General features: G+C 41.3%; 8 protein-coding genes and 1 non-coding gene across 45 annotated transcripts in view; 5 read left to right on the top strand and 4 right to left on the bottom strand.

Moving 5' to 3' along the window:
* Positions 1-22,784, bottom strand: part of mon2 (Mon2 homolog, regulator of endosome-to-Golgi trafficking) — an 85,422-nt gene extending 62,638 nt beyond the window's left edge. The window contains exons 1-16 of one of the 9 annotated variants that reach the window (XR_015327474.1): positions 21,486-22,469; positions 18,675-19,429; positions 18,260-18,451; positions 17,019-18,058; positions 16,303-16,539; positions 15,739-16,105; positions 15,232-15,560; positions 14,801-14,848; positions 14,424-14,511; positions 13,860-14,075; positions 12,667-12,851; positions 12,328-12,399; positions 11,888-12,050; positions 10,492-11,580; positions 9,915-10,151; positions 2,274-2,405 (exon numbers count right to left, since the gene is read on the bottom strand). Coding sequence is in view for 8 of the 9 variants with exons in the window: in XM_086988737.1 (XP_086844863.1) it covers positions 2,274-2,405; positions 9,915-10,151; positions 10,492-11,580; positions 11,888-12,050; positions 12,328-12,399; positions 12,667-12,851; positions 13,860-14,075; positions 14,424-14,511; positions 14,801-14,848; positions 15,232-15,560; positions 15,739-16,105; positions 16,303-16,539; positions 17,019-18,058; positions 18,260-18,451; positions 18,675-18,788 (4,509 nt within the window). In the remaining variant the exon portion in view is untranslated. Of the gene's footprint in view, positions 1-2,273; positions 2,406-9,914; positions 10,152-10,491; positions 11,581-11,887; positions 12,051-12,327; positions 12,400-12,666; positions 12,852-13,859; positions 14,076-14,423; positions 14,512-14,800; positions 14,849-15,231; positions 15,561-15,738; positions 16,106-16,302; positions 16,540-17,018; positions 18,059-18,259; positions 18,452-18,674; positions 19,430-20,619; positions 20,914-21,185; positions 21,448-21,485; positions 22,470-22,601 lie in introns of those variants that run through there. The other 8 variants (XM_086988737.1, XM_022805063.2, XM_022805061.2 and 5 more) reach the window with 8 other exon arrangements.
* Positions 22,785-22,903: 119 nt separating this feature from the next.
* On the top strand, positions 22,904-29,850 carry shrb (charged multivesicular body protein shrub). Of its 5 annotated transcripts, none has more exons than XM_022805071.2 (5): positions 22,904-23,672; positions 23,873-23,953; positions 27,149-27,397; positions 27,627-27,804; positions 28,351-29,850. In XM_022805071.2, the coding sequence occupies exons 3-5, from the start codon at positions 27,211-27,213 to the stop codon at positions 28,655-28,657; spliced, it is 672 nt and encodes a 223-aa protein (XP_022660806.1). In that variant the 5' UTR covers positions 22,904-23,672; positions 23,873-23,953; positions 27,149-27,210; the 3' UTR covers positions 28,658-29,850. The 5 variants fall into 5 exon arrangements, with proteins under 5 accessions (XP_022660806.1, XP_022660808.1, XP_022660809.1 ...); XM_022805073.2 differs by having other exon boundaries at positions 22,904-23,398; XM_022805074.2 differs by lacking the exon at positions 23,873-23,953.
* Positions 29,851-32,627: 2,777 nt separating this feature from the next.
* Positions 32,628-35,169, bottom strand: LOC111250205 (carboxypeptidase B-like). The gene is made up of 3 exons (XM_022805069.2): positions 34,190-35,169; positions 33,802-34,017; positions 32,628-33,523 (listed from the first exon to the last, which is right to left on the bottom strand). The coding sequence occupies exons 1-3, from the start codon at positions 34,787-34,789 to the stop codon at positions 32,909-32,911; spliced, it is 1,431 nt and encodes a 476-aa protein (XP_022660804.1). The 5' UTR covers positions 34,790-35,169; the 3' UTR covers positions 32,628-32,908.
* Positions 35,170-38,629: 3,460 nt separating this feature from the next.
* LOC111248922 (tubulin alpha-1C chain-like) lies at positions 38,630-42,883 on the top strand. 7 transcript variants are annotated; one of them, XM_086988751.1, is made up of 4 exons: positions 38,630-38,648; positions 39,525-39,608; positions 40,091-40,357; positions 41,152-42,883. In XM_086988751.1, exons 3-4 carry the CDS (start codon positions 40,107-40,109, stop codon positions 42,251-42,253), a joined length of 1,353 nt encoding a protein of 450 aa, XP_086844877.1. In that variant the 5' UTR covers positions 38,630-38,648; positions 39,525-39,608; positions 40,091-40,106; the 3' UTR covers positions 42,254-42,883. The 7 variants fall into 7 exon arrangements, with proteins under 7 accessions (XP_086844877.1, XP_022657780.1, XP_022657782.1 ...); XM_022802045.2 differs by lacking the exon at positions 38,630-38,648 and having other exon boundaries at positions 39,272-39,608; positions 40,047-40,357; XM_022802047.2 differs by lacking the exon at positions 38,630-38,648 and having other exon boundaries at positions 39,287-39,604.
* Positions 42,884-54,518: 11,635 nt separating this feature from the next.
* Positions 54,519-63,219, bottom strand: MESR6 (misexpression suppressor of ras 6). Of its 7 annotated transcripts, none has more exons than XM_022805213.2 (3): positions 62,836-63,219; positions 62,597-62,703; positions 54,519-57,730 (listed from the first exon to the last, which is right to left on the bottom strand). In XM_022805213.2, the coding sequence occupies exon 3, from the start codon at positions 57,693-57,695 to the stop codon at positions 56,391-56,393; it is 1,305 nt and encodes a 434-aa protein (XP_022660948.1). In that variant the 5' UTR covers positions 57,696-57,730; positions 62,597-62,703; positions 62,836-63,219; the 3' UTR covers positions 54,519-56,390. The 7 variants fall into 7 exon arrangements, with proteins under 7 accessions (XP_022660948.1, XP_086844819.1, XP_022660945.1 ...); XM_086988693.1 differs by having other exon boundaries at positions 62,597-62,708; XM_022805210.2 differs by lacking the exon at positions 62,597-62,703 and having other exon boundaries at positions 62,836-63,217.
* Positions 63,220-63,368: 149 nt separating this feature from the next.
* LOC111250270 (uncharacterized) lies at positions 63,369-65,968 on the top strand. 5 transcript variants are annotated; one of them, XM_086988699.1, is made up of 3 exons: positions 63,369-63,630; positions 64,575-64,728; positions 64,890-65,968. In XM_086988699.1, the coding sequence occupies exons 2-3, from the start codon at positions 64,685-64,687 to the stop codon at positions 65,725-65,727; spliced, it is 882 nt and encodes a 293-aa protein (XP_086844825.1). In that variant the 5' UTR covers positions 63,369-63,630; positions 64,575-64,684; the 3' UTR covers positions 65,728-65,968. The 5 variants fall into 5 exon arrangements, with proteins under 5 accessions (XP_086844825.1, XP_022660955.1, XP_022660954.1 ...); XM_022805220.2 differs by lacking the exon at positions 63,369-63,630 and adding an exon at positions 63,643-63,847; XM_022805219.2 differs by lacking the exon at positions 63,369-63,630 and adding an exon at positions 63,871-64,067.
* Positions 65,969-66,921: 953 nt separating this feature from the next.
* Pi3K68D (phosphatidylinositol-4-phosphate 3-kinase catalytic subunit Pi3K68D) lies at positions 66,922-111,684 on the bottom strand. 8 transcript variants are annotated; one of them, XM_086988690.1, is made up of 11 exons: positions 111,480-111,684; positions 110,804-111,058; positions 108,493-108,749; positions 97,284-97,805; positions 90,869-91,246; positions 75,889-76,369; positions 74,417-74,814; positions 72,945-73,345; positions 72,007-72,516; positions 71,541-71,888; positions 66,922-71,312 (listed from the first exon to the last, which is right to left on the bottom strand). In XM_086988690.1, exons 4-11 carry the CDS (start codon positions 97,786-97,788, stop codon positions 68,790-68,792), a joined length of 5,544 nt encoding a protein of 1,847 aa, XP_086844816.1. In that variant the 5' UTR covers positions 97,789-97,805; positions 108,493-108,749; positions 110,804-111,058; positions 111,480-111,684; the 3' UTR covers positions 66,922-68,789. The 8 variants fall into 8 exon arrangements, with proteins under 8 accessions (XP_086844816.1, XP_086844815.1, XP_022660940.1 ...); XM_086988689.1 differs by lacking the exon at positions 108,493-108,749; XM_022805205.2 differs by lacking the exons at positions 108,493-108,749; positions 110,804-111,058.
* On the top strand, positions 109,344-109,425 carry TRNAS-UGA (transfer RNA serine (anticodon UGA)). Its single transcript has one exon. It is a non-coding gene; the product is annotated as a tRNA-Ser (tRNA).
* A 286-nt stretch (positions 111,685-111,970) lies between the features above and the next one.
* LOC111249931 (tubulin-folding cofactor B-like) lies at positions 111,971-121,384 on the top strand. 2 transcript variants are annotated; one of them, XM_022804404.2, is made up of 3 exons: positions 111,971-112,377; positions 119,343-119,793; positions 120,017-121,384. In XM_022804404.2, exons 2-3 carry the CDS (start codon positions 119,346-119,348, stop codon positions 120,286-120,288), a joined length of 720 nt encoding a protein of 239 aa, XP_022660139.1. In that variant the 5' UTR covers positions 111,971-112,377; positions 119,343-119,345; the 3' UTR covers positions 120,289-121,384. The 2 variants fall into 2 exon arrangements, with proteins under 2 accessions (XP_022660139.1, XP_086844826.1); XM_086988700.1 differs by lacking the exon at positions 111,971-112,377 and adding an exon at positions 117,409-117,551.
* Positions 121,385-133,492: the final 12,108 nt, after the last annotated feature.

The following is a 133,492-nucleotide window of genomic DNA, read 5'->3' on the forward strand; positions in this document are numbered from 1 at the left end:
TATATGGAAAATTGAGGATATTTATTTGCAAAATGAACTAGACTAGAACTTGCAGGTCAGGATCTGCTGTGTCCTGAAAGGCTAATGTTTTATGTTCTGAAACCCGCCCATTTTTGACACAGTGCGTTTCGTATCTGATTGTTTATATGGCTGATTGCTGTTATTTTACAGTTATTTGTTATTGATTTTGTTAATATTTGCTCGTTTCTACTATCGAAGGACTCATATCTGAGCCTTTCGAATGACACGTCCACAATTCTTAGGTTTATTATGTGGCTAAGTTTAGGGTCACTTTACTCCTGCGTGACATGCTCACTATTGCAAGTCCAAAAAGAGCTAATTATACAACGGCATACTGAAAATTGTTCTTCAGATTAGTGTTTTCTATTGGATCAAGTTCCTATTTCTAATTAAAGCGAGGACGCTGCAGTATGAAATCAGCTTTATGAGCATCGACGTACCAAATTAAATTAGAACGTAGAAAACGAAAAAGTTATCTACTTAGTGGTAAGTCCAACCTATACACAAGTATATAGAGGAGAAATGCTACCATTGTTCAGATAGATCAACATGTATTAAAACGCAATGTAAAAAATCAACTTGGAGAGAGTTTACCAACTGTGCAATTGTCTCCACAAAGTATTTTTTTATAAATGAAATAAATAGGCCTACCTTCAGCTGGCCGTCCTTTATTATTTTTTTTTAAATTTTAGGGAATTTTTTTGATCGACAACGATAAGCAAGTGTACAACTATCCCGTTTATAAAACTCGAAAAGTTTCAAAATCGCTCCAAAGCTGGGAGTTTGGAAAAATTTTAAGCTAGATAGCTTAAAATTATATAGATATAAGCTCTCTGGGGCTGTATGGAATGTGCAGGCTAGCGGCTCTGATAACGGCAAACAGTGACGCCTCTAACAGCAATGACAAATGTCCGCCGTCAGCATCACGCGAGCATATGATTCTTCTGCGATCGCTTCTGCTGATGCTGCGGCGACGTATTCAAGGCTTGATGGAATTCGCTGTTTCTCTTGGTCCTAAGTAATGTAACAGCAGAACGTCAAAAGCTGCTATCAGCACAACGTACGCTCAATTGCTGCAATTGAAGGCTTTAAATAGTCTCATATATTTCGTACGACGTTGAATAGGACCTGTTCCTCCGTTCTAGCTTAGCGAGTAACAGTAGCGATATGTCCTCATAAGTGTATATCTAGTTGGTTTGGCCTCTGCTGTTACTTTTCGCATTAGACATTGTGGAACCAGCAAACGAGCGAGGGACTCTAGCAAGTTACCTATCGATTCAGTCCCAAAACATGTCTATGAGCTGTGGTGTAGATACGCGACATCACAGACATGGAGGCTATGATGGTTTCAAGTATGGAATAAGTGATCCGTAGTACTAGCAGCATGAGAAATTCGCAGGTATTGTAGAACAAACTGCTAATGCGGAAAACAGGAGAAACCCTGTGCCAATCCATAGCACAGAGCAGATACCAGGTGACATCTTCAGATTTCGTAGTACGAATGCAAGGCTTCGGAAAGGTTTGTTAAACGAGTGTACGGCAGTAATAATGAATGGACTAGCTTGTTCCCTCTATATCGATGCGCACGTTCTACTCGATGTTCTATTTACCTCATGTTCCTTCTCTCTTCTACTAGCTAATGGCAGACAAACGTCTAACCAATACTCATTTGATGGAGTCTATCTAAGTTACAGTTATCATTATGTTGCCCGGCACTAGCCCACCATTCGTTTACCTATTTATTTAATATTAAAGTTTTATCTATCAAGTTTTGGCGTAAAGCGTGCCTTCCTGTTAATGCCTATATTCCTATGAATATTTAATTAAGCTTACAACAAACCGCGATTGCAGTTCGTTTAATATCCGTATGGCACATACGATCTAAATGCGAATTTCTACTGAAAGGGAAATGTCTGCCTAGCCGCTACCTATTCGCTGAATAATAGCTGAATAAAAAGAAACCTTACAAAAATGGATCGCGTCAGCATTTCGCGGTTAAAAAAAAAGTTCGAGCTTTACTTCCTACACTTAAACCTTTTAGCATTGCTCCAGGCGGCTGTCCCCTTTCGGCACGTATCGAACCCTGTCTACGTCCTGTTCCGAATTTAGGTCACTATACGTGGTAGGTTAATAGCTAGGCACGTTGCAACTGAAAGTCTCGCTGCTTATAAACGTCTACCTTTTCATATTTTCGCTATTGCCCGAACTGGAGCTAACTCAGTTCCCAGAAGATTAACTCCTGTTACACTCACCTTGACGATGGAATGAAGGATGCGTGCCTGGATGACAGCTCGTTTGTTCGCGATTTGCGTGTACAATGATACACTCATTTCCATTGCGCGTTCACCGAACGGTACAAAACTCATTGTGATCCAATCGGTGGTCTGTGCTCCTCATCGTCGATGACGAAAGTCGTTGCACCAAAAATAGAAAGCAAGCAAAAATACATACATGTCTAATTTATATAGGCATTGCCATCCAACGAAGCAAATATTTGCCTTCACGAAGGTCGCATGTAATCTTTCGGTATTCCACATTTTGTTTAGGTAAGGAAAAGTTTAAGACTTATAGATAAGAAATAAAGCTTCGCTTTTATCATTTGATTTTTAATTTATGTCACACACAGGTAGTCTTAGGGCTGTCAGTCGATAATCTATATGAGTCAAAACGTTCTGCTTTGGGTGGCAATTCCACCTTTTTATTTGGCCTATTTCTATTCCACTCAGTTCAGCACTTAGTTCTCCGATAAAGAGACCCACTTACCGTTCGCACCTTCTATATACAAAGTAACGTGTAGCGCACAATCCTCATCAATACCAAATATTATGACCCCCTGGACTCGTTTCCACCAGAATTCTTATGTGTTTCACTTTGGGGGCAAACTGACGAAGGTAAGCTCTGTCTTGCCAAATGCACTATGCAATCGGGCAGTGATCGACCACGTTTACCTAAATATTGTAGTTCATTCTCAAATACTCGCAGATATCTTCTTTGTTTAACATCGATACGCTTCTATGTAATGCTTAGATCAGTAGAAACCTACATGATGCATACGTGCTGACCCCAACAATGAAGCGCGTCTTTCTCGAACATTAAGTCTATCTGATACAGATAGGGATGTAATGGCATAGTCGCTCAGAAAAAATACTGATACAGTGTTCCATACTCTATTGTGACTAATCGATTGACGAAAACACGCTCTATAATTCTACAACACTAGTCAGACGCTTCCCTCAAGCGTTGAAGGTACTAGCCGCACCAATTTCGAGGTAATGTAGATACAAAATTTACAATCCCCTTCACGAAGCGACTCCGTTTCCGTAACAACCTGATTTTGAAACGAGAAACGCTTTGACAAAATACTATTGGGTTTGATTATTAAATTTATTTTTCCGTCAAGCCGATCCCTCGAGCCCGTCTTAGCTGCGCTCGTAGCCTACCTATTTTAATAACGATACTCGAACATTCCTCGTAATCAAATACACATATGTCGACCAAAAACAGAGCCCGTCGATCGAAAAGCAGACGACCAGACATCACTTACCGATCTATTAAATCTGGGAACTAGTAAGTTCTGTATATAAGCACTGCCAGCCAATCCAGGAGTTATAATACCAGCGTACGCTGTTATTTAGAGTAATTGCCTTTTCGATTATTCTCGTTGCATAGAAACAAAATAGATTTTCTTGACGATTATTGTCTTTGAAGTAATTATCTAACATTTGACTCATATACACAGGAATGCTCATCAAAGGGAACAGTCAAGTAGACTTGCTCAAAGCTAATTGAGTCAAATATGCAGGTGATGCGATAATAGAGAAACTTAATTGTCCTAATATATGCCATAACATTCAGCCTATCCACATATGTGTCTCAACATACGGCCTAGTATTTCTCGCGATCTAAATTAGTTCTTTCTAGAAGTCTGCTCTGTATGTTCAAACCCCAGTGTTTCTTGGCTTCGACTGCTGAGAACACACCGATTTGGGCTTCAGCGTACGAACCCCAGCGTCCACTGCAGCTGATTTCCTTTGTAACTGCAGGTACCCTGAACGGAAACAGGTCTCGTAATATGTTTTCGACCCCCTAGGCTTTAGCAACGTTCACACTGAGCCGTCATCTTGGTATCCTGCGGCCATATGCCGGAGTCATTATGAAAGCGCTTCAGTAGTTTACTGAACGCCTGCACATCCACCTGTCCCCCAAGTGACAGCACAGAGCCACGGCCTGGACCTGGAACCGCTTTAATTCCAAACAGAACTTGGTTAACGAGTGCGTACCCCACCCCCTAAAAATCTGCTCCTTTATCGAGTGTGCGTACCACCGCCCCCACCAAAAATGTGTTCTTGTATCGGGTCTAACGATAATTTCGTTCACCCTCGCATTTTTCTGACGTTTGCCAACTCAGTGCCTTTTAACTTTATGGCAGGTCTTAACAAACTTCGCATCCGAATCGGATCCTTTCTTTCGTGCCGCATTAATGCTTTTACCGCGGCTATATTTAGCGCAGAAACGACTCTGCGCACCATAACAAAGAATATTCCTTCCCATGAGATGGTGTTTTAACCCAGGTCTCTCTGCTGTCCACAGCGGATTTGAACCAGTACAAAGCTGGACTTGAAAAAGATTGATACTCAAGCCCTAGCAGGCGTTTACGTGAGCAGTCGTATATAGCTTCTGCTATCTCCAAAGTTCTGATCCATCCCTCAGGCTTCCGAGTAGTCAAAAAAAAATAGTAGTTTCCGCCGCGCGAACCACAATGACATCCGGTAAACTGTGCTGACTCTCAGTTAACAGTCGTCCAGGATTCGCTGCAATGAGCTCAAGCGATTATCGTCAACGTTGTTGTGCTGTTGCTGTGACTCAGCGAGTCCTGCTCTATACGCTCAGACCGGGACCTTATCTTTAGCTACTGAGGACGAATTTCTTGATGCGCGCACGTGTGCATCTCGACATTTGTTGCGCTTGTCCTAACAACCATTCCTCCTAACTACCAGTCCTTAATTTAAGTCAAGGAGTGATAGTTACTTTGCCCATCCTACAATTATATCGCATCTCGGCTTTGATGACTCACTTCTATTTTCACTGCGATCAGTTGCAGATACTAAGCACCAGAACAGACGTAAACGCAGTTAGTCCGCTTTATAGCTCGTCCTTATAGAGCAATAACAACAGAAATACCAGGGTAAACGAAAAATATATACACGTATGTACAAAGAAAAATACTACTAACATATAATAGTCCTGTTAATTTCGGTTAAACTTTAGCAGGATATGTATCGAAGCGGGCAAGGATTAATCTCCTACACATGGTACTGGAAAACGAGACAGTACGTTTTAGAACAAACTGCAGGCTTACAGTGTCCTCATCGAAATCTGAGTACAGATCAGCTATTATCTTCAAGGTACGGATCCCCGCAAAGATGAAAAACTTAATTTTAAGGGGGGGGGGGGGGTACATCATTGTTCTTTTTGACGCGGCTTTCAAGTAACTGAGAAAGATTTCCGTGAGACAAACCGGAAGATATCCAATAAGGTCTAGAACCAAATGCTCGTAATGATTCAAAGCCATGCCTAATACACTTCGGTCTTTTAAAAAGAAAGCAAGGCCGTATCGGAGAGCCCTTAGTCTTTTGGAAAGATTAACCGCTGGTGCTTTGGCCATCGATTTTTTGGCTGTTTTGAGTCCTCGTATTTTTTTGATGTATTTCTTGATCCGAAATTAGCTAAAATTTTTTTTATGTAGCATATTTAAGCTATACTAACTAGTTCACACATACTAAGATCGCTTTACGCGCAATTATCATTAAGTTATTTGTAAACTAGAGAGGGAATGTTTTTAAAAAAGCTGATTCGTGGTTTAAGTAAAACCGAAATGAAAACTATAGTTGCGTGAGTAACAAGTAGACTAAGTAAGTATAACGAAGGACGCTTTTTTTAACTCATGCTAAACATTTAGTTGAAATTACTGTTTTTTAAGATGCAGTTTAAGACAAATCGTAAGCAAAAATCCGGATCATTTGTAGTCGTCCCGTATATATATAGATAACACCCAGGCAGCGATCCAGGGTGGTACATAACATGGCACTACTCGCGTCGGCGACGATATCTCTCGTGCCCAAGTTTAGACAGAGACGTGGAAAAGCTGTATGAATAAAATACCACCAGGCCTTTCCAGCTAATGCTCCAAACACCGTACCGTTGTGGCGGACATACGAGATGGTCCTGCGGTCCCCTGCGACAGCAGCACTAACAGCGACTTCGGTAGCCACCCTTCTCATAGCATTTTTCCTTGAGACCCCATCACTATACTCTGACGGATGCGCACCATTGGTGAAGCGCCCCTTTCACATCCGAGGACTTTTGATAGTCTACGCAGTTAATATGTATACGTACGTAAAAGTATGTGTAGAAATGTTGCATGTGTATATGGAAACAGAGAGAGAGCTCATATGTAGTATACACAGATGTTACGAAGAATTCCTGATGTAAAGCAGTCCTTTTTCCGTCGTGTCGCGGCAAGTGCTGCCGAATTCTAGGGTGGTGAATGGGAACGCCTAAAGCTTGGACTGAGCCTGAAACGCTTATTGTGGTGTTTCTGACGGGAATGCGCGATCGTTTCTAGCTAAGGTTTCGTAGGTGCCAGCGGATAGAGGAAGCATTTGGTTCGACGAGTGGCTGGCCGAAGTGTTTAAGCAAAAATGAGAAAAACTGATCCCAACAAGCAAGAGAACACTGGCGTTAGGTTACATTGGATTAGGTTATGCTATGTGCAGGATGGGATGTATGGCATTACTAAGTAGCACCGCCTCACTATAATAGTCGGAGATCGGTGAATGTGACTACCGGGGCAGACAGCCAGACGAGACGCAGCAACGAGGCCGGCTACTAAAGTGGCCTGTACAGTGTCCACTCGCTTCGACATGGCCTTCACTAGTCGTTCACTCAGGGCCAATTTTTCCCCTTCACCCTATACCCCATTACTTTCGTTGCTATACCCCATACCTCACTAGACTCGTTTGCCTTCCTTCCTTTTCCAATCGTTTCCCTTAGCCAGCTAGGCTAACCATGCTAGTCTACAAAGTGCTTGTTGCACGGACATGGCCATACGCAAGCTGCCTTATGTGGCGCAATCCTCTAAGAGGCATTTGTACCAGCACTCGCTTGCTCATCAGTAGCAGCTATAGCATCGCCAGAATAAACGGGGAATGTGAGCCAATGAGAGGACACACGAGGGAATACCTCTAGGGACTAGAGAAAAGGCTTCTCTGGTAAGCGAGCGAACATCGGAAAAGAGACGGCAGAGTGGTACAATTTCGTTGGTGGTTTCGCCAAAGGAAACCGTTCTGGACAATTTAAGGTCGCGATTCGCATGAGGCCGTACTGTGCTACTGGTATCAGGAACAGGGGTCGTTGCATCTGTTGCAACAAATGACAACGACGGTATGGCTTGGTGTTCCAACAGGGCTGAACGAAAAAGCTCAGGGGTATTTGGGGGTATCGGGTAGCGTTGGTGCCTGCGAATACACTAGCGGCGTCAGCTATTTTGTCACCGAACAACAAAAAAGAAAGGACCCTGAGAAGAAAAGAAGCCATATACGAAGGCCGTTGTCAACCATCGCACGCTTTGTTCTCGTAGGATTATTGCCGCAACTTCGGCCGACCGACCAACCAAAGGATGATATGAGCGCCGCTCCGGAGTTGTGTCTTTGTTGATGCCACTACCGTGACCGCTACTGCTTCTTTTACTACTAAAGAAGGCCTGTGCTGATGCTGGTACAGACTACCGACGACATCGTCACCATCAGCCACACGCCTTGCTGTGCCTAGCTTTTCCCAGGGTCTTTGAGGCCTTGCATAATCTAGTCCCGACCCGGCTTCATCGCCATACCCCCTATACGCGCATCACCAAAACCACTGCTATCGAGTAGTTAGAACAAAAATACCCGGAGGGCTATCAACTTCATACTACTCAATCACTTCCGCAATATAAGTATCATTTGTATATTAATGTTTTAAGCCAGACTACACGAATACGGATTGCTTTTATTGAGAAATAAATTAAGTTCGGTTTCGAACAGAAAAACGATGATGCACGTAGGAGGGGCCGGAAAGAGAGTCAGGGGCTCATGGACGTCATGCAGTTTGCATGACGTCCATAAGCCGATGGTCTGTCTGCTTAAGCAGAACGACACATCGAGCAATAGAAGGTTCATCCTGGGCGTCTCATGTGTGTGTAGAGGATGCTGGCTCAAAGCTCTGATAGCGGCTGTATAGAACTATTTTTCTAATCATTTCTCAATTATTAACAGAAGTTTATAAATCAAACCGATTTAACATTTAGCTACAGAGCTCTGCTAATAACAGATGTTCAAAAAACTTCTTCAAGAAGTAAACTAACGTAACTAATATATGGAAATTCGGAGTAAAATCGAACTAGTATAGGGGCGCTTATCTGTGATGTAAGTTCGATGGAAGTTAGAATCTACTGTGTGCTCAAAAACCACGGTTTCACATTCTGAAACTTCGCTCCTTTCAACACAATACCTTCCGCCTCACAAACCTTTACTTGTTTTTACTGTTCCTTTTGTCAAAGGAATCATATCTTGGCCTTTCAGATGACACATATTCTGTGAGAAATAGGTCTGCAAATCTTCAGATTCAAACTTTGTGCGTGTCGAACGTTGCAATGGCCAAACTTTCGACACGCACAAAAGAGAGCTAATTACAAAGCTACATATTGTAAGTAGTCCTACGCGCCGGCCTGTCTTCTTTTTATTAAGTATAGGTAATGTTCGGGGAGCTTGCATACCTAATTAAGACCAGAGAGTACAGACCGAAGGCGTGGTAAGGGTGCTAAAGTACGAGTTCAGCGTTGTAAATTTCTGTACAGAATTGTACCCACTCGCACTTAAATATGATACATACGTGTGTTATAAAATTCTTATATTTAAAAAAAAACAAAAAAAATTATATAATATCTATTTAATATTAGGTGCAATACAGCTCCATGTCTCCATATACTCATGTAGTATCTTCAGTGTTAGAAAAATGCCAGAATTTCCCAGATTGATCAACATGCTTTAAAAGACACTGTAAAGGTCACTGTAGGCAGCTTTACTAGTTCAAAGCTTGTTGTACCATAAATGAGATAAGCCGTACTGTCTTCAACTACTCGTCGTATATTTAAATATTTTTTCTATTTAATCGACTATTTGACCGGTAACAACACGCACGTGGACAATAATCCTTCTATGAGAATTCGAAACTTTCCAGACTCGCCTCAAAGCTGCTATGGCTTCTGATCGAAAATGTAAAATTTCTATAAACAGACTTGTGCTCTTCATAATGCTTTTTAATGTTTGAAAAGCTGCCATATTTAGTTAGAATCAGACAAAACCGACCAGGGTAGAGCTTGGTATTGGTTTTAAACACGGGGTAATTCCATAGGTCCCCACATTTATCTATAATGTATAACCATCTTAAACATAACAAGCCAGTCAACCTTAGAGTCCAATCTGGGTTCAAAAACGAATAAAACTGCGTCCATAGTGTTCGTAGCATTTTAAATTATCTCCCTTGGTGAAAAACAAATACGGGAGACTGCACTCTCTAAATAAGGTACGATAAGATGGTTTTTGGTCAGTCTGGAGAACCTAACCTATGTGAGGCATAAATCCTTCGGCATTTCTGCCCAGCTCAATTCAAATAATTTTATTACTTATGCTTCAACAAACATTACTCCGATAAATTTTTCCTCCCTGGACAACATGCACGACAGAGGCACGGTTTGTGCCTATATATATATATATATATATATATATAGAGGCATAACAGAAAAATTGCCTAACCTTCAACCCAGGTAATTATAGGTGACTATCTCGACTACTTACAACGGGTTTGTTGTTGGCAAGGTTATTGCTTGTGTGGTTGTGGTTATTATTAAGATGATGCTCGAGACCATGAGGACCGCTGTTCGCACTATTACCACTTGCACCGGAAGTATTGCAGGGTGGAGTAAATGCGCCGAAAGATGGCGCTTGACAAGCGTACGCGCTGAACCGCAACAGTTGTTCAAATAGGACCGGCAGCATGTCCCATAAGTGAGCACACGCTGAGAAGAGAATTTCCTACAATAGAACATCACCGCAACGATTTTGTTGACGTATATTGTTTGACATTTGTTTATAGCTTGATTTTGCGCATTTGAAGAAACAGAAATTAGCACACCCAGAGCATGTACCCCTAATTCTGCAGTGGTAACGTATCTACCCCCTAACTTAGGGACACGTAGTGCTCTAGGTTCGAGACAGGACATAAACACATTTCGTCGCATGCTACGACCCAGTTGTCTGAAGCGACGTTGCACGGCAGTAGTGCCAGATGCGACGTTCGAAATATTGGTCTACATAAAGAGGAAAAAATTAGCCTGGGGTACCGACTCGGCAAGAAGCTAAATTTCTCACTTACCCTTTGTATCGTGTCGATCGTCGACAGGATCGCTTCCTGTAGCGGACTAAGTACGACATCAGTAAGTGATGGTAAAATGAAAGGTGCGGTATCCGCGTGCATCGGCACTGCCGATGCGTTTTCAAGGACTCGGCACAACTTACGCAGATCGGCCTCTTGGAAACGTGACTTAATATGCTGAAATAGTAGCGGAAAGATGTGGATCAACGCGGTCAAGAAGGGCTGCGATGGAATGAACATTTCCTGTTGATCGCCTTCGGCAGGAGCCTGCGTTGAGTTCAGCCCAATGGTGCACCAAACACGCCAAGCGGTCTCCCACAACATCACCTCTTCAGACACTCGATCGGTAGAAAGTGATTCGAGGCCGCTATCGCCATTGAATGACGCAGCGCTTGACATCGAATCACCGCAAACACTGGCCGCAATGTTACTCGGTGGGGCGGTGCTACCCCCCCGAGACGTCATGTGTAGCATGTCCTGGAAGCTCTTCAACGCGGACAGGGACACCTCATTGTTTTTTGACAATGCCGAGTTCTCAATAAACTCGAGAAGGAGTGCCCAGGCTCGGCCAAAATCGCCTAGACTTTGTAATATGTCGCGTTTTACGTAGAACACGCGCGCAACGCCACCTAATGTCAGGACCTGCGTTTCAGCCCATTGCTTTTGGGCCGTATTGCGCGAATGGTGAATCAATATGTTACCTGCCATATCCGTCACTTTTTCCGTTGACGCACTGCCTGAAAGATTTCGCACCCGGTCGAGCAGTGGGAACAATACGTTCCATAGGACAGCCTGCCAGGTTTGCTGTTCGAGCAAGCCGCCATGCGCGTTGATTGTTGAAAAGAGAGTTTGTCCACCAGATTTTCGCACCGCTGACCTTGGATCGACGCAGAGGTCACCCAGCGAAGAGAACAGTGTCATCCACAACTGGTCAAATGGAGGCAGCGTGGCTGTCAACTCTCTGCTCGGGGACCCACCTGTTGGGGTGCTCTCCTTTGATGAGCCTACGGATAACAGGACGCAACCCGCCTGTCCTAGCTCATTGGATACCCGCTGCTTATTTTGATATAGATAATCGGCGATGTTCCACTAATAAATAGAATAAACACAAATAGGTCGGTTATGAAAAGGAGAGAACTGGTACGATTGATACAAAATCGTGTATGATGACAGATGGAGGTGTATAATATTGATATAAATGTAGTAGTCATTTTTTTTACACACCCTGAACAAAATTAACAACGTGTTTGATGGGAGGACATTTAATAACACAGAATAACAATGTATTGATTATAAATTCAATAACTGTAGAGCAATGGACTAATAAGTAAGTGACATAAGAATGTGAAATTGTCATCCTTGTTGTTGGAACATGCGTGATAAAAAGTATGCTTACCAATAGTCCAATAGCCGTAAGGGAGACATTGAGATCCTGTGTTTGAAGACCGAACTTTGCTGCCGTCTGAATGCAGAGCTGTAGAGATGAGCACGGCATGATTGGCAGGAAGTCTGCGACCACCCGTTGAAGACACTGAAACGCTGACCGTACCAGAGCTTCGCTGTAGAATCCGCAAAGAGAATGTCACATTCAAAGAGACCAAACAAATAGATTGATTTAATTGAATCGTTTCTTCTTATTTACCTATAGACGAAGAAAGAGCTGCGTTATTTAGTATAATATGTGCACATAAAAACTGACAAAATTGTATTGTCACTTAATGCATCTAGCTATGCATTGGACCTGATTACTCCACTGACTCCTTACAACACCCCGGACCAATACAAGGGACCATAAAGGCTCCCAACAACAAGGACCATAGAAACTTATCAACTTACCCTGTCGTGCAATTTTTAGCGACGAGAAGTGGATAGTGAGGATCGGCGTCTTTTTCGCCCACGCAGATTACACTGCAATGATTTCCCAGAAATAACGAAAGTCAGACTTGGGGGACAATAGACACAGAAATGTTCGTAGCAAAAAATTTCGGCAACCCATTGCACGTTTAACGATGCAAAAAGACTTTAAATAAAATTGTAGTTTAAGTAAACTTTTTATTTTATATCCCAATGCACCCTGGCCGGCCTGTTGATTCTATATAAGACTACGAAGCCACTGGAATTTTGTGTGCATGTAATATGAAAAAAACTATCTACTTCATACGATCTAGATCATACCCCTGATTGTCGGTGATATTTCCGATGATCGAAAGTATCTGCTGCCATCCATGGCTAAGGCTCTCGCCAGCAACTCCCGCATGTAAAATTGCCAAAGTACACTCGATCTGCTTTGCCCTGATGTCAAAATGCAAAGTCGTCGCCCCCATGTCGACCAGTGGAGCTAATAACATTTGCTGAAGAGCCTGTCGTCCGTCGGATAGGGAAATCATGACGAGGCAGTACACCGCAGCAAGCATGTCAAGCGGACAAACCAAGATTTAGGTTCACCGAATAATATATCAAGAAAAAACAAATAAGAAGTTTAGATTTCGCTTAAAGATACTTATGGGGCCGCTGCTAAGTGTAATTAAGAGTGGGTGAATGGGCTGATCTTACACACAGCCAGTCCATTTGGGGCAAAAAGATTATTGTTAGAGGCCCACTGAGTGCATGTGTTACGACGAAAATTGTTGTCTCTAGTCACGTCAGCCATTTCCGACGAAGGATATTGTTAGCTTGCCTAGAACCAAAGGACTTTCGTGTAAACAGATCAGGCAGACGCTAGGCGAAAGCATTTGCACTCCGCTTCAACATATCATACGATGGCCTGAATTATTATTACAGTCGGATTAAGTATTATCATTAACATTACTCATACATGTTAATAATGCAATTACGGTCGTGAGATACCAGCTCAAGCGTTTACCAGTCGTACTGTAGTGGTTACGTTTACGCGTTATGTGGGCGTTTTTTTTTCTGACAAAAATATCTACTATAAGTACTATAAGCGCATTGTCTTGGCTAGACATCAACATGTATCCCAGACAGTTATTGCAGTCTCACTGATTCATAGCCATCCGAAGCACCTAATACTAGAGAAAACAAAGGAATCGTTCGAGACTCGTTAACTTATTCTCAGAAGACAAACACATTGAAGTTAAAATACATGTATTTTGTATGAAACGAGCAGTCGAGTATTTCTGGTTACCTGCGTATTCGTACTGTGCCAAAAGGAGGTCACAAATTTCTATTTGAATTCAAAGCTAAATCATCCATGCAACATCAATAACTCTGGTCGTTTTAATAATGTACACGGCGCCGGCTGCGATTCGTTATCTATACATTGGTAGTTAGCGCTAAAAAAACAAGGCCTACCTATCTAACCTTGATCACAAGTATGAAAACTTGTAATAAAACAAAAAAAATCTTACCGGGTTTTCAGCCAGTGGTGGGTTATATTCCTTGCAATTTAAAGCCGACTTAACGAGATAAGTGAGTGCCTCGGCACCCCACTCGCGCATCGTTGTGTGAGGATGTTGACAAACTTCATTTAGATGAGAACTTAACGGACGCCAAAAAACTGTTACTCTACCAAGATTCACCAATGCTGTTTCTAATAATTTTGCCACAGCAAACAGGGAAGGCTCCTAGAACAATGCATCGATCCAAGTTTAACGACAAAGTAAAAAAATAAAGGTGTGTTATTTAGGCTGCTTTCCAATATATGTTCGTATCTGGTCTTAGATTTAACCGGCGGGATCTGCCCCACGTCCATTTTGCTCCCTGTCTAAAAAAAAAACACGAATGTTTAGCATTACTGAAACGTATTAATTTTTAGCTATACAATTAAAAGCTGACAAAATATTTATCTTATCGGTTGAAGAGTTGACAGCTGAGTCGTTTCCTTCCCAAAGCGTACCTACCCGAAACTGTGATTAGCAAAGTCTTCGCTAGGAATTGTAAAGATTGTATAAAATGGTAGTGATCAAACATACCCGATTGCTAAAAGCCAGCTCCATAGACTCCTGCGAAAGTTTGCAGAGAGCATCAATCAAATGGTGCAAAGCAACTTCGCTCAGTTTTCTGTAAATTTGAAAAAAAACACTTCATAAGCCGGCAACCGGTAGCGTGAATGAACACGCCAAAACGTGCTCGAACGAACTAACAAAATTGAATGGCGGACGAAATTTCCAAAATCAATGGGAAGAGTTACCCTAAACACTATCGTCAATAGTTGAAATCACAAAATGCGAGTCCGAGTCGATTTATCCGGTGTTAAATTTTGAAAATCCTAGTTAATTGTTATATGTATACGACCCATTGGCTCCGTGGTAAACTTCAGTGTAGTTTTTTCGATTTAGCTACTACTTACTCCGACGCATGGAAGACCTGTGATACGCTTCCGGCCAATGGCACGTAGCTGTTTTTGAACGGCAGCGTGCAAAATTGTAACAGAAACAATTCTCTTGTCATAAAATTTATAATAATTACATACCCTAGATCTGCGTTTGCCCAAAATGGTTACCAACGACGAGGTCGAAACTATAACTGATGTATATATAGCCTATTTGTTAGCGCTACCAGGGCAATGATAACAATTGGAAAAATGAGCAAAGACTATTCGGCGTTGTCAAATCTGACATAAAATTCTACCTTTACAACCAACCAACGATCTGAAATTTAAAACTGATACAATTTTCCCATTTTTGGTAGTAAAAACAAGAAACATCTCTGAGACACTTCTGCTGCCAATATTATAATTACGTGAGCATAATTACGTTAATTCCACGATAAAATACTTACTGAGAATTTTCAAATAATCGGCTGAGCATGGCGGATAGTACTGGGAGATCATTGGTAATAGCTGTGGTTAGACATGCTTCCCCCTGACCGGCCACACCCTGGTTGGTGGCATTAGGTCCACTCTGAGCTGCCGAAGCCCCACCTCCTTGAGCAGCAGTTCCCGAGGGAGGTGCCTTTAGACCACCTCCGGCAGCAGGCTTCAAACCGAGAATCCAGACGAGATGCTGAAGAGTTGTAAGCACCATGTGCCACGCTGTAGAGAGTATTGCACCGTTGGATTGAGACAGTATTAACAATGCCCGCATACATTGAAGATTCTTGGCTGTCAGCTGCAATAAAACGGACAGTGAGAAACGGAAACTGTAATTATAATTTCACACCTGCACTTCGGCAAAACATGGGGCTCATAAGTCATGAACTGATTATTACTAGATTTAAGGCCATTTTAAATGATAATAATACTACTACACGGTTTTGTTAATGCCGGAATGGTAATAAGATGCATACCATAACAGGACCCTGATGTGCTCCTTGCGGGAGCGATCTTGTAGGCAAGGGTGTTCCGACCGCTACAATTTGATCGGTACGTGGTGCAATGTCACTCCCACCATCGAGAGAACCGCCCGACCCTAGATAAGGTCCAAGAGAAGGCCGCATATCAACAACAGAATCCGCTTCGAAGACAGTTCGTGGCGAAATATAGCTCGACTGATAAATCGTTGTTAGAACGGTAAGCGTATAATGTGGTGGCAAGGATCCTTTGCACATGGCTGAGATAAATGCATCTCGCGGTGTACACATGTTCAGCTGTCCACAAAGTACCGCATAAGATGTAATGCATGTCAGAAGCGTGTCGGTAATCTGTTCGTCACAACTGTAAAAGCGGGGTATTGAGTGAGCTCTTGTTTTTATGATCGAGAACAAGTTAATAATATATATGAGTACTGATAATTTTCTCACTTTTTGTGGTTTGCATTATGACTAATTGGTAGTACTATGCTGAACGATTCACTTTTAGCTTTAATCATAAAAACAGAAAAAGACGAAAAAATTCACCTACCACCTCCTTACCTCGTCTCGAGTAGAAGACCCATTACCGAAATGAGTCCACCCCAGGATGAATGTACGAGCTGAATGCACAGTTCCTGATTCGCAGTGGCTTCCTCTTCGGTCGTAGGGCTTTTCTTTTGGTATTTGTGAATTAGTTTAGTGATCGATGTGATCATCTCGATAATGGAAACGTAACCGATGGAAAGACAGTAGCCCTCAGGAACAACGGAGGGTTCGACTTTATCTAGCATTTCCGCGCTGCAGACAAATAGATAAAGAAAAACTTATTAAACAAGCCAAGTTCTTCTTTAGAACTAAGCAGACAACCGCATTCACATGTCAGTTGTAAATCAAGAATTATTCCAGACACAGCTTACCAGCACTTCAGGATTAGAAAAATCTAAATGATAATTGATTCTGTTTGAAAATACTTGACGGACAGCTCTTATACTCACCGAGGTCTAGAAAAAAACATGAATATGACGAATTAGCTGGCGGATCCACATCTAAACTCCCATAACTACCGTAACTTAATATGGTACAGCCTACAGTGATCATAGAAAATAGAAAACGCTAATTCATTTTCCTGCGGAACACAACGCAAAAATATACGTTTCAGAGCACACCCTCTTAAACAGCTACTCATGGCATCTACATGTACGCGTACTCGCTAACTTCTGTCAACTAAATTAATTAGATAATTATCATTAAACGCTGGTCCTTGTGCCTACACTTACAACAACGGTTTGAGTGGACCCTGGGTAACTTTGTGAAGAAGAGGCATAGCGCGGCCTTTGTAGTTGAATACTGGCTGAGGCGTCTGAATTGGCTGACCGGGCTGCGCCGGATTAAGTTGCGTCGGTATCTGATCTTGCAAGAATAACGACTCAACACAAACACACAGTGAATTGATGATTTCCTGGAGAATTTTTGATGAGTGTGCTTTCATATCATAGTGTATGCAAAAACATCGGAGTAGGTCCGGCTGTGAGCACATCTTGTACATAACTTCGAGCGCAAGCGCCCTCTGCCATTCCACCTTTTCCGGATCGAGAAATTTCGTGATCAAACTGAGGAAGATTTCACATTCGGTGACCAGACACGAATAGAATCTCGCAATTAGCACAGAGACGATACGAATCAATCGCATGCAAATAGCGAAGAACGGTTTCTCTTGGCTAACCCCCGGTGTTGGCTGGGGCGCACGAAACTTCGTATTAGGTGAAAACAGCTTTATGACAAGAGGACATACGCGCTCTTTTAGCAGAAAGGTGAACTCTGGATGTGTGATAAAAATCTGGTAAAATTCGGCGAGTATGTCCTCGATCAGTTCGAGACCGAAGCTTCGCGTCATTTCCTGAAGGCCAAGAAGCCATGTGGGTTGCTCCGCGTTCACCATGAAAGTGAGGTCCTGAAACAATAAATAGGCATCAGCAGACGGTCGCGCCAGTGACGGTGGGGCTGCATGTGTTCCTGTCTTAAGTTCGTCTACACATTGGTAGGCCTTTGTCAAATCGGTGCGCTCCTTAAGATGATCCCTGGCCCTCTCAAAGACGCAGTTAACACATTGTCGTATGGTGGCGCTAGCTGTATTGTTTGTGGTCAAATTTTTCGTGAAATGGAGACGGAACGAGATGACGAGCGCTTTGGCGAGCACATGGTCCTGCACGGAGTCCGTTGTCACCAGGAGCTGGGTGATCGTTTGTAGTATCTTGACCTCTTCCAAACCTGTCTCCATCAGATTCCACAGGCAGTTGACAATATTTGAAGCGGCCAACTGCAATCAAATGTGTTAGGCACCAATGATAATCTAACAAGTAGCACTAGATGGGTACCAATCAGCAATGTTATACATAGTTTGCAGAATTTGTTCAGAAACTCAAATCTCGGACACTTTGACGCCTTCTACCTATAATAGAACAATGACGGTGTCGATTTATAACAAAAAAAAATGCTGCAATCCCGCCGCGCTACGTACATTGTTAACTGCTTTTATGTTAATCATTCGCTGAATGGCGTTTAGCGATATCTGGACGATTTTCGGATGTTTACTCTCACATCCCGCGAAGAACGGTTCCAGAATCTCTGGGGAATCAGAACGTAGAGCTAACACTAACTGTTCGTGTTTTGTGGCCGCGTTACGAAGCTTTACGATGCCGGATTCTGCCGCCTGAAGCATTCGGATCAGTAAACTTAATTAGTTTTAGCTGAACAACAGCCACGTATAATAGCTTGGTGCAGGCAATAGACGGCTGGAAAAATAGTCTTTAAAATAAACTGAATAACGCTTACATTATTTAATGTATACCTTGTTTTGGGCCTTATTTGTCTTTCGACCTTATGCATAATAAAACTGAGTAGCATTAATTTTCCTCTAGTATCTATTTGCTTACCTCCTTGACGGCCGGAAACTTTCTTTTGGCTTCATTGGACAACTGTCGGAGATCAGATTGTAGATTGTCCAACAACTTCTTGTCAGTTGCGTTCATCGCAGATCGGCTACCCATTTTTTATCGGTCTGATAACAAATCGCTTCGATTTCTAATATCTCGTTATAACTGATAATGCACAACCGCACAGACCTCTTTGCCGCTGGCTTTCAACGGGCCAAAAATGACAAACTCGTACCCGCCCGTCTCGATCTCACACTACAACGGCAGATTACGAACTGTAACAGTTTTGCACTCCTATGCTCAATACCTTCACTATTTCAAAGCGGCACGCGTAAATAGCCCTGGCGACGTCTCTAGTTTCTTTTTGTCGCTGCTGTTCCCTTCCGTTACGACAACTTCGTCGTGAAACGACAGCTGTACAATAAGCACGGTTATAGCGGATAGGCAGACGTGCACACGTATACAAATCTAAACATCTGCAGTGTGCGCACAAGCGACTCGTACACATACAGGAAACTCTAGTAGCAAATAATAGTCATTTGCATTGCTTGATACCGCGGACGCCCCAAGTGATTTTCCTCTGTCGCTGTTTGTTTTCGACACGCAGAAGTCCGGTTTTCTGGCAACGCTTAGTTCGAGTTGTCGCGAATGGTCTCACGTAATCGTGGTGGGAGGGACCCGCTGGAATCACTGTCTCTAGTGAAATTCTCTACCTGGGAAGACTTGCGCTCCCTGAGAGCTTTCGTGGTGTAACTCTGTAATTGAGTTGCAGCGAGTAACAGAATGTTGATGGCTACTGTCTCCTTCTCTCGATTAGCAGATACCATCCTTACGTTTTCACTTGTCCATCCTACTTAAAAAAACGAACCCACCTCTACCTCACACGAAAATTCTGCAAGTTTCCACTATTTAGGAACTAACGAGGACAGTTGTGGCGTGCCGTTGATATGTACTAGTAAATTAAAAACGAAAAGTCTTTGAAAGGAGTTGTTCGTATCGTAAGTGGTTAAGCTACCCAACATGATTTTGAAGACCAAGCCGACATGTATATTTCATCAGGTCGCTGAGCTTAAATATATTTTTTTCTTTTAAGATTTTTTTGTTATTTCATAAAAATGGCGTGTGCCACATTTATTTACGTTGTACAATACAGTTTTTTCGGCAATAAGCATGCCCGATTTATTTAAGAAATCCGACGGTAAATTCCACTTTTACATATTAATAAATACCCCACAGTACCCGTAGGGGTCGCCGGTAAAAATAACCATTGGCTGGTTGGTGATCAATGCAGGCTAGTATTTTCGTTAGTGCTCAACTTCTAATTCGTCGATTGTAGCTTTGTATTAATATCTACATTCTACAGTCTTAAAACAGATAAAGCTAATATACTAGGCTACGTAAAAAAAAAGTCCTCTGCTCCGTGTCACTAATTGTCCAAGCCTCCTTTTCCAACAGGAATAATAGTTCGTAATAGTAACACCGGCTGTGATAGTAACTGCTGCGTAGTTAAGCCACGTGCAATTGAGCGTAAGTGCACGGACGCACACACTGCTCAATAGTAAATATTCTCAATGCAGTTGAATATTTTGGGTATAAACAGGGCCAACGATAAAAGAACGTCCTAAAAACGTCAACAGATGCAGTCGTTAATAGCGATCAGGTCACATACATATTTACGAAAAAGTCTTCTTCGGAGCAACGACAAGAAAAAGAAACTCCGGAAAAGAAAAAACGGATTCTGTCACTTTTTAGATTATAATAATTAGCCTCGTTTTATAAAAAAGTACTTGTCATCTAGTGCTGAACGGTCTGGATCAGTTCTAATGGAAAATGGTGGTGCGGGTACATGTTGCTATGACCGGACCTACAGCAGCAAATGTTCATAATACGTAGAACTGGAAGGCAGGGAAGTAGAGGTTCAGCCCTGGTAGGCTTCTCAACTTACCCGAAAGGAGGTAACTACAAGTCCCTGCTATCTTACGTTTGTATCATAGCATCAAGTCCGTGTCAGTGTTACTCTTCATAGCTCTAAATTCGTTTATTTGCGTGATTACACCCTATGAGATGTTGTTGGAGCCGTGTGGTTTATCTAGTTTATTTAACCCTGCTGCACGGTACGTTCCCACCAGTCGGCCGAGCTACAGCCAATCTTTGATTCCGTCAGTTTGTTTACCGAACTTTAACTTATAGTTCAGATATTTAACTAAAGCGACAAATTTAGAACTACGACCCTAGCCAAAAATATAGGGGGATGAAACAGACGTGTTACATGCATCGACTTTGGGCGGAAGACTCGAGAGCACAGACGCATTCGCGTGCACGAATTTTTGAAACCCATTCAAATAAAACCAGTGCCGGTGCCGTTGCCATGTAACGAAATCGCTCAGCCGGTTCAAGTTTCACCAGTCGATAAATAAATTCACGTGCGCCAGACAAAGAGACAGACTGGAAGATGCTAAAAATAATGCTTCACAGATATCACCATTGTCCAACCGTTCTTTCAGACATTACCACTTGAGCTACAGCTGCCGCTTCAATCTTACTGGTATTATATCTCTTTGTTGAAACGGTACCACATTGGCTAGTTGGTACGACTGGTAGGTTTCCGGTGAATGAACGGATTACCCCCTCTCGGTGGTCAAACCAACTACCCGGATCAAACGCGAGGAACTGGTCTGCGGCTGTGTTTCGTATGGCCACTTGATTTACTACTATTAGTAGCACAAAGAGCAAATAATTGAAATCCCAATACAGCAAAACAGTTGCTCTTCTTAGCCCCAGTCGTTTGGCCCTAGTACCCCCAGAACTCACCAGAACGAGCCAGAGTTACGGCTGTGACCACCCGGCATTGTTGATAGGTCCGTCGCGCAGGTCAGGCTTATTCGAACACAGGACAATGACAGCACTTATTGATGGAGCACGCTGAATAATCGCAGCAGTCGCTAGTCATTCATTTAACGTCTAGCTGTGCTATTGATATTAGCTTTATTATTGATTCCTTCGAAAGCATCGAGACACCAAAGTGCATAAGCGACACTTCACGTTGGCTACGACCAGAATCACTACCATTGCTGATACTGTCGTAGCTGCAAGTGACTGACTAGTAGAATCGGCTGCCTTCGGTTTTTGCACTGGCTTCTTTTTTTTGCTTGCTCGTTAGCTCTTGTTATTATTATTATTATTACTATACAATCGTTGTGATTATTATAGATGAGCAGCTATTCAGCAAATTCGGTTAGCTGTTACCCACTGCTAACCGCTGATTTCTAAACCCACTCAAAACACACGACTAGCCCACTCTTGTGTATTCTGGGCTGTATCCTCGAACACTGCTATTGACTGCTGCTGCTGAACGTATACTGCACGCAGTAGCCACTGATCGAAGTAGGAGTTTCAGTGGCAGAATGCTTTACTACTTGCTCCTTACGAAAATCTACGGAGCAACCAGCAGAAATCAGCCTGGCCGCCCGCTTTGCACAGTCCCTGTTGCGGCCTACTGCCGCTGTCGTGTAGGCCGTCGTGTCTACAGGGATAACTCAGATCGACCAACAGCAGCAGAATGATACAGTTCTGATTAATGGAAACCGAACACAACGATAACGTAACGCACAGCTTAACAGCTTCTCATCTGGACGGTACTGGGGTCTGTGATAATGATAGTGGGGCCAATGGCTTCTTTGTCGTCAACGTCTCAAAACATGAGCATTAACTGCGGCCAGCAAAAGCGGGCAGAAGGTAGCTATATCTTATAAAGGTTTCACCTTTTCTAATAAATAGCAGAACTATCGTATGCGACAAAAAACACACGTAATAATGGATCTATGGCAACATTTGTACCTAAGTAACGGTAATAATACGTTTTGCACCACAGAATTTAACGAAATTGTTAAGTCTTGTTTCTTCGGCGGTCCAAAGCACAGCACTTACGCTCGTAAAACAAAAAAATGTTCAGTAATCAACTCGATTCGTTCCTCTATTCCGAAGCCGTCAATGTCACATGCTAATCATATTCGTTCAGCCGACATCTACAAACAAAACAGAGATACACCTGTTCAATAGCTTTGTTTCGGCCCTGGCCTCCGTAAGAAACGTACTACTATTCGCAGAGTAACAAACTGCGTTTTGGATCTACCGCAGAGAGAAGTTCAAATTTACCGCGCCCTCCGCCCGTGTATCATATGCGACCCAAAACACGCAGCAGGGCTCATCATCGACATTTTTCGATCGGCCTCACTCACTCGCACCAGACGGCACATCGGAAAAGCACAGGGACGGCCCGTTTTTACCCTCGGCGACTCAGCCGTTGGCTCCTCACTCCAGGAACATCGCCTTCGTTCCATCGTTCTTTGAGTCATTCATTTAGATTGCGTTTCTGCAACGATTGACTGTTTCAAACAATGAGTTAATGGCTTTATAGTATCAACTAAGTGAGTATATGACGAGAACTGACAATCGGCACATTCAGGTGGTGTTGGATCTTGTTTATTCGTCGTCGCGTGGGTCGCAGCGATCCATCTAGTACGGGAAGAGGGTATCCAATGTGTGGTGGAATCAGTTACTAATCCGTGCGTAGCGACGTTCTATAGACCATCGCCATAATACTTAGTGTTGGCTATTGACGTCCACTAGGAAGTCATAGGGAGACAAAGCTGCGTCATATCGGTAAAAAAAATTAGTCCTACTCGACGGAAGGTGTCTACTACTAATCTGACGAGGCTTTGTAGGTAAGCAGATCAACAAATCTCTAGTGCACTTTTGCAGCGTCGAACTGTCACTCAGTTACGGATTGTTTATGTGTGTTATCTTTGGATGACTCTGAGAGAAGTTACTCTTGATGTTTTGAGTCAGAATGTTGGTGAAATTCTGTACGGGAATCAGTTTAAAACAACATTGTACCGAACAACATCCTTAGCAAAATCTTTGGTGATCTTCACAGTGGCCGAATCGATTGATTCATTTAGAGGCTGAACACAGCAGTAACATTATACAAGCAATGAGGTAAGCGTCGATAAACGCGAGACTCACCAGAGAATAGAACGTTATAGAAATATTAAAGCATACATTAACCTACTGTCAGTTGTGCGCCGGTCTTGGCCTTCCTGCGAACGAGTCAAGTGCCATAATATGCTTGGTCAATACTGGCCATGACATATTTCATTGATTGCCGAAAAGGCTGCTGTGTTGTTGTCGGTTTCAAGGTCGATAGTGAGCGCGTGAGGATATCCTGATTATTGTCAACGATGTGACTTCACATAGGAGCAAAGTTTCGCATAGCAAATGTGCGTTAATCATGAGTCATCTTTCGTGCATTACATAATCGTTGCAAAGAAGTATACTGTTCTATATTGTGCTATATATATTATTAGTATTACGGCCATTTTTATTAAAATGTTTATCGGTGTATTAACCCAATAGCATTACATTACCGTTGCTATAGCTTTTCGCGTACAATTTTTACAGTTTTACAGAGATAGCGTTAACCGTAAGCTGACTTAGACAGTAAAACGTAGGGGACATTGCGAAAACGGTAGCTAGGAGCGCAGCTGCTCATCTCACGAAAATACTGCAAGTAAGCTCTGGGGAATAAATATAACACTGGTATCACCTCTCAGCAAGCCTTGTGCTATTCTCACAGCTGACCTCAGATGCGTCCCACGCGTCGATTTACACGACGTTTAGACAAAACACTGCACAGGTGGCCTGACTGAGCGTTGAAAAACATACGTACCGTGTTCAGTTATCGAATAGTCATAGCTATCAAACATCACTGTAATGCATTGTTCATTTTTGAACAGTTCCCGAATCTTTGTATCCATGAGCCATCTCTGTATTTCAACTAATTTCGTGCTTATTGATGCAATGAGCCATGCTGTTGCGCTGGTCCTAATGTGCAGTTACGGTATGCCTGGCGTGATTTACTTCGTTTAGGGCTCGTTCGACAGTTTAAGGCACAAACCCTCGTACCATTATATTTGAATAATTTGATAACGAACGGTTGCTTTTAACGGAATGGGAGTTGATTTTTGAGTTTGCTAGCCATAAAAAAAGTATGCTCTTTTGATGATATTTGTTTTGTGCGTTAAGCCAATTAGAACTCATGACGACATATATTTCTAGCTAACCCCAACAAACTCTTTTATGAAAAGTATGTATAGTACCAGTTACAATATGAAAAGATACTTCAAAATTGTCATTGGTGAGGACAGTTGCTACTGACCCTCGTGACATGGAAATATGAATCACCTAACAACAAGCTCATTCAGCCGAATATTCTATATGTTCAAGAAAACTATAGACAGGCGTTTTCTCGTACTAAGTCGTTGTGAGGCTGCCCAAGTGGCCACAATCGCAAGCTAGGTCACGCAACCAAGAGATATAAATAATGCCTTATCTTAAACTATATAACCGTTATTTGTGTAGCATGTCTGTTACATTTGTCGGATAAATTTCGGGCACCATTTAAGCAATCCTGTAGACATTTAAAAATCACCAAAAACTGCTGTTATCATTAATTGTCAGTTCCTAAATATGTTTAACGTCCAGTCAGCTTTATGTAAGCTAACAACTCTGTACAGATGGATGCCTAAAATCCATAGGACTAACGGCACACATACAGTCAAAAGTAAGACTTAGATTACGCAGTGAGCTGTAAGAATTGCGACGTCCTTTCGGTGCAAAGATGATTGCAAAGGTTACGGTGTTATGACTGTCGCATGACAAGTTGACAATATATAAAGAGCTATTATGCTTTTTTTATACGGTAAATTAAAAAAAAGATTTTTCACTGCATGTTGACCACAAAAGGCATTATTGATTTGAAGGGATCATTGATAATTGAAGGTGTTAAGAGCCAAAGATTTATTCGTACTCAGGGTTGCTTTACTCGATTAACTCTGCTATAGTTTATCTACGGATTAGAGCGCCATACGAATTTGTTAAAGGCTAGATTTAACAAATTGCTGGAGGATTGAGCAGTTCTAGAAAAGACATTAATTTTATTCAACTGTGATTACGAGATAAATGTGCTCGTTCCAACAGCGAGGGAAAATATCTGAAGCGTAACTCAGGTCAAGCACTATCAAATTTGCTTTGCAACGCGAGTCAGATCTAAAATTTTGTTTTACTTTGAAATACTTCGGACTAGCTAGGTGCTTGCTTTATTCTTGTGATTAACGGAAAGATTCGTGCTGTATAAAACAGCAATATTAATTGCCAATCAAGGAATTTATTTAAGGAAAAAAAATTAGGTAGGTATTATTTCGTTATCAGGTTGTGATTGTCATTTTGGTACTCGGACTATTCAGACATAAAATCAGTGATCAATAGGAGATTGGCAAATAGTCTTTCTCTGTTCATTATAGGTAGAAAAATCAGCGCGTAAACCGTGAAATGCCACCTCATGAATTGTGCCATACAGCCGATATCTCCTGCACGAAAACAGTTGTCCAATTAAAAGAAGATGGAGCATCATCTTTCTTTACGGGTAGTCTCTTACTCTATCGCCTTGCAATTAACGTGAGGTTAAATAAATATGAATTTGAATATTTTTCATAAATAAAGAATCCCAAATTAGCGTTCTATATGCGCAGTTCTGTACGCTGAAAAAAGTTATATAACGTTTTCCTTTTATCAATAGGGCTCCCTATGTATACGTAGTCTGATAACACTAATCTGTTTTTAAGAAACTGTTACGGGGGTTATTTAGAACGTGGATGCTGATAATTTTCGTACTAAGGCAAAATCATGTTTAGTTATTAGGTTGGGCATAAACAGGCTTAAGTTATTCTTAACGGAGATTTTTTTTTGTATAACGGAAACTACTAGTAGTTCACGAGTATATATGGCTTCTGAAAGGTTCAATATAGTGAGTCAGTAGGCAGCATGTCTACAACAACGCTCCATTTCGTATTGGAATTTGACATGTACTAAACAGCGATGTTTAGGCCCTAGCTTGTTTTTCATTTCGGCCTGACGTTGAATGAGCTTGCCTACTCTAATTTTAAGTACTACAAAATTTACTATATGTATATACATAATACAATACGTTTTCTATTCTAATTTCGCTCTCTTACACGAGCCTTCTTATTTTGTTACCGATAATAGTAAATTATGGCTTTGTATCCTAAGTGAGTCAATGCTGGAGAAACATGAAGGACAAAACGCCATTGTTATGATTCAATGGACGTTAAGGTGTATGAATTACCGTTTTGAGTCGACTAAAATATAAGCCTCCTCAAATTATTTGAGAACATTCTTCATAGGTGATCTACCGCTGTCAAATATATTGGGTAGAGATTAGTGACAATGTGGCTAAAAATATTTCATAATATATCTAAGCCTGTGCATAGCTTGGAATTTGAAAATAAGCCTGTTTTAGTCCCTTCTAAGGGTTTTCGTTCTTCAAAAAAGGAACCTGAGTAATACGCTTCTTCTTTTTAAATAATTTTCGTTTTGTGTTTTTTTTTTGATTGCAGGGCTGTTTCCTCTTTAAACGTCTTATATTTAGTGTAAGATCTTTGCGTTGCCTTATACGAAAATGTCGCTGCTTGCGAGATTCTTCGGAGGTGGTAAATCGTCCGACGCCAAATCCCTGTCACCCGCTGAGGCAATCCAACGCCTTCGCGATGTCGAGGAGATGCTTGAAAAGAAACAGCAGTACCTCGAGACAAAAGTTACAGCAGAGCTTGAAATCGCCAAGAAAAATGGCAGTAAAAACAAACGAGGTAAGAAAATTTATTCAGATAAGCCGACCTGAACTCTAATAATTTGTCTTTTGGCAAGAAAAAGAAACCAAGCTTCTTGAACCTAATAATAAATGTAAAACATTTAGAAACAACCTACATGCATCGTTGAAAAACGATTACCGAGGATAATTATAATATAAATTATAGTAATTAGACTAAATATTTCCTTGTCGCAACTCTGTTTCCATTCTATCGTATTCGTTGGAAGTGGCTCTGGCGGCTCTCAAGCGAAAAAAACGCTTTGAAAACCAATTGAAACAGATTGACGGCACGTTGACGACGATCGAGTTCCAGCGAGAAGCTCTTGAGAATGCCAACACGAACACCTCGGTACTCCAGGTCATGGGAGATGCTGCCAAAGCACTGAAACGTGCACACGCTGACATGTATGTAGGGAACCTTGCTCTGGTGGCTTTAGGAGAATCATCGATTCTCTCTTTATATAAAAACACGAAGTACGAGAGCATGCTTTTTATAGTTTTCCTGTTGAGACCGTTCCCCCTAAAGTTACAGTTTTTACATCTAAGGACTGTAGCTTCAGTGTTGTTGTTGCCACAAATCAAGATTGATTATGAAAATGAAGAAGACAAGCTGAATTTCCCTAATTGAATACTTAAAGCAGAATGGTAAATTGGTAAAAAATAACGGAGCTTCGATCGATTACAGCTTCCTATAAAAAGCAATAAACTTTTTTGTACATAATTTTGAAATTTTTGCTAGGGCTTTGCGACGTTTTCTCGGCAACTAAAGACGTTTTTTCTTTTTTATCGCTCTCTCCCTTTTCCTTCTCCCCTTTTCCAGTAACTTCTAATTTAAATACTGCCTGGTGTAAACATCTTTAAAGCGGCTGAAAACCGTTTCTTCTTTGAAATTCAATGTTCTTAATGGCTGCTACGTATATATGATTGTATTTCCTCTAATTACCCTTACAGGGATGTGGACAAAGTGCACGAGTTGATGGACGACGTACAGGAGCAGCAGGAGATAGCCAACGAGATCTCGGAGGCCATCTCAAACCCGGTTGGCTTTGGCACCGATGTGGACGAGCAGGAGCTACTGGACGAACTGGACGCGCTTGAACAGGAAGACATTGAAAAAGACCTACTCAATATCCAAACTCCGCCCGTGGCTAACGACCTTCCGTCAGTCCCAGTGCACACGCCCGCCGCTGCTGCCAAGACCAAGGAGAAGAAGCAAGAGGATGACGATTTGGCGGAACTCGCCCAATGGGCGTCATAGATACATAGGTGATAGGATAAAAAAAATAAACAAAAAATCCCACAACGTAAAGAAAGTAAAGTTATCAATGAAAAACGAATCTAGCCTGCGATTACTGGACAGCCTCTTCCTCAGCGTGTGTTAACCTGGCAAGTGTAGACTTTCGAAGGGGAAGTCTAAGGTCGAGTATTTTATGAGATGCTTTTGATCCACCTACACACATACACACACGTACAAACAAAATCAGATGGGAGTCTCTGCTACTACGCTTTTTTCTTATGAGAAACTACACGTGTATCCAAATACCAGAGTAGGAATCGCCAGGGCTTGCAGTGCTTTGGCTAGTATAAGGCAACACGTGAAACGATCAGAAAATGTATGCTATGCTGGAAAATTTGTGGCCAAACGGCACCAACGTGCGTTGGCGAGCAAAAAATAACAGAAGACGATGACCAATAGACATGTATCAAGTGCTTTTGAAAACCCATCTAAGACCTTGTCGACAGACCTCCAAAAGAATCGTAAATCGAAATCTCCTTGTCGCATACACATAGTTTCCAGCATTTCTGATATGAAAAAATTAAGAGCTTTCGGCCCTGGTTGCTGCCATAGAAACAGACGTGAATATGAAGACACGCAAAAGCCATGTGTGTCCATATCTATAGTGTTCGGTCATGGCGGGAGAAAAATGCGAAAAAGCTGGAAGGCAAGGGTGTGAGCTAACAGCTGTCGATATGGATGCGATTGTTGAATCTGTTAGGTAATCTATTAACAACAATACAGCAACAACACGAACAATAACAATGCTGACAAAACAGTAATAGAGAGCACGTGAATAATAATTAAATGTATAAAGCTTTCAAAATGTGTGATGATATTTTGTTTGACTGCATAACGGATCGTTTTAAATTCGTAATTTAATTACGAGAAGATCATTGATACAGTAGAATAGGGGAATATCTTCAAAATTGTATTCAAGAAATTTTAAGCATATGATTAGTTGAGGCTTTGAGTAAATGCATTCCAATATTCATCAACATTATTTGACAGAATTGGTATCCGCCAGCGAGTCGATAGACTGATATAGGTACCATGAATTACTGGTTCGTTATTCTTTAATATAAAAGTGGTATTAATTTATGCAGTACATCGTAATGATAACGATAGAATAACTGTGGAGTTATATTAATAAAGGATGTCTTCGATGAGCAGCAGTCTTCGACTCGTAAGTCCAACTATAGACGTTGGGACGTTGATGCGTTAGGCGAAACCTCACTTTATCGGAAAGCTGGCTGGAAAGTAGTAGTAAACTATCGTCAGGGTAATTTAGTTTTTCACTTGATAGGGGCTTGGAAAAAAAGCCGTATACGAAAATTTGACTCAATTTGAGTAATGCAAGTCTTCAACGTATCCAACAATTAGGTAAGACTCCTTTAATGGTTTTCTGCTTTATTACAACGTAATGTTTAATATATGGGCAAACAAAAGTTTTAAAAATTATTTGCTTGTGTTTCTATCTTCCTCAATTGATTTAATTGAATGGATTGATTTTATTTAGGCGTAAAGCAGAGAACTTTGATAGTTGCTGGCATCATCATTTGAGTGTAGAAACAAAATGGAAAAAGATCCAATTTTATGCCGTACGTTTGGCCTGTTTGAGGTGGTTGGTTCATTTTCCATTCTACTTAAAAAATAATATTTTTTAACGCGTGCTAGAACATCGTTACAGAACGTACTTACGTAACTCGTTTAAGTTTCTACTTTTACATAAAATGTACGAGATTTTATTAATAAAAAGAAAACTACTCTCAGTCCGGACAGCAGAACCGGGCAGATATTATAATAGCTGCTTCGTTTCTAGTATATTTCTCTGTCAAATTATTTGCAAAGCAAAGAATTTAATTGATTTTGATTAAAGCAATCCATGGGTGAGAAGAACGGCGTACCAGGTCATCAGTATTACGTAAGTTGGAGCGGATTAATCAACCCGTTGTATTAGCTGGACAATATCAAGTTTAAATAAAAGGCTGCAAAATATACCTAACAAGCGTTCAAATGCCACTAGCACCATAATTTCGCAATGGTCTACAGCGAAAGCCTGTAAACGTTTGCCTACTTGCTTCTGCTGCCTTTATTTTATTAATTACATTCGCAGTCATTTTCGATTAAAGCCGATTTTTTTCATCTTTTTGTTTAGTTTTTCTCTGTTAGCGGCTCTTGCGAAATGCAAACTAAGTATATCACAAGCCTAATTTATCGCAAAAAGAGTTGTAAAGGAACCAATGACAATCTTAGCCTCTCGCTTACAAGACACGCCCATGAAGACTTGAGTGTTGACAGCACTCAGCGTATAACCGAGCTCGACTAAAGTGGGACGTATAGCCTGTCACTGGCATTACAGGAAATTCTTTCTATATTGACTCATACAATATTCGCGCTCTTTTCAAAAACCCCAATTATATTCTGTCGCTTGACAACGAAGATTGAGGTGTTCTGCTCTGTGTAAATCTTCTGAACTCTGAAAAGGTTCGGGATGAAACCGATAATTTTGCCTTTTCCTTTGCACAGTATGATATAATAAGTGGCAAAAATTTGCATTTGTACCAAGAACGTCCAACAGCCTCTGAGTATCCTTCACGTAAAACTAGATTCGCACCGACGATGACCCAAAAACGCGTTACCTGATTCACATGTTTCATTTAGAATTCGTTGTCGAAATGGGCTTCCAACATGTCAAAGTACTTCGAATTCACTCCTGCATGCAACAACAAGCGTGACCCAAGGAAATATCTCTTGAGAGAGAAACTCCGCCCCGGACAGGTTCTTCAATCACCTTCTAAAAATGTTAAAGCACATTTTTAAAAAGTTTAGTGTGTACGCATTCATTGTTATTGAACATTTGTAAGTTATTGATAGAATAGTAATTAAAATATTCAATGAACTGCGAAGTCAGTGTCTCTGTCTCATAATCGATCTGGATTACTGGTAACCTACAGATCTCTCTTCCGCCGAATTTAACAGTAAAAAACTTATGAACTACGTTGCCGCTACATAAACGCTTTCACTAAATGGGTACTTTCACCACACACCAATGAAACATTTAAGTAACTTCATTTGTATTTGAAGTTTGTTGGAAAAGGCACTGTTTCTGAATAATATGTCTGTTTAAGGAAACAGAAACTTTATCTATACTGTAAACGTTTTAATACACGTGATGCGCGATTGTTATATTTTTCGTGCTTTTCCCAAAATGGTTTTGTTCTATTTTAGAGGTAAATTTATAGAAACGTAAAAAAAACCTACGTGATTTTATCTTTCGATTTTTTTTGCGAAATTGTTAGTTAGCTTTACAACTGATTTACGTCGATAGTTCAAACGTCAGTTTTAACGTAGTAATGAATTTGTCTAAAAAAGGTCTCAAAGAGTTGGTGATTTAAGATCTATTATATTTATGAGCTTCGAAAATACTCATTATCATATAGCGCCAACGAGTCAGCCTCTGAAATTTGGTTTGCTTCAACTTGCTGAAAGAAGCCAAATAAATTTATTGAATACCTATGGCAGATTCTATAAGATAATTGCTAATAAAATTCCTCCAGCCGTTAATTTTGGGAACTAGACTGTGCGCGAAATACACAAATTATGTATTTTAAATGAGATAGATGCAAAGGAACAGCAGAGATTGGTACCATGAATAGGCAGCGAGCAAATATTTACTTAATCGCTAGTTTGTTGTAGAAATGGTAGAGTACTATGATATTACTTGACGTTATAAAATTAGGATCAGGTAATGCTAATGAAATGAGAATCAAATAGTCATGATAGGTCTATCAGATGCCTTTTGTGTGTGAAGTACTAATCCCTTCGAAATTGAGTTGGCTATCTGAGCGCTAATGCTGGACTTCTGTGCGTCTATAATTCAATGCATCATCTTTGTTTTTCTTTACCCAACTGAATTATTACCGTTGATATGAGAGGAAGCAGCGCTAGATTCTCTGAAGAAACTCTTCGCTTTTATTCAATATATTATTTTATTATTATCATTATTATTATTATCACTAATTAAATAATTATGAATAAATACTTATTAAATGAGATACGACTCGTGAGTCAAACTCCATGTTGTCGATGCTGTTTATAAGGCGTTCTATTTCGTTATCAGGCTATACGAGTGAGACCATCAAAACCATATTGTGATTAGCGGCAAATGTTTTGCTGTCTTTCATTGCCTTTATCACAATTGTCCTTCTGGTTTCCATTTGGATGTGGTCGCTAGGGCGTCGTAGTGTGATCCTTTCGAGAGATCAGCTCCTGCATGAGGACCTTGACGCCAGCCCAAGTTTCCTCTCCCGTAGGAATAATGTGCGAGGTTGGCAAAACGAAGCCGTAACGGCCATCGTCACGAAGTTCGATTGTGTACGAATAAGGGATCATTGCAACTCCATAAGCCCAATCGTCTGAACCACCTGAGGCCGCGTATAAGAGGTTGGTCGATGACCCAACTTTGTAACGGGTACCATGCACCTTTGTCAAAGCCTTAGTAGCTTTTTCGGCCAGTTCGATCATGCGGTTATAATTCGGAGGTAGAGCGTTCGTGTATCCCCAAGGTGTCATCCACAACTGCGAATAAGCGTGAAACGTAAGGTAAGCGAGCATATCCTGACGGCGAATGTAGATGAAGTCTGAAAGGGCCCGAGTTTCCGGCTCAGAGAAGGCGCTTGGCCCGGCATAAGTGTCCATGGCACAATTCGTTGATGCTCCAGCAGTTCCCCATTGGAAACGGAAGTTACGGTTCGGGTCTACGCCGACACAGCCGCCGAAGCGACCGAGGAAACCGTTGAACGAGAAGTCACGACGTACTGAGCGCGTCTTACGCCACATACGGTTCTATTAAATGGGTGGCATAACATTAATTATTAGCTAATCGCTTAGGTCAGTTTTTTTTAGTATCACGAAACTCTCCTAAACGTTCCCATAAGACTTCCCTTCTTTCTATTTATTAGCGTCGGGTCAAATGTACCAAATATGGCAACGCTATTTCGAAGGATAAAAATTGCTTCTAAATGACGTTTTGCACTCACTATTTATACAAGAGGCGCAGTACGGTTTTTACGATGGATGCTGCATGTCATGATGTCAAAAGCATACTCCGTTTTACCACTTACCGTCGTACGTGAATATTCATAGCCGTCAGGATTAACCACTGGCATAGCGTAAATCGAAAAATTGTCAAGAATATCCGTCACGTTGGTATCGACCTTGTAACCTTTGAGTAGCTCCTCAACGATGTACATTACTGTTGGCGGTCCAATCCATTCCCGCGCATGCATGCCAGAGTCAAGCCAAATGCTTTTTTTGAGGATGTTGCTCGCCGTTGTAATCTGCCAGGGAGACCAGCACAGACATATGACAGGCTTTACTTACACTTAGACATTTCGAGCCATTGTCTTATCGGTGTCAGTCAAAACAGGCGGACTTATGAAAACGAATAATAATTGTACAAACCTATAATAACAGATTGGGAAACAAATATAGACCTTCTATCTATCTCACCTCAAGAACGTGAAGATCACGTTTTTCTGACGACAGTCCAATCTTGTGCTTCTTCACGAGAAGACCCTTGTCTTTTGAGTTGTATTTATAGACGAGCTGGTCAAGGTATTTCCCCATCTCGCCATAACTTCGATAATCGAGAAAGAAATTGTGCTGGTTTCGATCTGTCGGGTCCTCAGGACTTGCGCTTTGTGAGGTCACGTTGCGAATCTCCTGCTCGAGATCTTCAATGAGTACAGCCGAGCTGATATTTCGCCTTTCGATTTCTTTGTTGAACCTTGCCTTGTTTGATGGTGAAACATTGATATCAACATACTGGCCCAACTCGGATGCGTGCTTCCAGAAGTCGTATGGCGTATCCTGTTCGTTTTCAAGTGAGGCAATGTACTGCAGTTGACTTGGCTCCTGTGGAAGCAACCGATAGACGGTGTACCCATCGAAATGAACCTGCCCTCCAAGAACTGCTTCCTCACGCACCACTTCTTCGATAGGCACATCGACGTTAGGCGAGATAGCACTCTCTGGGGTGGGCACATCCTTGGCGACAACCGCGATGGTTCCGATGGCAACAACCAACGTGAATAGCAGCATACGCCGCATGTTGTTTTTACGTCTCAGCGCCGCGTTTCAAATGGCGACTGCGGTGGTTTCGCCGGCGAACTGCGCTTTTAACGCGACCGACCCGGGTACCGAGTTCCGTGCCCCACCGGGTAGTAAGCGCTCAGCTGCTGCTGCAGCTGATGCCTGACTGAGGGAGCGAGAAAATAGAAAAAAACAACACTGCTGGCTTGCGCCAGTCATAGTCGAAGCGTTTTCCCGAAGCACCATCACGAGAAAGCGAAATCGAGCCGTACCGATAACAGCAGTAACAACGGCGATGGCGACAGCAGCAACAGTAACAGTCATGCGGGCCCAGCGCCAGTCATTCTGAATGAGACGAGCTGAGCCGAGTCGGGCCAAAAGTCGGACCCCATTTAACAGCTGTCGTTGGCCTGCCGCCTGAAAAGGTGGACAGGCGCCCCGCGGCTCCCAAGCCCACGACGTTGAACAGTCGTTAGGGCCTGCAAAACCAACGAGCAGTGGTAGCCATATTAAAAGCCAAGCGTTCTACTCCCCGTTGTACCTAGCTTCCCTTATCTCTTTTTTCCACCCACTTTCGCTTATTTCATTTCTGTATTCGTCACTACGACCATCCAGAAAGATGGTGGAACTATACGGGACACCAGAAGTGTGTCTTCTCTTGCGGCGGCAGCCGCAGCAGGAGACAAACAGCAAATAAGGACGATACCGGCCTTTAGCCGTTGCCAGGTGCTAGCGTTGGTGGTACCGTTACCGTTGCAGGAGTCATCGTTATTATCGCAGGAAGTAGCTGCACGCACTCGCAATCCGATGAGCGCTACTTCACGCTTCCTCACGAGATACAAAAGAACCGCTGTCATTTTCGACGGCAAGAGGAGGGACCATACGGCTGCGGAAAGCGGGGGCACCGACCCCAGCGCCGGCTCAACAATCACGCTATGTTCACCGCCTCGAATAATAGACACAGTGGCGCATACGGATAGATCGCATATCATTATCCTGGAACGACAACGAGAGAAAGAAGCAAGTCATCGAAAAAAATGGCGGGCGGTAGAAGTGGTCTGCTGGTGTGATTTAATTGTTGCGTTCATTGCCTCAGCACGGAACCAGATGAGTTGCAGGTCCTGCCACTGCCGATGTCTACGACAACGAATAACCAAGTGTTAGCTCGTTGGATAGCTATCATAGTAAACAAGCAACAGCTCGAAGAAGAACGAAATCTATATCTACAGGGGTCATCAAGAAAAGCGGTGAGCGATTATCAAACGATGCTTTCAAGCCACTGCCGGCCACTACAATAGCTTCGTCTGCTGCTGGTAGAAACCTATTCCTCTTGTACAGCTTGAGCGAAGAAAATTGTGCACTATATATAGAATATATATCTATGAACTTTATCTTGGTCTCACTCTCCGATTTTCCGTCTTCTACTATATCTTCTTCTGTTTCGATAGGAATGCACGTCAAGCCTCCGTTTTTAGCAGCGAGCCATGGAATAAGCGATGACCGGGAAGCATGGAAAACCGGCCAACGTAGAAAGCTGTCCAAAGGAAACCCAAACAGTCTGCAATTTCCTGGACAATACAATATATTGGTGGGTACTATAACATCTTGAATCGCTGAATTACGAGCTCGAAGCAGAGCGCGTCGTCCGTCCCCTGCCACTGCTGCTGCTGCTGCCTTTAAAAAAACATTTGGTCAGAATCGACGACTAGCATTTATTACAGAGCCAGAATCAGCATCTACTGAGCAGCGAAGACATCAATCTATCTAACGCGAAAGGTTTTCCGATTTCGGAGATCGGTAAAGGAAGCACTAACTTGCATTATCAAGAAGATTGGACAAAAACGGCGACAACAATGCCAGTTTGGCGGTGCAAACATATTTGATATATATGGCATACCGGGCTTGAGGACCAAACCGAGACGAGCTCTAGATCGTTCCTGTCGATGACAAACATACTCCCACGTATTGTGCATCCTGTACCGATATAATAATCACTGTAATAACCCGCGTGGAAGACGTAAATAGTTTTGAAAGGGGAAATTTTCTAGTGGGAAGAAAATATTGTTTACATGGCAATACATTAATAAGACACACAAAACGCTTTACAGACGATACGTTTAATACAAACAGGTCAGACAATAAATCATTACATGTATTTTGCACGGTGTAAATCGAACAACTATTTGCAAATAAAGCATAATGGTAAGTCTACAGTTTGCGCAGAACGCATATTTTTAAATAGATCTTTTTGGTGCCGCGGGTACCACCACGTTTTTAATTTTAGAAGCTGAACTGAAAACAAATGATGCAATTAACAGGCTAAATATTGGCAGGCAGAATAATCAATATATTTTGCTGAAAAAACCCACGTATAAATTCCTTCATAAGTAACTTCCCGCCTTTCAACTTCCAAAAAAAGTGGTCTTATTTATTTTTTAACAAGAAACCCTCTGTGTGTACAAGCACCACCTGCATAGCTGACTGATTATGTTATTGTATATTTTTTATGAACCTAGTTATCGTTCTGTGAAGTGTCGTTTTAGGACTCCAGTAAAAAGTCTAAATAAGCTGAAGACCAAATACAGCGTATGCGAAATATGATGCGACATCGCACATCAGAAATGCCAGCTTTTTGTTAGACGTAGAGAAACGGTGCACCTTCTCAGTAAAGTTCTTCGGCGAAAAGTTAACAGATAAGCCTTAGAGTTAACCAAGCACAATACTATGCTGATAAGGCCTCTAATATAGCCTTGAATAGCAACCCGCTATATTTAATGCATTATATTGTATCTCGCTTGATCTTAATAAATGTGTCTTTCGTTCAATTTATACTGGTTTCACTGCCATCCTGTATATTCTGTAGTTAGCAGACTCGTCAAAATCTTAATACAACGTAATGCGGGCTACGGCTGATATGTTTCAGTTGATGTCCTGCGCTTCGCGGCGCTGTTTTTGCGTTTATTTTGAAATTTGAAATTTTTTCTAATAAACCAAATCAATTTTGGGTATGCTTATGTCATCCGTCGTTGTTTCCTTCCTGTAACTGCCTCACTTGCCATTTTCGGTTGTGATAGTTACGCCGTCAACAACTTAATTATATATATATGGGTGCTCTTGGCTTTCCGGTGCTCCCGTTAAGCCGATTTCAAAATAGCCGTTTCTGTTGTTTGCCGGTGGCACCGCTGCTGCTTCAGCTGTGGTTTGCCGTTATTTTTTCTCTGTTGGAGTCAGAGCTTATCAGTATTCACTGCGTCATGTATGCGAGTATACACGTGTGTATTTAGAAGCTGAAGTGTAAAATAGTCTTTGCGGGTATTCTGCTGCCCGATGCCGGAAGGCACCGTCGACGAACGGGCAAAGCCGGGTCAAAATCACCTTTCATATATGTTTAATTTCCGTTAAATGGTAAGTAACTACCTAGCTGCCACAAACGTTCCCGGTACGGTCGCTGCTTTTACCACTGCCGCCCGCGTCACACCGAGGAACGAGGGAATAAATAAGAAACTTTATGGATGTATCTGCTAAAAATAGAGAGAATCATCGAAGAAAGCGATGCTAACCAGTGGCTAACGGACGCCGAAGCGAACATCATTGCCGGCATCATCAGAGTCACGATTATCACCATGAAAAGTTGTCAGTTAACGTGTCGAACGTACGTTGTGCGGGGCTGCGAGATCTGAAGTGCGATCATCACCAGCGCTGTTTTTATTGCTGTCCACAAGCAAAAGTTTTTCTGCCGCCGCCACTGCTGTCGCCGTACAGGAAGCGCGGCTCATAAAGAGGAACCAATGATAGATTCGAACGATGTGAAAGCGAATGCTCGAACTGTGCGTCTGCGTTGTGTTCGAAAAACTATGAATATCAAACAACGTTGCGTGTTTGTATTTGTTTGTGAGCCTGTTTGTTTATATAAAGAACCATTCAAATGTTTGGCAGAGTAATAAAAGTACCAGCAAGTAAATGGCTGGATAAGGAGTATTTGTATAATGTTAGTAGCTTTTCGTGGTGCCCGCAATCAACAGCTGACGTTGTAATTGGCGTCGCCGTCAAGTTCTTTCGTCGTTCGTCTTCAAAAGCATTTCATTATAATATAAGTGAAATAATTTTTAGCGAGAGAAGGATCCGGATGACGATACCTGTTTATTGTTTTCGTTAGACGTACCGGGTGTTGGTTACTTTTAGTTAGACGGAGCGTATTTATTTCTAGCTTATTTGCTTCAATGTTTTTATTGTATATCGTCCAATGTCTGCAATAAGCTAGCTACTCGAATGGGTATTGTGCACAAACTATTGATCATTTGACATATTGTCAAGCCATATATATATATAGACATGGTAACAGCAGGAAATATCATTGATTTTGCTGCGCCTTGTTCATGGCTCTTTCCGCTGCATCAAAAAGTTTTTTTCGTACTCCGTTGTGCGTAGCTGGCTATATGCGACATGTGATCCAGTTCATATATATATATATAGGCAGTCATAAACCTGAAAAACGTCCTCTTGCGTGTGTGTAGTTCTCATAGTGCGCAAAACACATTATGTACTTTTCGAGGCACGCATGTAAACGTGCGTGCCTCGAAGGTGCTTCATAAAAACCGCTGCTCTGCTCCGCTCCGCTATCTGCACGTTCAGCTTGAAGAGCCTACAACTTGGATTCGATGATTAGATGCTAGCACGCATTATCCTTGGTCTCCTAACTTGAAAGTTATTAAAGGATGTGCAGTCTTTAAGGTTCGTGATGATGCACGGTCAGTTTAAGGTGAGCTTACACATCGCTTGAGGACGCCGGCCGAGAGGCACCTCTGTAGAGCTACAACTACAAGACGCACGCAAGTAGGTAAGCTATCCCGTCTGCATAGTGTGGAATGTATTTGTTGCTAATCTATTCATTTTGTCGACACCGATGTCCCAGTCATACTATGCACAAGATGCTAGCAACACAGCAAGAAACTTCACTCGTTAATGAGTGTATGTAGATAAATTCGATAGCAGGCGGTATCTGTAGTGGCTATTGTTTCAATGTATAGTATCGTGATATTATTTGGGCTATTATTAATAGCCGATGCTCGTTAGAACGCTGACTAACCCACTTACTGCACGTTTATATCTTTAGCTTAGTCTGTAATATTCTAATTCCAGCAATCAACCAAAACATGGCGATTGTGTGTTATCAATGACATGGCGAGTATCGAAGGCTAAAAAATATCTAAAGGCTGTTCGCGTACGTAATGTCGCGCCTGCAAATACATCTGTTTCGATTTTTCATCTATTTCAGTAATTAGTTCATTGATCAATGAATTTATGTGCTCCTTTGTTCAGCCAAAAATTGCTCACAATGAGGGAAATTATCAACGTTCACATTGGCCAGGCTGGCGTTCAGATGGGGGCCTCTTGCTGGGAGCTATACTGCCTTGAACACAATATCAACATTGACGGTACGCTCAATGAAGGCGGTGATCCGACTCCAAGGGATTCAAGCTTTGACACCTTCTTCTCGGCTACCAACGACGGGCAATATGTACCACGAGCGCTTTTCGTGGATCTCGAACCAACGGTCATAGACGAGGTCAAAACTGGAAAGTTCAGGTGGGCAAAGTTCGCTTTATTTATTCTAAAGATATGTGTGTGTATGTGCGTGTGTCTGTGATTACGTATTGGGCTGAAAAAAAGTTTCCATCGGAGCTGACGGATAACGCTGATGTCGGGTCGGCTGATCGTACTTAGCTGAAATTTCTCCATTAGGTGTTTTGCCTGTCGAGCATGGCCTTGTGGTGTTCATGAGGCTTTTATTGTTAGAAGAAATGATTCATGCGTCCAGTCGTGGAGCTCGAGAAGATCTTTACTGGACATTGTTTACTTCACTGTTTTCGTGTTGGAATCCTTTATAAAGTCAAAGGCGAATGTGCACTAAACGTTACCTTTTGCCAGCTTTGACATAATCATTTCAAAACCGGAAAGTTCTATCTGGATGACAAGCCACGCTCCGGACGGTTATAAAGAGCGAACGATATCGAATCATTTACAGGACAAAGCCTCTTTTCTTCGCGATATATATTAGCTATCAGAAACATGGGCAAAATTCAATGAAGGACACCATTTCCACTTGTTAAAAAATTGCAATAAAATTAAATAAGGGGAACTTTCTTTTCAACCCAGTGCATATCTGTGTCAAATGATGCAACATATCCTAATTTAGCAATTATAGTAATGGACAAGTTAATTTTATCATTATTATCCTTCATGGTAATTGATATTTAAATCTTAGGAACTGCTCTGTTCTAAATAACATGTGAATTAGCTGTCGTATCGAAGTCTAACTTTGGAACAAGTAAAGCCAATAATCTTGGTATTCTATTTTCTGTATTTATTCTGCTTGGCAGATCTCTATTCCACCCTGAGATGCTGATTACTGGCAAAGAAGATGCGGCTAACAATTATGCGAGAGGGCACTACACAGTAGGTAAAGAAGTCATCCAGCCAACATTGGACAGGATGCACAAGATGGCTGATCAGTGCGATGGCCTTCAGGGATTCCTTATCTTTCATTCATTCGGAGGTGGGACCGGTTCGGGTTTTACGTCTCTCCTCATGGAGGGTATAGTACAGGACTTCGGCAAAAAATGTCGGTTGAGCTTTACAATCTATCCAGCCCCGCAGGTGTGTACTGCTGTTGTCGAACCATACAATTCGGTCTTGACAACACATGCTACCCTCGAACACGCCGACTGCGTCTTCATGATGGACAATGAGGCCATCTATCAGATCTGCCGTCGGAACCTTGGAGTCGAGCGACCGGCGTACCAGAATCTCAACCGTCTGATCAGTCAGGCCGTTTCGGCGATTACCGCTTCTCTACGTTTCTCCGGAGCGCTGAATGTTGATCTTAACGAGTTCCAAACTAATTTAGTTCCATACCCGCGAATCCATTTTCCCCTCGTCACTTACGCTCCGATCATTTCTGCTGAGAAGGCTCACCACGAGCAGCATAACGTACTCGAGATCACCAATACCTGCTTCGAGCCGGCCAATCAGCTGGTCGTTTGTGATCCCCGGAGCGGCAAGTATATGGCGTGCTGCCTCTTATACCGCGGCGATGTTGTACCGAAAGATGTGAACGCAGCGATTGCAGCCATCAAACAGAAGCGTACAATACAGTTCGTTGACTGGTGCCCAACCGGCTTTAAGGTTGGTATTAACTATAAGCCGCCAGCGGTAATTCCTACAGGCGATCTTGCCAAGGTACCGCGCGCCGTCACGATGTTGTCGAATACGACTGCCATTGCCGAAGCCTGGACTCGTCTGAACCACAAGTACGACTTAATGTACCAGAAGAGGGCGTTCGTCCACTGGTATGTTGGCGAAGGCATGGAGGAGGGTGAGTTCTCTGAAGCTCGCGAGGACTTGGCCGCTTTGGAGCGCGATTACGAAGAAATCGGCTCCGATTCGAATGTACCAGGCAATGACGAGGAAGCTGAATTTTAGAACGACTATTCGGTGGATAAATGTAAAAAGTCAGAAAAAGATCAAACAGAGATGTACTGAGATAAACTATATGAATGGCCGATAGGCCAAGAGCACATGTCTAATAATGCTAACGTATATATATAAAATTTTTTATATCTAATATTTGTCTGAAGTACAAGCTTGTAAACCTCTCGACGAGTGGTGCTCTCATAGCTTGCGACCGTTTTTATCATTTCCATAGTCATAGCAGATTGTAATATGTATATGTAGCTAGCTTAGGCACTGTAGCCGATCACTATACAGCGACGTACATTTTATAACAGATGGTCATTAATGCTATATATTCCAGAACCGAGTTTAGACCTATAAACTGTTTCCTTTCTACCTGTGCGGCAACCAAAGTTTGACATCCTTTCAGTTCAATTGTTTGTTTTATTCGAAACATTCGTTGTATTTGCTATAAGATATGGGGACCCAGATTGTTGTGATGAATAGATGATCGGAAAAATATTTTCCCCACTATATCTTTGTTAATGATATTCTGTATTCAGGTATAGAAACTTGTTTGATTTATAAGATCTTCAAAATATTTATTAATAAAATAAATAAAAACACATACAGAAAAGTAAAAAAATATACAGACTTTTATGCGCTACGCTTTTTCTTGTTACCATAACTGTATTAATAGAGTGGCATGATAAACAAACGTGAAAGTTACTAAGTCTAATAGTGGTAACTGATACATAATTGTTAGCCTAATTATGCTAACTAAAAATTGGGCCACCGCCTTGAGAGGTATAAAGGTACAATATTGTTCCAGCTTTAGTCTGATCGTTCAAATCTGCTACCATTTCAGAAGTGGTCATTTAAAGTTTCGATTTCGAGAATGTACATACAAATTATATGTACATATAACGTCTTTTCATAGAGAACCTGGCCTCCATAAGAGTCTATGACAAATTTACTGACCTTAAAATGAGAAATGACAGCAAATCCGTCTTAGTAACATAAGCTTTTGCTTCAGTTTGCTATAAAACTTTATCTCATTATTTATGTTTTGGAGATACCTGAATGCAATTAGAGACTAAACTATAATATATAATGGCAAAAAACGGAGAGACGGCAGCAATCACTTTCGGAAATGGCAGCAGCCAACCCCCACTTAAATGGTTAAAAGAAAAAATTGCCCGAAAACCAATTTGTGATATCTAGCTTCTACCTTGGCCAAATACAGAGTTATCAGTCAAAAAAGCAGATATTTTGTCTTGTGAATCTATGTGTTACTGCATATTATGAATCTCGATGGTAGGTAATCTGACGAAAAGTCTTGAGTTGGTCGCAGAGTGCGTCCAAATATCTAGAATCATCTTTGAGTATCCGTATTCACACTTCATCAGTGCTAGGCCACTGCGCCTATTATTGTATCCAAAAATAACCGTAGGTAAAAGAAAAGACATACGGTGAAGGACTGCGAATTAAATGTAACGCCTGAAGTTACACACCTCGTAAGCAAACCCCTCAAATATTCCTTTTTTATAATGCATAGAATCGAACCCGACTCGGCTTGTACTACTCTGGCAACACGTCATCCCTAAGTATTGCTTCATTAATATTCCCTATGTAATGTAATTATCAGATACTGAAGACCATACAAGTATACTATTAGTTATTCTGTTACCTATATTATTATTATATGGTGCAGTATATTACTAATCGTATACAACTCGCTGGTCCGTACATTTCTTTGGACGTCGGGCAATACCAGGACAGATCTGGAGACGGATTGGTACCCACTCAACTCAATGATAATAATAATACAAGCACGCAAAGACCTAGAACGTGAAGCACGTGACAGATTCGGCCGAAAGTGCGAGAAAAGAACCACCTGCCGATGGCCCCCAATAGGCTGCCTTCTGCGACGTCTCCCTGCGACAGTTTTAGTCGCAGAATTATACAATGCAAGGCCGATAGCTGTGGCCGAGTGGAAGTATTCTCCAATGTGACAGCTTCTAGCCCATCCATGTAAGATGTAGAGCCAGCGCATCAGGATAATTAGGCGATAATGGGCGCTATGCAACGCGACCAGAGATTAACGCTAGCTGATTGTCCTCTATTTATAGTTTTTATAGGCGCGAAAAGGCTGTGACCCTGTCCCGACAAAGCTGCTATTGCCGTGAGGAGACTTCACGCAGCCCCTTTTCGATGACAGATTTGTCCCGGTCGAACGCGTTTGTTGTTGTTATGTAAAATATAAAAGGCCACTTTTGTTATTTTTCAAGCTGTGCTATATGTTTAGAAATGGTGTGTACAGTGTCAATTAGTTAGTGACTTTAAGGCCTGTTTGAGATGCCTTTCATTTTCAAAGGTATAAAATGTCGTTTAATCGGTGTTACGCCGTATGGCAGGATCGAATTCATATTGATTACAGAAGAAATACCGACAAAGTGTATAGTCTACGATCAGGTACTGCATTAAGTTGTTGATTAGCTTGACAGCGTCCAATTGTGCCATTCATTGCTTCTATTAACGTAAAAAAAGTTGACACTGCGTGTTACTTCACCCCACTACTCTTCTATGCCAAACATTGTTACCAATGTTTTAGTCAAATTTTCTTCTTTCTTCATTGAAGTTAAACAAGAATCAGTTTTCGACCGACCTGTACAATTTACGTATAGCAATCAGTTGAAATCTGTATTGGTATTTAGACAATGAGACTGAAAACGGTGGTTGGTAATAACCTTGGTACACTCTAAAGGTCATCTCACGAACCGAACAGCTAAGGCGTTCTCAAGTATTTACCTTTTCAACTTCAGCACCTGCGCAAGTATATGTACAAAATGAAACTGTGTAATCGGCCGATGAGAGAACATCGAGCGGAAAGAATAATTCCAGAAAACTGATGATCTTTGGATCGCCCAGATCCAGAGTCAAATCAAACTGAGTTCGACCAGATCTACTAGTATACGTTTACCAGTGATAACCATCAAACGCTGGTAGAACTCGGGGTAGAGTATCGCAGCTACCAAATATCGGAAAATTTACGCGCAACTGAGTGTATAGCTATGATCGTGGTACACCGCCGAAACCACTATCGGGTACTGTTTACTACCGTATGAAAATAGTCTTTTTCGGGTAATGTTTGGTTTATCTACGATGCGACAATAAGAGGTTAAAAGGCAACAGGCCCTTGGATACGTTATCATTTACTCGTGCTGCGGATTTAGGTCAGTTTTGCTAACATGTTTGAGATTTCGCGCATCTTTGAGTGCAAACTGACCAAATAAAAGGAAAGATATCTCAGGTGCAACTGTCCGCCCTTGGGTCCTGCGATAAATCCGTTGCCTCCTGTCTGAAAAATTGTCGCTTCGGACTACCAGAAATGAAGTACACACTCACACTAAGCGAGCCATTTCAGTGCAAATCAGAGGCATCATCTAAGTGAAGTTACTTCTGCACGGTTTCCTCATTATACAACGCAATAGATAGCTTAGTTGCTTCCAGTAGAAAGCGCGAATAACTTACGCACTATTCTGTATGTTTTTTTTTGTGCCTTATTCCTCTTCATAAAAGGCAGAATTCACTAAGATTTTGTCATCGTAACTGTTCCTAGAACCCATCTTCTTGTGCTTTCCATGGAAAGAGTTTTCTTCCATCGGCACACTCTTCGACCTGGCTGGCTTAACTTCAACGTCATATCACTAATATTTGATGTTATCTATATTGTAGTCGATTTGTTCGCAACCAGCGTCGTGTCTGACAGGACGTGTCTCGACTGGCATGGATCTTCTCGAGATAATGCTGCTCGGTCCCATTTTCAGAATTATTAAAGGAATTCGAAGACATCACTAAAGATCGGCAACTGTATTTATTAACATACTTTAAAAGAAGGCTAAAACGGTTGTTGTCCGGCCCAACACTGCGTTATTCGTGGCCTGTATTGGGAGGCGCCCTAAGACAACCCTGGTTATGTCAAAACACAAAAGAGACGTCGATTCCACAATGCACACAATAGTTCCCAGGGGTTTTGGTACACTTTGCATATTTTACATGTATATATGTACAGGTATATTTACATGCATGTTTCTTCATGTTAACTTTTTCACGCGTATTATATGCAGTGGCTATAATGACTTAGCCAAAATCCTGTTTCTCGTACAGTTCAGGTACTTTTGGAATCAACGAATGATATAGAACAACAATATCTTTTGCAGCAAAAAATTTAGTAAAATCATACGAAAAAACCGTTGCAAGTTGAGGCAATGATGCTACAAGAAAGTGAACACCGTTATACTCCGTAAAGCGCGATTTTATTTTCGTCTTCTTTCCGTAGTATGTAGTCGTACAAGGTCTTCGCAATAAACTATGAATCTTCGCATTTAGTGAAGCTCAATTTGAGAGATCGTAAGTCTATAGAAAGCAAACAAAATGAAAAAAACTGAACTAGAAAGCCAGTTGAATCACCTTATAGTAATGATGGTATTGTATATATATATATATATATATATATATATGTAACGAAGGTAACAAAGTATGTATCAGGGTTATGGTTCCGATAAACTAGTGGACCTGACAGCGTGGGTAAGGTTGAACATTTGTCCATTTATTGTAACTAATAGCTGTTTTATTTAGAATGATGACTATGGGCAATAACTCATAAAGCTATATTTTTATTTTACTTGTTTGTCAATATTGTTCAAATATTTAGTTGTTATATATATATATATATATATTTTGCTTCTCTTTGGCCGCTTGCCAATAGTGGTAAAATTGAGTACTGCCTCTGACGTCCACCTCGTGCCGCACGAGCCAGAGTAATATTCTCAGAGTAGGTGCAGCTATACGTGCACCGCTTGTTTTTATCGAATCTATCTGCCCAGTACATAGCAGGACCCTGTGGGTTAAATCACACATACACCCTATGGGTATAACGGAAGTGTCTTACTAAGGATATCATTGTTAGCAACAGCCTAAATCTGATATTTAAAGGGAATCACGATGTCACTTTGTCGGGAATTAGACGAATTGCGAAATCACTTGAGCGATTCATCTTGCCTTTGTTTCGATTGAAACGCTATTAGTTCTTTGGCCTTTTCTAGCGAACTCGTCCGCAATGAGCACGCACCGACATGATGGCCCCATGCGCATATAACATAACAACGAGCAATGCTTTAAATCGGTCCCTAGGTTTTGATAACGATCTAGAAGTCGATAAAAGACGAACTTCGGTTTTGTTTAGTGATATGCATATGCTAAGCTCTGCATGTTATAAACGCAATTTTAAGAAGAGTAAAGGATTAGTTCAAATCACGAGTGGACCTGCAAGGTAAACTTGCAGTCTTAAAAGCTTCCCTACAAGTTCGTCTGCTTTTAGGTCGCAAATGACATTGTTTATGTAGAAGAATATTACATGTTGAATAGACAGGATAAAGACTTTTAGAATGAATATTCTCGAAACCCAAATCTACTAATCTTTCTCTAGTGTAATCGTATAAAAAACGTTTTTTAGGACATAAATATCAGGAAATATCTCGATGCGCCTATTCTGGTTCATGACCAAGTATTTCAGTCGCCTAAGCTACGAACGTCTGCAAAAGGAGCTCTATAGAAATAGGATGCACAAGTAACTGAGTCGCTAGATTACACGAACCAAAACATTTCCACGTGACGTCTATGTAAGTTCTGTACAGGCAGTGGCCCTAAGTCCGCAGTAGGCGTCTTTGCTTTCACGCAACAATCGAGTCGTAAAACTCCACGCCCGATTTAATCGTCACAAAAAAACCGCTTAAGTACAATTAGTATGCTTAGGTTGTCTGGTCGGTGCAGCTCTTCTACATCAAAATCGCTTTGCCGCTCTGATGTAGCAAGCGGTAATGGACATGCATGAAAAGGACAACTATCGTGTATGTTCTTAGTCTTAGATTAGTCTGCATGCATCACGATCGGCGCGAAAGGGTTCGTTTAAGGTCACTGTGATATTTGATATAAGATCGTGCAGCTGAACTTGAAACTTCTTTAATTTCGGGTAGAGCGTCGAGTATTAACGTAATTGAGAACGACGAGAAACTAAGCTTCTCATTCGTTTCCTTAGAGTTCTTTTGAAGTGTGTGTTAATTTCATCAGAGCCTCCTTCGATTTTACAAGAAGCGCACACAACGCATGCATATCGAAGTACGCTGTATCAACTACATTATGTTTTCTATGAGAGATATTCGTAAAACCATGGTACATTTTAGAATTATATTGATTTTCTTTTAAGGTAGAACGGCGGCTGGAAAAAGCAAGGAGATACATTTATGAGAGGCTTTCTTTAATAAGTTCATTGGGTATTGCTGCAAGTCAGCATTATTGTGTAGTGCACCGATTCGAAAAAGTTTGAAACAGCCCGCTCAAATAATTTTTTGTAGTCGCTAGACATTTGTAGACGTCAACGAGTAGTAATTAGACATTTTTTGGAGATACGTCATTTGGCAGATCAATGTACAGCGACGTGTTTACGTAAAATCGGTCAACGTGGTTTTAACAATGTTACTCTTTTGCCAATTAAACGTTTTTCTGCCGTTCTTCATTGCTATTATGAAGAAATTTGCTGAAAAATCGTGACTTACAATGGCTGACATTCAGTACATCCTAGTAGCGTGACCGCGTTTTTCAAAAACAATAATAATAATAATGACTACACTGAAGAGGGGTGTTCGAACCTGAATAATCTTTGCTCATTTAGATTTTTGAAATAATCATTTTTACAATTCAGTTTGCATACGTCTTCCTGCAAATGGCGCAAACATTGATGGGCAAATATAATGACATAGCATTAACTTAGTTCTATAGAAGTTAGAAGTTGGTTTTTTTTTTGAAATCGATGTACGAAGCGAACTAATGAAATCATTTAATCCAACCCGAAGATATTCATAACGATCCCACTTTGCACACGAATGAACTTCATTTATTGTTGCTTGATCGATCTAAGGCCAGCTCTATGGATTTATTGTTAATTCGAGTAAATTGAAAATATCCACTATACGCACAAATACTTAGTTCGACTACATAGACATCCGTCACTGAGAGACAATCGTCACAGATAGGGCGCTTAAGCACAGCACTAACAAAACCTAGTTTAGCAACCATCCCAGGCCAACCAACGTCAAAAGGCATACTTTAAAAACGGTGTTTAGGCTGACCATAGACGATTCAAAGTTGTCTTCTTTTAAAAATTCGTATTAATAAAACAAAAAAAATAGCATCGAGCGTCTAATGAATTTGATAAGATAGAAACCGTAGAATCTCCAAATCAAAAACAAATATATCTGTTGCATCTATTGACCTGCAGAACGAACGTACCAACGCGGATAGATAGCTCGGTTAGAGTAAATTAAAACAATCAGACTGTTATTGATTTATTGTCGAAAGTACCATTAAATTATATAGTAGAGATATACATTTTTAAAGTAAGATCCTTTAGCTACAACCTGAATTGAATCTATGTCCATAGGAACTACGTAACTTAGGCCCTGATATTCAGCTCTATCATAATCAATATTTCGTCCGATGTTTTCACGAAACAGGTTCATTTCCAGTCAGGTTTTAATCAACATTGAATTGGACTTCTGATCCAGGATGTCCTTTGACACAGTTGTCGTACGCTCGTTCGGCGAGTTCGTATCTTCGCAGAGGCTGTTGATCAAGTCGTGGGGGGCATTATTCGGCGGTTGCGCTGTAGGCCCTACTAACACGGTAACGAAATCTGCGCAGTTGGCAGATAGGTAGGTATCCAGATGGTCTTGCTCGAATTAGGAAATGTGGCTGTCACTGTTAAATACGGTACAATAGTAGCTCATGTCAAAAACTGATCCTGTTTTGGGAAGTTTCTCTTGCGCAATGTAATGGAAAAGCGACGGACTTGATCTTTTACGTTTAAAAAATGGTTCTGTTTCTGTGTATATCACTATGTTCCTGTACTATAGGTAAGGTTAAGGTAAAACTTGGTACGATTCGTGATTTAATGTATACTCATAAAAGTTTACTCACACTTATTCCGATAACGCTAATTATCAATAGCACGTAACGTTCATTGGAAATGGCGTTCTAAACTACACCTTTGACGCACCCTAACGTAAATCCCATAGGATACACTATTTAAATTTTTGTACCTGCGCATGTTTCAAAGTACTTATACATCGCGCAGGCGATCTTTCTTTGTAGACAGAGGTTAGAAATGCATTTACGCACACTACGATATAGGCATGGTACATTAGATCCTAGAGTAGCCTAGACCTCTTCCGATTGTTGTCCTTGGCCCGCTAAGATCAAACTTACCACTTTATCGCCTTTAAGCTTCAGTCTCTACTGACTCGATTCTGCATTGGTCAATGCTAAGGACTGGCAAAATAAGTAGTAGAATGCGCCTTTGATTAATGAACTGTCGTCACTCTATCCAGGAGTCCTGACACGCTTTTCCCTATACGGTAAGAAAGAAGGCCTTTTTGTGAACTATGTCGGTATAAACCGTTCAAAGCGTCATTATGAGCACGTCCACGTTGCCAATACGAGAAAGGCTTTCAATGCGACTTCTTTCTAGCGTCTCTTTTCCCAACAGTATTTTTCTCACCAAGGCTTTATATTCGCCCGTTTTGATTTCACTTTTTTTTATCGCATGTGTAGCAAACAAAGCCCTTTAAGGCCCTGGTGGTATTTTGCCTATGCAAGGCTCTGTCATGCTCTGAACTTGATCTAAAATGTAAGCAAACACGTTCGGCGGAGCTTTTCATATGCGAAAGGAAATTGTTACAGGCAGTAATGAGCTTGTAAAGAGGACAGAGAGGCCTCTTTCTGATCCCTCCGCCTACTCCTGACTGCTCGGAGTAAGGTCTTTGTCAATAATGCCAAGGAACCTCTTGGACATAGCATTCCATTCAGACCGGTCGAATAAGATCGTCGATGTGAATAATCTGTAAGTAACGAAGCGTTATTACCCATAAACTCATGACAGTTTAAAACAATTAATTGGACGGTTTCGTGTACTACTTACTATTTTGGCAGAGGTAAAATGAAGACTTTCAAGCTCTCAGGAAGTTTTTACAGGAACTTTATATATACATATGCCTTCTTTGAGTCCTGACTCGGTCATTTGCCTGTTTACATTGCCCAACTGTCACATCAAGGGAAACGTAACGCATCTATAATAACTGAGACCTATCGCACACTGTACACGTTGGCCACAAAAAAATATTTAAAAAAATGACAAGGTCCTTAAACACTATGCGTTGCTGTGTCGTTCAATGGAGGAAGTCGCTGAGATGCGGTACATCCAAAATCGCCAGCTGGAAGCACAGGTCGTATGAGAACGCGCTAATCAATCAGGCTTTCTTATCAAACGCTTGTAGAATGTTGATTAATATATCGTAGGTGTTATTGCCACTTTTGTGCTTTTTGCTTTAGATTTTTACCCGGACATAACTGCACAGTTCCGCAATTACCTGTCTGCAGCTAATGAGAACCATTAAATAAAAAGCCTGGACATAACTAAAACTATTTGCCACAAGGACTTACCTGTATCGGTCTTTTTCTAAATAAAATGAAAATTCGCTGTATCATGAAAAAAAAATGATAGCACTTCAGTGATATACACGCAGTATCATTTATGAGATAAATGTCTGTGAAAGACTCGATCAGGTGTCTTCTTCATTTTTGATTACCATACTCAACTTCATAGTCAAGCTAAATTACGGTTCATTTAGGGAGCTCCGCCTATTTAACCTTCTCGAACTAAGGTCACTTGCATCAAAACAACGCAAACAGCCAGTTCTGAGCATGAAACGTACGCTATAATTATTAGCTTTGAAAAATATGGCATGAACGTATTACTATATATTGTAACAGGTTAAACGAAACGTGTTAGCGGCAAAACGATCATTAGACAGTTAACAGTATCGCAGTACGACAATGTTTGAAGTGAAAATACTCACAAAGAGGAACAATACTTCAAACATTTTACTTATTAAATTTTCCTAACAAATTTCTCACAGTTGTGTATTAGGGAGATAACTTAAAATTAAATAAATACTCATATTCGCTTATGAGCTTCTAAAGCAAGCGGAAATGCGCTCTGTATAGTTGAACATTTCGTACAAACAATGTGTCTCATAATGTGGCTGGAAGCAAACTCTTTTATGAACCCTATCCCTGTAAAACATAGGTCGAACGAAATCCCCGAGGCTACTGTTTAATATTATTTCGAAATATCCGCCCATACTAAGACGCCGCAACGACATAATAAGAATGTCGCCGTTGAGGCGTTGCCCTGCAAGTTGGCGTCCATATGAGTGAATACCAGTTAAGGGTATTCATTTGCGTGCATTATCGTGTACAGCACGTTACTACCCAATCTAATTCTGGGAGCATTGGCTTTGCATTTGAGCACGCAAGAGCTCCGCCCTCAATACACATCAATCGAAGGGTCAGCCCTTATGAGTCGCAAAGCATCTCTAATAGTTGCTCTTTTCCAGCACTAATGTCTCTGTAATCGCATTCTGGCTTTGAGTCAAAGGGATCTAACGATAGGTACAACTAACTCGTCATCACCTGAGGACTGCAGCTATTCGTTGCGAAGGAGTCGTCCAGGCAGCCAGCTGGAATTATTTTGGACCAGACTGGTCCTCTTTTGAGCTGTAACTCCCAGTATGAGAAGCCCGTATCGGCGCAATCTGTCATTTTTCCATATGCCTAAACCGATTTTAAGATCTTCGATACTTCAAGAAGTTTGCTTTAAATTCATGGTAGTGCATTGTTTTCTATGTGGAGTTGATCTATGTTGTACTGGCAACGTCCGAACCTTTGCATACGGAAGTCAACTGCGAGTTCTACTGACTATCGCCATTCGAGTTGGAATAGTGTCTATATACACACTGTTTTTGACGACGAAGCTACAGCACGCCTATGCGAACTTTTCTGACAGGCCAGCTACAAGTGATATTTTTGACATTATTTATCTTCTAAACAGCTGTGCCCTCTTCGCAGAAGCAGGTCGAGCTCTCTGGACAAATCAGACCTTTCTCGTCGACTTATTACGTGACCCTCAGAATATTCGCTCTTTTAACATCAAGCGATTCGTTCATTGGTTCATGAGCTGCTGTTTCTACACGTACATTGACATCTCTCAAGCTGTAAGACACGAACAATTGACGAAAGAGCTTGAAAGCAAGTTGTTGATGAAGCATCGCATGGTGAGCTGGTGCGGTAGTTACGTGTGGCAATTGCAGTATGCCGTATTCCATCTCTATATTCAAGGAGCAATAATCATTCGTGCCAATCTTCGAGGGCTAGACGTGTCCATGGACATGCTATCGCTGTCGAAAGTGCTCGAAATGAAAATGGCGGTTCGCCGTTCAGTAGATCACTTTAATCGGACATTCAGTCGGGTATTGGTGTTGATATATGCGAAGATCTTTGCCCTGGCTTATCAAGGCCTTATGATCGGCCTTCGAGTTAATGAGTTGTCTAACGTTGAAACCATGATTGCGATAATCCCATTTCTTCAGATTGTCATGCTATATGATATGGCTGTTATTGGTACAGACGTTATCTCCAGTTGCCATCTACTACATCAAAAGTTATTTCTCAAGCATAAATTCACATCAAATCACCATGAGCTCTGGAGAGTCGGCACGCTGTTGATGTATGATGAGCGAATTGACGCCCTGCTGATTTCTGATTGTTTCCCTAACCAAAAAGGAACCTTGCTTACCTATTCAGGTACACTTATTACCTGTCTTGCAATTTTTCTGCAATTTGATTATCGCGTCATGGCAAGATTTGACGAAGATAAACGGACATTTAACTTAACACGATCGTGGTAAAGGCGAACTAGTAAATAGAAGCTTTTTAAAGACGATAAGTAACCTAGTAGCGGGCTGATCGATGCAGCAACAGGCCTAGACATCATAGATAAGTAAAAGGCAAAATACGGAACATATATGTGATGTGAAAGTTCAGTTTACTTCCTGTCGGAGTTTATTTACCTGATGAATATAAGTCTTACGCAGAAGAAACTTCATTTCTAACCAACAACTTGAAACAATGCTTAAAGCTCCAAACACATAGTAGACATAATTTGTTTCTTTACATCTACAAAGAGTAATTTTATATAAGTGACGTATTCTTGTCTGGTTAATCCTGTAATGTTCGAATAAGCCGCTGCAATTTAACTTAGAACTTGAACTTTAACATTCTATCGCCATTTCATGTAGCCATCTCATCCGATGAAAACAAAGTAAATACTCGAATCGAATTGGTATTTCATTAAAAGCTTTTATTTGTTCGTTTTCTTAAATGCGTTTCATCTTCTATCGTGTCGGGAAAAAACCAAGTGCGTAAAGGGAGTGAGGCTACCGTCAGCCTCCTTCGAGACCAACCACCTCGCTAATAAAGCGTTGACTCACGATTTATTTACTACGAGTTAAGTGGTCTTTAAATAATATATAGATAGAACCGTGGATGTTACTCTTTCCTTGTTGTCGAAATCGTGCCTACGAAAAACACCTACTACTAATGAACGGATGCTAAAATAGATTTTTAGTGATCTAAGAATAAGTTAGCCTCGTCCGTCACCCTGTTTCCAAGGCCTAAAAGTAAGAGATCGTAGGCCTTGCTGTTACCATTGTTGTTTTTTTTTATCCGTAATGCCATATTATGCTAACGCAATAGAATAATAATTATCAATCGACATTAAATGTTTCCTGTCATCGTCTTCAAGCATTCTACATACGTCCTCTACAAGCGTCGTTTTGCTACATGTAACTTCAGCAGGATCTTATTTTTTGTATCGTATATAATATCACCGTACAAACACATTACAACACGAGTATTATCCACGTGTATGAATTCGTTGTTAGATATTCTCTCTCTCTTTTTTTATTCATTTACTGTTTCTTGCCTAGGTATCATGTGCTCTTCTTCTGTTTGTCCGTATAGTTTCTGGCAGATTTGATGAGAGTTATCACACGCTTATGAGGACTTAAAGCTCCTACTAAACTCCGACACCTTCCGGGACAGCATAGATATAGCCCTGCTTCTAACAGCTTTTTCTGTTTATAATAGTGGGAACATCACGAAGAACTAATACGAACCTAAGGAACCAGCTGACCTGAACCAATTACGATCACGGCTCGCTGTTTCACGCACGTAATCACATAGCCGCTAACGTCGGTCATATTTATGTCAGCGGTATTATAACATCTTCCCACAGAAGGAAGGATGACACCGCAAAAGGTTTTACGTACCATTACTGAGAGCTGAACGTGGGCATAAAACTCATATCCATGCTAACTTAAGTTATTGTTGCACACGTACAAAGATCAATGAGCGAGTATGCTTCATACAGAATCGTTAATCTATCGACTTTATCTTCACAAGGTTTAATTCTATAATACGGCATATAGATCACAATAATCTCTCCACTGAATACGTCTGTCGTTAACACCTGTAACTTTTTATGAGTGGGTCGCTAAAGGTATAGATTTAATAAATTATTATAAAATAATATTATAACGTTAGTAATTATATTCTTCATTAAATAGCCGAAACGTCCCCGTCTAGTCAATATAAGACGGTCGGCGTTACTGCTGTTACTATGCCTTCAATTTTCTGCTGCCGAATTATTCTGTACATTACATTTTCATGTTATATTATTATTGTTACTATCAGTTAATCTGAGCACACGACCTCACATTAGGTGCTCAATCAATGGAGTATTTATTCTTTATTACTATACACTTGGGATTTCCAACCAGTGGGTCTCATGAGGTTTGCGAACATCACCGTTTAGTGTTTGCTTTCGCTTCCACCGCTGCCTCTTCATGAACTCATTGTCCCGGACATGTTTGATATCGTATATTTGCGCGTCCGAATGAGGTGTAATATATATATATATATATATATATATATATATATATATATATGATTAGTTGTTGTATATATCCTTCATTTGTAAATACCCTTAAATTGCAAGAGCCTAGTATGGTAAATTTGTTTTTTTTGCTGTACGCCCGACTGACAATCTCAACCCTTTCCTTGGGCATCCAGCCGTCGTATAGAACTTAAATAATACCTGTGCAAGGCTGCGTTCCCGTCCTCCCCGAAACTACTTTTTTTTACACAATTTTCACACAGGACACTCTTTCTTCTGCTGGCACTGTTGTTTATCATCTATTAACCCTTGCTGCTGGATCGGGTCAGGGCGCTCATCATAATCACGCGTGATGGTGCACTCGCCGTAGAGTCGTTCTATCATTCCAATTACCTGATCCTGAATAAAATCAACGTCTTCACGTGGACAGTAATCATCGGTACTGCTCCGTGAGATCGTGACAACCTTCGGCTTCTCTGGTTGCAATTTACCTAGAAATGATTCCATTGCTTTTATCATTCGCGACACCTCTTCTTTCGAACTGACATGGTGAGGCAGCATCGATCGGAGATCCATCGTACAGCCAGCATCGTGAATTAGTTCTGGCGTGATCACATAGTCTTTTGGTGGGTTGTCATCGAGGTCTTTAATGAGTTCAGCAACAAGCTTCTCTTGCTCAGAGTCAGCCTCGACGTCATGCTCTTCCAGGTGCGAATTATGCAGATTTGCTCCAATGATCATCTGCAGGTCGTCAAGCTGGTCCCGTCGTTTCTGCGAAAGCTCTTTAAGTCGTTCGGCCGTCACTCCTTGCGGCAGCTCGGGGAAGTCGTAGAGCTTACGCATAATCTGTAACTGTTTCGGAGAGAAGATTGCTTCAAATGGATTTTTTGTCGAAAAGTAATCGAGGTCGATGTCGAGTATCCACGACAAACTCCAGTCTTCTTGTCCGGGTTCGTCTCCAGCGCCGTCGCACGGCTTCTCGATTTTTCGCATATCAACATCCTCCATTCTGGAGACGTACAACATGCAGTCCTTTGTATTGCATAGTGATTCTTCTGGCGCCCACAGGCACTCCGAGACGAAATACTCTTCGGGCAGGGTAACTTTCACTTCGTTAAAATCTTTCCCGACCCGAAAATGGTAAAGGCCATCGCGGATCTGGTTTGCCCATGGTGGGCGCACCCATATAACATCTCTCACATGTCCTGCATAGACAAGAGGTAAAATCCAGCTTTCAATGTTGACATTATCGTAGACATACTCCTTTTCGAAGATGCGATCCGGATCGAACGGTCGTGGGAAGCAAAGGTCGGGGTGCGAGTCGAAGTGTATCATGGTGTTGGCTTCAAAACGAAGCTTCTTTCGAGCGATCTGTCGGTGAATATGTTGTACAGCATGGTGATGATACTCGACTACGTATACAGGCAAACAGCGAGAATTACGTGCTGGTGTGGTGCCAGCCGCTGAATAGATTTGGTGGTCGACAGGAGTGTCCGCTGACGTAGATGAAGCTGCTAGCTGGACCACATCAAGATCGTCAATCAGCTCGCAGTCACTCATCTTTAGCCAGTAGCGGTCGCAGTAGTGAAGTTAATCTGAAAAATTGTGCCACGTAAAGCAGATCACAAACAAAAAAACACTTTTTAATATAATCGCAAACACGCACACAAGTATAATTGAGATAAGTAAACGACTATAGAGATATAATCATGCTTCAGGTGAATCCAGGAAATAAAAATAGATAATAGCTTTCCTTTTTTCTCACACATTACAGCGCACCTATGCATCGTTCGCGGGACTCGAAGCAGATATATATATATATATATATCATATCTATTGCGTAGCATAAGTCATTGTCGGAGTTTAAAACAGTAACTCTTAACGATAATTTCAGCCTTTGCCGCTTTGCTTTTATTTGCTATAGTCTGACGCATTATTTATTGCCCCGGTAAGTCATGGTAAAAATATCGAAAATGTCGATATCTTTATTGAAAATATGCAAAAAAAAAGCTCAAAACGTTTTAGCTGATCATATTCTGTTTTTGCGTATGAGCGAGGTAGGTGTCGATCTACACACATTTCGTTTTAAGCATTGGCTCTGTTATCTTCGAAACAGCCTATAAAGCCCATAAAATCGACAAATCGCACAAGAATTCGTTAAGGCTGCTGGAAATAGGACTCACCTGAATCCTACAAACTTAATTCAAACTGACAACGCATGCTTCCGGATGCATGAAGGCCTATCACTTGATTTTTGGTAATTTTTCTACGTACGCTTTATTGTTCATTACAGAATCGAACGCCATCTACAGAAAGATCTATACAATGTAACAACATACAATTAAGCGAGATTAAAAAGTATATACACGATTTACTTCCACGAAAAATATCCAACCGCCTGACCTTTTTACACTCAGCAGGAATTGGCCAACGCATATAGTACTTTCAGCCACTACGACCTCTCAACTACGTGCCATTACACATACATCTTATATTTCGCATGCATGCCTCGTGTGACATATTTGACCGGATCGTGCGATATAGGACGTCCTATGCCATTAGCTTTGGAAATAGACGGTAGCAGCAAACATATGAGATGACTGCGGCCGGTTATATAGTATGCATGCATGCATGCATGCACGCACGCACGCACGCACGAACGAAGATAGGCTTGTTTACCAAGTTCTTCTTTGCTAGCAATAGTAAAACCCGTGGGGCCGCGATTACCGATATTTCGACGCTGTCAACTAATCTTTGGCTGCGGTAGCGTGTTCGTTTGGTGCTAATCACCAATAGGTTACACTGAAGCGAATCAACCTTTTAGCCTTGACATTGAGCATCGCGGAGGTGACCTCTCTTTTTCAGGCCAGAGCTGCTGCAATACGAAAGCAACTTCGGTGTAGTTGAAGACATTAGCTAGCTATGCGTCTGTTGCTAGTACGTACGGGTAAGTGCAATGTTAGTACTCACACATGTGTGAGCTGGGCTACCTGAAGACACGGGTAGACGGGAAGAGAAAGCATCGCAAATCACTACCATTAGACTGACCACAGGCCAGTCACGGGTCGGCTCAAAACAAACGCTGCATAAAACGATAACTCCGCAAAAATATCTACGCTTTAGGAACGTAGAGCGGGCCGCCGGGGCAGCTCGAACACCTCCTGGCAAAATAATGCGATGAGTGGCACATTAACAGCGGGCAGAAATGCCAATACGAGGAACACATGCAGCACATAGAATCAGCATATATTTAATTATTAGTGAACAAATAGTATTAAACTTCAAGAATACATATCACGAAGGAGTTGACAGTAAGTAACTTTCGGCCATATCTCATTTTAAAAACAATCAGTTGTTATGACATACATTCACGACGAACTGCTATACAATACACACGATATTCAGTCTTGTCGTACATATGAAACTGCATAAACTCTTTATGTATATTACTCTGATCTTCATCGATCCCCTGTCAACTATTGCAGGTCATGTTGTTTCGCCATAACATGCGTCGTTTGTTCTTCATATTATAGACATGCTCATTATTACTGAGAAATAGTATTGATTTGTTTCTAGTTACCTGTTCTTTACGTGTTTAGTTATTTTGATTAATCTACGCTAGAATTACTCTAATATATACTATGTTTTACCTCTTGAAAAGATAATTTAGCTTTGTATAGATAAGATCATTTTTTATTAGATGGACTGAGATATTTTACGGTTATCGCCTATTGTCAAGGAGCGGTTTTGTACGAACGTGCAAATGATTCGAACCTGCCTTTCACGCAGACTTGAAACGTGCGCATCGTGCAATTTGAAAACTGGCTTATATGAAGACGCTATAAGCTGATTCTTTTCCTACCAGTTTCCTTTTTTGATTACAAAAATGCCTGATTGATGTCGAGTGTAGGGACAATTTAGCAGGTTCTTTGAACATTTTGACGCAGGGCTCGTCGGAAGCATCTGTTTAAGGTCGTAGAGCATCCCCATTAACTTAGCGTTGCCGTACTTACCGGTGTCCTCTGATCGGTGCGATGTATCTAGCTCAAAATCAGCCGTAATTCAGCGAATTATGCTGTCATAAGAAGTTTCTTCGTCTCATTCCTTAGCGATGCAATGGTCTCTTTCTTTTCTCTGGCCGCTACCGCTATGAAAAATACATACAGTTACAATGTAACCGAACTTCTCGACACCTCGTACTAGAACGTCAGCACCGTTCCTTTGGCCGATCAAGATGATCGGAAATTTACCAACCACCTAACGAAGTCTCAAAAATTTTCGACGCTTATCAAATCCGTTTATAATGTGTACGATCTGCACGACGCGACCTGTGGGTTTGCGCCAATATAAACCACTGCAGGGTTACAGGGATACACTTTTGGCAAGCGCTCAACATCTGGTGACGTGATTGCGGTAAATATTGTTGTGCGCTTACACTTCAGGAAACAAGGTTTGATCTCCCTCAGCATAAGCAGTGCCTGCCTTGGGTTTGTGACAAGCACTAAACTTCATGTCAGTCGTTCGATCGGCTTCATCAGGAGCATTGTTGGCAAAAGCAGACATTGATTTTCCCGAACGTCCTCTGTGTAACTGTGACGATCTCGTAATCCCAAAAAAATATTCTTCCATGGAATGATCTTCAAATAAAGCTACTGCCATATGCATTTTTTACCAAATGTGGTCGTTCCTTTTTCGATCTGATAAACGAGCTCATCAGTGGATCGATGATGATGATGCTACATAGGATCTAGTCGGCTGTCTCAACAATACCTTGCTGTAACAGAAGTGAAACCCAACATAACGGCGGCAGCGAATCGTCATGCGTTTTTTCCAAACCCATCCCAACTGCGCTTATAATAATCAAGCTTTATGAACCAATCATTGCATCGAAGTTTCCTTGTTGTATCCATATTAATCGAGAGTAGTTATGACCTTAAACGGAACATTCCGTTCGCTGCACCGTGATGGACTCAGGATGTTGTCGTTTTTAATTGAAACAGGTTTGCTGTTAAAAAAGGTTTGCTAATCTGGTACTGGTTGAGTTCTTTCTGAGTCAAGGGATTACCATCAGAGTTCCAGATTGCTAAATTTTACCGAAGAGACAGGTCTTTACTGGTCTTCTTCCTCCAGAGATTCACGGCAAATTGTCCCGCTTTTCTGTTACCACATCCAAATAGTCAAGTAATATGTCCTTTCCTTTACGCTTAAGGTTATTATGGTCAATTAACATATTTTCTAGAGCATCCCAATAGAACACACTTCCTATCATTATATTTACCGATTCGTCTTTTCCACGGAGCTATATCTAGGCAGCGTTCCTTTATAGTCCCGACCACCCTAATCGGATTTCTGTTCCGATCTCGGCTTATCGAGTTCCTCTTCAACCTGAAGTCTCTTGGAGCGCCTTAGCTTCAGTTCAATTGTATAGTCAGGACTTCAGGAAGGACCGTCTACCTTATTGATGCTCTCACTTTGCAGCTTTAGCTGTCCTTTATGAGAAGTCCTTTCCTTTGGCAAGCAGCTCCTTAAGTATAGTGGATAACTTTTTCGTTTCTATTCTTCGAATAGGTCTTATGCCAGACGCTGCAATTGGACTGACCTGGTTCGTTATTTTCAATGATTATAACCTTTTCCGGGTCATTCCTTAATTACTTTTTCAAACGTCTATTTTAAGGCTGACATTTTGATCTGCTTCGCGCTGCCACTGATCTATCTACGTTTTGATTAATGTTACCTAGCGTCACGTGCAGATCTCTTTCCAATTTTAACTAACAGTTTGTTCGATTTTCTTCCCTACCATTCAGCGGGTCTCAGCTACCCTTGGCCATTTCGCTGGTCCTCTGATCGTTTGTTCTTTTGACTTGAAGGTCTTTAACGAGACGCATATGAAGGCCAAATATCTCCATTAGATGAATACTTCAGCCTTATAACTTCCTTATAAATCACCTCAATAGCGCCTATGCTGTCCTAATCAAATAACTCGACAACCCATGGAACAGTGCGTTCGGTGCATATCCGCAAGTCTAAAATATGATTTTCCCGAGAAACAGTGGAAGTGCATTCTGGAAACATAGGTCCCTAACCAAACCATTCTAAGTCGTAACCATCCTAACCAAACTAAGTTCCTCGTCAACTATAGTATTATAGTAAAGTCAGAAATAAATTGTTAAGTTTATTTGTAAATAACCCGACGTTGTTGGTATGTTTTTCACACTGTGAACAATATTTGTCTGAAGAGACAATACAGGATAACCATAAATGGTCCTAGAGCATCGGTTGAATAAGGTTCAGTGTCAGATTCATATACAAATCGTGTTTACTAAGTCTGTCACCTCAACACCGAATTAATTCAAGGTTGCAATCCATGCGCTGCACATTATGTTACAATAAATTAAAAGACACACACTAAGCTTTATAAGCATACTTATAATAAATGTTTTGAATTTCACGTCCGGTACTACCGTTAAGCGATAAAGTGTCCACGTCTAGATTCGAACCCAGATCATTTCACGTGTCCCTGAGATCAGTATGCAGGCCTGTCATCATTGGACCATCGCAGAGACTCGTACTGCGCTGCAGACAAATGAATTTAAAAGCCGTTTTTTTATGAACAGCCGGATTGTCATCTGTGAGGTCGCTCAGAGATCATATTGACTTCTGTCTTAATATCGTCGACACTGATTCTTGTTGTCCAACTCACCTCCTCGTTACTGCTAAATGTATCCGGTGTCTCCGTGATGGCGGCAGAGTCTCAGACGCAACGCTTTGAAAATGCTGCAGTTAAAGGTGTTGAACACTTTTGATAATAGAAGAGGATACGCTTCCTTTGGACACTCACAGTCTCGTAAGACGTCCACGACAGAATCGTATTCTCGATTATTGTACCACGTCCTTATGTCACTAAGAATATGACTCGTTTCAGCTAACACCGTGGCTGTTGCTCCTGCGCTGCTGTGAGTTCTCTATAGGCAGGGGTGCACTGTATCAGCGAAGTCCTACTACAGGCCAGACTTATTCATTCAACAACATTGGCCGGGAAGGGAAGCCAGGAAGGTAGGCGCTGGCTGTCACAGAACCCAAGCATCGCTCAGCCGCTTCACCGTTCTATGTTGATTGACGCTCGTCGTATAGATGATGCCAATGATCTATGTTGGGCGTAACGCTTGCCGCATTGCTCTCTCAATGAGCTACGATAGAGGGGCATGCCCTTCGAGGAGGACAAGCAATGTTGTTATTTAGTAGGAGGAAACAGAGAGGCCCGAAGTATTATAAATTCAGTGAAGGAAAGGACATTGGCTAATGGATTATACCAGACGTAGAGAGAAAGGGCTTAGAAAGCCACAAGCCGCCCCAAAAGGCTTGTTATTATAGTAATATAATTTGTCGAAAACTGTTGTAACATGTGCATATACACTGTCAGTCTTGGAAATGAATAATTGTACTTTTACTGTAACAAAACCAAGCTAATGTATTCATTGTGGTAATAGCTAAGTTCGTAAGTGAATATGTTGAACGTTCATTAGCTAAACTTAGCAGATTGAGACAGGGATCAATAAATTCATCAACGTTTATTCGATATTTTGCCATTAGAAGGAATAGATGTTTTAGGTGGGAAAAGTGGTTCATTCAATGTCATTGGCGCTCATTTATGTTGGAATTGCGGAAATACGGGGAGACATCAGACAAACTTGAGATATTTCCGAGCGTGGCAGGTTAGCAAAGAAATAAGAACAGGAAAAACATACAGAAGGCATATAAATATGCATTGATATAACAGCGACGATGTTTGAGACTGATTTCGATAGTTTTGTTTATTCAACTAAAAACAAGAAAAAATGCCCTTCTTGGTGGCCTTCTTGCTTATTTGTTTATGGCTGTTCTGTCAAAGGACAGCATGCAATGAGGCGTTCAACAAAAACGTCGACGAAAAAGGTCAGACTAAACTAACAATAAACATAGCGTATAATATGACATGATCACACGCGTGCCGTGATTTAATAAATTAACTCAAATTCTCAGCAAATTATGGACGGCACCTATCAAGTTGAAGTGCTGCTAGAATAATGATGAAACGGAAGTTTTCATAGGTTTAAGGAAAGTTTTGCTATATTGTAAGTCTGCATTCAATGTGCGTACAGGTAAAAAGCGGAGGTAAGTGGAATGAAGTTTTGAGAAAGTACCGATATAACTTCAGGTCTTTTTCGAATGTGCAGTGATGGCTATCAGTTGTAAGTTATTTGCGCTAGAACTGCAACTATATATATGTAGTAGTAAATTTTAAGAAGCAGACATTCATAACAAAATGTGACATGACTAATCCCTCGTGGTAGTCAGCGTTTGTCTAGCTACACACAAACAGAAGCTATAAAAAGATACAGCACGTGTTTAGTACAGGGAATGTGTTACAATGGCATGGTGCGTTTGTTACGTTATTTTTAGTTCGACTCGGTGTATGCACGGATATCGGTTCCAAAATCGAATGTCTCCCACGTTCGTTTATCTTTGAAGCTTGTCAAGGGCCTGAACAATGCTCTTGGGCTGCGGGTACCATGATTTGTGTTGACGGCCAGTGCCAATGCAGAGACGGACTTCGGTAAGGGCTACGTGACCTTAATGTGTTTATCATCAGATATTATATAGGCAGTTTAGTTGGCAACATGATAGAAAATAATAAATATTTACGGTAACGATTTGACCTGATTGATCGTTCCCTAAATCCCTTATTTTTGTTTCGTTTGTCTTTGTCTCAATCAGGTTAACTTCGGATCGTATATGTACGGTTCATGAACTGTCCGGCCCCGTGCGCCCGTTGGTGTTTAGCTCATTGGCCGTTATATTATTTACTTACGTTATAATTGTGCTCAATATATTGCTTGATATTGAAGAGCGTCGAAAATTCGCATCCTTGCCTTCTCCAACAGTAATCGTCAATGACCAGTTCGACAATAGGAAATTTAAAAAGTTCAATGATCAACTGGATGAAGCATTGGACAGCTCATTGAACAGCGTACCATCGGAAGAGATTCACGAACATCGAAACAAAAGCAGAAGTACGAAATCAGTAACGCTCCATCAAAACGAAGCAATTCCCAAAACGAAGAGCAAGCCAAGTGGCCAAATAGCTAAGATTCGAAGATCGACAAAACCTTCCATAAAGCAAACTCGAGGCTGTTTGTTTCTTTCGGATCATATCTACGAAGGAATAAGGCTTCAACCACTTCCAATTGAGCTTAGCACTAATAACGGCAATAATGAAGTCCATGACTCTGTCACACCGCTAAGAACAAGGCAGATTGCATACAGGACACTAGTCAAACTGTGCACGGAGCGTCTTGTTAAAAAGATGGCAGACATGTACTTCCTCCAGTGCGAGGCCAAAGCTGGCGGTGACGATCGATACGAGCCCACCGCTTCGTTTCTAGTAAACGATCCCGTTTATGGAACGGATATTCTGTCATGTGATGATGTGCATTTTTCGTTTCGTAGAATGAAGTCAATTATAACGTCTCTTTTGACTGAAAAAATACATATTTCTATTTCTGGGTTAGACATGGCTAATATGACCAAGGTAGCGGAGGCTCGTTTGATGTAGAAAAAACTTAAAATCGCCCACAAGACCTGCATCGGACAAAGGACAGGGTTCTGCAAGCTTCCTATATTGGAGAATTTTCAAAGTTTAGATAACAGTTTGACTGGAATAATTATCGTTATGCGTTGAATGCTTAATGGTATAAGCAAGGAAGAAACACATTCTGTTGCTTCAAAAATGCAATTGCACATTCACATAAACCTTTGACCCCTTTAATGACTCAAATAAAAACAGCTTAACAGCCGACAGTGATCTCTTTATATCAGTCCTAGTGCCGACGCTAAAGAACAAACTCCGACAATAGCATTTTTAATATATCAAGTAAGTAACCACAATTTGTAATTTCTCAATACTTGTATGTTTATTTTTCAAGTTTAGCTCTCTCGCTTTCTTACTGTTTGTTACTTAGTCTCCTGAATCCTGTACTCTACAGTCGACCTTCCCATTCCAACTCTTCATCCATATCATCATCTTCGACATTCTCCTCCTATATAAGTTATATACACAATCCTAAGACCTGCCTTTTTTTGTGTCGTATCTTTGTCCGTATATATATATATATATATATATATATATATATATATATATATATAGTCTTTGAGCAAAAATAGTTATGTCTAAGTGCGAAAAATTTGATTTTTTTTTTAATATTTTGCAGTTCCATATCGATTGACACTCCTTTTGCTGGTAATCTTTTTACTTGATTGCTTAGTTGGTGTTGTTTGTTGGCACGCTGCGATCCTCAACAGTAGTAGCTATTCTATGGACTAATTTACCAGCTCCCATAATTTACTTGTATGCGAATGTTATCTATATGTATAGCATAAGGTATCAGTTTTTGCCATCTCTGCCGCTAGTAGGCATGTTCTCCGCATTCATATGTTGTTTCTATTTCATTTCATCTTTTACAAATAGTCCGTTTTCCATATTAATTGTGTTACTGATACAGAGCAATGTGACCAAATTGCTTTAAGAAGGACAATTGTAGCTTATTCCTATCTTGTCTCCCGTGTTTCCAGGGCTCATTATCTAATCACCTATCGCTAATAATTGATTATGATCTTTGCATACATCAAAGGTTACGCGTATATAGATATCTATATTGTCGTCTATAAACAGTGTTTATTCGAAGTCTAAAACGAATTATGTGTCATGGGCCTACTCGTGGCTAGGTTATATAAAATAATTATACGATCATTATTTTAAAACAGAAAATAAAGCGTAATATATTTTTAGTACGTTTCTCTTTGTTCATTTTTACATAAACGCATAAGCAACGAGGTCGCTGTGCAAGCCTAGTATATTACGAAACATTATTATAATGTAAGGGTTTAGCTGTTTCCACTGGCTGATACTGATACATGTCTAATAATTACCATAAATATTGTAGTATTTTCAAAATCATATTTGTCCTATTCATTTCGATTCATCATTTTCTGCAATATTCCGTCTGCGAGTGTGTGTATCCAAATTGTATATTGTGAAGGAACCAGGTCGCCAATAGGCGTCTGACCGAGTTGCCGGCCAATCGAAAGACTTATGATATCGTCGGGATATCATCAGTTTCGGGATTCATGACTTTTATTTCGAGCCGCTACAGTATGAAATAGAACGCCAGGTATATTTGTTCTGTAGTTTTTCTATACCATCGGTTTCTGTTCCTCGCTGTATTTTGCAAAGAATGGTACGGTAGACGCGGTTCCTCGAATTTTTCGAAGTAACTTTTTTTTAATTTGTCCCCTAATTGATTCAAGTCTAGCAAGTTCATATACATCTGGTTATAAATTCCGTTTATTTCTTTTTGCTATTATATATCTATATCAGCATCTGTCTTACTTTTTTTTTGCACATCCCCATCGCTTCCATACGGGTGCACATCTGTTCTGTTTCGAACAAAGATGCGTTATTACACTTGAACATCCAATAATAATAATTATTATTATTATTGTAGTAATAATAGCAGTCATAGATTTGTCCCCTAAGTATTTATGTTCGGTTCACACAGACCACATATTCGATTTATATATTTAGACAAAGTTTCTCATTCTTTCTAAATAAATCTTTCACCCGTATCGTTAAAGCAATTGACTACCATTTTCTACAATTATCATATATAGATATAAATGTATATGTTGGTATGTTTATCCCATGTAGTAAATATTTATCTACATGATACTTTTTCCACTATATTCCTCATACTTAGCTTCTCCGCTGATAATAATCATGTTCGTATTGCTTATATTCCACATTTGCCCCAGCATATCTGTCTGCATAAAAAAAAATCTTTGTTTCGTTCATTTATTAAACCTAACTTCCTAGAACGCGATCCCACAATATTGATAGTTTTCCTGTTGTCTAATAATCTATGGAAACAGCTTTGCCGATAGACACTTTGGCGCTGTTAACCTGTAAAAACTGTCGTAGCGGTAAAAATTAGCGCTAGGTGATAATTCTAAAGCCACATGTAAGAATGAAGCTTTTGTTGCTTGCGAAGGCTCAAAATAGTAGAGATTCAAGCTGTGTGCGATATTCAAAACATTGCTCTACCAGATGGGTCGTTTCGAGCTAAGTAAAGATTAAGACAAACATCTTAAGAGGCTTCAGATTTCTCTTACATTTCTATAAACCACAAGCCAGAAAAGTTCATTGGGAAAAATCGAGCTAAAAAATCGTGAGTTGAAAAATCGTCGGCCAACTTAGCCAGTATAGTAGACATTCTAGTCCTGTGCGTACTTAAGACTTTGTGGTTTATAGAATCGTGGCAAAAAAATAAAAGGGTATTGTCAATTATTTTGGTTTATGAACACCTCATACATCGGGCACATATACTCTCAATTAAAGAAACAAAAGACCAACATATAATATGTGCGATAACTCACACTAATCAAATGAAATTCTGTGTTGACCATACGCTCGTCAAGTGTGTCCTTAATTTGATTTAGTAATTTCTAATTTTATTTGGATCAGTAGCCCTTGTGTATCTGCCTAGCATTTAAATTAATTATATGGGCTTAATTAATTCGTGCGACCTTCGTCGATGGTTTCTATTCATTAGGCCCAGTGAATCAGCTGGCGAACCCTCGCCCAACGGCTAATAGGTTGAACCAGGCGATATGTGGCTTCCTAAGGTCGAGTTTGTCAAGAACAATGTACGCACTGCCAAGCATTTCATTACCCTGCACTCGATCGTGGTCCCAGACCGACACCTCCAGTACTAAGGTCCGGAGGGTTTCATAGGGATATCGATACGAAACGAGCTCCATAAACGTGGGATGTTTACAGCGGCTAACTATACGAGTTTTGCGTTTAGTCTGTTTATCCGGGTCGGGTTTCAGATACGTCTTTACGTATGCATCTGGGGCAGTTTTGCGCTCGCAGCGCAGATTTTCGGCATGCATTACCATAATGGACAAGCGCTGATTGGCGAAAGTCAAATCCAGCTTAATTCGACCCGCGCTACCGGGCTCGTAATGTCCACTCGGCCCGGCCATTTGCAGCTCGTTGGTAAGCCGGTGCTCCTCCTTCAAGCCATCGTGGTCCCGATACAATGGGTGGAAGAATGTGTACACCAAATCACAGTGAGCAACCTCTTCCGCCATGTTCTGTAGTTCTCGAAGGAAATTGACTAGCTCAGTCTTACGTTTCTCGGCTACGTCGGCCGTATTTGTACGGCCGATCAACGAGCTTTTTGTTAGGGGCGGAAATGGAGCATTAGGAAATAGCTTGCTGAGTTTATAGTGAAACTCAAGAAACTCATCGTACGTCCGATGGACTTTTGTGTCCACCGATTCTTTGTCACGACGAAGGCGAATTACGTAGACGTAATGCTTTTCCGGAATGTGTTTCTTTTGGCAACCGATAATCTGGTAGTAAAGCAGACGTCCATCCGTCTTTTTCGTGTGAATCTTCGGGGCGAAGTTTAGCGTCAACGTATCGTTATGGTCGCCAGTGAAACGCATTTGGGCGATGTTATGAATAAAGAAGTTCATTTGTGTCGACATCGAACTCGACGCTTCGCGCACTAGCTGCGTGAAGGCGACAGATGCTTCAGCATGACTTTTCCCTAGCATAAGAGCTTTCTGTACGAATTGGACGGCGTCTTCATTGAGGCCGGGAATGCCTGAAGATACCATAAGACCAAATAGTGTAATAAGGACATTGCTACTTGCTCGAAGTATGTTGAATGCCTCGCAACATTTCTCAACGAAGATCTGGAACTTCTTCGAAGGCTTGTCTCCACCATTGATCACATACACCATGTCGCTTGTTAAGACAAAAGGAACTCGGTCCCGTTTGATACTGCCAAACATCTGCGAATCCCCAAGAAACTTGCCGAAGTCAATATGGAACATATGTCCCGATGGCCTTAGCATGATGTTGTCATTGTGCCGATCACATATACCCAATACGTATGTTGCAACACAATAACCGGCACAGCTGAGGCTGAAATTCTCTACTGCACGTTCATATTCGGCCTCGCTACCGTTGTGTTTCTTCAGCCATTCGGCGATTGGCTTGTCTTTGAACGAACCGGTAAGACCGTGTTCGGTCTGGATCTTGCGGAGGGTTTCCGCTTCACGCACAACTTCCACCATTCCTTCGTCCTTACCGGTGGCCACGCACTCAAACGTGATGATTCGAAGGTCTAGTCCCTGTTTGAGCCACAGCTTATCCATGATGCGGATCATCTGTAGAACCAACATGTCCTGACGGAGGTCATCACCCACTTTGAAAATTACCTCGTGCGATTCGGCCAATGGTTCAATGTTTTTAAACGTCACCTTTAACGGTAGCGTGTTCGAGGTAAAATACGAACAGTTCTTGACGTCAATTCCCGCTACTTCGAGGCAAGGGTTCAGTGGAAGACATAGAGGTCCATTTTGTTCAAGTTCATCATTTATGACGCGCATACTGTTCATGAGACAGCTGATACGGTCATTCTCTCGGGTACGCTTGAGCGCATCGGCCGACGTGCGTAAACCCCGTAAAAGCTTGTCTTGGGCTGTTATAAGACCTGAAAACGCTCCGCCAGAGATAATTCGCAAAGCACTCATCATCAGACGAACTCGCCGTCGGCTAAGCACGTTAGCTTCATTTTGACGCAGTAGCCAGTACATTTGGTGAGCGACTCGTGTTGATGTCAAGGCCCTTTCCAGCAAGAACCATGTAACCGGAGAGTCCTCCCACGCCTCGAAGCGTAAGGCCTGGACAAGTTGCGGCAAATGGTCACACAGCTCATCCGAGCCCACGTACTTTATCCAGCTAACGGCAACTCGTCGAACCTCGCTGTCGGGAAACTGTGGTAACAGCAGAGTCAGCGCCGATATATATGACGCCGGTTTCCATTCACGTAAAGTTGCGTAAATGTCTTTGAGATATATCCAACACCATGTGTCGCGAGACAGCAGCACTTTTGGTAGAAGTTGGGGCAACTTTCGGACGAACAAGCGACGGTCCCAAAAGAATTTCTTGTCTACTTCTGACGTGAGCAAACTGCAGAGTGGGTCGCAATCGAGCATTTCGCGTAGTCGTTGTTCCTCTTCTGGGTCTAAGTCAACTTCTACCTTCGGTACTTTCTCGTGACACACCTGTACACACAATTCAAGTTTAATAATAGCAAAACAACAAAAAAAGCCAGCATTACTATATATTAACATGTATGTTATGATAATGATATGATTGTAGTATCATTACGGTTCGGACTGGGGATATATTTAGTTGCACACAAATAAGTTAACTTCGAAGAGAAATAAGTTGGATATCATGTTAGTTTCATAATTATTTTCAGAGATAAACGCAAACAACAATTTACTTACTTTAGGAAAGAAAACAATATTATCAAACTCTGTAAATTGCATAAGCATCAGGGGCGCCGATGGTGAGTCACTGCAGCAGGGCGGTCCACTCATTTCGTCAACGTCAGCTCCCCATAAGGGGCACAATTTGATTCCTTGTACTAGTTCTCTTTTCGATGAGAACAGATTCAACGCAAACCAGCCCAATGCTACGCGCTGGCTGGGATCTTCTTTATTAAGTCCAAATAGTTTGACATAAAGTGCCGATTCCCTCGGCAAAAGTCGCATCGGAACTGCCAGCTCAAGCCAGTCCTCGAAATCGATTTTTTTGAAGAGGCCTTGACCCACGCGGCCATTCTGCGATTCTACCTGTTTTGGCAGCGAATAAAATTGCACAGCTCATTATAATATCATCATCACGCACTTGCATCACAAACGTCACTCAGATATTAGTAATAACTACAAGCTATTGCAGAACTATACTAACCTGGTGGATAATACGCCATCCATAGACCAGGTTGCAACACAAGATGAAACGGTCATGATTGACGAGCCACTCTGGTCGTGGCTGGTATAGGCTACCTGCTTGAAATAGCACCGAATCGCTATAAAGTGTAACTTCTTTTCGGCTTCTCTTGCCTGGGCTCGTTGGCGGGGTCATCTGATCATTGCACACGACGAAATCCACTGGAAACGTTTCCGAATATAAATCAAGCAACTGGTGTAGATTGCGCTGGATTTGAAGTAGCTGATATGATACGACTTCGCGTCGACGTTCCATCTCAATTAAGTCTGGAGCATCGGCCTCACACAATCGCTCGAGGCCTTCCAAAGCTTGTACCAGATCGTTTGTCTCAACTCGCGATAGCCTGGCGCATACCGCTTTAACGACCTGTACAACACCGCTTGCACGAACGACTCCGCTGCTTTGTCTCAAGATACGTGAAGCTTCCTGCCGAAATGTATCCAGGTAAACCCGGATCTCAAGAAGTTCCACCTATAGTTCAGCATATCACATAATGTAGCATCGCTATGTTAGTTTAACATTGCGTTAGCTATAGAGATTTTGTATACCAGCCAGAAATCAACTTGTCTGGATCTCCCGTGAGTGGAATGATGATATTATGCACACAGACAAAAAATCGAGACAATGCCTTAGGTTTTATAACAACCGTTCATATAACAATAATTTCTCTATTGTTGGACGAACGCTGATACACACGGATACGCAACGTAACTGAACGATGATTAATGAAAATATTGTTATAGCAGTTCTTAAACAAGGGTTTTTACGACCACACAATTTACGTCACTTTGTTTACTAATTTTTGTGCACTTCTTTCTGTTCGATGTACAGTGTCATTGAACACCAAAGCGATCTTGCCAATGAAAAGGCTTGGTCAACATATGTAAAATTCATCTTACATTGTGGGAGTCAGCAGGGAGAAGATCGCAGCTCTTTACATCCAGGAAGTGCGCGTCGTCCCGGAGCACTCGCTGCCATGGCCTGCGGAGCTCCTCAATTTTAACAAGCGTCAGATACAGCGGTCGGTCAAACTTCACACACCAGTGAGCGTACTCGTATTCGCGAACCATCGAATCAGATGTGAGGTACTCAGCTCGTCCACGTACCCGAAGCGCGTAATTATCCATGTTGATATCATCGAGCCCGGCTGAGTAAACAACCTGTGAGATGACATGCTGAATCGTTGTACTCACGTCACAGGTAAAGCAAAATGGTCTTTCGCATGCCGGGGTTGAGATTTCCATACGGACGCTCATTGGCTCTTGCCACCGAGTGTCTAAAGTTGGCGAGACGATCAGGCCTGGAAACAGAATGACTCAGTGAATGACTAAAGTATTACTCTTTCATTTGGATAGCCTGCAGGAGACAAACTGGCCGAATTTGTGTTTTAACTAATTAGCCAACAAATTTCCAGGCACGAAAATAGAGAAAGCGTGCTGATCCAATTCTGTTTTTCATTCATTAGAATGCTTTAAATATATTCTGGAAGTAATTGATTGAATAACAATACACTATTTACGTAAAACATGACTTTTTGCTTCCCATTTAGTTTCTCATGAAATAAGAAGTGGGCCGCGGTAAACTCCCTGTTTGCCTCATAAGATAAAACGAACGAAATGGTATAGAGGCGTACATAATTTATCAGACTCCTTTTGGCGTGTGCTCTCCTGGCCCGCCTGGGAACAGTATCATGGCACTTGGCAGATACGTGAAAACGAAGCTGCGTTTTCCGAAATGGCCTTTTTGGCTGGTATCCTTTTTGTTGGTAATGAGACATACTAACGGAATAGACAACAGCGTCTTTCAAGAAGGAGGACACACGATATGGTAACTTATCGTATCCGACAGTGACTGCCTTCGATGATATGTTTACTTCATGCGTTTGATAACGACGGTCACATTAAAAGGCGTGTACACATTTTGTGAAAAGTAAAGGACAGAGTTTGGCTCAGGTCATATGAGGTTTGAAGTACCTGCGCATTCACCATTAGCATGTGCGGTCATATGTAAAATGTCACTCTTTAGAAAACACGTGAAACCTTCAATGCAGCCTCTGAATAGCATGTATTCATAAAAAATAAAGCAAAATTTCTTAATGAAAGAAAGAGTCTCGCATTCGAATGATGATTATGACCTAAGAACGAGTCAATTTTTCAACAGTCTGCAGTTTTACCGTACTCCATACTCCCCAAATAGTAATTTGAATCAGTAATTACAAGCAATACTTTTCCTAGACATTAGATTTCGCCTATTTGGGCTGCGGTGATTCGTTAGGTGGTCTATGAAGTGGCGCCGCAGACTCAAACAAAGCCAATATTGTGGTAGATTTCGATACATTTAGAATAGAACATAATCTAAGAGGATTACGTACCAGGATTAGTAAGGTGGTCGTCATGGGTAAACTCCGATCGAAGTTGTTTGCATTTACTCCAAAATACCTCATCGTCAGGATTGGCTGACCTCTGTCGCTGTTCGACCCGAAAACCCTCGAGGAAGCGAAGGCGTTCCTCGCTCCGTTTGGCCAGAACCTCTGATACCGAGCCGGGCGACGATGCTTCACTTGACGGACTTGCCCTTTGCGTGATCTCGTTCTCCCTGACGCAGCTAATGTCATTTTCATTGTGCAAGGTTGTTGTAACCGCTGGCGTTGACGCATCTCCCGACGTCTGTGATGGATGCTGCTGCTGTTGTTGTACGACAGTAACGCTTTCTCGTTTCCGTAAACTCTCACGTTCAGCCGGTACAGGTCGGCTAGCTTTGGGTAGCTGTCTGTAAAACATTCTCACTAGGTCAATCACAACTGCTTGCCATATACAATTATACCCTTGTTTTATCCATACATCGAGGCTGAGCTCGCGTATACCGGCACTAAATCGAAATTTGAAGTGACTCTTTCAGCTCTACTTTCACGGTATAGTCAGATCATTTTACTAGTCTGAGCGGTAGCTACGCATAGTTATATTCGCACTTGAACAGTTCTTCTTCAGACATCGCGGCTCGACTTCAGTGTACTTCGAACAAACCGAATCTTAATAAGAACTGGCGACGAAGTCCTCCCACGCACAGCTATCTTCTTTATAAGAAGATAAGCTGTTAATTCGATTCCACATCGAAATTACCTAATGAGGTGTCAAGCAATGTATAATTACTCCATTTTCAATTTAATTACAGCTCATAAGTCAAGCTAAGCTGTCGAGGCTGGCTTGAAACGTCACCGAATAGTACAGTTTATCTAGTAACCGTCTGACGGTTGGCAGTGTGTCCGTTAGTGGACTAGCGAAAAACGACAGGCGGGTTACATATCACTGTAACATGCGCGCAAAGACGGTGCCGTAACTGTTTATCCATCCTGAAAGAAAAGCCGAGCACCCTGACCAAACGGTGGCAAACCTAGGTGATCACCACAAATCGAGGGATTATAGTATTTTCTTTAGCTAGCTGTCCGGTGCTGTTCGTTAATAACAAAGGCCGACACATCGTGATATATTGGTTCTAAGTAAATTGCCAAAGTAAAATCAAATCACCCTCCTGACAAAAACGAGCTAGCAAATCCTATTCGCTTGCACTCTAACGCCAGTGGCTGTCTGCCGCTATGGGTAGAAACGATGGTGTTGCTAAAAAGATAACTAAGCATCAGCACTGTCTACTAGAGGTATTCGCAATCATGCTACAAGTAGTGCGTGGCGGGATTTAAAAAGATAGTACCCAAGCCATCAGCGTAAGCTCCCGGTTGTTCGTTTATACCGTAAAGGGTTATCACGCGTTTCAATATTTTCAGACATTCGCTAACTACGAATCTTTCGCTGTATTTCTGCTTTGCCCTGCGTCGTTTTGTTGTCTCACCTGTTATGTTCATTTGCAGGCGCAATCGTTTGTTGACCGGCCTGCTGCTGCTGCTGCTGATCCGATATGGGATCTTGTCGGTCCGTTGAGGGGGGGCCGAATGGTTGACCGCTGCCGACCACGGGCGGACTGTGGCGACTCGATGGACTCGGAGAATTGACCTTTAGCGGGTCGAATAGATCCAAAACGTCGCCGTCCCCGCGAAGGGAATCGAGGTCAAGGTCTATCAGATCCGACGTTGCCTTCCGATGCTGGATACCTACATGATCCTGCTGGTGAAGATGAGCCGATTGATAAGGTGAAGCTGCAGTAGCAAGACGATGTGTTTGCAGAGTGCTAGGGGCGTCATGGTGGCCGGCTGATGTCAGGCCTGAAGAGAGCTGTGAGCCGAAATTGGTCAGTGTGTGAAGCTGCGCAGGTGGTGGAGCTGCGAAGTGGCCGTTCTTCATCGGGGCGGGGGCGTGAACTCCAACAGGAGTGCCTGAGGCAATCTAATTGTTAGTATGAGCTTGTACGGAAATTGCAAAGGTTTAATATTCAGAATGAGCAACCTCTCGTTTTCGCACTGAGATAAAATATATATATATATATATATATATATATATATATATATATATATATATATAAAGGTGAAAATAATTTTTTCCCACATAAATTGTGCCATTTACACCTGTGGATGTAAAACAGTTGCGGTATTAAAAGCACACATATGCAGATCAAAAGAGTAGACATTTTGAATTTGTTAGATGGTTTAAAAATTGACGCGGCTTGGTACAGTCAGACTGCACGAGATACATTTTACGTTCAATACACGCGATTGAATACACGAACTTGAGCAGAAGATTAGTCAACTCTTGTTAATTTGTAGGGATCTAATGCACCGTGATAACGAAGATTTGCAGCTGGTGAACGTCCGAACATTTCGAGTCTGAATAAAGGATAACTATAAGTTATGTTTTACAACAGTAATCGGCAATGAATCCTACTTTTTCCTAGCGATGTCAAAAGTAGTCGAATGAAGAATGTAGATAAAACGACCATTTTTTGTGTTTTTATGATCTTCTGCAGTTAGTTAGACGTATTCAAATAGAATACGCTATAATAAATTAGCTATTGAATGTAGCCGGACTTGTATTCGTCATTTGAAGAGGAGGGGTTTGACATTTTTGTCCTCCGATATGAAACTTACATTGTCATACATATGTTATGAGTTAGCTATATGCAGTTATGCTCATAGGACCAAGCCCTAAAATAAAACGACATGAAGGACCTGATTGAAATATTCATTCGAATCCTGCTCAGCTACATAGTTATTATATGCAGATCATCTGTAAAATGTCTTTCAACGATCTCTCGACCGGTTTAAGGAAACCTCCTTCACTACGTTTAACATTTAATAAAAGAAGTCCGATGCCATTAAATGTGTTCCTATGACACTATTGATATGATGGCTGGCCATTAGTAGTTCCATTTAGTCCGTCGCTGAATAACCCTGCCTATGTGTTTTCAGGTCCCATAAGGTTCTAATAGACACAGAGCAGCCCTCGGTCGTTGCTTGGTAGTTATCCATCCTTCAATTTAGCGGTCCGGCGTCATTACCACTTTGATGTAGGTCCTACTATCTCAACGCCTGTTTCGGCCATCAAATTGACTGAGCAGTACACTTCTGTAACATATATCCAATATTAGAGATGGATTTCTGTATATTTTGGTATAGAAAAACACGCCAGAATGATTAGCAAATATCCATTTAGTAAAATAAGAATCAGAAGCAAAGCGTATAGTCGGAACTGCTAGACACATACACTTAGTGATTAGCCTGCCCCGGCAAGGAAAACGCGGTGGCACTTCAATCACGGATACACTAACTCTATACTCTTGTATAATGCCATCATTCTCAAGTAATTATTTCACCCTCAGACACTCCATATTTTCTATGCCATCCCTCACTGTCTTTTCTTTGTAAAATGTTCCAGTGTACAACGACCCCTTGTACCGACATATGTTATCGTTAATAGACCGATCTCCCCAACGGAATAATGGCAGAGCTAGTAATAGAAATTTCTTCTATTCGTCGTCCATTGGCTTGAGTGAGTGCCGATTATCACAGAATGCGACGTCAACAACACTTGTACCAAACGTAACGTTCAAAAATACGCAAACAATTATTCTCGCCAGCACGAAAAAGACTGGATAAAAGTTATTTTAATGAGAGACACGATGGTCCATCGACTTTTCTACGCGGTCCTTTTCCCCTGCACGGCAGTCTTTACGGCGACGTACAATTTCCTGTTGTAGAGTAGCCGGTATGTTCTCCACTTTGTTGCCTTAACGGTCTTGACCGAGGCCGCTGCTATGCTTGTGACAATGGTTACCCGTGCCTGTACGTTGTTGACGTATCGTGATGCAATCGAAGGCACTCCAGTTGTTGTTCTTGCTGCTACAAATCGGCGTTTGTATTTAGCTATAGTGTCGTACCAATCTGCGTTTGCATGCTTTTTATTTACATTCTATTTTTCTGTATGTCATTTTATAATCCGCATTGCCAAATTGCCCGCTACGACTTTCCTGTTTACCCTGCTAGACGAATTATCGAAGATTTTCATGGCTTCTCAAAACGTATACCGTTGCCTGTGACACTCGTCCGTTGCTGACCATCAGGCGCTTCATTATATGGCACCTCATGCCGTAACTATTAGTGTAAAGGTTATATGCGGAGACTCTCTGTATTAGCGAAACTTTCGACCCGGTCCGAAACAGAGATTCTATAAAGAAGCAAACAGAGCCCAGGCTAAGTATAGGCTGTTGCGGAAAACGTTGGCCCTGGCTCGCCAAGACGAAGGTTCATCGTTTAATGGAGCGCCTTTTAGCGAAGCAATTACGCTGCACTAAGTTATTACATTCTACAATAGAAACAATGGAATGCATAGTCATTCGCGAAAGCGTTTCAACGAGCAGATCGAAGCGTGCGTTTACTATACTTCGGTTGCCACCGGGTTGAACGGCATAGACATTTGTACAGTCTAGCCCGGGGTAAGTTGGCAAAGCCTAATATTACTCATCGTTCACCTTTGCGGAATAAGCAGACACCCGATTCTTCAGCCGCCAATGAATCATCACGCTCCGTTAATTGGCGCACAGGTGTCGGAACGGGAAGGCCACCGAAGTGTGCTTAGAAGCCGATGACATAGGACATGTTGAAATAGAATGCATTCGTAGTTTTTGAGCACAATGGATTACTGCTTGTCGACTCTCACCGATTCCTAGAAAATGAAACATCACAGATCTGGTGATTCCCTATGGGCTGTCGTTCTGGGCTGTTTTTCTTCTCCGCTAGCGTCTTCTATTGCACTGCCTTTATATTTAGCTGGCAAAAATCGGCCCGTCCGGTCGATTTTTGTTTGCAACTGGCAATTAGATTTTTTTTACGTTCGCCGACACAGGCTTCACGACGACTCATTGAGACTGCATTTCAAAAACGTATCAAGTTTAGCTCTTTCTAGGAACTTGCCTTACCGGGTTCTCGCCGGGCACCTGTCAGGTGGCCGACAGAAGGCGATGTATTTTCTATTTCTTAAATGAAACTGGATAGCTTATACATTGGTTATTTGTAGAGGAACTTCTAGGTGACAACCAACTTTCAATAAAGGCATTTAACCCCTTCGTCATATGCTACTCGGCACTTGCAGAGTAGGCCACATCGATTAGCTTATTAGAGCCTTGCAAGGCGATCCCGGTATATATCCACATATATTACTAATGATACTTAAGGTAAAAAGGAACTCGGTCTATCAATTTACAGGGGTCCTGAACCATAAGATGTTTCGAGTATTTCACTTAGCTTAATATTTCAACATCTGTTTCCGCAGATTCAAATGTAACTTGCACATTTATACGCTTCCGGTATCATAAGCTAGAGTAAGTTACGTGAATACAGTTTTATGCCCTAACAATGAGCGGTAACGCCATCAAGAGGAACGTCCAAAAAAAGCCAGTTTCGGCCGCTGAAGCAATAAGAAGCTAAAACTATTATATGAACACCATATTGTCACTTTAAGATAACTCCAGTATTTGGTTTATTCCGTATAAGCTGTATATTACGCCCACGTAATCGCCAGATAGTGAATAGCAGTTTAGAAGAACCTAGGTTAGCCTTTACTTTAATGAAATCAATAACAGAGAGTTCGTTAGCTAAAATATTTTTACGCAGGTTATCTAGGTCAAGCACAAATCTAGTCTATCCCATCGCATTATACATTAATCATGTCTTTACCACTTGGTAGAAAACGCAAACTGGAAAACCTACTCGTAAACGCAATATGCTTAATGCAAGTTATTTGGAAGCGCCCCAAAGGGCAAAACATTCATGGTCCTCGTGTCGGCATGCAACAGCTAGCACGCTCCAGAAATGTGTTTCTTTTTTAGATCTGTTCTTAAAACGCCGCCCACAACTGAATCTTGCAAAATGGAGGGATCATAATGGTCTTCTCTGAAATTTATACGTAACGTATGCGGAGGCCGTTCGCACTTTTACGCAGAAAATCCATTCAACATCGTACACCCGCGCATATTGGCATATGCGTCGAGCCTCTAGGCCATTGTACGCCGGTGATCGTGACTCTGGCCTGACTGTGGCCTACGTATATATATATATAGAATATATTACATTCTTTCTTCTAAAATAAATAAGATAAAAGTTCTTTTAGATATCGTCGCTTGGCAGACATATCGTTGACGATGCTATTTTGAATGACATGTGTATCTGACTAGACAAAACAAAGTTTGCCCTCGTCTTCGAACTGGTTTTGATTTCGAATTTTCGCTCTTTGATAATACTAGATAAAGTTACGTTCGGCATGCCCTTCTATTACTTACTAAATTAAGCCCACCTACCTAAGCAGATGCGGTCATCTCTGGAAATGTTGTTGACCAAGTACAGTATACTGCGACGACTTAAGAAAAAAATATCATTCATTTTAATAACTAAATTAATTAATTTTGGTACTGTGGGAGTTTCTCATACGAAAAACAAAAAAAAAAAAACACAAAAGTTAATAGTAGCAACACAGTTATTAGAAAAGAGGCATCATGGCATTCGTAACTAAGATTATATTAAATTGCAAGGCATGTAAAATTATTATACAAATTGCATTCTCAGCCGTTAATCGATCGATTGTTCCGGTCAATCCATGAACATACGCTTATAATAAGCGTTGTAGCTAGATAGCTTATGACCGTGCATTTTTCGGGGATGGAAGAAACCTCACAGCTTTCTAGCTATAGATCATGGACTTGACCGTGAGGTTTGGCTAAACCCCTTTCAAACACGACAGAATATATAATTGTGTATGCATTTAGTAAGTAACAGGATTGATTTTGCTGCTAACCGAATTGAAGCTGTCGTTATCCAGTTGAAATGGTATTCCTTGTTCATCGTAATGGTTGAAAACAACCAGAGTGTGTTACATAGGCCAAAATACCAATGAGTTATGTATAGAAATAAAATGCACCAATACAGAAGCCTAATCAATCGCTGCTGCACAATTGGCAGTGGGATCAGCTTAAACGTTGCGTTGAGCTCAACTATCCAAGCAACTATATGACTATGTATATGGTACCGACATAGCTCAAAAGCAATCCCGAATGACCTTAGCGTTGCCGTTTTCTGCGCAACTTACCCTACTATTATTTAACGTAATACTGAATCACTGCTGTTCTGTAATAGATTATATCTAAATATAACACTTCAAATGAGAGGGACTGCCGAACAGCGGTACGGTAAGAGAGCCGCTGTTCACACTTGAAAGGGTTCTCGGCCTAGGCCGGAAGGCACCAGCCACTGGTTTGGCATGCGTGATTCCTGAAATTCCAGGTAGACAGCCTGCTTACGGAACATAAAAAAATTGTCCTATGGCTGACCACAACGATACAATACCGGTTTGCTATGTAAATTGTTAGAATACATAAGGCCAGCGAGAGCTGCCCGGATAGCAAACTCAGACTGCAAATAGCTACATGATAGCCGTAGTTATTCGAGCAGTTATGCGAGGCAAGCTAACTTATAAAAAGTATTATATTGAAAACAACTCGTAAGACTCAATGTTCAATGAGATTATATCGCGGTATTCGTTGAAATTAGGTAGCAAAACAATGAACGAAAATAATACGCTTACGAATGTGCGGTAAAACATACCAGCGAGTAGAGTGCTCCACGGATCCGTACAGTTCAGTAAATGCGCGACCGGACTATCCCAGCTAATTAAATCACCAGCGCGATCTATGTCCATTTTTTTTTTTTAGTTACACTCTGCAGCTTGTATAATAACAACTATCGATACTTGTCCGTATCCCTTCCCGAACTTATCGATGTCCCGATTGAATTTATTTCTCATGGACGATTCGAACGTTCCTGTTGCACCAAACTCGATGGGAAATATAATGCAACACAACAGGACATTGACTGGGATCCATTGCTGCATCTTTAACATTTTCTAAATTAAGCTTATTCCCGTTAATGTAATTTCATTATATGACATTTTACAGTTCTGCCTGTGTCGTTGTCCATCGTCGTCACGTATTCGTCAGTTGCACGTCAAGTACGTCGTCTGACTGAGCTCTGGCATCAATGTGTGTCGTACACCTGCATTTCGTCGTAAGCCTTTTCGCAGTTAGGTTACGTTCTCGTTATCCTTTATACAAATAACACTTCTCATACATGGAGTGTTCATTGCGCTACACACTATGACCGTTATCACAAACGCTACCACCACGTTAGCTATGACAACAACAGAAAAAACGACACCACTGCTACGATCCGACGCAAAGCAACGTGCGATGTAGTCTGCGTTTCTGGAACGCGGACGACCCTTCCTGAAAGAGCGGTCGGATCGATCACTGAAGTAAGGTAATGGACAGCCGACTGGAAGAAGGCGTATTACCGTCTCACCAGCGCGTTTCGCTAAAGATGGAATGAGAGTGGACAGCAGTTAACTGGCTATGGCAAATGATAATGTTGAATATTTACATCGAGCCAGCTAGTGTAGGACGCCGTCAGCCGCCGCACCATCATACCAGCACAGGCAGCATGAGGGGTTTCGACGATATTGGCATAGAGCCACAGACTTCCTCCTGGGTGTAATAATAGCCTGCTTCGTGCCACGGCCGTGTTCACGGCCTGCGTATCATCCTAGGCGTACGCGCGTGGCCATCGTTCACTCTTTCTTCGTCTCGATGTGGCTGAACAGAGTTTTGGCAAATCAATGACGAAAGAAGGAACATACGACTTTGAAATCTACACCCCGGAACAGGGGCTAATTCTCTACGAGACGTCTGTAGAGAAATATCAACAGCGAACTTCGGATACGCCGTGGTGATAGCATCTAACAAGGCAAAACGGACCGGCAATCGCAACCTTTTGTGGCCTTCTCGTTCAGTATTTGCACTGTTCTAGATAGAACCCCCTGCGTTAGCAGTAAAGGAGCAATGGTAACACCGGCTTGACTATGCTTCTCAGTGTTAGCACAACAGCTAGTTAAGGCCTGTGAACTCTACTAGGACTATAATGGCTCCTGTTGACATTACTACTGCAATCAACTGGGGGACCGGTCAGGGAGATCGGTAATGGCGTCTGGTGATTGACTTTATAACTGCCTCCGTTTTAGCGGTCAGCAATGGACGTCTACTGCGGCGACAATTAATTGCAATAACAAGTATACGTGGACCTTTCCAGTATTCTAGGATAACGCTAAGCATCTGATAGCAACGACGGCCAAAGCAACAGAAAAAGCGTCTTCCGTATGCCTGCATACACTACGGCAACGCCGAAAATCGTAACAATGAGTTTTTCGGCGCGGCACGCTTTTCTATGTTGGTCCATCGACGTTTTGTTACTCCGCTTGCTTCGGTGCTTCGTCGTTTTTCTCGGCGTGGCAGACAGCCACGTCAGACCGATTGCCGTTGCTCCATTCTAGCTAGCGCGGCTCGTAGTTGTAGTTATCCACGCCTGGCTGGCTTGTTCGCCAATATGATCGCCGCGACTGGTATGCCCCGCCATTGACGCTGAACGCGGCTGTTGCCAGTGAGCACGCGAAGTCGCGGTAAAGGACAAAACGCAAAACATCGAGACTTAATAAAAGATTGTATGACCGGCGACATGGTAGTGATGCCGGCCAAAATATACGTTACCATCAGCGAATCGCGAGTGGTGGATACCCCCCCGTAAGAACAACACAAAGCCATATAGTCTGCCGTTACAACAAGTCCGGTGTTACAACGGCCATAACCACGTAAATAGCGTCGTCAACACAAAGTGTGAATCTTCTGGTTATTTTACAGCTATGGAACACGTCGGAAGAGTCGTTCTCACTTCTCGTAAACGGGACGTGCTTTCCGTGTCTCCAAGAGGACAGGTGTGAGCGGCTGGCCAATCGGCAGTTTCGCGACGATGTGTGGTCGAATCGCTGCGAGCGAGATCCTACATACGGGCAACAGAAAAGTTAGTTGAACCGAGCTGTTGCTGAGCATTACCTCTGATGATGGCGATCGTCTCTTAGCTGCCAGACGCGGTAGCTGTTACAGAGGTAGTATTTGCAATAGCCCTGTGCTAACACTGCGGTACGAGTTCGCCAGACATAGTTTATGCGTTTAAAAGCTCAACTTCTCGGACAAATGCTATGGGATATTTGAAACAAGAGAAAAAGATGAAAGACTTATTCGACACAGAAATCCCCCACTGGAACAGACTGAACTACGCAAGCGGTCAGCAGACGGTAGCCAAGTCTAGAAAATGGGCAAAAAGTCACGCGAAGTCTTCGCGGTGCAACGTAACCAAATGGGTTAACCAAGATGAAATTGTTTTAGAAAACTGCCAAGAACGACACTGCCAAAGGGGCTGCGTGTCATCCACGAACGTATATAGATGGACGCCCATAATTCATTGATTTGGGATAGATAGAGCAACAGACTAGTGATGGTCGCATTTATCGAATCGAGCTAGTTTTTCAACACACGTAATAGCAAGGCCGGCAATGGGATAGCTAGACAACAGTATAAGACTTATATATTTTTAGAAAGCAGCTTTAGTCTGAGATGCGCTAGCCTATAGGAACGGACTCCTAACAGCGTACCTCCTGTGAGCCAGTTAGGCCAATCCCGGGCGCTGCCTTCTTTGGCTTGAACAACGTTGCTTTTTTATTCTGTTTTTATTTGTAGCGGCAGCCATTCTCAGGTACTATTTAGGTCGTAGACAACTAGCACAGTTGGAATAGTGGGTGGTAAAGAATTCGTGGTGGGAATTAGGTGGGCGGCCCTGGACAAGCCGACAGACGCGTCTGTTAGCAGGGAAAGTGTTCACTATATTTTCCTTGATGAAGTCGGGGAGAGCGTGTACAGCTTAACATAGCTTAAAGCAACCGGCGTTTTTACTTCCATAACAACGATTAGACATATGTCTATCTCTAAATCCGTTTCGAAGTCAGAAGTTTTCTGGGTGTGGGATGAGGTGCAAACTCTACGAGCTTCTTCTTCATACAGGTTAACCTGACCTGGTAGAAATTTAAATCTGGTATAGTAAGAAGTAAAGCATGCAAAAATAGACAGTATACGCTATTTCTTTTAGCAAATTTCAATATAAAGAGAAATATATTTGACCCTGGGTGGAACCCTGGCTGCGTGATCGTCCACAAATTGGAATCGCATAAACTAGACCTGTCGTACTACGCTAGTTGCGTTCAGCCCTATGCTATCACAATAAAGAGAAACTATCTGATATAAATACAATTTACCATTATATAATTCTGTATAAGCATAGTCCGACTACTTTAACAAGCTGTCAATTGACGGTCCAAGGAAACGGTGCGCAAGAAGCTGCGGCCCTTACATACGCTTTGTCAAACGTAAAGAAAACGTGCACCCCCATTCGGCCGGCTCTCTACTGCGGATGCTTAGATGGATAAACTCCTTACACCTTTCCACATTCTCCGAGCTACCGACGGGACACAGAACTCGCTGATTCGCCAAGCCCACGTTTATTTCTACGGGAGTCTGGCTTAGCCAGTACGACATAAAACGTCAGGCCTCGATATCGTAAAATTATCTTGACCTGTCAATCATTAGGGAAGCACACGACTTCCGAATGTCGAACGCTGCTGTCGAAGCTTAGTTCCATAGTTGGGTTGAAATGTCTAAATGACAGAGGGTAATCGCGTGCAAGCTAGCCGTGATTTGTAATATTCATTATAAAAAATTTCACCACTTGATATTTATTAGTCAATCGAGTCCAATCTATAAGGCACCTCACTGCTGAATGATAGGCACCAGCACATCTGAAAATGGGCATTCAGCAATTGGGATGGGAATCTAATAATAGACTGATTTACTTTCGCGTTGACGATTTTTGTTTATGATTTACTCTGACGAGCGTTACTGCATCAGGGGCCAGTTCAAGCCTCGCAAGAAGATCTGATACCAAACGATTAAAATAAAATGACGTAAAATTCGTACAGCTGAGCTACATTAAACGTTTATCATACAATACTAGTGTGTCCCACATAACCCGAGTGCTTTAGATTGTCCAATATGCACTACTATATTGATGCTAGTAAATTCGCGCCTGTCGTCTATTCTTACCAAAAGGATCATTCGCAACGATCGGACATTCAATTTATCGCAGGCGGGAGTCAGCGGTCGATAAATGAACGCCTGTATTCGGGATTCGTAGATTCGGGAAAAGGCCGCTGCGCAATGCACATGCTATGGGTGAGCAATTATGGTTTTTGCAAATAAATGTTAGTATTTTCTCGAGGAAATAGGTTTGTAAATAGGATCGTTTTCGTCAAATAGTCCACTTTATTTTGTTACAATTTTGTGACAAAATTTGGAGTTACGGAAAAGTTTAGTTTGGGCAGCCTGAATTTTTACCTACCTAACTATCGTGACCTTCAGTTCTTACATGCATTTAAATACGTGCTTTGGTCAAACCATTCGTGAGGTAAATGTTCAACGGACATGGATGGCACCATTATATTCCTCAATAAAGCTCTACATCGTTTGACTTCTGTAGCGCTAGAATGTGAGGCTCTATTCTATTTTCATCTACCCTACCTTCTAAGGATATTCAATAAGCTTCAACTGATTGTCATCTTTTTTTCTTCTCTTTGCCTCTGAATTTGACCCCAGCTCATCAACCTCTTCGTGGCTTCACCCCTAGAGCGTTGCACCAAGGCTGTTGGCCGATGGCAGCAGTACGCAGACAAATAGGCAAGAGAGAGTGTTTGCCACGCTGAATTTCGAGATCACCGGATCCAAACTTTCATTTGTCGTGTGCTTCTATCTGCGCACTTTTACCTGACCAGTCCGTCCCCATTTCGTAGTTATCCGCGGATCTTTCTATGTTAGTGCTCCACATTCAGCTCGGTAGGTTTTCGTGCAACGGCAGCGATGCTAAATTGATTCTAAATATCGTACCCCTTTTCTCAACATTTACCATCCACATCCATAAACGCTAAACCTAGAAGCATCAGACAATGTTCTACCGCTGTGGCTCGTTTTGCGCAAATCTATTTTATCGGTTATCTAACAATATCCTTTGCCAGCCACCATGACCGCTAGGCCAAACGAAGGCCAATAGACAGAGCAGAATAGGTTTGTCTCCCGCCACCGAATTTAGGAGTTTAATTCGACTGAGTCTTCGCTTTCGGCTGGATTTTGTAGTCCTGTTGGAATTCCGCCGAATCTGACTTATATTGATTCTCAACCTTTTTGTCGCATTTAGGAGAAGGGATGAAGACCAGGATGATGGAGGAGGGAAAAGACAAACCGCCAGCTATCTCTTTCATTTTCAGTCCTCTCCGTCTTCAAGAGTTCCAGCAGTCATTCATGATGTCTTGCCACTAGAGTCAACTATTTCCTGTTTCGACAAGATCAAATTTATAAGGGCGGAATACGACAAGCGGTTGCCGATACACTATGCCTCTTTAGACTTTGTTTGAACAAGTCCCGCTTGTCCCAGAAGTTGTATTGTCTGTTAGCAAGCCCGCAGAATTCGTTAATTCTATTCGGTAAAAGGACGCGCGGGAGGAATTGGATGGGAGGAGTCGAGGGGTCCAGGGACGCAGGATGATCGGGACATAGAGTTCGACAGAAAAAACTCATTTGCAATTATTCTATAGCATGGTGATGTGGTGTTTTGCAGCATTCATTCAAGCTGAATGTACCTCTATCGTGCGCATCCTAGCGCTTGTCTCGACGTCTAGGGTTGAGACAAGCGGCAATTTTATCCAAAGCCAACGGCGGGAACAGGATGGGCAATAGACGATATGCGGGAAAACGATTCACCCGATTATTTTCTCCTTCTATGAATAATCTTGTCTTCGGAAATAAAAGAAGGAACCATATGGTGGATAATCATTTCATGAAAACTAATCAGCCGACTGCATTGGACCTTCAACTTTTTAAAAAAGTTGAAGGCAAAGCCCATTTTACGCTTGCTAATTAAACCAGTTGCACATAAGGTAGCATAAAAATCTGTGGGTCGGAGCAGACCAAAATGTTGCCAACTTAACCCTAATGATTAGTTTTTCAATTCAATTGAAAGCAATCAACTGCTGAATTATTTGGTTGACATGTCGTTAAGTAGTTGAACAATCGTGGCTGTTAATTCTGTATTCGAAACGTTGTGTAACTTCTAATTATTGCCCACACCACGCTGATGTCCAACGTTACCTTTCATGGTTTCGTCCAAGCAAAAACAATTTATCTACAAATCTATTTAATTACCAGTTGGATATTGGTCCAACAAAGATAAAGCTAGAAGTACAAAACTACTGACGGGTACTCAATGGGAAGAATCTACCAAGCGGGGTCTACTACATCCTAGACACCGCTACAACTTGTAACTAATATGTACAAGCTTTTGCTTAGAACAAAAGCACATTCATTGTATATAATACCCTTTGTCAGATGGAGGAAAATAGAGAAGGTACAAAATAGGCGCGAAACAGTTTCAACAACTGTTTAAGAAGCTGCTATAGTCTTATAGATAAGCTATACAAGATTAAAAGGAAAGCATATGGAACTTATTCAGACTGCAGTCATTTCAAGCCCATATGAAGCTCAAATGAATACTGCTAGAAAACAGCGAAGAGCTTGAGGCAGCTCCATTTGTGTTATTCGACTGCATCTAACTTACTAGCAATCTTGTTGTCCACTAAATGAAAATTCCTTTTCAGGCAACTACCCGATTACCGAAGCCAAGATGTCGTATAAGAAGATGCGCCGACACCGTCACACAGTGGTAGAATGAGAAAAGAAATAAAGGGGACAACCTTGATGAGTCATAAGCCTATACGATGGCCAACGCTTTGTCAACGTCTATCCTGTGACTAACGTTGCTTTCATCCACTTATGCTTGGATTACCGACACCGACGCCAACATAATGCAATGCCTTTGCTAAGCTATGCCCCCTATAAACCTCTTTCTCAGGCCGTTGCCATTGATCCTCGGCAAGCTGCCACGAAATGAGGCATCTCGCAAGGTACCACTGATCCTGTCCAACCTCCCATAGTTGACATTGACGGAGTAACGGCAGAGAAACTGCTTCTACCATATTCTGTCTTTGGTGGCTTTTACAAGTCGAGTGGTTTGGCTGCTTCGTCAAATGCTACGCAAATCGCAGGTCCACACACAGCAGGGCTTCATTTTAGCTTCCAAGGACAGTGAGGACGACGTTCGTCGCCAGACGCACTTATATCGGTTTTGTTGCTATTGTGGCAACGGCTGTTGTTATAGAGGCACGAGCCTATATTGGTTGATTGTGTTCGAGGTCTTGCCGGATCAAGCTCCACCCAAGTATCGCTAGGAGGAGCGGTTCGCTTTCTCTATGGCGAGCGAAAAATGAACGACCATAGCAGGTGATCCCATCCCAACAGTCGATGAAAGTTGGGAGTTCCTACTACCCAGTGAGCCGGACTATTCGAGCATTGGAGCATAGACTATCAATACGCCAGCGGTTCGTTCACTACTGGAGTACTGAAAGTGCAGCAATAAAATCGATCGTTGCTCCAGGTTCTGACGAAGAGAAAAAACGTTTTCGACTGACGTCGAAGATGACGACGGCAGTACTCTATTGCAAAGATCTCCAATTTGAAAAAACACTTTTCAAAGCAGTTACTACATTACAATGTTGAAGAGAGTCAAAAGTATTATAGTGTTGGCCTTTCTGCTTGGCAGAAAAATCAATTTTGTGTAGGGGAAAAAGTTACCGAGTTACAGTTATTAAAATGTATAAGATAGATCCGAAGAAGCACTTAAACTTCCTCAAAGCACCGTTTCTAAATACGTATCCTTCTTGAACACATAGGGGCGCACTAGCTGGTCGAGGAGACAAATTGGGACATGAATGTGTTTGGGCTATGTATTGAAGTTAATCCAATTCGTTAAGGATTCTCCAATCATTCATAAATCATGTCAATTCTCCTGTGAAATTTTGTACTCACTTGACAAAAAAGATATTTCTATCATTGTCTAACATAGTATATGCTACCTTGTCCACATAGAGAACAAGGCGTTTATCTAAACCGTCTAAAACGTTTGATGATTTAGCAATTTTTTTAGCAACTAGATGAAGTTCGCATACAGTATATCTCGTGCGTGACTAAACCACTTTCGAAATTTTAAAACAAGCTATGTTTTCAAAGTCTTTGCACAAATAAATCCGTTATTAAGTGTTCTCAAGCGACTGCCCCTAGTTACACTCATATCTAAAACAGAGGACCTAACAGCATGTTTCGATTAGGCAACCGACTAGCTTATCCAATCATCTAACGTTTACCTACTGCTAACGTTACTGTACCTAATATCCTTATTAATGGGGGTGCCCATGAACATGTTACTATCTCCGGTTCAAGTGGGCGAATGACTGCCATGGCATATGGTGACCATGCCATTGTATAGTTCTGTCGAAAGGATCTCATATAAGTTCACCTGTGTTGCAGTTCCATGCTTGGCCGTACGCCGTCAACGTCGGAAGTGTAGCGTTTAACTGCGTCGACAATGGAGTACCGGCCGCACTAAGAGCAACCGGTAGAAACGGGTCGAGCGGCGCAGGAGGGACCGCTCCTAACAATGAGGCAGCCATAACATTCCCGCCTCCGCCACCTCCAGAAAGTCCTGTCCCTTTACTAGACGGATTAGCCGTGGTTCCTGATAAACCGCAAGAGGTACTGGCTCCGGTGACCTGATTCGCCATCGCCATAACCGAAACCGTTCCACTATTCATTTTTGGAGGCAGCGGAGGAGCTACCGAGTTCAGGTTGCCTCTTCCGCGCAGCGGCAGGCCTACGACACCACTTGGGCAGCCATCTGTAAGTATATAGCAGCACAGCAAAATGCACAGTTAATTGCGTTTTGAAATACTTCGAAGTCACGTTATAGAGACACTAGATCGAATTAAGCGTTAATATAAGAAAAGCAAAGTGGACTGGAGATATGTAATAAAATAATGAGGTGTCCATGACGTTAAGTTTACGTTCTTGTACAGAAGAAAAAGAGAAAGTAGAAGATGGGAAAACGGAATGTGCACAAGATCTTTTTGGGGGGTTTATGTGACTGAAGCTAGAACGTGGAGGCAGCTACAGGGTTTGACGGGAAGGTCTAAAAAGGGATGATTTACAACAGCGGTCGCAAGCGCTAACCCGAAAAAGGCCAAAACGGTTGGGCTTTTGTAACAAGATGGAAGGTAAACCACTGAGACGAACAAGGATCCAAAAGCAGCTGTGGACAGTCGACTTATTTGGTAGTTGGACGGCTCCCATAGAGCCTCTGAAGCTTGTACTTCCACTTTGTCACTTTCTCCCATAAAACTCAGACGTGATAAGGTAGCTGGATAAACCGTACTGACAACGTGCAGTCTGCAAATGCCTCATCAACCGCGGTAGCTACATCCATTTGTTTTCGCATTATCATCCTCGATGAAAGTGTGACACGCTCAAAAAATAGGACGAAAAGGTACAGATAGATTGAGTGACGACTACAATGTAATGCATATTATTCTTTTTTATTGTTTATGTTGTTGGCGTTAACAGAAACAATGACAAGAAAAAAATTGTTGATTTACCTTAACCGTATTTATTTTTTAAGATGCGAGGCTTCTGACCTTCGTTAGTGTCATTTGTCGAAAACAAAGTTTACTTTGCTAAAGGAAATGCATGTTACAGGGACTAACTTACATGTAGGAGAAATGTAAGTCGATAACTGCTGTTGAGATCCGTGGCTATATTAGGGTTTGCGCAAAAAAGTACTCCAAAGAGACAAAATTAGAAATTTGTGATTTAGTAACGTTCATGCTAGGTACTAAGACACGCACTAAAAAGTCCTATTTTCGGTCTGTTTGAAAATTTTTAGACTCTTATAGGAGTAATGATGACATTCGTTCAATACGAAACACCTGTAGGCCTAAAAAAGCTTATGTTATGAGATGACACTTCAATGCGAATATGGACCCAAACGTGAACACTACGAGACATTGTGAGATCACAGGACCTTGATACCTATCCTCCTACTTACACTCTCTTGAAAAGTCAACATATAGAAATGAAGACCGTCGCAAACAGGTCTCGCAATGATAATGGCAGATCTTTGTAGAATAGCAAAAAGAAAAAAAGACAAAAAAACAAACGAGCGTCGAGATGTGTCTTTAGTAGGCGAAAAAACATCGCGAGTAGGTTTTTCCGCCCGACTGAAGCAATGCGTAAAGCCAAGCATTTATTTAGGCTTCAGGTAGGTACATACCTAAATTACAATTAGATCAGAAAAGTCTTTGATCTCGATATAAGCAACAACACCGTGACGATGTCGGTGATATTTTCGTGCCATCATATTTTCATACATCGTGTCACGGGCTTAACAAGGATGTTCATTCACAACATGATGCATAGACACTGTTAAGCTAAGCCAATATATATGGGTTTATATTTTACGGAATAGTTGTTGTAGGATCCACATTTTAACCAGTGATGGAGAATATGTACGTGCGCAACACAGATATTCCGCATTGTTAAACCTACCGGTATCCAAAGAAGTCGATCAGAATAAACACAGTACGCTCGAAAACACTGGGAACCAATTCGCAGAGGTGATATGTATGATAACCCATATATGATTAGCACGACGTAGCTTCTCACAAATTTCCTTCTAAGGATTCTAACTAAGTATAAGATTATCATTGAGTCCGTTGTATTGCAAATTACGTAACGCGCCTTACTTCCATAGCCTCACCGATGACATCTTCGAATATGCGGCACACATCTGGGCAGCTAATAAAATCGAACGCTTCTATTTATTGATTCTTGACTAAACACGAACACGGGTTAATTAATAAATATATCGCCAGAACGTCAACAACACTAACAGGTCTGCCTGTTCAATTCGAACTACGTCTTTCTGGAACTAGACCTCACTTTATGAATAATCCCTATAAAGCTGAATCATCCTCTCCAAAACACAATTTGGTCTTTTTTTTTTTTTAATTTAATTTTTTCTATCTTTCTTTGCTGGTACTAGTAATACATAGTTAATAATAAATATAGTCCGCCTGGCAACACGGCCTCTGTTAATAATGAACCTACTTACGTCTTCTGTTCTGACTGAATAATAAGAATTAATGGAACTTTTTAATTTGTCGTACACTTTTTTCGAAGTAAGGCAATGGAAAGTCAGGACAGAGTAGGACGCAACAAAACGATTAAAAGCACGGTGCTGATATTTTATTTGATAAGCAAGGCGGTCATTTTGTGTTGTCCAAAATCAATTACGAAGTTCGGTGGCCTGTACTAATCTTGAGTTATCCGTGAGCTGTATACACAAGTTTTGGGAATCAATTTTTGGTATTAGTTTATAAGATGTCCGGAGAGGTCATAATGAACTCATCAGAGGTTCCTCCAATAAGCCTAGTTTTGAGAAGGAATCACATCAGCAGGTTCTGCCGCTACTACCTTCATCACCTCTTTTTTGTTTTTCAAAATTTCTCCTTTTTTATCTCTATAACCTCTATGTTTTAAATTTTTTTAAATTTTCCACGTCATCTACTAACGCTGAGATGTAAATTAGCAAAAATATACACCATATTTATAACTTTGTGAGCAACAGCAATGCATGCTATCTAGTCTTTGTCCCGATAGTGGTTTTACCAAAACTGACCTACTCATACGCACCCAACGAGCCAATAACTAAATGCGAATCGTGCCTAAAAAATGAATATCTGCCGAGGACAAACAAAAACAAAATAAGTACATAGTCTTCGAAGTACGTCTATACCGTGTCTCGAAATCGATGTGACAAAGAAACGCTTGCTTGGGATATATAGTGTTAGCCTCTATAGACAGAACTGATATTGCTACATGTTGTAACCAAGGCGGTGACTACCTGAATCACGCCTCTCTCTCTCTCTCTCTCTTAGCCAAATTTTACATTACAGCATGTTTCACTCTGTTGGGGGTATGGTTTCACTGTTTAATAAATAATGCATAATTTCATCGAGAATTCGATTTTTCTATTTTAACCAAATTTTCAACACTTTTTTGCTTACACCGTCCATTGTGATTCCATTCATTGTATGGCACTCAGAGATCCAGCCGACACATGATCGCAATACGCAACATTTGTGTCCGACGCAAGCTGCTACGCCAAACCCCGTTTTACCATCATCAATGGCGCCCTTCCTACATGACTCACACCAAAAAGCGTGCTTTTCCTGTTTAGACTTCACTGGATAAACGAGCATAAGTAACGCAGGTGACAAGAAGCGCCGTAGCACCGGCTTTAAGTCTGGGCCACTGACTCATTCCCTCTTACTGTGCCTTAAAAATAACCGATGGCCGCGGTTACGTAATGGCTACGTGCCGTCCACCACATCAGCACCGGCGGTAGAGGCGTCTAAATAAGTTTCTCGTTCTCCCGTCTATTCTCGGAGCCAGCACTACACATACAGTATGCCTTTTCTATCCTTTCCCTCTCTTCGCTCTCCATGTCGACTTGTATACGCGTATTACACTGAGGTGCATCATTGCGGTTGGTGCAAAGTGTGCCTCATCAGCGCCTGCGCGAAATCGAAAGTGGACGTCGTAAGTACGTTTATGCAAGAAAGCCGAAGGAAAAACAGCTGTCATCGTAATCACCTTCTATATACACTAGGAAATAGTTACAAAAAGAGAAACATGTCCACTAAAACTGGCCGCGAACAGTCGGCCCTTTTAGTAAGTCCGGCTACGATAGACAAGTAGAAGTAGGACAAGAAAGGTCATGGTGACAACGCAGTGCCATTATACTGGAGCTATAGCGCATGGGTTACGGTCGCACTAGTAGTGTAGTAACTGAGAGCTGGTTACTGGCCAGGCTGCGTTTAATGCGCTGGCGAGCGAAAGAGCTATTACACGATGGAGGGGCTAATCATCGGCATCAATGCGGCTATTAGGTCACGGCTGTGTGTAGTCGGAGTTGTTCGAGGGCCAGCATCCCTACTAGCAGTAACTACTTCGTTCCCCGCCCTTATGCTATACCACTGTTATCACATTTAGTTCGTCCACATAACTATCTGCCTTTCGGCGTGTCACGACTTCTGGGGTTAGAGAGACACCGTTATATGAAATTACCAAACTGCAAAGTAAATGGTCTCGATCCGCTGGCACACGAACGGTCCATGTATGTTCTGTTATAGTCAAGGGAACGGTGTTGAAACTAAGGGATCTACCAGGAGATAGCTCGTTGCGCTTCGAGAAGGCCAGGACTCGCTAGAAGTCGCGAAGAGTCGAGGATCATGGACAGCTAAACGGGACAACGTCTACGCTAACAACAATGACGATGCTAATAATTATGCCATCATTGTAACCTTTGCGTAGGTCGTCTTGATTATCTAACTCCTTTGCGTACTCATACTTAGTTATTAGTAAACCTCTACTTATTATATCGCAAGAAAGAAAAACAATGCAAATAAGGCAGCAATGGCTTCGAGCGCTCTTAAAGGGACCAACTAGGTACTAAAGGTATGTCAAGCTTACAAGTACAAGGATGAAGCAGAATAAAAATTACGCTTCTAGTAAAATAACACCGTGATAAAAGATGCGTTGTAATTTGTGGTGATGTCAACGACAGCGACAGATAGCCAGAAGGGATTTCCTTCTTTTTCAGTGCTGAAAACAGGTGCTTTAGATGCATCGCTCGATATACGTCTAGCACAATTTTTGAAGGTAACGTCTGCTATCATGTGTATATAAACGTGACGGAATAAAAAACAAACAAGTGAAAAACATTCGTAGAACATGAAGCTTAATCAAGTCGTAAAAGTCAATTCTTAATCGGTCCATACACACGCTATATCTGCAAGTATTGACTTCTGTAAACCCCGATATAGACTGCCAGCCGCAGCCAAAGGCGGCGGCAGGCAGAACAGAAGAAAACTATCAGAAATTGGGTAGCGCTATCAACGGCGCGGGAACGTCCAACGGGAAAACGAGTAATAAACGACCGACAGAAACGCAAGATTTGCATGGCTAGTGACCAAAGAACCGGGTCAACGAACGATCAATGTGGGCGTGCAACAGAAAAACTTCCAAAGGCGTTGGAATGACGGGAAGGTTCCGCACCCTATCGATCGTTATGGCCTACATAGCGAATCGCAGCGAAGGTGCCGAGGGCTCGGGTACTCAATCGGCCTGAACGAGCCGCAGTAAAGCTTCACTTAGCCAAACCTTAGCCATTATCAACGTAAGGGAAGCCTGGTACTAATGTTCAAAGTGACGAGAACAACCACCATACGGCTGTAAGGTGAAATGTCGGTTACTCGGAATAAGACGATTTAACATGCGGACGAAAGGAAAATCAGTAAGTGGGGAAAAAATCGCTTTTTAGTCAGGCAGACGCACACTGTCATCACACAAGTACCCACGTACAGCGGTTGCCTTTCCAAAGAAGGTGGCACTCAATTGTGACATCGCTGCAGCCGTTAAATTTGCTGGACCTCCTAATTGAAAAAAATGACGAATTAACCTTAGCAATATAAGATGTGAGTTAGGTCTGATCAAGCTTAGAAACGCGTTACTAAGACTGTTAAAAAGATACTCACTTTACCAGCACAAGAATAGTTTGGTAGGCTAAAAGTTCGCCATATAGAAACAGCTACATATCTTCGATTTGAAAGCGTTTGTCGTGTTCTATTTAGCACAAGGCAACACTGTCTTCTGTGTACTAGCATACCTATGTTGATCTAATAAAGGTACGCAACGAGTTTCCAACACGCATACCCTATACACGTTAGCTATTCATAATTAGTCAGCGACCAACTATTTGATGACAAAATCTTTATCTAGGTAACCTTTCAGGTGCAAAATCCACTACAGTTACTCACTGAAGTAGGCTGCGCTGCCGACCGAGCTTGCGATGCCGCTATTATCGCTACTGCTGCTACTGCTACTGCTGCTGCTGCTACTGCTGCTGCTGCTGCTGCTGCTGCTAACACTATTCATAAAGGCTGGGCTTTTTTGATGACCAGCTGACGCAAGATGGTACTGGCGAGCGGTAGAGTTTGTGGTCGGCACGCCGACGCCGTTATTGTTGTGCTCTCTATTAATGCTGTTGTTGCGGTCGTTCATCTGCTGTCCTCCGCCAGACTGCGCAGTCGCTAGTGGTCCCGTTGGAATCGGACAGGACTGCATTAGGGGTTGCGTTGCGCCTGTAACTGACGCTGTTGTTACTGCGGACTGTGTGCTGTTAACAGTCGCTACCGAAATGGCGTGCAGGTGATGCCCAGCTGACGGAGCTGCTGACGGCGAAGGTCCGGCCTGTCCTGGTGCAGATCCAGCCCCCGCCGAACATTTGGCCGGCAAAGGCGGCGGAGCCTTCGCCTGATCCATGTTGCTACTGCATTGCCCTGTGGAAAAGATCGACGATTATCGATGTGAATAACCGCGGTGTAGGTATTAGTTTTTTTTTTTGTGCTGTTACAAGCTGAAAACTGGGGGGCAAGTAAACCGAATAACATGATCTTCAACAGAGTGACCGGACTGCGGCAGTTGCACTGAGCGAACAACAATAGGGTTTTCCATAGAATCAAGCCTTACAAGGGATGCTGTCCAACGCAACGTAGAGATGAGGCGCGAGTAAATGAAATAGAGCGATAGTGGCGATGATCAGATTCCACTCCGAGTAGGGTGGTCCAGGTTCGCGCGAAATTGAAAGAATTTACATTTGGTTCAAGCCGCGCATTGCCCATACTTCCGTTTATAACAAAAATACATAGTCGTTTTATAAAAATATTGGCTAGCTCAACCTTCATATTCTTTAATACGTTATTTTTAGATGCTTCCTTCTATCCTTCTCGAGCAGTTAGCTTTTTACGAAGTTCTTTTAGACTCAATTACAGGCTTGCTATTGAAGCGCGTCCACTGTTTTTTGCCTCCAGCCGGTAGACTCCCATATCGTCAGTGCTAACTCACTTCTATGTGCCACCTATAGCGCTCGCGTACACCAACATACACATGTGTACATGTGTGTTCTAAAGCGATACCGACAAGAACATTATAAATCACCCTACGTACCACATATATTCTGCTGGAGTGTAGACATTATAACAACGGCATCTTATCGCATTTACTCGGGTCAGACCACCACTGTGAATGTCCATACTTTTGTATTGATTCACAAACTAATGAGCGTTTATTCGCCGTCCACAATAAACGACACAGTCGCCGTACAATTACTCTTATTGCCCCCTTTTACGGAGTTTACGTATCCATATCACAGTAACTCAAACACCATTGCACGCCAACATTACAAGCAGCCTCAGTCAGCATTTAACATAGAACGCCGCGGCATATGCCGGTCACACTTTATTGCTGGATACATCAAGTGACTAGCACAACGATATCGCCTATAGTTAGTGCACAAAATAGACGCGGCTCTCCGATTCCGAAATGACGATCAAGTATAGGTTTAGATTGTCGGGTAGGAATCTGGTAGTAAAAAAAAAAGATACTTAAAGTCTAGCAATGTGAGCCATCGGTGCATGAACGCACCGGCAGGCACCACAGCCGCCGAACATTGCCCAAGAGCATAAGTCCATTATGCTGGTGACTTTGTAGTTTTGCACTTTCCGGGCAACGATAGGCCTGCTATTTTAGGCAGAACTGCTAGTGTGGGCCAAGTCGAACGGTCCACCAGCTATTCAGTCTGTCTGTTCTCCAGCGAGGGCTTTGAAATCAGTTGCTCTCCGTTTTGCAAAAATCAATCGCTCAGCAGCCAAACGCAGGCTACTGCACGTTCATTTCGACGTGAACACACGCGCGAAAGTGTGTGTCGCCCTGCTTCCTGGTGTATCGATACGTCTGCGCGCATATGGCGTACGGGCTCAGTGACTGGACGTCTAGTTGCTTTTGGCACCACAAGGTGTGCAGAAACTGGTACTTCAAAACACTGCGCGACATCTACACTAGACGTTAGCGACAGCCCTAGCAACAGCATCGGCGAGAGCAGCTGCCATTAGCAGCAAAACGCCGTCTGGACGCGATAAACCGCTCCTTTCCTATTTCACTCGGCGCCGCCGCCGCCGCCGCCGCCCGAAATTCAAGCCGAGTCGAATCGAGCAGTCCCATTCGCTACTGGTTAGGCCGTTCAAGGCTCTCCAACTAGTCCTCATAAAGAACTGGCTAGGAGCGACTATGACACTGGTTCCTCAAAGGGTTGTTATTGGCTACGTCACTATGTGAGTCCCTGGCCAATGCGAGCACAATGCAACGGTCTGTTAAATGTTATATTGTAACAGCGCTAGCAGTTCATAATTGAATCGACAATGGAGGCCCTCGTGGACCAAAATAGATTTCGCATGTAGAGTAAAATATGCAACTGCTGGTTAACGGTTAACAGCGTTTACATTAGGCCGAGTAATTGGTGAACCTGGCGGTTCGTAATGGCTGCTGGCTAAGCTACGCACTAGTTCGCTAACGCCAACGTGATCATCACTGAAAGAATGCTTGCGTAAAGGTTGTATAGTATCTGGCGGACGATGTACGTCCAACGCCGCTGTAAATCAGCATACAGATATATCGTCATGATAACGATTTCACGGATTCTGTGTAGCTGATGTCAGTGATCCTGACCCTATAAGGATTCGTTTATAAAATAGACACCAATTACTCTAACACGTTTAGCTAAATGCTACTACATGCTTATTTTGACTACGTAACACAATCGCTTACCGGCGTATATGTAAGTTCGTCTAGACGATCAAAATAACCAACAAGACGCCTACGCTATTGAGCACTTCTAAAGTGGTAATATAAAATATTGTTGAAATAGATAAATCTGTCATCTTTTCGCCGACAGGTCACGTGTGCATCTCTGCCAATTTTCACTTGTACCTGACGTTTCAGATCTTTCAAGCGTGACCTTATAATGGCCAGCCAGGTTTTAGATGTAATATCGTCGACAATTGATCAACCTTTTGTTTATGCGATGTCGATTCATTAGTGAAAATCCCAATAATGTTAGCGCACCCTAGTTTACCTTTCTCGCATATCACGGTGACACTGTTCAGGATTGATCGGGTTTGCGTTAGCTCCACATCGCTCCTATTGATATAGTGTAACATGGTCAGCCAATGAAGCTCGCACGTTTTTCTTCAAACGTGTCCAAACAATGGCTAGCAATACGGCGTGAATTTATGCCAGAGACATCGCTAAGGATCCAATTCAGTGATTAGATCGCAGGGACGTATCAATGATATATGCATTGCATCAAGCGACGCGTCAATTCTCAACGATGCATGCTGTCGTACAGCGTGCAACTTAGTATCCTTAAGGAGACCTAATTATCTTCAAGAAGAACATCATTTCCTTGGAATATGCTGCACGGCCGCCTCGTAATACCATCACTCTTTCCCCTCTAACTCTCGATTAGTTGTGTACGGCCCGTCGGACAAACACGATGAAACTAAATATGCACATTCAGTTCTCGTGAGCCATCATAATCATGGCTAGCTTTGGCTAATTACAACGATACAATGATTATTCAGTTTACCTTGCGAAGTTTATTAACTCGGAGTACTGCTCATCATCATCATCTAACTTGTATAGCATCTATATAAGCTGCTTCAAAAGGCAATCGACCCTGTAACAGAGACCCATTATCTGCAACCGGGCCAAATCAACACAAGCTGTCGCTTTTCCCCAAGAATGGGTCATTTTCCCGACTGTCTCCAACTCTTAGAGTCCCCCTCTATCATGGTAGCCTCTTTATGATCACCTATTCCGAATATCCAGTGGCCAGTTACTTCGACGGCGTAATTAACCTGGTTAAACTGCTTGCTCGCAGCCCTAGCGCCGTCTTAAAGAGGCACAGCTATCTCCGAACCGACCGTCAGACGTGATCATTCCTCGAATACAGGCGAACCACGTGATGAAGGTAACGGCGATGACAACGGAGGACAAGCAGAAACGGATCCTCGTGAACAGCGGCCAGATAACCGCAGATTCATTTCAAAAAGCGACTTCAAGTAAAAGTTATTCGCAGTGGCAAAGCTAAAGTCGTACGTCCTGTTTAAATCGACCGCTGTAGAAGGAAGCCTTTCTGATGTACGTCTGCTTCAGAATTATGCATTTGGCTCCTTCGTCGGAACGCGCGTGTATGAAACAATGGTCAGAAATAAGCTTCGGAAGGAACGCGATGCCAAGACTAAACAGGCTTCCCCTGTCAAGGGAAACCTCATAATAAAAAAAGCAGCGCTTTGTAACACGACTGGCCGAGAGATGCGAATTAAATGAAGGAATTTGATGAGAGCTTAAAGAATTTATATGTAGGAAGATAAAAAGACAATTATTCAGCTGGGTTAGGGTCGAAGACGAATAATTGTTTGTGATACGTTACTGGGTCTGATTCAAGAGAAAATTCGTGTGAAAGACGCGGTATATCGTTTCGTTACGCCGCGCCAAAACTTCACGAAGTGACGGATTTCACAGGGCGCGAACTCCATGTGGCTCCAAAAACGGCGAATTTTCGACAACGTCATTTAGAATAATACGAGTACCGATTATTTCTAAAATTCTAGCAATACTTCCGTACCGATCAGATCCGTGGCTGGCTAGCTTTTTAATGCTGCCGAGCACGGTATCTAGTAAATGGCGAGAAATTGTAGAGAAGATGTACGGCTTAGATTGTAGAATCCACCTAAATAATAAATAATTCGCATTAACTCATCTGCATTAGACAAAATATCGTCTATTAATGTTTGTGATTCTCAAAAGATAACCATAAATCGTCAACACTGGAAGCTGCACAGGTGGCTAGCTCATTGGTAAAAGTAAGCAAGCGGTAATTACTTCATTCAGGACAAAAGTTCTACCAGTTCAATGATTTGGTACCCCCATTTTAATTGAGAAGCAGACCCAACTGTTTCAAATGAATGATCTTGCCGTGTGTAAAAATATCTTTAATAATCAACTAATTACGCTATTATTCCTACCTCAAACTGTGTGGTTACTAAACAATTACAAATCATCGTAACAATCTAAATAAAACCATGTACATTTTAACGCATTTGCATGCAGCAAGGAATATTCGTCTTTGTTTAATATTCATTTGCTGAAGCCAGTCATTGCATATTGAACGCGCAACATTCAAAAAATATCATAGAAAACGAATTAAAAAAATCAAAAAACAACTATCTCTTTGACATTCAATTGTTTCATCTTCGTGACCTACTATTAGTTCGCTTTTGAAAAGGTCCTACAACATAATTTTCTGGTTTGAACCCATTAGCCGTTGTCTATGCACTCACAATGGATACAATTATGGATGCGCTAAATGATTTTTCGGAACTGTCTGACTATTGGTGCTGGGTAATGTAAGATGAATGATAGAGCGATAATGCGGCTGGCCAGTGCGAGTTAAAACGCAACGGAAAGACGGACGCTGTTCTACTGACGCTACTGCATCGGGGCAGAAGCCTAAAGTAGTCCTGCGGTACGCTTTTGACGAATCGAATGTAGCGGGAAGCTTCAGCACACAGCAAAACAAAATCAGTTACGTCGGGTGAGCCCAGAGCTTTTCCGCCCTAACTGGTGGCCCAATACCAAGAAAGAGACAACTATTATCTATCACGATTGAGTTTGATATGCTTTCAGTACTGATTTTAATAAAAAATAGTTGCCTATTTAGAAGTAATCCTAAATCTATAGAGTGAATATCCGCAAGAAGCGACTCAGTCAGTTCTAGACTGCTCCACCTATTTAGTTCTTTTTTAGCTTGATTATCGCGCTGTTAGATAGAAGCTTAACAGGCAAATATAATTTAAGTGTTTGCTCTATTTACAAAGTTGCAATTTTGACAACGTTTAGGTTTTCAAAAAATAAAGGATAATTTAATATTAAGCGGTCAAAGCGCATCAGTACCAAATCGTTGCGTCCTAAGTTTAAAGTTGCTGCTGACCAACGTGGAAAACCTAAAAAAGGACAACCCAAAGCAGGTATATAATACGAAGGACACATTATCCATAGGCGAGAATTTTGACAAAAAACCTGCCTTTGTTCTTTTCACGCTTTCCTCTACTACGACGGTTCGTACATTTAACGTGCATTGATGCAGCATCGCTGTTTATAGCTTTCATGTAGACATTGAAGCTCTCCAAAATCGACGCTAACTTAGGATTTTCGAATGCAAACTTACTCAAGTGCTTTCTCTGGCGAAACTTAGGGCATTTTTGCCGTGTTAGAGATATATCGATCCCTTGCCTTGAGTTCAACATGTCTGGAGTTTCATATAGCTTACTTGCACAGGAAGTATTTACGGCACTGTTTTTTTGGACGTCAGTAGGCAGCCTTACGCTGCTGCGAGATAACAGTTACTGTTCTGGTGGCCATGGCATCGACGGAAACCCTTGACTACAGCGGTTTCGCTGTCTGCGACGCGATCGCCACCATCAGAAGGAACACTGACAAGTGGCGGCACTGTCGCGGACCCTATCGTTGCTGTGGACAACGTAAAGCCGCTAGATTTGTAAAGGTACCTTCAATTGCTCTGGACAGATAAGACTTCGTTCTCAGCTACGGCTTCGGTCTCGTAGCCTAAACAGATCAAACAAAGGGCTCTCGCAGCTTCTACAGGCACAGACGTACAGTGCGGTCACTACATTAACCACGGATCAGTTCCGTATTGAATCTAGCAGCGTGAATGACGTGTGCAGACAAACCGGCGTTGAGGTAGGGGCTCACCGATTACGCGAGACTTCTTTCAAACCACATCATCCTCATCGAAACTGGCGAAGTACACAAAATGAATGAATGGCCAGGAAAAATTTGGGAAAAAAAAGAAACCTTAATTCAATGAGAGTCGTCAAAAAAAACATATGGAATACGACGGATAACTGATAAGGAGCGAGTCAGGCCGGTCAAAACAAAGTGCCAATATCGCACGAGGAGAAAGCGAAAAGAAAAAAGAGCGTAAACCTCCAGGTGAAGACCACAATAGGAAGGTCTGATGGAGTGTAAGATAAGGCATCAGAACTGAACCACTATCTATCTTAGCCCTCAGGGACAAATAAATCGGACAGCCGTGTGGATATGAAAAAAAAAGAGGGCTAACCAAAGGTGGCAGAGATAGACACAACGATAACATACGGAAGGAAAACGCAGGTCCGTTTGCAAGGAATCAATTTTTATTTGTGGTTGGTAACAACACAAATGGACGGAGACAGGATCAGTGAAAAAGGCTTCTCAGACTACATTCCTAGGAAAAAGCATCTCTTTTCAAAATATTATATCATTATTACTGCGACCAATGATCTAGGTGAGATTCACAGCCTATTCCGCTGTTTAGGCGCGCATGACTACTTTCAAGCCGGTTACGGCCTCTGACGCGAACATGTTTCTTTGGTCGTTACTCGACATTGTGCAACTAGGTTACATTGTACTTTTTAATAAGGATAAAAACAACAATAACAAATAGATAGAAGTTTGTAGTCTAACAAAGTCTAGTTTAGATTTCGTCTAGTATTGCATGTGTACTCTCCATATTTTCAACCCGCACTTGACCAACATTAATGCTAGCTATAAAATCGAATTTCGCGGGATTTGGTCAGCAACAGAAGGAAGGAAGCCTTTGTTGCCTGTTGAAATGTCGGCCAGTCCATTGGCTCTCAGGGGTTCATTGGCTTTAAATTGGGTGGGCCTTGTCAGCAGGTGTTGGTTCCGTCGTCTTCTGATTCATTTATTACGATGGCCGCTTACCCGGAATTTGGCCGGATGAACAAGAGCTCGTTTCACGCGGCCACTGCCGTGGTTCGCTACTCATCGAGCAACAACTGGCCGCCCAGGTAAATTAGAACGGTATGAATAACAGCCGGGCGTAACAGCGGATTCCTCACCGGCTTTAACAACTCTTGTTGCTACAACTTGGAGCAATTTTCTTTGTAAGCTCTCTATCGTCGTCACAGATAATACGGAAGGTTAACGTTGGACACTGGCTGCTGCCTATTTCGGACCAAACGTTTGGTCGTCCCAACTAATGGTTACAAACCTAAAAAGCGACAAGCCAGGACACGCCATATTGGAAAAAGTACAGTAGATGTACAATTTTAAACGATTCATGTACCGAAAATTACAACATAATTGATAAGGCAAGTAGTTGTGGTTTGGCAGACAGATATATAGATGTGTCGCCACCTCTCTAATGACCATTAGGCTAAACGAAAATATATTCGGATTAAGTAGACTGTTATAATATTTAACATGGGAATGTTTCACAAATACGAGCCTTTGTTTTGGTCGATGTAGGCATTGCACACGAACGTACGGTTGAAAAACTGCGAAGAAGCAGGAAAGCTTCAATGAATAACGGTAGCTGTTGGCAGTTGATGTCAGAATACTCCGAATGACCAAGTAAAGACCATGGAGATTGAACGCGTACTATGTACATATGTCGCGTTCAATCTTCATACATATATAATCAAAAAAGGTAAATATTGATAGTCCCATCTATCTAGCTTTCCGACGTAGCTTCAGCTTTAACTATAGATTCAGTAGGCAACAAGCATCGTTGTTGACATCGATTGTCATCTTTCTTCTTTTATCCGTTATCCTTTACAAATTATTTCCTAAACAATGCAAATGTTGTTCGAAACGCAATCCCAACAGCCAGTTTAGTTTTGCAAGTCCGTTATTATTGATTTGTTGATATTGTTGATTGGTTGTTGTAACTGCGTCGTTGATAAACGACAGGCCCACAGATCCAGCCGAAGTCGTTGAGCAAATCCTAATTAGGTGAATATTCCTAATTTTTTATTTAATCCACGCGTTCAATTAATTAATTATCAGACTAATCAAAAAGATTATACACAATAATTAAACCGAATGAACGCACGACCGAAGCAATACAGTCGCCGCAGAGTAATCCTTTTTCATTGATATTATCTGTGAAACTATAGAACCCATCTGCCGACAAATTAATAAAGCACTGACCGACGTTACATGTTTGTCTTAACTAAAGGTCCTGCCTACCAAGAAGTGCACTTCTAAATCTGCCAAATTGATGATCGCCTTCGCTGCCTTCTTTATTTAAAAATTTTTAATAAAATTTGCCTTGCTATTTGTTCGAAGCCGCTGACACCTGTTTATCAATGTCTCTAAGCGAAAATGTTACAATACCAAAAAGAGGATATCCGTCAAATCCTGATCACTAAACGTAAATATTGTAATCGGAAAACGTGTTCGAGATAAATTTTAGAGTCCCTTTCACAGAATTGTGTTGAGTTTTTTCTATCCAAGGGCAGCCTGTGTAAATGCATTTGGATCGAAATGGGCTTTCGCTGCACAACGATTTGAAAATTGCAAAATATATGATAATTTATATGGAATTAATATGAAAATGTTATTATTTGGTGATAGGATAGATTACACTTTAAACGAATAGCAACAGCTATGCTAAGTTTAGAGGCAGAGCCATTGAAGTCTAGAAAAAAAAACACGCCACAGCTAAATCCGAATCCTAAAAAATCACTAACATATTAGTGATACTGATTGTGTTGCCGTTGTACCAAGCATTTGTGGCTGCGTAATTAAGGCGTTGGACTTGAAATCCACTGGGGTCTTCCTGCGCAGGTTCGAACCCTACCGACTTGGTTTTTATTATGACAAAATCATTCCACTCTACGATCCAGACAAGCAACGTATTTTGTGCCCGATAACCGTTTTGTTTTTACTTCTCACCACATAGCACAGCATTCGAAAATATCTATTGCTTAAAGAAATCTTACGTCATTTAAATATAGTGCAACTACAACGATTTCTCTACCATTATGATGGCAATATTATTATTATTTAACATCTTAGCTCTTTTTCTATTAAAAAACAACTGGAATTTCATTAAGCGATAACACGTCTTAGCACCCGTAGCAGCGAACGTAGCCATATTCAAGAATGATTTGACTGACTCACTCTGTACCAATGCCGAAGCTCTCTGCTGCAAAAGACGTTGTCACACCGCCCTTTAGCTCATCGTCGCCACGGTCTTTTTTTGCCGAACTCGCTTCTAGCAACAGCAATAACATTGAGAGTCATCAAACTTCGATGGTACACAGCTTCTGCTCGCTCCGCCAGTTAACCCTTACCACTTCTGCCTTTTCTATTGCTTGATAGCAAGTCCAAGAGCCTCTGTTTTCTGCTTGATTCCGTTCGCCGCAACGTCACCTTTTGCCATCAATTTGATTCGCTCATCCCGAAATTAGCGTACGCCATCATATCGCCAACGTTTCTCATTGTTGAGAACATACGTGACGGATACGAGGTGAGGGGAAAGGCTCATCTTGAAATAAAGTCACTTAGCGATTTGAGAGTTTCCACCTTGCCAGAGTATACGTACATTGCACAGCGTAGGTTGAATATGAGTACAGGATACAATATATTCTAGGTAAGTGTTAAACGATTAAGAGACTTTTGTCTTACCCTCTCACTGTATACATATCTACAACTAGTGCTACTACCGGATCGAAAGTCCGATCGTCAAGACACAGCGCGTTAAGGGCATTCTTTTATAATCATCACGGTAGTCGTTTGCCGATGCTGTTTGAGCTCGCCGGATCATTCGCACTCCTAACGACATACACCTTCAATAGCCGTAGACATATTGGCCAAAGTGGCAAGAGCATGGCAGAGACACCCAGCGCTACTGCACGGTGGTCCCATGCGATAAGCTAGACGGGTTGTCTGATTGCCGTTGCCTCTCTTTCTCTCGTTTGCTCGTGCTATGTTAGTTTCCAACAGCAACGGCAGCTGGCGGAACGGAAAAGAGTGAAGGACGCTGTTGTCGCGATTGGCCCCAAGCGTCAAACGCCTTACCATCGCCACCCGTAAGAGCAGCAGCATCATCAAAGACACACAAATAGGGAGACGAGCGGGAATGCATGACAAGAGATCTCAGACAGCAGTACGGCACGGAAAAAATGCGGCTCATAAAGCTGCCGCTGCTTCTGCCGTAAAAATTGTGTCCATTCACAATTTTTGTTGGGGTTGGATGTCTATTGATATTAGACAGTTCACGCTGCCGCAACTGACAACGAATGCAATCCAACTTACTGAGTGTGGAGCAATTAACTCAAGCGCGAAAGAAGGGGAACACTGAACGCCAGCAGACGCGCATGCGGAGCAAGAGCAGCGCAACGCTGTTTGCAATCGTGACACCAACAACGATACTAATAATGCCTGCGAACACGACGACGACGACAACAGCACCAGTAAGACTATACTGTCACAGGTAATAGGCTCGATATTACGATGCGCAACTGTAGAAGAGTGTTAGGGAACCGAAACAAGGCTTTCCTTTACGATCCAGCCTAAAACATAAACACAAGAGGGTATATGATGTGAGGAAAATTGTAAATAAACAACAACAAAGTAGGTAAAAAAAATGTGAGGAAGCATTAAACTGCTGTCATTGGAACGACGTTGAGAAAGCAGCCGTTTCTAAGCGAACATACACCCGAAATCAGACAAGACAACTAGGCGATTATATAAGAACATTCAGGCATATTTATCTTTGCTATACTACGCGTAATCATATTTAAATGACATGAATATTTAAATAACTTGAACAGATCAGCACGAATAAACACGTTTCAGGCAAGGTCGACCAGTTCGGCCTCGACAGGCGTGAATGTTCAAAAAAAAAAAAAGATTTACCGAGGAATTCCTTTCTGTACGGAACAATATATGATCATTCTGTAGAGTTATTGGCATTGTATTATGCAAATGTTATTATTTGGTGATACGACATATTACACTTTAAAGGAATAGCAGTGCCTATGACAAGTTTAGAGGCAGAGCCGTTGAAGCTTACAAAAACAATGCAAGAGCTAAGTAGAGTCCCAAAAAATCGCCAAGATTTAGTCATACTTATTATGTACTCATCTCATCTACAATTGCATCAAGCAGTTGTGGCCGAGTGGTTAAGGCGTCGGACTTGAAATCCAATGGGGTCTCCCCGCGCAGGTTCGAACCCTGCCGACTGCGATTTTTCATTGTGACAAAATCATTCCAATATACGATACACACGACCAACATAATTCACCTTCAGATCGTTTGTCCCTATCGGCGTTTCTCACGATACTGCATAGCATTAGAGAATGTATTGCCAAAAGAAATTCTATTCGACTCGCAACTACAACGACGTCTCTAACATTGTGATGATGATATTATTATTATTATTATCCAATTAGCTATTCTCCTATTAAAAAAACAACTGGAATTTCATTAAGGGGTGGTACGTCCCGAAGCAGCGGACGCAGCTATAACCAAAAATGACTCCGAGTCACTCTGTATCAGTGCCGAAGCTCTTTGCTGCAAAAGGCATTGTCACATCGCCTTTCAGCTCATCGTCGCCCCACGGTCTTTTTTCACCGAACTCACTTCTAGCCACAGCAATAACATCGGGAGTCATCAAAACTTCGATAGTACACGTCCACTGCTCGCTCTTCCAGTTAACCCTTACCATTTCTACCTCTTCTGTTTTTTGACAGCAACAATCTGTTTTCTTCCTAATTTTGTTCAACGCTACGTCACCTTCTGCCATCAATTTTGCTCGCGCGTCCCATAGCAACGCATGCAGTCATCTCATCAGTATTTGTCTCTATTCAGAGTATGCGGTGCGAAGTGAACGAAGCAGTTGTGGGCGAGTGGTTAAGGCGCTGGAGTAGAAATGCAATAGAGCCACCTCGTGCAAGTTCGAATCTTGCCGAGTGCGATTTCTACGGTTATTTTTGCTTTTTTAGTGTCTCCATTATAATAAAATCATTCGAACAATGTTATATATAACTCGTTCTTACAGAGAATCGTTCTTTTGCGACACTATTGAAAACGACATCCTAAGTAACGATAAACTTATGAGTCAATATGCCCTTCCATCATATAATTTTCTGAGACCAACTTGATCACAACAAACGAGTCACCCTGGTATGTGCGCGAGATCATCCACCGATGTCTGTGGTTAATTGGCTTATTCAGGAAGCCTGATAAGCAGACGTCACCTTTACTGATCATCGATCTCTATAGTGTTCCCCTTCGACCATGTATTCTATTCTCGCTAATGAGCGTATTTACCATAGTAGTCGTCTGAAGTTAGCCTAGGTTGTTTCTTGCAGGATTACATTGCGATATGCTTATGTAAACATATCTGCAGACACAAACAGAGAAGCATTATATAAAAATTGAACAATAGCAGTAGGATCAGCCAATACTTTTAAATCTATTATGCCAAAGACTAATTAAGCTACCGATATCAGCAATAATTAGGTTACTAATAGGAGTAGTAGGAAAAAAAACAGACCGCAAACGCAACCGTAGTAGATTGTATTTCGATATTAATCTTTAGGAAACTACAGCTGAAACTTGCCATTGGTGTTGCTGTGCCAAGTTTTTCCCTGACGACTTGGGCACGTTAGAGCATCGCATTCGGCTGCTTGATTTCCTCATCGTGTTTAATGAATGGCAATAGAGCGGCGCACTCCACACACTTTTTTTTGAAGTAGAATAAACTGTAGAAGCTCTTCTCTCCGAGGTTTTACCATCTCCATTCATAGAAGCGCTTCGTGAAACATCGGTAGACTGACTTCACTTGAACCCATTCCATACTCGAAATCATGCAACTCTACAGAATTTGACACAAGAGCTTGTCACCAATGCGCAATGTCAAAATAAATGTGTCACACACTGTTGAGGCGTTGCTTGCCACTTGTACAGTCAAGCATTTTTAGCCAACGACAGTTTCAATAGGGCTACACAATTTGACATAAGTAGAAACGCCTCGTACGGAGCGGTAACCTGTACTGCTCGATACAATTCCCGTAGTCAATTTGAAACCTATGAAAAAGATACCTCATCTGTGAACGGGAGCTAACCGAAAGCCAGATGGATTATGAAATATTTGGCCAATTCCTATGCGTAACTCTTTCCAGTCGCAGCCGTGGGGTACTGCTAAGTTACAGTGTAAATCGGACCGAGATGCTAACAAAAGTATTAGCTCTAATTCTAATTCTGTACCATTCCAGCTGATGTATAAACTCACTAACCTGGTGTTTCGCTAAGACTCGCTGCGACCTGCTGGAGTTGGACTACGATGATAGAAGACGAAGTAGGTACACTTCACTCTCGGATGGAGACCTCAGAAGCGCGAGTGGGCACAACGAGCCCTCCCCGCCATCATCTGTTCAACAACATTCACCCGTTCTGACATCGCCACATACACTGGCCAATAACATTTGCGTTCCAACTGACCGAGATCTGCTTGGCTAGATACGGCGGTTAAGCATGCAAATGGGCACTGCGTGAAGCAGTGGTCCCAAAATTCAAATGTCTGTCAAAAACGTCGAAGTTAAAAAAGAGAATTTATTGTTTTGCTTAAACGTAAACGAACTCACAAATACTGTGACGAGTTAGGTGTTTTTAATGGGGGTGTGTATAATATATCTGCGTTGTCGTTCATGTATAACTTGACAAATTAGTTATAGATAGCTGGCTCACATCTTAGCACCTATGAGACATCTAGTCAAATGGTGAGACGATGCAATAAAACAGATCTGTTATCCGTTTGGCAACCGTCTTTTCGTGATCAATGTAACATGTTTTTATCCATATTTGCCCTCATGGATCACTATGATTCTAGCGCATCTATCTAATCGTAGAATTACAAACATCGATGCATTGTGTTCATGAATATATGCTTCTAAACTGACCGACACCAACGGTAAAGCGCCCGGAACCCTGCTCTGCTAGTAGGCCGAATCATTCTTTCTATTTGGCAGAGCCGTCATCATTCTTCGTGATTCATTCTGGAATAGCTGGCCGTATCGGTAACTTTTCGATGCATTAATGAACCTGTGTAATAGTAACATCGATAAGTGCTGCTTCGCGTAATTGTCCGTTAACACCGAGAAAAAGGACCAACTCGAAGCTCTCCATCACTGAACGGTAAGTGGACAGTCTCAGGATAAATTTTAGCCAAAAACCTACGTTTCGCCATTTTCCGACTACCACATTCCGGTTTGGAAACAAAGCGAGGTCGCCACAGGAACTCTAATTTGGAGCAACAGCGGTGCGGCAGAGTGGGCGTGACAGCGGTAGGTCGGCTTTTCGTGGCCACTGAACTACTCAAAACGTTCTCGGGAGCAAACGCGTCCTCGTAAGCCGAGTTGTCAACTTCGGATAAATTTCCCGCATGGGTTTGCTATGCGGTTGAAGTATGTTTTGTAACGAAAAATTTAGCCAGGCTTTTCGGCGAATCTTGATGGCCGAGTTCAGATTGGCCTTTATTTTATTTCTAATTTATACCTAAATGACACAGATTGCTATAGAAATTTGTGTGTCTGTGAGATCGTGTACATTGCCTGGTTTGATATTTCGCCGGCCGTTAGACGAGAATAAACGAGATTTTCGTATATGTGCCAGGTATCCGAGTCGATTGTGGTCGTCACTGACTACGGCCTTATGGATACAGAACGTATTTTGGTGAAGGGACACAGCTGTTTCCGAAAAACAGGTCTTAACCCAAACTATATTTATAATTAGGTTTAGTAAGATTCGGATTCCCGGCGAATGCAATCACAACACCAAAACTCAATGGGTGTGGTCATGAGATAAGATCTACTTTTCTTTTTCCACTGTACGGCAAAAGAGTTGTTCTGTTACCGATTAAACCGTTTAAATGGTTGGAACAAAAAAAGGTTTTACAATATACTTGTAGCGCTTGGGCAAGCTTACGGTGGATTTTTGAAATCTCCGTTAGTAATTAACGTCACCAATGACGTGAGCGGCGTCGTGTTCGTTACAGTATTGTGTTAAGTAAGTAAATGGCAGTTTATCTTAAGGCACCATCATCGTTGAGCGCTACAACCTAAATGGGTGGTTTCAGCAAATGAGCTATCAGCCGGTATATGCTTTGTACCCTGAGAGGTAAGCTACATACTGCAATTGATCTCTAGCTGAGACCCACCCCAGCTGGGCTTTAGCCTTTAGTGAAGATAAGTTTAAAATGTACAACATGTGTATGTGAAGTGTCGTACTTTTTTTGCTAGACATTTCGTTCTACCTAAATTCAAATTGCTTCTTAAGTTTTTTTGAAACTGAAACGAGATGAAATCGTTGCGCACGAAAATGTATTGTTTTCTTGCGGGTAAAATATATTATTGAAAACTGAGATCGATAATCAAAACGTAACGATAACTGCATTCAGAAGCCAAATCGGTCAAAACGATTAGCTGCACACGGGCTAGCGTTTCAATTGATAACCAGCTTTACGAAACAACAAGAAGATCGACATATTGATTCTCACGCAAATTATTTGTTAAATGTAAATTCAATCTATAGACACATGTGGAGTGCTTACGGTGCAAAATTATATCATCGGTGTGTGTATATACAATAACGAGACGAGGCGTCAGTTCATGAAACCCCTTTCCTCAGTTACATAAGCGGTCTATTTGTACACGAAGCATAATGATAGAATAAAGTTTAAATGCACGCCACTTCAGTGAGTACAATTGAATCGTCTGTGAATAAATGAATGAATAAAAATTCATTTTTATTAGCTGTTTGTTAACAGCTAACTAAAAAATTGCTTTTACGTTCATTTGTGCTGCAAATGCTGCTAGCATTAATACTCCTACTGGAATCAATTGGCGTTACGTAGTTGTCAGTGTGTTTCTATGTATATATATGAGAAAGAGAGAAAGAACCGAAATGAACGACGGTCGTCTGAGAAGCGAATCGATTTTCGGATTGCTTCAATCTCCAGACGACTAACAGGGCGCGACCGCGTCCGCGTGTATGCACTTTTTCAACGAAATCTGGAAGGTCTCAACAAATATGTGTGAAGACTGTATTAAAAGTTCGCAATGATTGTTTAGTTCGGCAACACTGCACAGTCCATTGGATTGGACTAAATCAGGCTATTTCTATGATACGCTGCGGTGTCTGTTTCTGCGGATTCGCGAATATGGTGTAGCGATACAACTTCTTGCCGTTCTGTCCTGTACCGTTACTTCGTTACAGTTGTCACTGGTAAAGCTGGCTGAAGTGGCTGAAAACGACGAGTATGACGTTGCCATGAACATCAGCGACGGGTACAGCAATGGTGGATACAGCTACGGCGATGACAGTGAAACGTGCAGGACGTTTACTGCGGCACCGGGCTGTTTAATCATAGCTTGTTTATTTGCCTGGTAACAGGACTGCGACGTGGAGCGATGACTGACAACAGAGCAACTTCTGCCTCTTGTTGTGACGACGAAGTCTGTTGGAATATTTGGCTGTGTGAAACTGCCCAAAGCAGAAACGAGCTGCCATTGACTTGTATGACGATATTCGTCTCAGACTTAACCAAACGATAGTTTGGCAAGGTGAATATTGGTCGGAGCGTTTCCTAAATGCGAGTTGTCGCGGCCACGCGGAGATGGGGGGGGGGGGTCGCGATATGCCGCCGGCGTTAGCTTCTAAAACGATCACCGCGTAACTGTAAAATGAGTTCCGCAGAGAATCATTCAACACGAGGCAAGTCAACTCGTCAAATAACATTAACAATAGCAGTAAAAGAAATCAGCGACGAATGCAGCTAAGGTCGCTTCGTAGAGGAACTGTGTAGAAATAAGGCTTCAGACTGCAAAACGATGTAGGAGAAGGGTCAGCAATAAATTTCTCCTTTCAAGACTAGATGCATCTTCAATTTTTCACCACTTAAATCTTTGTATGATTTCTACCACGTTTAAATGATTGAAACCTACTAGATCTTTTAGGAAGATACGATTAGGCGTCAAAGGATTTTCTCACCGAGGCTGCGAAGCATATGGTCTTATTTCAGTAATTTCGATTTGTGTGTACACCGAGAGGTATACGTGTAGTGTAGTACATAATATTTCTCTTAGATTAATTCGCCAATTATAGAAACCGACGCGTTATACTGCGCTCATAATTGTTGAACAGTACTCAAGCAAAGGCGTATAAATGGGCGTGAAACCCTTACAGGGTTCGACGTAGCATATGACTAATTACAAATAAAAAAAAATCAAATACATGACTATAGGTAGCGAGAGTCGGATCGTCAGTTTCGAAAAGTCGAAGCGCATTTGATGCGTTCTATAACAGTTTGGTTAGTACATCTTAGTAGTAGCGGTACATCTTCGCTATGTTTATCGAACCTGTGTCTAAAATAAAGATTTTCATATTTCGTCTTTTTATATTCAAATATTTCAGTTTTATTATATAACAGAATAAATTGAAATTGTATTTTACTGATGTGACCTAGTGGTCGTTGTAGAGGGAAATCAATACTATTAAGTCTGACCCTAGCAAGGATAGTCGCTCAGGTCAGTGCAAAAGAATTATTTAGAAAATCAAATGGCGTGCCGCCTTAGTTAAACGCAACTTTTTCTTTGTACGGTAGAAACAAGTAGCCCATGTTCAATTGATGAGCGAAGATTAACTGTTACTGAGTACTTTTATGCCGGACAAACTCCTACCAACACTGTGAACTGCCCAAAATCTAGCTACTCGAAATCGTCGGTTTACAGCATTATTCCTGAGTGCACGACCGCTGAAAACAATGCAACGAACGAACCCTCACCTCCAATAAATGAAAAAATGTCATTGCATTTTTTGATTATCGCCGTCTTTGGATACGTCGCGGCAAGTAAAATGACTGTAATCGTTTCCGAAGACTTTGCTACACATCGTATGGCACAAAATCAAGCATAAACGTTCTGAGAACATTAATGTCAAAAGATATGATTGGTGCATCTGGTACCTAAATACTTCGAAGTAAAAAAGAGCAGACCGTCTTCGATTCTTTCACGGTGAAAAATTTACACTATAAATACAAGACTCAATCTCAAAAATCGCCGCGATTAAGAGAGGGTTCCCATAATATGTAAGACTAAATTCTCAGCCAGTATTCATTTACTGAGGCTTGTTTCGTAACCAAAACCCGATACCTTTTTCAATTGCCGTGTACTGTGATCCGGATGCTCTAGAAACTGTCGCGAAGACTGTGGACAGTTATCGCGTCGAATAATTGGCCATATGTCCTTCAAAAAGCAATGCATCCGCTCACATGAACATATCAGTGCAGGGCTGGCTGGCTAAACCTGCACAGCCAAGCAGATTTCAATTCATTAGATCAAACAGGTTTGTGAATGCCGTAAATTACAAATTGAACCCGCGATAAAGTAGCTTCATGAACTAAATAAACACGCTATGTCAAGGATGTCTCTGCGGCCATATGCAAATAAATCCATTCAGATATTCGCCTCTATTTTAATACCGTTTATAAACAAAACAAACAATTTTCGTCCCACTTTACCCCAACCACTCTGTGCATATGACACACATATATATATATATATATAGTAACATGGTTACCAAGGTCACAATTATCTGATGTTCTGACCCCACATAGCGTTTCTATGATTAGCGTTTGATTTGAATATGGTCGGATAGATAAACCCTCCATATACGAAATAGACGCCAATGCCATATAGAAATGGCATTGGCGTATTTCGTATGTAAAATAGGTTAAAAAGCCGGCAACGTTGCAATGCTTAATATGCGTACGTATTAGAGATGTCAACTTCGATCGTGTCTACCTAGCACGGAGTGTAAAGCTCAAAGAGCTATGCCCTATAGGTTCTATATCGTCTCAATAGAATACTACAACCGTAGAAATTTGCAAATAGTAAATAGTTCTATGTTCAATGTATATTCAAAGTTCATGCAGAACCGTTTACGAGATGACAGATTATCGATTGAACGGTGAATCTTTTAAAAATGTTCTCTCATTAATTAATTTCTGTCTACAATAAATGTTGGTTAGAAGCTCTTCTTCATTGCCGATATGATGTTTTGATTGTTATTATCATGCTGTATTTTTTGGTAATAATGTCCCACCATTAAATCGGCAGGTTAGACCAGATCGTTGTTGTTGTTGAGTGGTGTGTATTTGATGCGGCCTTAATGCGTTTCGTGTTTACAATCTGATCCGATATATGGATTAGATGTTGGCAGACCGCATTTTACACCACTAACGTTCACCGCGAATCAAAAACAATTATATTCAAAAGCTGTCGGAATTTCCTCAGCGCGACCCGTTTCCAACGGTGAGTTCCATTAACTGGTAGCGCCGCCTGCCGCTTAGTTACTTACTGAACGCACCCCTGTCATAGGAGTTTATCTACGTTTCTTTACGTCATAAGTTTCTATTGTTAAAGTACAAATGATATTTTGCGTTGTGACAAAAACGATGAAGAAGCATAAACGCCAATTCGGCTACTGTTTTCGGAGACAATGTAGCGATGTTACTTAATGCTATGGTCATTAAAGTAGGTATCCTTGCCGTCACGGTGGCAATGGTTAAGATGTCATCATACGATTATATCGCTTGTAAATATATATAGGCGTATAATCGATAAAAACTACATTGGTCGCAAATACATTATACAGCACATATCTGGTATAGACAAAATACGCGCCTACAAGCGGCCCGTAACGTTTCATATTGAACCAAAATTGGGAGTACCTGAATAAAGCGGATTCTTGATATCCTTTAATGCACGCGCTGGGCAGCTTTCCAGTAGTTGTTGTCGAAGTGGCGATGTCTATCTCGGGCCGCTGCTCAACCAGCAAGAAGCGGTTGGAATCGATCGCCTATGTATATTATTGCGGCTTGTTTCTGCTTGTTAATAATTAGCGAAGCTGAAAAATATTTGAAATTATGTAAATACATATGTATAGAAACAGGGATATAAGTGTGTTGAATAGCGCAAATTCAGCTTGACATTCGTGTTGAATTTTTCATAATTTCATATCGAGGCATTGCGATTCGGTTTGCTAGCATTTTCGTTAGCGTGCTGCTCTATGTTCATATTCTTAATATGTGCTGGTGAATATGTCCAGGGTAGAAATTATAACCCGCACTGAATTTATAGTGACTGAAATATATAATGCATGTAAAATTATATGAAAAGTGTTAGCGTGTCTCGGTGATCGAGCAGTAGATGAATAGGGTCTAACGATTTTCTAAAGATTTCCCAATAATGACCCTGTATCAATGTGCCTACGCATAAGCGGGTGCTTCTCGAAGTTACGATGAGCACCGCCCTAATAAATAGAATTGTCGATGCGCGTGCCTTTCCCCGATCCGTCACGTTCAGTATTCGTATGAACGCTCCACTGAACCCCTGATTTTATTTCGTATCTCCATTTTTTTATAATACACCATCAGCCAATTAAGCACTTCTTCTCGGCTTCAACAATTAATCTATCTAATCATCCTGTTGTCTACAATTTGCAAAACACTTCACAATTATGCAGGTAAATGTTCCGCCTATGAGGCGCGGGGCGTAAGAGGAACGGATATAAAACTGGGGAGTCCGCATCTGTAAAAGTTAAATTAGGCGAACCTTTAATAAACACACGCCGGACCTTTACGGTTCAGTTATAAGAATGTAAAAAGCCTTCTGCATTTTAAGATGGCTTCAAGATTTAAAGTTGGTTACCCCACTATTACTGAGATATGAATGGGATACGAATAAGGCAAATAAAAATTATGAAAATTTTATAGAGTATCTGGTGTTATTTAAAACACCGTTCGGATAAAACAGTCCAACAATGTTGAGATAAATTACCTATAAGTGTCATTTCAATAAGAATCATTTCATGTGCATGCAGGTTTAACAGTCAATTTGAAATAGTATTTATACTGTGATATTGTTGCCTTACCAGAGTAGAAAAATGTTAACGGCCCAGTACAATCTTATCGTAACCCTACTGTGTTAACTAGACGTTATACCAATAAAATAATCTAATTTATAGCAGTCTGTAGAATAGCTCCATAAACTTAAAATTTCGTGACTTTATGAAATTGCGCTGTTTTCTTGTGTTTTTCGTAGAATATGGAGGTGGAAAAGATGTCTTCCGAGTTTGTGAGGCTCACGGTAACGACCGAAGGTTCCGATCTTGGATGCGAGCGGGCTTTCAATCGTAACATCACCGTAGGCGAGCTAAAACAGCGGCTAGAATTGTTAACTGGTGCTGCCTACAATCGCATGAAGCTAGAGCTACGTAACAAAGAATCACCTAACCAACTGCTAGAAGCACTTAATGAAGATGATAGAAAAATCGGTGACTACCCCGCGATGGACACTGGCCTGCTTCTCAAAGTGATCGATCCCTCTATGGGCATTTTTGACGAAGTGGACGCGGTTGAAAAGATGAAAATTTCAGAAGATAGATATGCCCAAGTGAATAACGTTCGAAGTTTTATGCAACAACATGGTTTAGGACGGTTTTCGAATAAGACGGTTAACGAATCAAACAAGACGGATAAGGAAAATTTAAAGGGTAAACGTTGTATCTAGAAAATATGTATTACTAGTGAAATTAGGCCGAACTTCGCCGATGCGTCCATATCGGTGATGCACAATTGAATATTTTATACTAGTTCTATAATGCGGTAGTTAGTAGTAGCAAATAGTTGATTCGCTAGTAATGACGATATTATTAGTCGCATAACTCACACCTAACCAATTGGCGTTTGTTTTTCTTGTGATTTTTATTTCGCTAGAAATCGAGGTCGGAAAGCGCTGTGAGGTACGTACTAAAGGAACCCCTGCTCGTCGCGGAGAAGTCAAGTACATTGGAGAGATTTGTCTGAAACCCGGTGTGACCTTTATCGGAGTCTGCCTTGATGAACCATTGGGAAAGAACGATGGTACTGCGGGTGAGGTGCGATATTTCAAATGCGAACCTAAGCATGGCGTCTTTGTAAGACCGGCTGACATTGAGGTGGGCAATTTCCCGGAAATATCGCTCGAGGACGAACTGGACGAAATCTGATTTTAACCGGCCTCGTCGACCGCGATGCCAACAACTGCTGAATCCAACGTCTAGAAATCGGCTTCAGCCCCAGATAGCGCAGTGGAGTTCTTAATTTAGAAAGGATTGATGCATCGATTCGAAAACGGATCTAACCAATAATTAACACTTCGAACCTAGGAGTTAAGCGAAGCGAACAGTCATCCTTAATGATGTAATATAAGTTCAAATTAAATTCAACCCTTAAAGAGAGTCAATTTAATTCAGTAACGACTGAAGGCTTTAAACTGATTTTAGTTCAGGCGGGCATTAGGTTAAGTAAAATATCAACAAGAGGGAATCTTATACCATTGGAAAATTATTAGAGGATAAAGAAATATGAAGGTCAACTCAATGTTCACACTTTCTTATACTGCCTGTCGGATACTGCAGTGGGCACGCAGTCGCTTGGCAACATAAAAGAATAGTCGAATATGCATCACCTGTGATTCTATAAAATTGAATTTAAGATGTTTTGCGATTCTTCTCTGTCTAGTTTTGCCAGACCGTCATCGCACCGGCCAATGGCAAAAGATCTAAGAAATAGAAAAATGACATATATTTATGACACAAATTCTCCACATTTTGCATTGGGATAACCTTCGATGACGACAGCATCAACAACAGTGGACTGCCCCATTTGAGCCGCGGGGAAAACAAACAAGCAAAAGTATTAAAACGAAATAAAACTAGTTAAAGATGGGAAAATTAATTATTTAAAAAGCACTAGAGCATAATAGAGGCATGTGACTTATTTATTTTTGCACCTATGGACTAAGCAAGCTGAATACCATGGTGACGAGCCTATCAGCAAGATAATGATGATAATAGCACCTTCAACAACATGCTTTAAAACACATATCTACACAATGTGTTACTCGGCAGAGACAGAAAAAAAGGGACTTTCGGCAAAATGCTTCCGAAAAACGAATTGTTCTTGCAATGCAGATGCAATGTGTTGCAAATACGGAAAATTATTTTGCGTCAACTCAGTTTCGAGGGCAAATGGGTAAGTACCGTCGACACGTGATACTTCGAACGCTTTCTAATAAAACGGAAAAATAAGATATTAAACAGACCGTTTGTACTTATTTTTTCATCGTTATAGATAGAAATTATTACTTTATGAAACGGAACGAGAAAGATAATCTTTGGAATCGAACGCAAACAAGTTACTTGAACAAGGTAGTTGAACTTGTCTATTTGAATCGTGAAATCCAATACATGTACATATTAAAATTAGGTCTTCGGTTTATTTCATAATTATAATAACCATAATTATTATCAGCTATTAGCGGTATTTATGTAATCAAAAGATAATGTGTGTTACAATTAAATTGTGGTAAGAGCATCGAACTGATTTGGCTAGGGAAAACTTTGTTTAATTTGACGACCGGTAAAATAGATTTCTATTATATATATATGTGTAGAAGGAGCGGGTTTTTATCTTTGGTTATTCGATCGACTGATTAGTTGGTTAAAATCCAGTTTATAGGTTTGAGATCTTTAGTGAATTCTTGAGCAAGGAACAAGGCATGTATAATCAAGACATAATCATTCAGGTCTAAGTGAGAACAATGCTTGCCAGTTTCGCAATTATACAAATGTTGTTATCAATCAATTCAGCTAGTTGAACGCTTGTTGGCTCATTGTGTATCAAGCTGCTATTTGTAATGACTACTCGCACGACATACCTAATTTTCGAGACGCAGAGAAACCTGTGTTTTCAATGTGCGTTCAACCTATGCCGTCATTGATTTGATAAAAAAAAAAAACCTGTGCGTGGCAATTCTAATTGCTAGGGGACCGCTGAAGGTTCGGCAGGCTATGACAACTGTTGTACTCAGTTTTACCCCTTAATGTGGACTATTGAATTTAATAAGCAAATGCAAAATTTGCCATCACATACGAGTAGACTGTATTCAACCTTGGTATTTAACATATTCAGTGGGAGCTACCATAAACGAGCTAAAAGAGTGGTTTTCCAACCTCCAAACTACAACATGCACTGCAAAGGATCGCTTAACTAAGCAGTGTATGGGACCGAATTCTATGAGATTTTGCTAGTATATATCCGCTAAGAAACAGCTCAGAACTCACTTGAGACTCATTTGCAACTGATTGCGTCCGTATCGAATAATAGTAACCACCAATCAGGTCAAGTTCCTAATGAAATTATTAAGGATCCCTCAGGCAATTATATACCAAACACTCCGATTAGTCAATCTTGGCTATTCAATAAGCCATCAATGATTTAAGCAGATTTTTCTAATTTGAATTTTTTTACAAGAGTCTTATACGATAGAATTCCAGTCTTATATTTAAAGCAATTACCATCGTTTAAAAAGAAAAGCGGTTTTCCTAATACAGTCAAATAATGACTTGCCCAGCTTAATCTTAAGGAGCAAATATTTGCGTCCCTTATTAGGCACCTTCAATAGTGAGCAATGTTTGAATTTTTCTTGAGCTACACTTGCGTATTAAGTCACATTTATTGGTTTTTTTTTTTGACATTCTTTCAATATTTGCCACAACCTTACAACCATAAAAACTAGCGTTTCCTTCAATAATTGTTTTTGTTTTGCTGCTTTAAGTATACTAATTTTATTCCCTTACTATATAACGTTGATTTAATGCTAAGAATTTTATTGCGTGCTATGCTACTAAGCCTCTAGAGATCAGTTCATAGGCTGACCACTGATTTTACTCAAATAGCTTCTATCTGCTAAGGGATGCAATACCATAATTTCCATTTCTCTCTAGAATTCTGATTTCATTTTTTCTCTATAACTGACTGACTTTTAGCATTTAGGTTGTATAGAGCAACTTTAAATATTCTTGATAATGACAAAAGTACCAACAAGCCTCAGACATTCTTTACTTCTATTTTATGTTCTTTTAATTGGTCTTTAAAGGTCTCTATACCGTCTAGATGGAACTGTTTGAAATATTTTGATATGTGCTTTACAGGCATAGAAAGGTTCTCATATTGCGTTTAACATGAGACGAAGACCTTGATTATGGAAACTGCGAACGAGGAAGGCAATAAGCACCCGCTAGTTTTCAAATTTACTTTGAACAATCTCTAGGGCGCCGATCTTAAATTGTCCTTGCAGCCGGATGCAATAAAATACAATTATAGCATATTCAAATATATTTTCAAGTTACTACCGCATTCGTGCACATAATTTTAAGGTAACTTTATTAGTTGGGTATCATCACATCACTTGCCAATATGTTCTGGCTATCAGTCTGTTTGATTATATTTGTATATGCGTTCTATACGACGGCACATATTCTAAGATATGCGATGCCGAGTTTAAAAATCTTGATAACAGCGGTACCATGACAACAGAAGTTGTTGCATCCATGGGTATCTAATGGCTGCTAATGGTCGATATTAATAGATTAGACAGACTTACACGACCTGATCACAGGCAACGCAATCAACAAATATTTGTTTCTAATGCCCCTTAGGGCTATCTGTGATGGATTCATTAGAGAGTATAGTATTATGTATATAAACAATATACCACGGCTCTCTATTTCGACTTACCCTAGGACCCCTATCCTACATAAAATAATAGTTGCTATTTTTAAGTGTTTCCGTCTAAATGGCGTAATCCTAACCCTCAATAAGTTCGGAGTTTCCCTTATTAGTACGTGCTTTCCTCGTGACACCGAAGAAACGTCAATTCCGTTTCGTACCATGAGAATTCAGCGAAGATGACAAACATATGCCAGATGTGGCATAAGTTGACAACACCGGCAGAGGGACACTCGTAAACATGGCGGATGCCAGCCCGGTAAAATGAACACCATGAGAACTTGTCGGAGGAGTCTCACAAAAGTCGAGTGAATACCGTCAGTGTGCCGTCGGTATAAGAGCAAAGACGACGTACAGCGTAATCACGATATTACGCCGCGCCTCGTAGCTGGAAAACCTATAACGGGTGAAAGATCGTTAGGTAGATCGTCGGTACACTGACAGACTCGCAAGTCAGATAGAACTGCTGCCATAATGGGTTCTGGTGAAATGCGTAGGTACCTGCGAAAATCAGGTTGTAGTACGGAAAAAAGGAGGGAAAATATTATGAGCATCCATTGTCATTTGCAGATGGTTTAACTGATTGCCTATCACAGACGACGATCAGCTGAAAATTAGGTAAAAAAAGAATGAATCGAAGCCTGCGTTTCAGTTGGTAACATTCAAAAATATGAGATATGCCATTTTCAAGAGATACTGCTAAGTAATTGAACAGTTAGTTATACCACCTAAAACAGTTGAAAACAGTTATGATCGTGACGCTGAGTAAAAGTTCAATGCCTTGAGCAGCAAATAATAAGCTTTTTCGTGTATGCACTTAAATGTGTGATACAGAGATGAAAGCAGTAGGGTCATACATCGCCGTTACAAGAACGCAGGTGAGACTCTGAAACACAACGGATAATTAGTAATGATTATAGGGGTTATTTTACGATACCCGGCTCACTCAGAACACCGCTGGAAGTTAGACATAGGAAACTCATAGCTATATTAGGGCATTTCAAGCTCGCGGAGGCATCTAAAAAATGGGTTACCAAATAGATACCTCTTTTCAGACAGCTCTTACATAGTCTGTGGGCTGATTTTGTATTATTTTAAAACTGATGGCTTAAATTGTGTTCTTCGCAATCTCATCTCCTTCGGTAAGTGAGCTGTTTTGGGCATAAACATTTAGTACTTTGTATACCTCTAAGTAAGGGACTTATTGTACTTCCTCAACAATGATACAGTAAAAAAACAGCTGGCTCTTGGCGAAGCGTCAATCAACGACAATTTTGGTATCTATATGCTCATGGTCTCGTTATGCCATTGCAAATATAGCTTGTAATTCATTCTCGTGGGCTACAGTGCACCAGCTAACTGAAATCAAAAAAAAAAAACAATACGAATTTATTTACAAGTAAGTACAGCATAATAGATTTGCTATGTGGTCGGCGCACTGGCCAACTGTTTACTCGCAATCATCATATCCAAAGCCACATTGTGCGAAGATTTTCGAAATCATTGTTCCACTGTCGTGAAAAATCTTCGAATTCGCGAATCTTCGAAAGCAATTTTCGAAGCTTTCGAAACTCTAATCAGTTTATCGTACTATTATATTTAAATGCGTTGAACTATTAGCTTGAAAACAAAGTCGAAGGAGTATTAGAATTCGGAATAATGCTGCGTCAGGCACAAAAGGCGACGTGCACTTACCTGCAACTAGCGGAGTCAGGAAACGCTCGTTAAATGCTTACAATACTATCATAGCAAACACCTATAGGTAAGCGCGTAAACAAACGCCACATGTCAGCCTAAATAAAAAAAGATTTGAAAAATGCTACGGAAATAACCCCGAATATTTGTTCCGTGTGCATTGTTCCTCTGCGATTAACAAAGGCTAGCTCATTTAACAACGTATTTGGCTCAAGGCAATATTTGTCAAATTTGAAAATTCGAAGGCAGCGTATCGCTTATCGGTTGAGGATGCCATGTTTGAATTTGACAAACCAGTTTTGAGCAGTCCTCTCAACTACGGAGTTTTCCTTGCAAATACATCGAAGTTGCTTGGGCAGTTTTTTCACTTTGATGAAAAATGAATATGTTGCAACGCTGTTTTTTTGCCTTGTGAAATACTTATCATTAAAAGCACAGATCCAGGAAAAGATCAGAAGCAAATGCTTACAACAGGCTTGTGATAGCAAAAATATAACAAAAAAACAATTCAAAAGAAAAAGTGTTTCACAGAGTAAAAGGGTTGTAAAGAGCTCTGTTTTTTTTTTACTTAAATTGCTTGTACTATTCGTAAAGCTGAAAAAGGTACTGAGAACCCTAACATAAAAATCCCTGAAAGACTTCTAAGGTTCATGGATTAAGCTGACACTGACCTATCTATAATGAAGTGATTGTTTCTCAGCCATTCTGGAATCCCTTCATAGTCCTTTAATTTAGGTCCATGGTGCATTTTCCTTGTAATTCCAATTTGAATCTCTTCAAATACGAGCGCGGAAAGCGAAACTTGAAAAGAGCATGTTGTCAAATTTCCTTTAACAGATCATGTTGCATATAGGATAGGGGGCCCTATTGGGCCCCATATTGGGTTATTGATAAAATATTGCCCGTTTCAAAGCCAAAACTGAACTAAATATATCTTACATTAATATTACGAAACAAAATATGAGCCATTTAGATCGATAACCTATTGCTGTTTTTGTGGTAACATCACTCTAAAGCTTCCGTGGTTGCTAAAAAAAAATTGTGACAATTGACGTTTCCATTCCTCTATTAAGACTAAATTCACACTATTAACTACATTAATTAATGAAGAAAGTTTTGCAGAGACCGAAGCAGATGACACACTAATTGTGTAAAGTGCGGGCTGAAGTTTTCCATTCAAGTTCTCGTAGGTTAGTGGGTAGCTAAACATCTGTGTGGCCCGGGGTTGTTTTGGTGGAGGACGACGCCTTTTTTGTTTGCTAGTTTGAACTGAATCTTTCATGGCTTGTTGTAGTTTTGTAGTTATCGATAGTAAGGGGTCGAATCAATAGTTCTATCAGACGGCAACAGCTTGTGATGCACAATTTCATTTATATCCCAGCAAACATGTCGGTGCAGACGTTAGTTTGGACCGTGAGGAACATTTTTATTCGCACATTATTGTTCTATGTGATCCATATTATGAAATCGTATATGTGTAACAGCTTTAGAAGTGGCTCGATTTCACTGCGTGTTTGTAGAGTTTCATTGATGAAAACGATTCAGTAAAACCCTTTGGCTTATAGATTCTTTATTTCTTGGCGATATGTACGAAGGTTTGTTGGATGTAACTTTTGCAATAATTTTATCAGCTTTTGCTGTAATTGACCGACTACTACGAAGAACAACTTTCACATCAAAATTTCCAGAACGAAAGCCACAAAACTATTTTTAAGCCGTTTCTTCCTATAACGCATCTCGACCATAAGCAGTATAATATTTTATGGACTTGAGAAGCATGTATGCCTTTATCATGATAAAAATACGAATTTTACTGGGATTTTCACAAAAATGGCTCATCTTCAAAGTGCTCTATTTTAAGTTTGAACTGTGACACGTCTATTACTGCCAAGGCCCAGCTTTCGAATGACACCAAAGTCGGCCTGACGCGGCTCACGTTGCTTGAGGTGTGTGACTTTAAAACCACGGACAATGGTCAGGACTCTTTCGATAGCTAAATATGGCCATAATGTGGGTCACCTGAATCAAACATTTTTTTAGTAAACTGTTTTTAAAAATTATATTTAAATAAAAGCAGATTTTTTAGTACCACCAATTAGTCATTTTTAAAATACTGCTTTTTTAATCCGCAAATATCTTTTTAATAGTACATGTGCCTAAAGAGACATTGGTAGGCGTAAACTTGTTAAAGTGTCGAACAAATATTCTATACATAAAGGATTCCAGGGGAATTAAATTTTGGGTTTATAATAAGCCGAATGACCCAAAAATATAAAGGTTCAAAACGGTGAAGGAATTAAAAAAATCTTAAAAAATAAATAAAGACGAGTCTAATCTTGGGCTCATTTTAAACATTATAGTATACTGGTCTCTTTCTTGCATTTTATTGTGAATGATATATATATATATATATAGATCCTACAGAATCGGACCCCACACAATGGGTAGCACTAAATCTGGTTTTATCTTATTCGATGGAAACTGGACACTATCATACCCTTACCGTGTTGAAAAATGCGTGGGGAGTCTTGGAAGAACAATGGTTTTACCACTAAGAAGTTAATATCGTCCACTCTGTGGGTTACCCCATATTTCCACTGCTTTGCATTTTATATATATATATATATATATATATATATATATATATCTCTTCTAGAGTGTTCTCAAAAATTCGGCGAAACAGTAGGCCAGTGATAGCACCCTCTAGGTGTAAGCACGTCCCGTTTTAAGACACCTTTGAGATAATGTAATAATAACTGACGCCTAAATTATGTATCTGAAACTTCCGACGTCTAAATATATATACATTTCTTGAGCGTCTTACTGCGATTCTAATTCATAAAATTCTTTGAGAACCACAACCATAGCTAAAAAGCACAGTCTCAGTTTTGTGAACCTCTTCCCCTATAATATTCATTAGGCATACAGAAGACTTTATTTTCGGTAATATGAGTCACTAGTAACATCGACTATTGGGACTATTCTAACGGATTCTATTTTATAAATAACACGTTTTTTATAGCTATTGTCTGTCCTACCCGGATATGAAGCTCACTTAACTGAGTCACATTATCATCTGCTGTATAATAATCAAATAGCTTTTTGTAATTTTTAACGAGGGTAGCTTACTTACAGGGAAATATCTAGCGAACATCTATGTTTGCTTCATGGCTTCATGGCATAGGACTTCATGGCTTAATTTCTACTGCTGCTGTTGATTGATTATAGGAGGATTTTAGAACTGTCGTTGTCCGAGGCGGATTCGCTTCGTCCCATATGAATACTATTGAGGGTTCCGAAAAGCGCCTCACCCTTTGGAGGAGTGCCCGAGTTGAGGATCTCCTCCGGTCACCAACCCATCAGTGACACAACATCCATATTCTACGAAAAAAACTTCACACAAATAGAACATACAGAAATTGTTAATCAATTTTCGCTGACTTTTACTGGTAAGAAAAAACATTTTCATAAGAACAATCAATTCAATTTCATCAGGCTCTTAGTTTGGATTATTGACTTCATCGGGTGAAATTAACCGAGTGGTGTCAAAGGACGGAATAGCCATACTGTTTTTGCTTTTCATTAACACCCCCGTAGAGCGTAGTTTTGCACCTTCATACAGGTAGGACCGAACCTCAAACACTGGCGTACCACCTGAATGTTCACTCATTTTATGATCTTGATATGGAATTAAGTTAGCTCCGAAATGCAGTAGAGTGGATCTGCATCTCCATTTAGCGCTGTTCGACATTATCGTATTAAATTTATCGATTTATAAATATCGATAAATAAATCGATCTAAAAACCAACGAGAAAAGAAACCAATTATCCGCTGGTCGATCTCAGTTTTGAGAATGAAAGGAGTAGTACACAACACTAGCATATTCAGCAGAGACTTCCGGCGACATAAAAAAATAAAAGTCACTTTTTATGGACTATCCCTATCGTAAAATGAAGCCTTTTGTTAGTATCAGAGTTAAACAGCATTATCAAGTAAAAGGCACGGTCTGCTACCATCTGCAATGAAGTCGGTTTTTTATTCTACTGGTTCCGTGAGCTATAGACGCCCACTAAATTAATATACAGTTTAGTGCTTTCATTCAGTCTATAACAGACTCGATAAGGTATCCGATGCTGTAACAGCAAATGACCTACTAATGAATGCAAGCCATAGTCCACAAGCAGGAAAAATTCACAAAGCGCATCACGTAAATTACGATTTGTCGTACCTTTACCTAATGAAATGCTATTGCAATCCTTTCAATATATGCAATTAAGTTTCACTAAATTGTGCTAATCAAGCATCTTTATTTAAAATTAGAAAAATTAACTGGAAAACAAAATTAAATGCCCATTCAAGTCTCGCATATTCACTGTCTATCGAAAAGCTGCTGCACAGTAACGCTCAAATAGGTTACTGCAGTTTGGACAAACCCGTAGTTTAAAGAGAGAATAAATAAGCCCAATATAGACCAATTTGATTGAATTAAGTAAGTATGCTTTGAAAAGTGGTAGTATTAGTAGAGGCAGGCATCAAGGTAACCAACGGTAGGTATTAACAGCACTTTTATTTTGAACATGATAAGGAGGTAAATATTAAATAAACGAATGACAAGAAAAACATATTCATACTGACAGAGAAGGTATAATGAAGCAGAAAAAAACAATCGACTTAAATACATTATCAACCTGTTAGGATCCTCAGTATCTCACAGATACACTGATATATATAGAACATGCGATTGTGTTAGGAAGTGTTACGCTCTCAATAAAACGTTTTGCCTATATATTATTTGCCTAGCAAGACGGCGTTGGCCGAGGCGCCCGGCATGTAGACTGTATTGTATAAAATCACTGATTTTAATTCGCCAGCGGACACAAAAATAAATGTTGTCAAAGATAAAAAATGTCGAAAATGATATTTGTTATTTCCTGGACCGTTCAGATCTGGTAACGCTTGAGCATCCGCAAACAAAAATAAAGAAAAAAGCGATGAAGAAAAGCGGCGATTACTTATGCACTGAACTACTTGCAAATTTGTCAACTAGGTATATTGCTAACGTTGTGTGGAATACCTATTTTGAGCAAGTTTTAAAAAGAAAAGTATATTTAAGCCGCAAAAAACGTGTTGTTGGTGTACTGTGTGTCCAAAATAGCACAAGAAAAGTCTGCACATTTATTGCAGTAGCTGACAAAAATTATTCGGTTGAGTACCCCGACAAGTTCCTATTAAATATACAAAACAAATGAGAAAATCCCTTACATCTTACATTAGTTTCTTTTATGGATCATCACAAGAATATTTATACTTGTTTATATTATTTATCTAGAAAATACTATCAATATACGTCAGGCATCAATTCAAATTCTGTGATATTCTGTCACAATGGATTCTATGATAGAATCGTCGATGCTAAAACTCTTGCTGAAATACTTGAGAGGTTGGTCCAGTGGCACCTTTTATACGGTACATATATTATATACATATATTATATATATAATAATGATCATTATGAATGTTTATTCGACTTCTTGTTCTATTCTATTCATGCATATATAATTCGCTGACTAAATCAACTTATCTCGATGATTACCTCTGTGTACCTTTCCGCAATGTGTAAGATAGGTGACTATTGGTCCGTTTGCTAAGATTAATCCTTTCTGCGATACCTATAATTGACAACGAAATCTTCGGTCCTTTGGCCCTTTCTTTCAGGTATGCTACAATTGCTGCCATTGTAAAAGTTGAGTGCAAGGAACATTCCTTCCTTTTCGGTAAAAACTACTGGAAATTATTCTTTCGTATCAAGGTCGGATTTTTTCTCTAGTTTTATTTAACAGCAAGTGAGCAGAGGTTCATGAGTGGCAGGTATCGATGGCCCCTCGCTGAATCGCGCCCTACATCTCTTGGCGCGACTCGCAGGTGAGCAGTACCTACGTGTTAGAGAGCTCGAAAGTGGCTCTTACCATGTGTCAAGCGGATGGTGTAAAATTATTAGGCTAGTTAATCTTGTAAGTTCCCTCTTCCAGTACATTTACCTATATTCGAGTAGTATGTCCAGAATTTCGCGCCAACATAATAAGTTATGAAAAATGAACTAGTTCCCTAGATTGCATTTCGAGATTATTCCTTCTTCAATTGTTTGTAAATACTCATTTGAGGGTGAAGACGACACCAAAATAATGCACCGGAATATTGCCTTACAACGCAGCACAACTAAATTTGCCGTATTTTTGTTTTCATAAATGCAAAGAGACACGTTTCATCTTCTTAAATCGTACTGGCTAATGTCCGAAATTTCAATTTAGCCTTATATCACATTATACTACCTAAGATGTCCCTTTCTGCACGCTGTCCTCTCCATAGCGGACTACGTGCCCCCTTCCTGTGTCGTCAACATACGAAATCAGCTTCTAATTTCGTCTGCTATACGTTCCCATCTTACCTTATACCCCTGCTCCTTTCTCTTTGAGATTCAAACGTTGCTTATCTTTTCTCTATATTTCTATATATATTTTTTCTATATATATACTTTTTCATATAATGAGTGCTCTTATACAATCTTAGAGTCGAGGGCGTTTACCATCTGTTGGTTGGTCTTTTCCCCAGCTTTACCTTCTAAAGGCAGAACAGAATGCAGCCATTTTCCCTTGCTGCCTTCTGCTAATCTCCTTCTTCTTTTGCTTTTTATCGCCTGCTGCGATTTAGAACGCGACCCTTTCCACGTCGGCCGTAGCACAGGTATCGGCCGACCGAGAAAATCACAGTGGCGCAGGCTAGATGTAAAGTGGAATATTTCCTATGCAAGCGTGATATATATATATATATATAAGGAGGGAGGGAGAGGGGGGGGTAAAACCAGCTTCCGAATCAGCCCGTGTGTTCGTCGTACAGTCAGTCGTATTTTCGTGTACGTGTGTTCTGCCTAGCTACGAATACGTACTTGGCTGCGTATTTCTCGATGCCGTGTTTTGTATTGACTTATCTGACCATTTTTGCCAACAAACGGGTCAGTCATATGTTGATTAACGTGTTGCCTGCCCTAACCTGTGCGTGCGCCTGTGTTCCGAACGCTCTCGCTGTATCTAAATCTGACTTTGAGTGCCCTATGCTACGGAACAAAATTTAAACCTATAGTAGGAACAGCTGCAGAACAAGTAGCCACAGAGGCGGCTAATGCATCTTACTTTGTCGGAGGTTCCGTGAAGTTAATAGCGTTCTTTTTGCTGGGGCCAGAGTACTAAGGCAACGACGGCCGTAAGGTCCTAACATAGACCGTCTATTTGACTCTGCATTATACTTTGTTCGGATTGGATCGTTCGCTTTCCGGCCATTCGTCGTGCCGTTCGTGCGTTGTGGAAAGAGGGAACAGCCCGGGTAGAGACGAACGCCAACGGGCCATTGCTTAGTGCAGAGAATCGCCAACAGCAGTAACAATAGTACAGTAATAATCACAGTAGATAAAAAGCGCAGCTGAAACACATGGCAAAGAACGTAACGGATGCATACAAGAAAGAAAATATAGGAAGGGAAGCGGCAGCTGGACGATACAAGACACGAGTGGCGGGCAGACCAACGAGCAGGCGTCTGCGGTCGTGAACAGAATGGCACGACAATAACACAGCAGGCCAGTGCCGTCGCTGCAGTTATATGTATCGAAGTGTGTACGTGTGTGTTCATGCTGGTGTTCGAACAACAACTACGTTAATACAAGTAACATTGGATAGGGTGCTATGGTGCGAGCACGCAGTTTTGTTGCGCTATGATGTTCTGTGCCGTAGTTTTCCGTGCTGTTCGATACGAAGAGTGTAATACTTTGTGCATCATTTGCTAGGATTACTACAGCTGTAGCAGAAAGTGTGAAAGAAGGGAACGAGCCACTGACTGAGATGCGAAGGCGTTGTGCACATTTTCTGGCTAGCGACAACAGCGACGCGACGAAG

The sequence above is a fragment of the Varroa destructor genome, unplaced genomic scaffold (assembly GCF_002443255.2).
Source record: "Varroa destructor unplaced genomic scaffold, Vdes_3.0 BEIS01000004.1, whole genome shotgun sequence".
Taxonomy (NCBI): Eukaryota; Metazoa; Arthropoda; class Arachnida; order Mesostigmata; family Varroidae; genus Varroa; species Varroa destructor.

Excerpts from the sequence above, each read along its gene's own strand:
- shrb (XM_022805071.2), top strand. The coding sequence starts at position 27,211 with ATGTCGCTGCTTGCGAGATTCTTCGGAGGTGGTAAATCGTCCGACGCC. Across the intron at positions 27,398-27,626 it reads TGGCAGTAAAAACAAACGAG|TGGCTCTGGCGGCTCTCAAG; the intron begins GTAAGAAAATTT and ends ATTCGTTGGAAG. Across the intron at positions 27,805-28,350 it reads AAACGTGCACACGCTGACAT|GGATGTGGACAAAGTGCACG; the intron begins GTATGTAGGGAA and ends TTACCCTTACAG.
- LOC111250205 (XM_022805069.2), bottom strand. The coding sequence starts at position 34,789 with ATGCGGCGTATGCTGCTATTCACGTTGGTTGTTGCCATCGGAACCATC. Across the intron at positions 34,018-34,189 it reads GTGATCTTCACGTTCTTGAG|ATTACAACGGCGAGCAACAT; the intron begins GTGAGATAGATA and ends TCTCCCTGGCAG. Across the intron at positions 33,524-33,801 it reads ATGAATATTCACGTACGACG|AACCGTATGTGGCGTAAGAC; the intron begins GTAAGTGGTAAA and ends CCCATTTAATAG.
- LOC111248922 (XM_022802045.2), top strand. The coding sequence starts at position 40,065 with ATGAATTTATGTGCTCCTTTGTTCAGCCAAAAATTGCTCACAATGAGG. Across the intron at positions 40,358-41,151 it reads GTCAAAACTGGAAAGTTCAG|ATCTCTATTCCACCCTGAGA; the intron begins GTGGGCAAAGTT and ends TCTGCTTGGCAG.
- MESR6 (XM_022805213.2), bottom strand. The coding sequence starts at position 57,695 with ATGAGTGACTGCGAGCTGATTGACGATCTTGATGTGGTCCAGCTAGCA.
- LOC111250270 (XM_022805219.2), top strand. The coding sequence starts at position 63,971 with ATGCCCTTCTTGGTGGCCTTCTTGCTTATTTGTTTATGGCTGTTCTGT. Across the intron at positions 64,068-64,574 it reads CAAAAACGTCGACGAAAAAG|TTCGACTCGGTGTATGCACG; the intron begins GTCAGACTAAAC and ends CGTTATTTTTAG. Across the intron at positions 64,729-64,889 it reads CAATGCAGAGACGGACTTCG|GTTAACTTCGGATCGTATAT; the intron begins GTAAGGGCTACG and ends TGTCTCAATCAG.
- Pi3K68D (XM_022805204.2), bottom strand. The coding sequence starts at position 98,500 with ATGTCTACACTCCAGCAGAATATATGTG. Across the intron at positions 91,247-97,283 it reads CGGCAGCGCAGCCTACTTCA|ATGGCTGCCCAAGTGGTGTC; the intron begins GTGAGTAACTGT and ends ATATACTTACAG. Across the intron at positions 76,370-90,868 it reads AGCATGGAACTGCAACACAG|GCACTCCTGTTGGAGTTCAC; the intron begins GTGAACTTATAT and ends AGATTGCCTCAG.
- LOC111249931 (XM_022804404.2), top strand. The coding sequence starts at position 119,346 with ATGGAGGTGGAAAAGATGTCTTCCGAGTTTGTGAGGCTCACGGTAACG. Across the intron at positions 119,794-120,016 it reads GGATAAGGAAAATTTAAAGG|AAATCGAGGTCGGAAAGCGC; the intron begins GTAAACGTTGTA and ends TTATTTCGCTAG.